This window comes from Lissotriton helveticus, chromosome 1_2 (assembly GCF_964261635.1).
Source record: "Lissotriton helveticus chromosome 1_2, aLisHel1.1, whole genome shotgun sequence".
In the NCBI taxonomy this organism is placed as follows: Eukaryota; Metazoa; Chordata; class Amphibia; order Caudata; family Salamandridae; genus Lissotriton; species Lissotriton helveticus.
In genome coordinates, this window is record NC_136058.1 from 324693418 (window position 1) to 324837244 (window position 143827).

Genomic DNA, 143827 nt, shown 5'->3' on the forward strand with positions numbered 1-143827 from the left:
CCAATGTTAATCGATTATCTTCATGACTTGACTGCTAAACTGAGGTTAATTCACCAACAGGTTCACGAAGCATTGCCGACACAGACGGAGGGTCCAGGCCACCAGCTCCAGCCCGGAGATTGGGTGGTAACGCGCAATTTTTCGCGCAAGAACAATTTGGATCCCAGGTTCACTGGACCCTATCAGGTCCTCCTTGCCACGAGAACTGCAGTTCGTCTTGAGGGGCGGAAAAATTGGGTGCATGCCACCCATACCAAGAAAGTCCCCATTCCGTTGCCAGCAGACTCGTGGGTAAGGAAAGGCATTGCATCAACTGAAACCGAAGGATTGCCGGCGTTGGTACCTTTCAGCGACGCACAACCTGTCGGAGAATCCTCAGTGCAGCAAAAAGGCATTATTGAACACTTGTCATCAGAAGACTCAAGACCAGAACATTCAGCTGATCAACAGGGCGTTGTCCCTTCAATGGATCTTTTGTTTAACGAACAGACACGTCCTGGGAAAACCCGATATTTTTTAAGATCCAGCACTAAAGACTAATAAAAAACCCCGTTCTGTCCCTTGACAAGTGCATTATCCCGTTTTCCATGATCAGTTTGAACACTCATACCATTGTAATTATTTTGTATATATTCATTGAGCTTCGTTCCTTACACTTTTTGTTTCCACAGCTGAGAGACATTTGTTTTTATACATATATATATATATATATTTGTGAAATAAAGGCCGTAGGGCCGCGCGTGTACTTCCTCCTGGTTAGTAGGTCTTGACGCTAGGTTAAAGACCGTCGATTCCTGGGAACTCCTAGGAATTGACTATTGCTACACAGAACGAAGTGCGTCAAGAAACGTTGCGGACGGTCATAGGGAATGGCATTTTTGAAGCTGATGGACTTGGAAAAAGCTCAAGCACAAAGATTCAAGCTGCAGCAACTCAGTCGTACCAAATGTTTTGTGTTCCAAATATTTGTACTGTTTGTGACTGGTTCTGCGTTATTAGCGGGTGGAGTGTATTACACAATGTCTTACTTCTTGCCTTCTACTATACCTACTCCTACCCCTAATCTTAAACTCATCTCCACTGACTCTCCTCATTCTTTTCACATCTTACCTGAACACGAGCAGGCTAGACGTGCAGAATTCCGCAACAATTCCTTTATTCAACTCCTTCATCAGCATCAGTTAGTGGTTAACACTACTAATTGTTGGGTGTGTGGGTTGATGCCACATACTACGGATAAGGGAATTCCATATCTGGTGTTACCGTATAGCTCCCAAGGGTCTGCTCGAGCATTTCAAACAATGTTTCGAAGCGCACTGGGTTTCCACCCCATTCGAGAACCACGTTCCCCTTACTCTGGTCCTACCTCGTACCAAAAATCTTTGTCTATAGCTCTAGAGGATTTAGATAGCGATATCTATGATCCCTCGCTTATCCCTGAAGAAGAGGTACAAGCCTATAGGGTCCTAAGTAGAGGCGAATATAGTGTGTTCACTGGTGAAAAACAGCTTAAAAGCTCGCCTCCGATATGGGTCGTACCCCACATTGGTAATTTTTGTTTAATAGGTCGCGGCCGTAGATCGAAAGCCCGACTTGGAGAGAGTGCTTGCACTGAAAATTATATATTGCCAATGGTCTCGTCCCCTGTGTTTTTGGCTGCCAAGGGTACATACTTTATTTGTCATGATCGTGCATATGCATGGTTGCCCTCTGACTTCATGGGCTCATGTTTTATCGCAAACTTGTTGCCTCCGACGTTTACTGTAGATGCAGATTATCACAAAACTAGAGTTGTGAGGGGCGTAATTAGCGAAGAGGATACTGCCGGTCAAGAGGCAGGAGACTTTTTCAAGGGTTTCCTCCCATTTTGGGGACCTATGGTTAATAGTAGGAACCTAAGACAGTTGACTCAAGTGGTAGAATCGACAGCTAATATTACTGCCAGTGCCCTTGGTAATATCACCACAGAACTTCAGGCGGATAGACTTATGACGTTACAAAACCGTATGGTTTTAGATGTGATCTTAGCAGATCGAGGTGGGGTATGTAAGGTGATCCATTCGAGCTGCTGTATTTTCATTCCTGATAACGCTCCGACTGTCTATCAAGCCATCTCGAAGTTGCATAAGATCTCCGAATCCATACACGTGGATGTAGGGGATTGGACGCTACTTGGATGGTTTTGGGGCCTAATGTCGACTTGGGGTTGGAAAATTCTGACGATCATTGGAGTCGTTGTAGTGTTCCTGTTCACTTGTTGCCTTTGCGTGCAGTGCGGTCCTGCCTTATGTGGCCTCTGTGCTACAACGTGTATGAGACAGCCACCTGTTACCAAAGGGTCTCGGTTGGACAGAGCTATGCTACAGCAACATCTCGAGGGTCTGATGAATATCGAATATGATTCCGACTAGTGCTTGCCTACATGAGGGCAAAAGGAGCGTCTGAGGTTCCGTGACAATTTTAAGTGATGTTTTTTGATTCGCACGAATATGGTCGAGTCTGGTATCTAAGAACCGCAAATGACGAGTTTAGTAAGTGTGCGCAGTTTCGCTGTGCTAACTTAAACCGTTCATTTGATATGTGGGTTTTTCATCTGTACCCACGGGTTCCATCTTAGATACGGCATCCATTTTGTCTCTTGCCCTCAAGTAGCCAGCGAACGGACACTGTCCGCTTCGTCACCCTGGGACTCTCAGGATATTTGTGGAAGACACATGTACTTTGTAAATATCTTTTACGATGAGGGGGATGATACTGTAAGGCAGATGGCCCCGCTCGAGGCTCATCTTGCCGTCCGGTTTATTGTCTCAGCCGTGCATCTCATTAGGCACGTCCCTTTGATGCCTGTATCTCGTGTTTCCCGATACCTCCCCTTTTACACCCTTTTCCATTTCCCCACTGTCTCCATCTCCCTCTGCACCTGTCTTTGTCCCTATTTCGATCTGTTTTTACTGCCGATTGGAATTCACTAATGTTGGGAAGATGGGTTTTTACAGTTGGGAACCGCCAAATGTTTCCGCACTTATGTTCCGGACCTTATGTGTACCAAAGTGACCAAAGCGACCCCTCTGGGGGATAATTATGGGAACCAGGTTGTAAACTTTTGTGTACCATGTTGTCCTATGAGTTAATTTTGTATAAAAGGAGCGATCCACAGAACCAATTTGAAGCAGTCTCCCCAAGTTGCACGTGTTGTACTTGTCGTGACTTCTGTGTTCCCTGCAGCAATAAACCTTGAATCTTTGACGCCGAAGGAAGTGTCCCGTGTCTCTGTAGTTTGTGCGCCGAAACAGGTATCCCATGAAGGTTATAGGTGTTGTTCCCTGGCACCGCTGGTACTGTTAAAAAGTCCAGTCCTTCAACTGAAGAAATGGCGTATAAAACTTGGCAGCGAAGCAGTCAATCTATTTCTCATTTCACCTGTGTCTTCAGTCTTACATATATTCCACCTCTTCTCTGTGCATGCAAAGTATGTGTTTGTTTGAAGCACTTCATTTTTGTGCAACGTAGGAACTATTTAATTTCTCCATAAAAGCTCTGCCTACGTGCAAGATGTACGAACTATCATTGCAGTTGCAAGAAGGCTGGTCTGAAGAATCAGGCCATTTGCAAACGCAAAATGGCTTTTTTTGATGTATTAAATGGAAGGTATTCGAAAGGGGTGTTTGGGTGTGCCTTCCAAATACCGAATTATACTGGTACGTAGAAATGTTTTTCCACCATAATTTGGCCCAAAACAATCATACTTCATCACCATCTCAGTGATTGTGTTAACCAATCCTCAAATGATAAGGTGTCCTGTAAAAACCTCTTCCCCTTTAAGAATGTTTCAAAACATTCATTGTATGTAGAGGCATTGGTCCTATGTACCACTGCCTATTCAAATAAAATAACAATGAAACAAATAAATCTGTTTTTTAAATGATCCAGTTTTCCTTTAATAAATAATATTAAGGACTACTTCTCCTGTTCCACAGTTTCAAGGTTGTACTTTCTGGCACAACTTAGTATGATCCTCACACTCTTTCATGATGTACTGATATTTTGTCATTCTGAATTTACTGAAAAGCTGGGGATATAGCCAGTGGTAGAGCATTTGACTGCAGATCAAGAGGTCCCTGGTTCAAATCCGGGTGTCCCCTCACCCTATTTTGATTCTGTTGTTTGTAATTAGGACTTTTCATCAATTCCATTTGGATCATCTTTGACAGAGTCAGTGTTCCCTTGGATATTGCACTTTAATAGCATTTCGGTGTTTCCTGCTCAAAACCTGTGAGTAAATGCAGTTTTTAACATTCGGCTTGTTATTCCCTTTGGGAAATTTCTGAAACATCATTGATCAATTTTGGAATTCGGCTCTTCCTTTCACAGCACTAAACAAAGGGAATGGACTATGAAACCAATTGACAACTTTGTTATACTGTTTGGTGCTTTCTTGTATTGCACTGAAGAAATGGCGTATAAAACTTGGCAGCGAAGCAGTCAATCTATTTCTCATTTCACCTGTGTCTTCAGTCTTACATATATTCCACCTCTTCTCTGTGCATGCAAAGTATGTGTTTGTTTGAAGCACTTCATTTTTGTGCAACGTAGGAACTATTTAATTTCTCCTTATAAGCTCTGCCTACGTGCAAGATGTACGAACTATCATTGCAGTTGCAAGAAGGCTGGTCTGAAGAATCAGGCCATTTGCAAACGCAAAATGGCTTTATCTGATGTATTAAATGGAAGGTATTCGAAAGGGGTGTTTGGGTGTACCTTCCAAATCCCGAATTGTAGTGGTACGTAGAAATGTTTTTCCACCATAATTTGGCCCAAAACAATCATACTTCATCACCATCTCAGTGATTGTGGTAACCAATCCTCAAATGATAAGGTGTCCCGTAAAAACCTCTTCCCCTTTAAGAATGTTTCAAAACAATCATTGTATGGAGAGGCATTGGTCCTATGTACCACTGCCTATTCAAATAAAATTACAATGAAACAAATATCTGTTTTTTAAATGATCCAGTTTTCCTTTAATAAATAATATTAAGGACTACTTCTCCTGTTCCACAGTTCCAAGGTTGTACTTTCCGGAACAACTTAGTATGATCCTCTCACTCTTTCATGATGTACTGATATTTTGTCATTCTGATTGTACTGTAAAGCTGGGGATATAGCTCAGTGGTAGAGCATTTGACTGCAGATCGAGAGGTCCCTAGTTCAAATCCTGGTGTCCCCTCACCCTATTTTGATTCTGTTGTTTGTAATTGGGACATTCCATCAATTCCATTTGGATCATCTTTGACAGAGTCAGTGTTCCCTTGGATATTGCACTTTCATAGCATTTCCGTGTTTCCTGCTCAAAGCCTGTGAGTAAATCCAGTTTTTAACACTCGGCTTGGTATTCCCTTTGGGAAATTTCTGAAACATCATTGATCAATTTTGGAATTCGGCTCTTCCTTTCACAGCACTAAACAAAGGGAATGGACTATGAAACCAATTGACAACTTCGTCATACTGTTTGGTGCTTTTTGTATTGCGCTGAAGAAATGGCGTATAAAACTTGGCAGCGAAGCAGTCAATCTATTTCTCATTTCACCTGTGTCTTCAGTCTTACATATATTCCACCTCTTCTCTGTGCATGCAAAGTATGTGTTTGTTTGAAGCACTTCATTTTTGTGCAACGTAGGAACTATTTAATTTCTCCTTAAAAGCTCTGCCTACGTGCAAGATGTACGAACTATCATTGCAGTTGCAAGAAGGCTGGTCTAAAGAATCAGGCCATTTGCAAACGCAAAATGGCTTTTTCTGATGTATTAAATGGAAGGTATTCGAAAGGGGTGTTTGGGTGTACCTTCCAAATACCGAATTGTAGTGGTACGTAGAAATTTTTTTCCACCTTAATTTGGCCCAAAACTATCATACTTCATCATCATCTCCGTGATTGTGGTAACCAATCCTCAAATGATAAGGTGTCCCGTAAAAACCTCTTCCCCTTTAAGAATGTTTCAAAACAATCATTGTATGTAGAGGCATTTGTCCTATTAACCACTGCCTATTCAAATAAAATAACAATGAAACAAATACATCTGTTTTTTAAAGGATCCAGTTTTCCTTTAATAAATAATATTAAGGACTACTTCTCCTGTTCCACAGTTTCAAGGTTGTACTTTCTGGCACAACTTAGTATGATCCTAACACTCTTTCATGATGTACTGATATTTTGTCATTCTGATTTTACTGAAAAGCTGGGGATATAGCTCAGTGTTAGAGCATTTGACTGCAGATCAAGAGGTCCCTCGTCCAAATCCGGGTGTCCCCATCACCATATTTTGATTCTGTTGTTTGTAATTGGGACTTTTCATCAATTCCATTTGGATCATCTTTGACAGAGTCAGTGTTCCCTTGGATATTGCACTTTAATGGCATTTCAGTGTTTCCTGCTCAAAACCTGTGAGTAAATACAGTTTTTAACACTCAGCTTGTTATTCCCTTTGGGAAATTTCTGAAACATCATTGATCAATTTTGGAATTCGGCTCTTCCTTTCACAGCACTAAACAAAGGGAATGGACTATGAAACCAATTGCCAACTTTGTTATACTGTTTGGTGCTTTCTTGTATTGCACTGAAGAAATGGCGTATAAAACTTGGCAGCGAAGCAGTCAATCTATTTCTCATTTCACCTGTGTCTTCAGTCTTACATATATTCCTCCTCTTCTCTGTGCATGCAAAGTATGTGTTTGTTTGAAGCACTTCATTTTTGTGCAACGTAGGAACTATTTAATTTCTCCTTAAAAGCTCTGCCTACGTGCAAGATGTACGAACTATCATTGCAGTTGCAAGAAGGCTGGTCTGAAGAATCAGGCCATTTTCAAACGCAAAATGGCTTTTTCTGATGTATTAAATGGAAGGTATTCGAAAGGGTTGTTTGGGTGTACCTTCCAAATACCGAATTGTAGTGGTACGTAGAAATGTTTTTCCACCATAATTTGGCCCAAAACAATCATACTTCATCACCATCTCAGTGATTGTGGTAACAAATCCTCAAATGATAAGGTGTCCCGTAAAAACCTCTTCCCCTTTAATAATGTTTCAAAACAATCATTGTATGTAGAGGCATTGGTCCTATGTACCACTGCCTATTCAAATAAAATAACAATGAAACAAATAAATCTGTTTTTTAAATGATCCAGTTTTCCTGTAATAAATAATATTAAGGACTACTTCTCCTGTTCCACAGTTTCAAGGTTGTACTTTCTGGCACAACTTAGTATGATCCTCACACTCTTTCATGATGTACTGATAATTTGTCATTCTGATTTTACTGAAAAGCTGGGGATATAGTTCAGTGGTAGAGCATTTGACTACAGATCAAGAGGTCCCTGGTTCAAATCCGGGTGTCCCCTCACCCTACTTTGATTCTGTTGTTTGTAATTGGGACTTTTCATCAATTCCATTTGGATCATCTTTAACAGAGTCAGTGTTCCCTTGGATATTGCACTTTAATAGCATGTCAGTGTTTCCTGCTCAAAACCTGTGAGTAAATGTAGTTTTTAACACTCGGCTTGGTATTCCCTTTGGGAAATTTCTGAAACATCATTGATCAATTTTGGAATTCGGCTCTTCCTTTCACAGCACTAAACAAAGGGAATGGACTATGAAACCAATTGACAACTTTGTTATACTGTTTGGTGCTTTCTTGTATTGCACTGAAGAAATGGCGTATAAAACTTGGCAACGAAGCAGTCAATATATTTCTCATTTCACCTGTGTCTTCAGTCTTACATATATTCCACCTCTTCTCTGTGCATGCAAAGTATGTGTTTGTTTGAAGCACTTCATTTTTGTGCAACGTAGGAACTATTTAATTTCTCCTTAAAAGCTCTGCCTACGTGCAAGATGTACGAACTATCATTATAGTTGCAAGAAGGCTGGTCTGAAGAATCAGGCCATTTGCAAACGCAAAATGGCTTTTTCTTATGTATTAAATAGAAGGTATTCGAAAGGGGTGTTTGGGTGTACCTTCCAAATACCGAATTGTAGTGGTACGTAGAAATGTTGTTCCACCATAATTTGGCCCAAAACAATCATACTTCATCACCATCTCAGTGATTGTGGTAACCAATCCTCAAATAATAAGGTGTCCCGTAAAAACCTCTTCCCCTTTAAGAATGTTTCAAAATAATCATTGTATGTAGAGGCATTGGTTCTATGTACCACTGCCTATTCAAATAAAATAACAATGAAACAAATAAGTCTGTTTTTTAAATGATCCAGTTTTCCTTTAATGAATAATATTAAGGACTACTTCTCCTGTTCCACAGTTTCAAGGTTGTACTTTCCGGAACAACTTAGTATGATCCTCTCACTCTTTCATGATGTACTGATATTTTGTCATTCTGATTGTTCTATAAAGCTGGGGATATAGCTCAGTGGTAGAGCATTTGACTGCAGATCAAGAGGTCCCTGGTTCAAATCCTGGTGTCCCCTCACCCTATTTTGATTCTGTTGATTGTAATTGGGACTTTCCATCAATTCCATTTGGATCATCTTTGACAGAGTCAGTGTTCCCTTGGATATTGCACTTTAATGGCATTACAGTGTTTGCTTCTCAAAACCTGTGAGTAAATGCAGTTTTTAACACTCGGCTTGGTATTTCCTTAGGGAAATTTCTGAAACATCATTGATCAATTTTGGAATTCGGCTCTTCCTTTCACTGCACTAAACAAAGGGAATGGACTTTGAAACCAATTGACAACTTTGTTATACTGTTTGGTGCTTTCTTGTATTGCACTGAAGAAATGGCGTATAAAACTTGGCAGCGAAGCAGTCAATCTATTTCTCATTTCACCTGTGTCTTCAGTCTTACATATATTCCACCTCTTCTCTGTGCATGCAAAGTATGTGCTTGTTTGAAGCACTTCATTTTTGTGCAACGTAGGAACTATTTAATTTCTCCTTAAAAGCTCTGCCTACGTGCAAGATGTACGAACTATCATTGCAGTTGCAAGAAGGCTGGTCTGAAGAATCTGGCCATTTGCAAACACAAAATGGCTTTTTCTGATGTATTAAATGGAAGGTATTCGAAAGGGGTGTTTGGGTGTACCTTCCAAATACCGAATTGTAGTGGTACGTAGAAATGTTTTTCCACCATAATTTGGCCCAAAACAATCATACTTCATCACCATCTCAGTGATTGTGGTAACCAATCCTCAAATGATAAGGTGTCCCGTAAAAACTTCTTCCCCTTTAAGAATGTTTCAAAACAATCATTGTATGTAGAGGCATTGGTCCTATGTACCACTGCCTATTCAAATAAACTAACGATGAAACAAATAAATCTGTTTTTTAAATGATCCAGTTTTCATTTAATAAATAATATTAAGGACTACTTCTCCTTTTCCACAGTTTCAAGGTTGTACTTTCTGGCACAACTTAGTATGATCCTCACACTCTTTCATGATGTACTGATAATTTGTCATTCTGATTTTACTGACAAGCTGGGGATATAGCTCAGTGGTAGAGCATTTGACTACAGATCAAGAGGTCCCTGGTTCAAATCCGAGTGTCCCCTCACCCTACTTTGATTCTGTTGTTTGTAATTGGGACTTTTCATCAATTCCATTTGGATCATCTTTAACAGAGTCAGTGTTCCCTTGGATATTGCACTTTAATAGCATGTCAGTGTTTCCTGCTCAAAACCTGTGAGTAAATGCAGTTTTTAACACTCGGCTTGGTATTCCCTTTGGGAAATTTCTGAAACATCATTGATCAATTTTGGAATTCGGCTCTTCCTTTCACAGCACTAAACAAAGGGAATGGACTATGAAACCAATTGACAACTTTGTTATACTGTTTGGTGCTTTCTTGTATTGCACTGAAGAAATGGCGTATAAAACTTGGCAGCGAAGCAGTCAATCTATTTCTCATTTCACCTGTGTCTTCAGTCTTACATATATTCCACCTCTTCTCTGTGCATGCAAAGTATGTGTTTGTTTGAAGCACTTCATTTTTGTGCAACATAGGAACTATTTAATTTCTCCTTAAAAGCTCTGCCTACGTGCAAGATGTACAAACTATCATTGCAGTTGCAAGAAGGCTGGTCTGAAGAATCAGGCCATTTGCAAACGCAAAATGGCTTTTTTTGATGTATTAAATGGAAGGTATTCGAAAGGGGTGTTTGGGTGTGCCTTCCAAATACCGAATTGTACTGGTACGTAGAAATGTTTTTCCACCATAATTTGGCCCAAAACAATCATACTTCATCACCATCTCAGTGATTGTGTTAACCAATCCTCAAATGATAAGGTGTCCTGTAAAAACCTCTTCCCCTTTAAGAATGTTTCAAAACATTCATTGTATGTAGAGGCATTGGTCCTATGTATCACTGCCTATTCAAATAAAATAACAATGAAACAAATAAATCTGTTTTTTAAATGATCCAGTTTTCCTTTAATAAATAATATTAAGGACTACTTCTCCTGTTCCACAGTTTCAAGGTTGTACTTTCTGGCACAACTTAGTATGATCCTCACACTCTTTCATGATGTACTGATATTTTGTCATTCTGAATTTACTGAAAAGCTGGGGATATAGCCAGTGGTAGAGCATTTGACTGCAGATCAAGAGGTCCCTGGTTCAAATCCGGTTGTCCCCTCACCCTATTTTGATTCTGTTGTTTGTAATTAGGACTTTTCATCAATTCCATTTGGATCATCTTTGACAGAGTCAGTGTTCCCTTGGATATTGCACTTTAATAGCATTTCGGTGTTTCCTGCTCAAAACCTGTGAGTAAATGCAGTTTTTAACATTCGGCTTGTTATTCCCTTTGGGAAATTTCTGAAACATCATTGATCAATTTTGGAATTCGGCTCTTCCTTTCACAGCACTAAACAAAGGGAATGGACTATGAAACCAATTGACAACTTTGTTATACTGTTTGGTGCTTTCTTGTATTGCACTGAAGAAATGGCGTATAAAACTTGGCAGCGAAGCAGTCAATCTATTTCTCATTTCACCTGTGTCTTCAGTCTTACATATATTCCACCTCTTCTCTGTGCATGCAAAGTATGTGTTTGTTTGAAGCACTTCATTTTTGTGCAACGTAGGAACTATTTAATTTCTCCTTATAAGCTCTGCCTACGTGCAAGATGTACGAACTATCATTGCAGTTGCAAGAAGGCTGGTCTGAAGAATCAGGCCATTTGCAAACGCAAAATGGCTTTATCTGATGTATTAAATGGAAGGTATTCGAAAGGGGTGTTTGGGTGTACCTTCCAAATCCCGAATTGTAGTGGTACGTAGAAATGTTTTTCCACCATAATTTGGCCCAAAACAATCATACTTCATCACCATCTCAGTGATTGTGGTAACCAATCCTCAAATGATAAGGTGTCCCGTAAAAACCTCTTCCCCTTTAAGAATGTTTCAAAACAATCATTGTATGGAGAGGCATTGGTCCTATGTACCACTGCCTATTCAAATAAAATAACAATGAAACAAATATCTGTTTTTTAAATGATCCAGTTTTCCTTTAATAAATAATATTAAGGACTACTTCTCCTGTTCCACAGTTTCAAGGTTGTACTTTCCGGAACAACTTAGTATGATCCTCTCACTCTTTCATGATGTACTGATATTTTGTCATTCTGATTGTACTGTAAAGCTGGGGATATAGCTCAGTGGTAGAGCATTTGACTGCAAATCGAGAGGTCCCTGGTTCAAATCCTGGTGTCCCCTCACCTTATTTTGATTCTGTTGTTTGTAATTGGGACATTCCATCAATTCCATTTGGATCATCTTTGACAGAGTCAGTGGTCCCTTGGATATTGCACTTTCATAGCATTTCCGTGTTTCCTGCTCAAAGCCTGTGAGTAAATCCAGTTTTTAACACTCGGCTTGGTATTCCCTTTGGGAAATTTCTGAAACATCATTGATCAATTTTGGAATTCGGCTCTTCCTTTCACAGCACTAAACAAAGGGAATGGACTATGAAACCAATTGACAACTTTGTTATACTGTTTGGTGCTTTCTTGTATTGCACTGAAGAAATGGCGTATAAAACTTGGCAGCGAAGCAGTCAATCTATTTCTCATTTCACCTGTGTCTTCAGTCTTACATATATTCCACCTCTTCTCTGTGCATGCAAAGTATGTGTTTGTTTGAAGCACTTCCTTTTTGTGCAACATAGGAACTATTTAATTTCTCCTTAAAAGCTCTGCCTACGTGCAAGATGTACAAACTATCATTGCAGTTGCAAGAAGGCTGGTCTGAAAAATCAGGCCATTTGCAAACGCAAAATGGCTTTTTTTGATGTATTAAATGGAAGGTATTCGAAAGGGGTGTTTGGGTGTGCCTTCCAAATACCGAATTGTACTGGTACGTAGAAATGTTTTTCCACCATAATTTGGCCCAAAACAATCATACTTCATCACCATCTCAGTGATTGTGTTAACCAATCCTCAAATGATAAGGTGTCCTGTAAAAACCTCTTCCCCTTTAAGAATGTTTCAAAACATTCATTGTATGTAGAGGCATTGGTCCTATGTATCACTGCCTATTCAAATAAAATAACAATGAAACAAATAAATCTGTTTTTTAAATGATCCAGTTTTCCTTTAATAAATAATATTAAGGACTACTTCTCCTGTTCCACAGTTTCAAGGTTGTACTTTCTGGCACAACTTAGTATGATCCTCACACTCTTTCATGATGTACTGATATTTTGTCATTCTGAATTTACTGAAAAGCTGGGGATGTAGCCAGTGGTAGAGCATTTGACTGCAGATCAAGAGGTCCCTGGTTCAAATCCGGTTGTCCCCTCACCCTATTTTGATTCTGTTGTTTGTAATTAGGACTTTTCATCAATTCCATTTGGATCATCTTTGACAGAGTCAGTGTTCCCTTGGATATTGCACTTTAATAGCATTTCGGTGTTTCCTGCTCAAAACCTGTGAGTAAATGCAGTTTTTAACATTCGGCTTGTTATTCCCTTTGGGAAATTTCTGAAACATCATTGATCAATTTTGGAATTCGGCTCTTCCTTTCACAGCACTAAACAAAGGGAATGGACTATGAAACCAATTGACAACTTTGTTATACTGTTTGGTGCTTTCTTGTATTGCACTGAAGAAATGGCGTATAAAACTTGGCAGCGAAGCAGTCAATCTATTTCTCATTTCACCTGTGTCTTCAGTCTTACATATATTCCACCTCTTCTCTGTGCATGCAAAGTATGTGTTTGTTTGAAGCACTTCATTTTTGTGCAACGTAGGAACTATTTAATTTCTCCTTATAAGCTCTGCCTACGTGCAAGATGTACGAACTATCATTGCAGTTGCAAGAAGGCTGGTCTGAAGAATCAGGCCATTTGCAAACGCAAAATGGCTTTATCTGATGTATTAAATGGAAGGTATTCGAAAGGGGTGTTTGGGTGTACCTTCCAAATCCCGAATTGTAGTGGTACGTAGAAATGTTTTTCCACCATAATTTGGCCCAAAACAATCATACTTCATCACCATCTCAGTGATTGTGGTAACCAATCCTCAAATGATAAGGTGTCCCGTAAAAACCTCTTCCCCTTTAAGAATGTTTCAAAACAATCATTGTATGGAGAGGCATTGGTCCTATGTACCACTGCCTATTCAAATAAAATAACAATGAAACAAATATCTGTTTTTTAAATGATCCAGTTTTCCTTTAATAAATAATATTAAGGACTACTTCTCCTGTTCCACAGTTTCAAGGTTGTACTTTCCGGAACAACTTAGTATGATCCTCTCACTCTTTCATGATGTACTGATATTTTGTCATTCTGATTGTACTGTAAAGCTGGGGATATAGCTCAGTGGTAGAGCATTTGACTGCAAATCGAGAGGTCCCTGGTTCAAATCCTGGTGTCCCCTCACCTTATTTTGATTCTGTTGTTTGTAATTGGGACATTCCATCAATTCCATTTGGATCATCTTTGACAGAGTCAGTGGTCCCTTGGATATTGCACTTTCATAGCATTTCCGTGTTTCCTGCTCAAAGCCTGTGAGTAAATCCAGTTTTTAACACTCGGCTTGGTATTCCCTTTGGGAAATTTCTGAAACATCATTGATCAATTTTGGAATTCGGCTCTTCCTTTCACAGCACTAAACAAAGGGAATGGACTATGAAACCAATTGACAACTTCGTCATACTGTTTGGTGCTTTTTGTATTGCGCTGAAGAAATGGCGTATAAAACTTGGCAGAGAAGCAGTCAATCTATTTCTCATTTCACCTGTGTCTTCAGTCTTACATATATTCCACCTCTTCTCTGTGCATGCAAAGTATGTGTTTGTTTGAAGCACTTCATTTTTGTGCAACGTAGGAACTATTTAATTTCTCCTTAAAAGCTCTGCCTACGTGCAAGATGTACGAACTATCATTGCAGTTGCAAGAAGGCTGGTCTAAAGAATCAGGCCATTTGCAAACGCAAAATGGCTTTTTCTGATGTATTAAATGGAAGGTATTCGAAAGGGGTGTTTGGGTGTACCTTCCATATACCGAATTGTAGTGGTACGTAGAAATGTTTTTCCACCTTAATTTGGCCCAAAACTATCATACTTCATCATCATCTCCGTGATTGTGGTAACCAATCCTCAAATGATAAGGTGTCCCGTAAAAACCTCTTCCCCTTTAAGAATGTTTCAAAACAATCATTGTATGTAGAGGCATTGGTCCTATTAACCACTGCCTATTCAAATAAAATAACAATGAAACAAATACATCTGTTTTTTAAATGATCCAGTTTTCCTTTAATAAATAATATTAAGGACTACTTCTCCTGTTCCACAGTTTCAAGGTTGTACTTTCTGGCACAACTTAGTATGATCCTCACACTCTTTCATGATGTACTGATATTTTGTCATTCTGATTTTACTGAAAAGCTGGGGATATAGCTCAGTGTTAGAGCATTTGACTGCAGATCAAGAGGTCCCTCGTCCAAATCCGGGTGTCCCCTCCACCATATTTTGATTCTGTTGTTTGTAATTGGGACTTTTCATCAATTCCATTTGGATCATCTTTGACAGAGTCAGTGTTCCCTTGGATATTGCACTTTAATAGCATTTCAGTGTTTCCTGCTCAAAACCTGTGAGTAAATACAGTTTTTAACACTCGGCTTGGTATTCCCTTTGGGAAATTTCTGAAACATCATTGATCAATTTTGGAATTCGGCTCTTCCTTTCACAGCACTAAACAAAGGGAATGGACTATGAAACCAATTGACAACTTTGTTATACTGTTTGGTGCTTTCTTGTATTGCACTGAAGAAATGGCGTATAAAACTTGGCAGCGAAGCAGTCAACTATTTCTCATTTCACCTGTGTCTTCAGTCTTACATATATTCCACCTCTTCTCTGTGCATGCGAAGTATGTGTTTGTTTGAAGCACTTCATTTTTGTGCAACGTAGGAACTATTTAATTTCTCCTTAAAAGCTCTGCCTACGTGCAAGATGTACGAACTATCATTATAGTTGCAAGAAGGCTGGTCTGAAGAATCAGGCCATTTGCAAACGCAAAATGGCTTTTTCTTATGTATTAAATAGAAGGTATTCGAAAGGGGTGTTTGGGTGTACCTTCCAAATACCGAATTGTAGTGGTACGTAGAAATGTTTTTCCACCATAATTTGGCCCAAAACAATCATACTTCATCACCATCTCAGTGATTGTGGTAACCAATCCTCAAATAATAAGGTGTCCCGTAAAAACCTCTTCCCCTTTAAGAATGTTTCAAAATAATCATTGTATGTAGAGGCATTGGTCCTATGTACCACTGCCTATTCAAATAAAATAACAATGAAACAAATAAGTCTGTTTTTTAAATGATCCAGTTTTCCTTTAATGAAAAATATTAAGGACTACTTCTCCTGTTCCACAGTTTCAAGGTTGTACTTTCCGGAACAACTTAGTATGATCCTCTCACTCTTTCATGATGTACTGATATTTTGTCATTCTGATTGTACTGTAAAGCTGGGGATATAGCTCAGTGGTAGAGCATTTGACTGCAGATCAAGAGGTCCCTGGTTCAAATCCTGGTGTCCCCTCATCCTATTTTGATTCTGTTGATTGTAATTGGGACTTTCCATCAATTCCATTTGGATCATCTTTGACAGAGTCAGTGTTCCCTTGGATATTGCACTTTAATGGCATTACAGTGTTTGCTTCTCAAAACCTGTGAGTAAATGCAGTTTTTAACACTCGGCTTGGTATTCCCTTTGGGAAATTTCTGAAACATCATTGATCAATTTTGGAATTCGGCTCTTCCTTTCACAGCACTAAACAAAGGGAATGGACTATGAAACCAATTGACAACTTTGTTATACTGTTTGGTGCTTTCTTGTATTGCACTGAAGAAATGGCGTATAAAACTTGGCAGCGAAGCAGTCAATCTATTTCTCATTTCACCTGTGTCTTCAGTCTTACATATATTCCACCTCTTCTCTGTGCATGCAAAGTATGTGCTTGTTTGAAGCACTTCATTTTTGTGCAACGTAGGAACTATTTAATTTCTCCTTAAAAGCTCTGCCTACGTGCAAGATGTACGAACTATCATTGCAGTTGCAAGAAGGCTGGTCTGAAGAATCTGGCCATTTGCAAACACAAAATGGCTTTTTCTGATGTATTAAATTGAAGGTATTCGAAAGGGGTGTTTGGGTGTACCTTCCAAATACCGAATTGTAGTGGTACGTAGAAATGTTTTTCCACCATAATTTGGCCCAAAACAATCATACTTCATCACCATCTCAGTGATTGTGGTAACCAATCCTCAAATGATAAGGTGTCCCGTAAAAACTTCTTCCCCTTTAAGAATGTTTCAAAACAATCATTGTATGTAGAGGCATTGGTCCTATGTACCACTGCCTATTCAAATAAACTAACGATGAAACAAATAAATCTGTTTTTTAAATGATCCAGTTTTCATTTAATAAATAATATTAAGGACTACTTCTCCTTTTCCACAGTTTCAAGGTTGTACTTTCTGGCACAACTTAGTATGATCCTCACACTCTTTCATGATGTACTGATATTTTGTCATTCTGATTTTACTGAAAAGCTGGGGATATAGCCCAGTGGTAGAGCATTTGACTGCAGATCAAGAGGTCCCTGGTTTAAATCCAGGTGTCCCCTCACCCTATTTTGATTCTGTTGTTTGTAATTGGGAATTTTCATCAATTCCATTTGGATCATCTTTGACAGAGTCAGTGTTCCCTTGGATATTGCACTTTAATGGCATTACAGTGTTTGCTTCTCAAAACCTGTGAGTAAATGCAGTTTTTAACACTCGGCTTGGTATTTCCTTAGGGAAATTTCTGAAACATCATTGATCAATTTTGGAATTCGGCTCTTCCTTTCACTGCACTAAACAAAGGGAATGGACTTTGAAACCAATTGACAACTTTGTTATACTGTTTGGTGCTTTCTTGTATTGCACTGAAGAAATGGCGTATAAAACTTCGCAGCGAAGCAGTCAATCTATTTCTCATTTCACCTGTGTCTTCAGTCTTACATATATTCCACCTCTTCTCTGTGCATGCAAAGTATGTGCTTGTTTGAAGCACTTCATTTTTGTGCAACGTAGGAACTATTTATTTTCTCCTTAAAAGCTCTGCCTACGTGCAAGATGTACGAACTATCATTGCAGTTGCAAGAAGGCTGGTCTGAAGAATCTGGCCATTTGCAAACACAAAATGGCTTTTTCTGATGTATTAAATGGAAGGTATTCGAAAGGGGTGTTTGGGTGTACCTTCCAAATACCGAATTGTAGTGGTACGTAGAAATGTTTTTCCACCATAATTTGGCCCAAAACAATCATACTTCATCACCATCTCAGTGATTGTGGTAACCAATCCTCAAATGATAAGGTGTCCCGTAAAAACTTCTTCCCCTTTAAGAATGTTTCAAAACAATCATAGTATGTAGAGGCATTGGTCCTATGTACCACTGCCTATTCAAATAAACTAACGATGAAACAAATAAATCTGTTTTTTAAATGATCCAGTTTTCATTTAATAAATAATATTAAGGACTACTTCTCCTTTTCCACAGTTTCAAGGTTGTACTTTCTGGCACAACTTAGTATGATCCTCACACTCTTTCATGATGTACTGATATTTTGTCATTCTGATTTTACTGAAAAGCTGGGGATATAGCCCAGTGGTAGAGCATTTGACTGCAGATCAAGAGGTCCCTGGTTTAAATCCAGGTGTCCCCTCACCCTATTTTGATTCTGTTGTTTGTAATTGGGAATTTTCATCAATTCCATTTGGATCATCTTTGACAGAGTCAGTGTTCCCTTGGATATTGCACTTTAATAGCATTTCAGTGATTCCTGCTCAAAACCTGTGAGTAAATGCAGTTTTTAACACTCGGCTTGGTATTCCCTTTGGGAAATTTCTGAAACATCATTGATCAATTTTGGAATTCGGCTCTTCCTTTCACAGCACTAAACAAAGGGAATGGACTATGAACCCAATTGACAACTTTGTTATACTGTTTGGTGCTTTCTTGTATTGCACTGAAGAAATGGCGTATAAAACTTGGCAGCGAAGCAGTCAATCTATTTCTCATTTCACCTGTGTCTTCAGTCTTACATATATTCCACCTCTTCTCTGTGCATGCAAAGTATGTGTTTGTTTGAAGCACTTCATTTTTGTGCAACATAGGAACTATTTAATTTCTCCTTAAAAGCTCTGCCTACGTGCAAGATGTACAAACTATCATTGCAGTTGCAAGAAGGCTGGTCTGAAGAATCAGGCCATTTGCAAACGCAAAATGGCTTTTTTTGATGTATTAAATGGAAGGTATTCGAAAGGGGTGTTTGGGTGTGCCTTCCAAATACCGAATTGAACTGGTACGTAGAAATGTTTTTCCACCATAATTTGGCCCAAAACAATCATACTTCATCACCATCTCAGTGATTGTGTTAACCAATCCTCAAATGATAAGGTGTCCTGTAAAAACCTCTTCCCCTTTAAGAATGTTTCAAAACATTCATTGTATGTAGAGGCATTGGTCCTATGTATCACTGCCTATTCAAATAAAATAACAATGAAACAAATATCTGTTTTTTAAATGATCCAGTTTTCCTTTAATAAATAATATTAAGGACTACTTCTCCTGTTCCACAGTTTCAAGGTTGTACTTTCCGGAACAACTTAGTATGATCCTCTCACTCTTTCATGATGTACTGATATTTTGTCATTCTGATTGTACTGTAAAGCTGGGGATATAGCTCAGTGGTAGAGCATTTGAGTGCAAATCGAGAGGTCCCTGGTTCAAATCCTGGTGTCCCCTCACCTTATTTTGATTCTGTTGTTTGTAATTGGGACATTCCATCAATTCCATTTGGATCATCTTTGACAGAGTCAGTGGTCCCTTGGATATTACACTTTCATAGCATTTCCGTGTTTCCTGCTCAAAGCCTGTGAGTAAATGCAGTTTTTAACACTCGGCTTGGTATTCCCTTTGGGAAATTTCTGAAACATCATTGATCAATTTTGGAATTCGGCTCTTTCTTTCACAGCACTAAACAAAGGGAATGGACTATTAAACCAATTGACAACTTTGTTATACTGTTTGGTGCTAGTGGGTGCTGCCTCCCCGTGGAAGGGGCCAATGGCCGTCTTCCCCCGGGCGCTCCCATCCATTGTGGGTGGCGCCCCACTCTAGGGACCTTTAAATTCCTGCTCACCGATCATGACCTTACCGCCACAGACCGGATAGTTGACCGACTATCCGGTCCCCCCAACTCCTCCTATAGGTCATGCTTCCTCAAACCTCTCAACCATGCAACTACATCTCCTATTAGTAAGTCATTCCCCACCCTGGACAGGTGAACCCCATCGTTCAAATACATATGGTCACCCCGGATACACCCATGAGGAATGACATGCAACTGTGCAGAACGGAACAGTCTATTAATCTTATTATTGACCCGTTTTACTGAATGGTTCAGAGCTGACACCGAAAGGCCCCCCTGCCACCTCCTTCTAGGAATCATGTGGGACCAGGCAATCGTGCACCCCGGGACTCTTTTAGCCAACCAGCTAACAGTTGACAAGATTCGTTCAAGTAACTCTCGTCTACCCAGTGTCACCAAATCGTTGCCACCCAGGTGTACTATGACTATAGACGGCGGTGACCTATGCCGCCCTAAAAGTCCCTCGAAAAATGACTCAAATTTGTCAAAAACGAGCCCACCTTTCCCGTGGAAAGCCACTCTGAACCCGTATTCCCCAGGTGCGTGAATCGCGTCACCTTCCTTGAATACGTCACCGGCGCGTCTCACGTATGAGTGGCCCACGACCCATACCATCCTTTCCCCAGTCGGTGATCTCTGACCGCTGGTCACTTGATGTAGGGTCGACCTCCAATTCCGCCCTGCATGGCAGGCCCGCGAAACTGCAAAGTAAACAAAAGACAGAAAACGTGAGTGCATGTCAATTGATCACTTACAACATGTGCAATCGCACATACCTCTTAAAACAATTCGAGGACCAACGGCCCAACTTCCTCGGCACTCTGACCCCTGGCTGTAGCCTCAGTAGCAGCCCCTATCCTAAAGGAGTGGGTCCCAAAATCGCACGGGTCCATGCCCGGGTCAGCGATTGCCAGTGCCAGCACCCTCTGAAACTGAAATCTCATCAGTGGGGTGCCATCCTTGTGTCGGAGCAAGCCCCCCCCTAAGTGGCCGCTCTTAGCGCCAATTAGTCTTCCACACACTTCAACGGGCAGACGGGGGACCCACGCTTGCGCTGCACGACCACACTATCTCCCATAGCCCCCTGGTTAGTCTTGGACCTGGCTATCATGATCACCATCGAATCACCCCTTATCTGGATGTGATCCCTGCACAAACCTCCCTCCATATCTCTATTGTTCCTTGCGACAAGTTCGCTCACCCTCATGGCCCCATGGAATGCCAATGTGAAAGCTGCCCGGAACAGAACTGCTTCGTAATGGGAGGAACACGTCTCATCCAGCTTTGCTAAAAGCAGAGACAGTCTGTCTAAGCCAATCGGGTGCCTCGTATCTCTCTTGCAACCCTCAAGGCGCTGCCAGCCGCGAAGGGCTTTCTTCACCAAAAAAGAACCTGTAGGATCTTTTATGCCGTGTACCTGGGCCATGAAGGAAATGGCCGCCCATGCCTACCGGCCGTAGCCACTGATCGGCCCTCCCTGTGTAGTGCAACCAGGTACCCCAGGAAGGACTCCTCCTGACCCCAATGCAGACTCCCTACAGGACCCAAATATGTGCAATAAGAACGAAACGCTCCTTCGTATGCTTTCCTTGTCCTGGGGGCTAGACTCGCTGCCACGAGGTCTTGTAATCCGAGGCACCGATAAGCCACATTGCTTCTGGGAATGGTGCCTCCTCTAAGTCTGCTGTGGGCCGGTAACCCCGTAAATGCCTGTATACGTGAACGAGAGAGTGCATCAGCCGCAAGATTGAGTACACCTGGCACATGTTTTGCCCTGAACAGTACATTCAATCTCATGCACAGCAGCACAATCTCTTTCAACAATCTCAAAATCATTTTGCAGCGTGCTGCCTGTTGGTTAATGCAATCTACTACAGTCATATTGTCGGACCAAAACACCACTGAGCAGCCCCTGAAATCATCAGCCCATGTCATCAGAGCCACCCAAATGGGGAATAACTCCAGGAACCCAATGTTACCTGTGAGGCCGTCAGAGTGCCACCATGTTGGCCATGTTTGTGCCGATCATCGATCACCTAAGATGGCGCCAAAACCCACACTCCCAGCCGAGTCGGTCCATGGACCTAATTCCACCAAAGACTCTGGCGGGGAACTCCAGACGACTCGACCGTTGAAGTCCGCCAGAAATGCCAACCAAATCCGCATATCCTGGCGAACCTCTCCAGACAGTCTCGTACGGTGGTGAGCCTCTTTGAGACCACCCATAGCCTGCGCGATAGAGCGCAAAAACAGGCGGGCCATAGGAATCACCCTCAGGGCAAAATTAAGCTGACCCACTGTTCGTTGTAACTGGTGCAGGGTCATTTTCTCCCCACTCAGGCATTGCATCAAGGAAGCCCGGAACTTGGTCACTTTGTCTACTGGTAGTCGGAAACACCCCTCCACAGAATCGAGCTCAATACCCAGAAACTCCAGTGAAGTAGATGGTCCAACCGTCTTACCTGGTGCCAATGGGACACCGAATTCATTCATGAGGATGCAGAAATCATACAGCGCCTGTGCGCAATTCTTATCATCGGCTGCCCCCAAAAACAGAAAATCATCCAGATAATGCATAACATGTCTATGCCCTGTGGCCTCTGTAAATGCCCATTCCAAAAAACAGCTAAACATCTCAAAATATGCACATGAAATGGAACAACCCATGGGCATGCATTTATCCATGTAATAATTTCCCTGAAATGCAAAACCTAGCAGGCGTGATCCTGCGGGTGCACCGGAAGCAACCGGAATTCTGATTCGATATCACATTTCGCCATCAGCGCCCCGGGGCCTAGGTGGTTCAAAATGGCCACGGCATCGTCGAACAATGCGTATCGTACCGAACAAACTTCTGGGTCTATGGCATCATTCACTGAGGAACCCCTAGGAGCAGAAAGGTTATGTATGAGTCTAAACTCCCCCGGATCTTTCTTCGGGACCACCCCTAACGGGGAACATATGAAATCGGCCACCGGCGGGCAGGAAAAGGGGCCAGCCACTCGTCCTAAACTGACTTCTTTAGCTATTTTCCTTTCTGCCACGCCTGGGTTGTGCCGTACCGATAACTGATTTCTACAAAAGGAGTTCCCCCGAACTTACCCCACCGGGATGTGGAAGCCATGTAAAAAACCCTTCCTCAACACCCCAGCGGACACATGATCAGGGTACTTGTTTAACCACGGAATCATAACCATTAGATCAACGGGTGTAGGCAATCGGTCACAAAGTTCCACCTCACTCCTGCTTAGGTCCTCCTTTTCCACCCGCCCCGACATTCTTTGATCTACAAGCACTTTCCGGGTGTGAGGAATTCCCACAGCCGGCACACACATGCTTAAACTTGCATGTCCCCTGTGGTCTGTTACAATTGCCTCGATTGAAGCCCCAACAGACCCCTCCTTGTCCGCCCTTCCCGCCAACTCTAGGCTGATAGCCCCCACCTGTGCCTGCTCGAAAGGGCACCCCGGGCTTTTGGCGGACAACCCCGGACCCGCTCCCGCCTGGCGAGGACGTACCTGTCGCCCATGGCAGGAGTTGCTTGTGCCATGACACCGAGTCCAAACAATCCCAAGACAGAGAAGAATCAAATTCTTTTGCTTTACGGAACTTCATGTCATAGCCTTTCCATTCTTCCCCCTCGTACATTGAATAAAAATCCATAATGCGATTCTGATAGCAAACCAACTCCGTCATAACATCAGGTTTACGTTCCCCCATAACTGCGGTAAATACAGAGAAGGCCTTAACCTAATTCGTCACTGTCTCTTCCACCCTGAACTCGGCCATCTTGGCGCCTCATACACTAAGGTGCCACAAATCTTTCTGCGTTTTAGCATACTCCATCTCACGATGGTCCGTTAACAATGAAAACATGTTGACATACTTGTCTCCCCATATTAACTCTTTCGTGGCCAAGGGAACGTGCTGTGCAACTTTTTCCCGCCTTGAGGGTATCGAGCCCTCCCCCACCATTGGCAATGCGAGCTTACCCGGATCGGCTATTGCTGCCGTCGCTTTCTTTTGACCAGCTGCTGGTACTCCTGGCGCCACCTGTGGGGGAACAAGAGGAACACTCGCCCTTGCGACATCTCTCGATTGCCGCAACTGCTTCATTAACACTCTGGCCTCTTTGGCCGGATCTCCCGGGGTCGCTGTGCCCCCCACCTTTGTTTTCAGCCATGCGGTCAACTGTGCGGCCAATTCTGGGGGCATTTCATCATCCTCGGTCGAGGTGATCACCACTGGGATAGGCTGGCCTAAAACTGGTTCCTGAACCGGGTTACCAGCCGGTACTAGGGGGACGATGGGCGGCACCTCCGGTGCCGGGACACCCCCCGAGACTGCCCTTTCTTTGACCCGCTTCCCTCTTAACCCGGGAACCACTCCCGGCAAGGCCGGGCCTATTACCTTTTTTGGCTGACCTGGGTCGTTCATTGCCGCCAATTGTTTCTTTACCTCCGCCAAACCTCTACCGAGCGATTGGACTTGACCGAGCTTTCGGTCCATACACGCCATCCGGGTCGACAACAGGCGTAACATCTTCTCCATCTCGGAACCCTTTCCTGCTTGCTTGCCAGGCATGGTTTCGAGTCCTCCGCCTTAGGTCGATCCACGAGGTCCTGAAATCAAGTGTCGAAACTGAAAGATAAAAAACAAGATTACCACGTTCAAAATTGCTGCTTGTTCCGTCGAGGGCTCACGAGCAACGAGTGGGTGCAGCCTTCCGATCCGAGGAACAAGAGGACGATCTTCAGGGTTCCCGCTCCTTTATCCTTCTGCGGGAGGGCGTGTACCCGTCCCCGATACGCCTGCTGGGCGTGGTCGTCCTTCAAGGTGTCTAGGACAACCCCTCTCGGGCGGGGGGAAGGCGCGCTCCGGCTACGCCGCTTTGATGATACCAGCCGGGCCACGCCCACCCCGCCCAAAATGGCTTCCCGGGAGGTTCGGGCCCCCATCCATACATTCGGGGGGACCTAGCGGTCGCCCCTTTCCAAATGATCCAGTTTTCCTTTAATAAATAATATTAAGGACTACTTCTCCTGTTCCACAGTTTCAAGGTTGTACTTTCTGGCACAACTTAGTATGATCCTCACACTCTTTCATGATGTACTGATATTTTGTCATTCTGATTTTTCTGAAAAGCTGTGGATATAGCTCAGTGGTAGAGCATTTGACTGCAGATCAAGAGGTCCCTGGTTCAAATCCAGGTGTCCTCTCACCCTATTTTGATTCTGTTGTTTGTAATTTGGACTTTCCATCAATTCCATTTGGATCATCTTTGACAGAGTCAGTGTTCCCTTGGATATTGCACTTTAATAGCATTTCAGTGTTTCCTGCTCAAAGCCTGTGAGTAAATGCAGTTTTTAACACTCGGCTTGGTATTCCCTTTGGGAAATTTTTGAAACATCATTGATCAATTTTGGAATTCGGCTCTTCCTTTCACAGCACTAAACAAAGGGAATGGACTATTAAACCAATTGACAACTTTGTTATACTGTTTGGTGCTTTCTTGTATTGCACTGAAGAAATGGCGTATAAAACTTGGCAGCGAAGCAGTCAATCTTTTTCTCATTTCACCTGTGTCTTCAGTCTTACATATATTCCACCTCTTCTCTGTGCATGCAAAGTATGTGTTTGTTTGCAGCAATTCATTTTTGTGCAACGTAGGAACTATTTAATTTCTCCTTAAAAGCTCTGCCTACGTGCAAGATGTACGAACTATCATTGCAGTTGCAAGAAGGCTGGTCTGAAGAATCAGGCCATTTGCAAACGCAAAATGGCTTTTTCTGATGTATTAAATGGAAGGTATTCGAAAGGGGTGTTTGCGTGTACCTTCCAAATACCGAATTGTAGTGGTACGTAGAAATGTTTTTCGACCATAATTTGGCCCAAAACAATCATACTTCATCATCATCTCTGTGATTGTGGTAACCAATCCTCAAATGATAAGGTGTCCCGTAAAAACCTCTTCCCCTTTGAGAATGTTTCAAAACAATCATTGTATGTAGAGGCATTGGTCCTATGTACCACTGCCTATTCAAATAAAATAACAATGAAACAAATAAATCTGTTTTTTAAATGATCTAGTTTTCCTTTAATAAATAATATTAAGGACTAATTCTCCTGTTCCACAGTTTCAAGGTTGTACTTTCTGGCACAACTTAGTATGATCCTCACACTCTTTCATGATGTACTGATATTTTGTCATTCTGATTTTTCTGAAAAGCTGGGGATATAGCTCTGTGGTAGAGCATTTGACTGCAGATCAAGAGGTCCCTGGTTCAAATCCAGGTGTCCTCTCACCCTATTTTGATTCTGTTGTTTGTAATTGGGACTTTTCATCAATTCTATTTGGATCATCTTTGACAGAGTCAGTGTTCCCTTGGATATTGCACTTTAATAGCATTTCAGTGTTTCCTGCTCAAAACCTGTGAGTGAATGCAGTTTTTAACAGTCGGCTTGTTATTCCCTTTGGGAAATTTCTGAAACATCATTGATCAATTTTGGAATTTGGCTCTTCCTTTCACAGCACTAAACAAAGGGAATGGACTATTAAACCAATTGACAACTTTGTTATACTGTTTGGTGCTTTCTTGTATTGCACTGAAGAAATGGCGTATATAACTTGGCAGCGAAGCAGTCAATCTATTTCTCATTTCACCTGTGTCTTCAGTCTTACATATATTCCACCTCTTCTCTGTGCATGCAAAGTATGTGTTTGTTTGAAGCACTTCATTTTTGTGCAACGTAGGAACTATTTAATTTCTCCTTAAAAGCTCTGCCTATGTGCAAGATGTACGAACTATCATTGCAGTTGCAAGAAGGCTGGTCTGAAGAATCAGGCCATTTGCAAACGCAAAATGGCTTTATCTGATGTATTAAATGGAAGGTATTCGAAAGGGGTGTTTGGGTGTACCTTCCAAATACCGAATTGTAGTGGTACGTAGAAATGTTTTTCCACCATAATTTGGCCCAAAACAATCATACTTCATCACCATCTCAGTGATTGTGGTAACCAATCCTCAAATGATAAGGTTGTCCCGTAAAACCTCTTCCCCTTTAAGAATGTTTCAAAACAATCATTGTATGTAGAGGCATTGGTCCTATGTACCACTGCCTATTCAAATAAAATAACAATGAAACAAATATCTGTTTTTTAAATGATCCAGTTTTCCTTTAATAAATAATATTAAGGACTACTTCTCCTGTCATGTATTCCTATAGGTCCTGAATCGATCCCCCTATTCCTGACCCTATTCTAGTTAAACAAACTAACAAGTTAACTAGCAGTCAGCCCATGAGGCAGAAAATCCCCATGATGCAGATACCGTTATCTGACGCAGTCACACTACGGCACAGGAACGTGTTATCTGATTAGGTCATAACGCTTGCTATCTAATTAGACAAGCGATATTCCTCCAGCCCCTGATAAGGCATACGGAGTTCTCATAACAAATCAAACCTATGACAACCTGGGCAAAACCCTGCGGCCATTGTTTTGATTTCACCGAGAACTTTAGTAAAAGAATGTGCTAACGAGCAAGTCGTATGACATCTTTATTGACGTATCTATGTCCATCCTTACGTCAATCTCGGCACCTTAAAGGTATAAATATTACCGATCTTGCCCTATGCACACACACGCGTGGTGACGAGACGGAGCAGCCATACTTGCCGAAGCCAAGAGCAGAGCAGACCCCGCTGGCAGCAGCCCCGCCTTCCTGACGCGCTGAGAGACGCGCTGCTTTCTCCTGCCGAGAAATCCAGCCCCGGCGTTTCTGGGTAGCCCTCGCAGGCAGCCTGGAATATCGAGACCAGAGAGAGAGATACCATTCCTCATTCATCCTAACTTCCAGGTACAGAACTGAATAACCCCTCGCAGAGAATTCTTTAGTTATTCACTTGGCAAAAACAAACTTAACTTAAACTGTAACTTTCTATTCCCGCCCACGTATTAGACTTAGGTCAGGTACACGGGGTAGGCGTATCTAGAAACACCAGTTGAGTACGTTTAGTCAAATGTATATGTTTATGTAATATATTTTATTCATTTTAAAACATCCTATGGCTTAGAAACCATATCAATGTTTTTACAGTATTATTTTATACTATTGCTTTTAATGTATGCACTTTACTTAACTATAAGTATTGCAATAATATTGATCCATTTCTCTTGTATGAGAAAAGAGACTGATCAATAAATAACACCTTTTTATTGAACACGCCCGTCTCTTCCTTTTCTCTACATTCTGATGAGACTAAGAATGCACGTACTGACTGAGTAAAATAATTTGCCTTTTGTTCACACGACTCTCGAGATTTACTCTTGATTAGGGGAGAGCAAAGTTGTCATGTTCTATGGTTGTCAGAAACTAAATCCCTTCTTGTCTAATCAGGGAAGTTAAGTCCTCCTTGAACATTCGAGAAAGTTTCTAGTGAACTCTGAGCTAAGCTTGCAAACCCAAAACTTTAAGTCTAGTATCGACAGTAGTAGACCTAGTTAACGTCTGGCCTAGGCCTTTACTGCTGTTGGTATTATTCCAATGCGCAGAGCCTATTGGGATGATAGGAGCTACACTACAATCCTGTTCCACAGTTTCAAGGTTGTACTTTCCGGAGCAACTTAGTATGATCCTCTCACTCTTTCATGATGTACTGATATTTTGTCATTCTGGTTGTACTGTAAAGCTGGGGATATAGCTCAATGGTAGAGCATTTGACTGCAGATCAAGAGGTCCCTGGTTCAAATCCTGGTGTCCCCTCAGCCTATTTTGATTCTGTTGTTTGTAATTGGGACTTTCCATCAATTCCATTTGGATCATCTTTGACAGAGTCAGTGTTCCCTTGGATATTGCACTTTAATGGCATTACAGTGTTTGCTTCTCAAAACCTGTGAGTAAATGCAGTTTTTAACACTCGGCTTGGTATTCCCTTTGGGAAATTTCTGAAACATCATTGATCAGTTTTGGAATTCGGCACTTCCTTGCACAGCACTAAACAAAGGGAATGGACTATGAAACCAATTGACAACTTTGTTATACTGTTTGGTGCTTTCTTGTATTGCACTGAAGAAATGGCGTATAAAACTTGGCAGCGAAGAAGTCAATCTATTTCTCATTTCACCTGTGTCTTCAGTCTTACATATATTCCACCTCTTCTCTGTGCATGCAAAGTATGTGTTTGTTTGAAGCACTTCATTTTTGTGCAACGTAGGAACTATTTAATTTCTCCTTAAAAGCTCTGCCTACGTGCAAGATGTACGAACTATCATTGCAGTTGCAAGAAGGCTGGTCTGAAGAATCAGGCCATTTGCAAACGCAAAATGGCTTTTTCTGATGTATTAAATGGAAGGTATTCGAAAGGGGTGTTTGGGTGTACCTTCCAAATACCGAATTGTAGTGGTACGTAGAAATGTTTTTCCACCATAATTTGGCCCAAAACAATCATACTTCATCACCATCTCAGTGATTGTGGTAACCAATCCTCAAATGATAAGGTGTCCCGTAAAAACCTCTTCCCCTTTGAGAATGTTTCAAAACAATCATTGTATGTAGAGGCATTGGTCCTATGTACCACTGCCTATTCAAATAAAATAACAATGAAACAAATAAATCTGTTTTTTAAATGATCTAGTTTTCCTTTAATAAATAATATTAAGGACTAATTCTCCTGTTCCACAGTTTCAAGGTTGTACTTTCTGGCACAACTTAGTATGATCCTCACACTCTTTCATGATGTACTGATATTTTGTCATTCTGATTTTTCTGAAAAGCTGGGGATATAGCTCTGTGGTAGAGCATTTGACTGCAGATCAAGAGGTCCCTGGTTCAAATCCAGGTGTCCTCTCACCCTATTTTGATTCTGTTGTTTGTAATTGGGACTTTTCATCAATTCTATTTGGATCATCTTTGACAGAGTCAGTGTTCCCTTGGATATTGCACTTTAATAGCATTTCAGTGTTTCCTGCTCAAAACCTGTGAGTGAATGCAGTTTTTAACAGTCGGCTTGTTATTCCCTTTGGGAAATTTCTGAAACATCATTGATCAATTTTGGAATTTGGCTCTTCCTTTCACAGCACTAAACAAAGGGAATGGACTATTAAACCAATTGACAACTTTGTTATACTGTTTGGTGCTTTCTTGTATTGCACTGAAGAAATGGCGTATATAACTTGGCAGCGAAGCAGTCAATCTATTTCTCATTTCACCTGTGTCTTCAGTCTTACATATATTCCACCTCTTCTCTGTGCATGCAAAGTATGTGTTTGTTTGAAGCACTTCATTTTTGTGCAACGTAGGAACTATTTAATTTCTCCTTAAAAGCTCTGCCTATGTGCAAGATGTACGAACTATCATTGCAGTTGCAAGAAGGCTGGTCTGAAGAATCAGGCCATTTGCAAACGCAAAATGGCTTTATCTGATGTATTAAATGGAAGGTATTCGAAAGGGGTGTTTGGGTGTACCTTCCAAATACCGAATTGTAGTGGTACGTAGAAATGTTTTTCCACCATAATTTGGCCCAAAACAATCATACTTCATCACCATCTCAGTGATTGTGGTAACCAATCCTCAAATGATAAGGTTGTCCCGTAAAACCTCTTCCCCTTTAAGAATGTTTCAAAACAATCATTGTATGTAGAGGCATTGGTCCTATGTACCACTGCCTATTCAAATAAAATAACAATGAAACAAATATCTGTTTTTTAAATGATCCAGTTTTCCTTTAATAAATAATATTAAGGACTACTTCTCCTGTCATGTATTCCTATAGGTCCTGAATCGATCCCCCTATTCCTGACCCTATTCTAGTTAAACAAACTAACAAGTTAACTAGCAGTCAGCCCATGAGGCAGAAAATCCCCATGATGCAGATACCGTTATCTGACGCAGTCACACTACGGCACAGGAACGTGTTATCTGATTAGGTCATAACGCTTGCTATCTAATTAGACAAGCGATATTCCTCCAGCCCCTGATAAGGCATACGGAGTTCTCATAACAAATCAAACCTATGACAACCTGGGCAAAACCCTGCGGCCATTGTTTTGATTTCACCGAGAACTTTAGTAAAAGAATGTGCTAACGAGCAAGTCGTATGACATCTTTATTGACGTATCTATGTCCATCCTTACGTCAATCTCGGCACCTTAAAGGTATAAATATTACCGATCTTGCCCTATGCACACACACGCGTGGTGACGAGACGGAGCAGCCATACTTGCCGAAGCCAAGAGCAGAGCAGACCCCGCTGGCAGCAGCCCCGCCTTCCTGACGCGCTGAGAGACGCGCTGCTTTCTCCTGCCGAGAAATCCAGCCCCGGCGTTTCTGGGTAGCCCTCGCAGGCAGCCTGGAATATCGAGACCAGAGAGAGAGATACCATTCCTCATTCATCCTAACTTCCAGGTACAGAACTGAATAACCCCTCGCAGAGAATTCTTTAGTTATTCACTTGGCAAAAACAAACTTAACTTAAACTGTAACTTTCTATTCCCGCCCACGTATTAGACTTAGGTCAGGTACACGGGGTAGGCGTATCTAGAAACACCAGTTGAGTACGTTTAGTCAAATGTATATGTTTATGTAATATATTTTATTCATTTTAAAACATCCTATGGCTTAGAAACCATATCAATGTTTTTACAGTATTATTTTATACTATTGCTTTTAATGTATGCACTTTACTTAACTATAAGTATTGCAATAATATTGATCCATTTCTCTTGTATGAGAAAAGAGACTGATCAATAAATAACACCTTTTTATTGAACACGCCCGTCTCTTCCTTTTCTCTACATTCTGATGAGACTAAGAATGCACGTACTGACTGAGTAAAATAATTTGCCTTTTGTTCACACGACTCTCGAGATTTACTCTTGATTAGGGGAGAGCAAAGTTGTCATGTTCTATGGTTGTCAGAAACTAAATCCCTTCTTGTCTAATCAGGGAAGTTAAGTCCTCCTTGAACATTCGAGAAAGTTTCTAGTGAACTCTGAGCTAAGCTTGCAAACCCAAAACTTTAAGTCTAGTATCGACAGTAGTAGACCTAGTTAACGTCTGGCCTAGGCCTTTACTGCTGTTGGTATTATTCCAATGCGCAGAGCCTATTGGGATGATAGGAGCTACACTACAATCCTGTTCCACAGTTTCAAGGTTGTACTTTCCGGAGCAACTTAGTATGATCCTCTCACTCTTTCATGATGTACTGATATTTTGTCATTCTGGTTGTACTGTAAAGCTGGGGATATAGCTCAATGGTAGAGCATTTGACTGCAGATCAAGAGGTCCCTGGTTCAAATCCTGGTGTCCCCTCAGCCTATTTTGATTCTGTTGTTTGTAATTGGGACTTTCCATCAATTCCATTTGGATCATCTTTGACAGAGTCAGTGTTCCCTTGGATATTGCACTTTAATGGCATTACAGTGTTTGCTTCTCAAAACCTGTGAGTAAATGCAGTTTTTAACACTCGGCTTGGTATTCCCTTTGGGAAATTTCTGAAACATCATTGATCAGTTTTGGAATTCGGCACTTCCTTGCACAGCACTAAACAAAGGGAATGGACTATGAAACCAATTGACAACTTTGTTATACTGTTTGGTGCTTTCTTGTATTGCACTGAAGAAATGGCGTATAAAACTTGGCAGCGAAGAAGTCAATCTATTTCTCATTTCACCTGTGTCTTCAGTCTTACATATATTCCACCTCTTCTCTGTGCATGCAAAGTATGTGTTTGTTTGAAGCACTTCATTTTTGTGCAACGTAGGAACTATTTAATTTCTCCTTAAAAGCTCTGCCTACGTGCAAGATGTACGAACTATCATTGCAGTTGCAAGAAGGCTGGTCTGAAGAATCAGGCCATTTGCAAACGCAAAATGGCTTTTTCTGATGTATTAAATGGAAGGTATTCGAAAGGGGTGTTTGGGTGTACCTTCCAAATACCGAATTGTAGTGGTACGTAGAAATGTTTTTCCACCATAATTTGGCCCAAAACAATCATACTTCATCACCATCTCAGTGATTGTGGTAACCAATCCTCAAATAATAAGGTGTCCCGTAAAAACTTCTTCCCCTTTAAGAATGTTTCAAAACAATCATTGTATGTAGAGGCATTGGTCCTATGTACCACTGCCTATTCAAATAAACTAACAATGAAACAAATAAATCTGTTTTTTAAATGATCCAGTTTTCCTTTAATAAATAATATTAAGGACTACTTCTCCTGTTCCACAGTTTCAAGGTTGTACTTTCTGGCACAACTTAGTATGATCCTCACACTCTTTCATGATGTACCGATATTTTGTTATTCTGATTTTACTGAAAGGCTGGGGATATAGCTCAGTGGTAGAGCATTTGACTGCAGATGAATTGGTCCCTAGTTCAAATCCGGGTGTCCCCTCACCTTATTTTGATTCTGTTGTTTGTAATTTGGCCTTTTCATCAATTCCATTTGGATCATCTTTGACAGAGTCAGTGTTCCCTTGGATATTGCACTTTAATAGCATTTCAGTGTTTCCTGCTCAAAGCCTGTGAGTAAATGCAGTTTTTAACACTCGGCTTGGTATTCCCTTTGGGAAATTTCTGAAACATCATTGATCAATTTTGGAATTCGGCTCTTCCTTTCACAGCACTAAACAAAGGGAATGGACTATTAAACCAATTGACAACTTTGTTATACTGTTTTGTGCTTTCTTGTATTGCACTGAAGAAATGGCGTATAAAAGAAGCAGTCAATCTATTTCTCATTTCACCTGTGTCTTCAGTCTTCCATATATTCCACCTCTTCTCTGTGCATGCAAAGTATGTGTTTGTTTGAAGCACTTCATTTTCGTGCAACGTAGGAACTATTTAATTTCTCCTTAAAAGCTCTGCCTACGTGCAAGATGTACGAACTATCATTGCAGTTGCAAGAAGGCTGGTCTGAAGAATCAGGCCATTTGCAAACGCAAAATGGCTTTATCTGATGTATTAAATGGAAGGTATTCGAAAGGGGTGTTTGGGTGTACCTTCCAAATACCGAATTGTAGTGGTACGTAGAAATGTTTTTCCACCATAATTTGGCCCAAAACAATCATACTTCATCACCATCTCAGTGATTGTGGTAACCAATCCTCAAATGATAAGGTGTCCCGTAAAAACCTCTTCCCCTTTAAGAATGTTTCAAAACAATCATTGTATGTAGAGGCATTGGTCCTATGTACCACTGCCTATTCAAAGAAAATAACAATGAAACAAATAAATCTGTTTTTTAAATGATCCAGTTTTCCTTTAATAAATAATATTAAGGACTACTTCTCCTGTTCCACAGTTTCAAGGTTGTACTTTCTGGCACAACTTAGTATGATCCTCACACTCTTTCATGATGTACTGATATTTTGCCATTCTGATTTTACTGTAAAGCTGTGGATATAGCTCAGTGGTAGAGCATTTGACTGCAGATCAAGAGGTCCCTGGTTCAAATCCGGGTGTCCCCTCACCCTATTTTGATTCTGTTGTTTGTAATTGGGACTTTTCATCAATTCCATGTGGATCATCTTGACAGAGTCAGTGTTCCCTTGGATATTGCACTATAATAGCATTTCAGTGATTCCTGCTCAAAACCTGTGAGTAAATGCAGTTTTTAACACTCGGCTTGGTATTCCCTTTGGGAAATTTCTGAAACATCATTGATCAATTTTGGAATTCGGCTCTTCCTTTCACAGCACTAAACAAAGGGAATGGACTATGAAACCAATTGACAACTTTGTTATACTGTTTGGTGCTTTCTTGTATTGCACTGAAGAAATGGCGTATAAAACTTGGCAGCGAAGCAGTCAATCTATTTCTCATTTCACCTGTGTCTTCTGTCTTACATATATTCCACCTCTTCTCTGTGCATGCAAAGTATGTGTTTGTTTGAAGCACTTCATTTTTGTGAAACGTAGGAACTATTTAATTTCTCCTTAAAAGCTCTGCCTATGTGCAAGATGTATGAACTATCATTGCAGTTGCAAGAAGGCTGGTCTGAAGAATCAGGCCATTTGCAAACGCAAAATGGCTTTTTCTGATGTATTAAATGGAAGGTATTCGAAAGGGGTGTTTGGGTGTGCCTTCCAAATACCAAATTGTAGTGGTACGTAGAAATGTTTTTGCACCATAATTTGGCCAAAAACAATCATACTTCATCACCATCTCAGTGATTGTGGTAACCAATCCTCAAATGATAAGGTGTCCCGTAAAAACCTCTTCCCCTTTAAGAATGTTTCAAAACAATCATTGTATGTAGAGGCATTGGTCCTATGTACCACTGCCTATTCAAATAAAATAACAATGAAACAAATAAATCTGTTTTTTAAATGATCCAGGTTTCCTTTAATAAATAATATTAAGAACTACTTCTCCTGTTCCACAGTTTCAAGGTTGTACTTTCTGGCACAACTTAGTATGATCCTCACACTCTTTCATGATGTACTGATATTTTGTCATTCTGATTTTACTGAAAAGCTGGGGATATAGCTCAGTGGGAGAGCATTTGACTGCAGATCAAGAGGTCCCTGGTTCAAATCCAGGTGTCCTCTCACCCTATTTTGATTCTGTTGTTTGTAAATGGGACTTTTCATGAATTCCATTTGGATCATCTTTGACAGAGTCAGTGTTCCCTTGGATATTGCACTTTAATAGCATTTCAGTGTTTCCTGCTCAAAACCTGTGAGTGAATGCAGTTTTTAACAGTCGGCTTGTTATTCCCTTTGGGAAATTTCTGAAACATCATTGATCAATTTTGGAATTCGGCTCTTCCTTTCACAGCACTAAACAAAGGGAATGGACTATGAAACCAATTGACAACTTTGTTATACTGTTTGGTGCTTTCTTGTATTGCACTGAAGAAATAGCGTATAAAACTTGGCAGCGAAGCAGTCAATCTATTTCTCATTTCACCTGTGTCTTCAGTCTTACATATATTCCACCTCTTCTCTGTGCATGCAAAGTATCTGTTTGTTTGAAGCACTTCATTTTTGTGCAACGTAGGAACTATTTAATTTCTCCTTAAAAGCTCTGCCTACGTGCAAGATGTACGAACTATCATTGCAGTTGCAAGAAGGCTGGTCTGAAGAATCAGGCCATTTGCAAACGCAAAATGGCTTTTTCTGATGTATTGAATGGAAGGTATTCGAAAGGGGTGTTTGGGTGTACCTTCCAAATACCGAATTGTAGTGGTACGTAGAAATGTTTTTCCACCATAATTTGGCCCAAAACAATCATACTTCATCACCATCTCAGTGATTGTGGTAACCAATCCTCAAATGATAAGGTGTCCCGTAAAAACCTCTTCCCCTTTAAGAATGTTTCAAAACAATCATTGTATGTAGAGGCATTGGTCCTATGTACCACTGCCTATTCAAATAAAATAACAATGAAACAAATATCTGTTTTTTAAATGATCCAGTTTTCCTTTAATAAATAATATTAAGGACTACTTCTCCTGTTCCACAGTTTCAAGGTTGTACTTTCCGGAACAACTTAGTATGATCCTCTCACTCTTTCATGATGTACTGATATTTTGTCATTCTGATTGTACTGTAAAGCTGGGGATATAGCTCAGTGGTAGAGCATTTGACTGCAGATCAAGAGGTCCCTGGTTCAAATCCTGGTGTCCCCTCACCCTATTTTGATTCTGTTGTTTGTAATTGGGACTTTCCATCAATTCCATTTGGATCATCTTTGACAGAGTCAGTGTTCCCTTGGATATTGCACTTTAATGGCATTACAGTGTTTGCTTCTCAAAACCTGTGAGAAAATGCAGTTTTTAACACTCGGCTTGGTATTCCCTTTTGGAAATTTCTGAAACATCATTGATCAATATTGGAATTCGGCTCTTCCTTTCACAGCACTAAACAAAGGGAATGGACTATTAAACCAATTGACAACTTTGTTATACTGTTTGGTGCTTTCTTGTATTGCACTGAAGAACTGGCATATAAAACTTGGCAGCGAAGCAGTCAATCTATTTCTCATTTCACCTGTGTCTTCAGTCTTACATATATTCCACCTCTTCTCTGTGCATGCAAAGTATGTGTTTGTTTGAAGCACTTCATTTTTGTGCAACGTAGGAACTATTTAATTTCTCCTTAAAAGCTCTGCCTACGTGCAAGATGTACGAACTATCATTGCAGTTGCAAGAAGGCTGGTCTGAAGAATCAGGCCATTTGCAAACGCAAAATGGCTTTTTCTGATGTATTAAATGGAAGGTATTCGAAAGGGGTGTTTGGGTGTACCTTCCAAATACCGAATTGTAGTGGTATGTAGAAATGTTTTTCCACCATAATTTGGCCCAAAACAATCATACTTCATCATCATCTCTGTGATTGTGGTAACCAATTCTCAAATGATAAGGTGTCCCATAAAAACCTCTTCCCCTTTAAGAATGTTTCAAAACAATCATTGTATGTGGAGGCATTGGTCCTATGTACCACTGCCTATTCAAATAAAATAACAATGAAACAAATATCTGTTTTTAAATGATCCATTTTTCCTTTAATAAATAATATTAAGGACTACTTCTCCTGTTCCACAGTTTCAAGGTTGTACTTTCCGGAACAACTTAGTATGATCCTCTCACTCTTTCATGATGTACTGATATTTTGTCATTCTGATTGTACTGTAAAGCTGGGGATATAGCTCAGTGGTAGAGCATTTGACTGCAGATCAAGAGGTCCCTGGTTCAAATCCTGGTGTCCCCTCACCCTATTTTGATTCTGTTGTTTAATTGGGACTTTCCATCAATTCCATTTGGATCATCTTTGACAGAGTCAGTGTTCCCTTGGATATTGCACTTTAATGGCATTACAGTGTTTGCTTCTCAAAACCTGTGAGTAAATGCAGTTTTTAACACTCGGCTTGGTATTCCCTTTGGGAAATTTCTGAAACATCATTGATCAATTTTGGAATTCGGCTCTTCCTTTCACAGCACTAAACAAAGGGAATGGACTATTAAACCAATTGACAACTTTGTTATACTGTTTGGTGCTTTCTTGTATTGCACTGAAGAAATGGCGTATAAAAGAAGCAGTCAATCTATTTCTCATTTCACCTGTGTCTTCAGTCTTACATATATTCCACCTCTTCTCTGTGCATGCAAAGTGCGTGTTTGTTTGAAGCACTTCATTTTTGTGCAACGTAGGAACTATTTAATTTCTCCTTAAAAGGTCTGCCTACGTGCAAGATGTACGAACTATCATTGCAGTTGCAAGAAGGCTGGTCTGAAGAATCAGGCCATTTGCATACGCAAAATGGCTTTTTCTGATGTATTAAATGGAAGGTATTCGAAAGGGGTGTTTGGGTGTACCTTCCAAATACCAAATTGTAGTGGTACGTAGAAATGTTTTTCCACCATAATTTGGCCCAAAACAATCATACTTCATCATCATCTCCGTGATTGTGGTAACCAATTCTCAAATGATAAGGTGTCCCGTAAAAACCTCTTCCCCTTTAAGAATGTTTCAAAACAGTCATTGTATGTGGAGGCATTGGTCCTATGTACCACTGCCTATTCAAATAAAATAACAATGAAACAATTAAATCTGTTTTTTAAATGATCCAGTTTTCCTTTAATAAATAATATTAAGGACTACTTCTCCTGTTCCACAGTTTCAAGGTTGTACTTTCTGGCACAACTTAGTATGATCCTCACACTCTTCCATGATGTACTGATATTTTGTCATTCTGATTTTACTGAAAAGCTGGTGATATAGCTCAGTGGTAGAGCATTTGACTGCAGATCAAGAGTTCCCTGGTTCAAATCCGACTGTCCTCTCACCCTATTTTGATTCTGTTGTTTGTAATTGGGACTTTTCATCAATTCTATTTGGATCATCTTTGACAGAGTCAGTGTTCCCTTGGATATTGCACTTTAATAGCATTTCAGTGTTTCCTGCTCAAAACCTGTGAGTGTATGCAGTTTTTAACAGTCGGCTTGTTATTCCCTTTGGGAAATTTCTGAAACATCATTGATCAATTTTGGAATTCGGCTCTTCCTTTCACAGCACTAAACAAAGGGAATGGACTATTAAACCAATTGACAACTTTGTTATACTGTTTGGTGCTTTCTTGTATTGCACTGAAGAAATGGCGTATAAAACTTGGCAGCGAAGAAGTCAATCTATTTCTCATTTCACCTGTGTCTTCAGTCTTACATATATTCCACCTCTTCTCTGTGCATGCAAAGTATGTGTTTGTTTGAAGCACTTCATTTTTGTGCAACGTAGGAACTATTTAATTTCTCCTTAAAAGCTCTGCCTACGTGCAAGATGTACGAACTATCATTGCAGTTGCAAGAAGGCTGGTCTGAAGAATCAGGCCATTTGCAAACGCAAAATGGCTTTTTCTGATGTATTAAATGGAAGGTATTCGAAAGGGGTGTTTGGGTGTACCTTCCAAATACCGAATTGTAGTGGTACGTAGAAATGTTTTTCCACCATAATTTGGCCCAAAACAATCATACTTCATCACCATCTCAGTGATTGTGGTAACCAATCCTCAAATGATAAGGTGTCCCGTAAAAACCTCTTCCCCTTTGAGAATGTTTCAAAACAATCATTGTATGTAGAGGCATTGGTCCTATGTACCACTGCCTATTCAAATAAAATAACAATGAAACAAATAAATCTGTTTTTTAAATGATCTAGTTTTCCTTTAATAAATAATATTAAGGACTAATTCTCCTGTTCCACAGTTTCAAGGTTGTACTTTCTGGCACAACTTAGTATGATCCTCACACTCTTTCATGATGTACTGATATTTTGTCATTCTGATTTTTCTGAAAAGCTGGGGATATAGCTCTGTGGTAGAGCATTTGACTGCAGATCAAGAGGTCCCTGGTTCAAATCCAGGTGTCCTCTCACCCTATTTTGATTCTGTTGTTTGTAATTGGGACTTTTCATCAATTCTATTTGGATCATCTTTGACAGAGTCAGTGTTCCCTTGGATATTGCACTTTAATAGCATTTCAGTGTTTCCTGCTCAAAACCTGTGAGTGAATGCAGTTTTTAACAGTCGGCTTGTTATTCCCTTTGGGAAATTTCTGAAACATCATTGATCAATTTTGGAATTTGGCTCTTCCTTTCACAGCACTAAACAAAGGGAATGGACTATTAAACCAATTGACAACTTTGTTATACTGTTTGGTGCTTTCTTGTATTGCACTGAAGAAATGGCGTATATAACTTGGCAGCGAAGCAGTCAATCTATTTCTCATTTCACCTGTGTCTTCAGTCTTACATATATTCCACCTCTTCTCTGTGCATGCAAAGTATGTGTTTGTTTGAAGCACTTCATTTTTGTGCAACGTAGGAACTATTTAATTTCTCCTTAAAAGCTCTGCCTATGTGCAAGATGTACGAACTATCATTGCAGTTGCAAGAAGGCTGGTCTGAAGAATCAGGCCATTTGCAAACGCAAAATGGCTTTATCTGATGTATTAAATGGAAGGTATTCGAAAGGGGTGTTTGGGTGTACCTTCCAAATACCGAATTGTAGTGGTACGTAGAAATGTTTTTCCACCATAATTTGGCCCAAAACAATCATACTTCATCACCATCTCAGTGATTGTGGTAACCAATCCTCAAATGATAAGGTTGTCCCGTAAAACCTCTTCCCCTTTAAGAATGTTTCAAAACAATCATTGTATGTAGAGGCATTGGTCCTATGTACCACTGCCTATTCAAATAAAATAACAATGAAACAAATATCTGTTTTTTAAATGATCCAGTTTTCCTTTAATAAATAATATTAAGGACTACTTCTCCTGTCATGTATTCCTATAGGTCCTGAATCGATCCCCCTATTCCTGACCCTATTCTAGTTAAACAAACTAACAAGTTAACTAGCAGTCAGCCCATGAGGCAGAAAATCCCCATGATGCAGATACCGTTATCTGACGCAGTCACACTACGGCACAGGAACGTGTTATCTGATTAGGTCATAACGCTTGCTATCTAATTAGACAAGCGATATTCCTCCAGCCCCTGATAAGGCATACGGAGTTCTCATAACAAATCAAACCTATGACAACCTGGGCAAAACCCTGCGGCCATTGTTTTGATTTCACCGAGAACTTTAGTAAAAGAATGTGCTAACGAGCAAGTCGTATGACATCTTTATTGACGTATCTATGTCCATCCTTACGTCAATCTCGGCACCTTAAAGGTATAAATATTACCGATCTTGCCCTATGCACACACACGCGTGGTGACGAGACGGAGCAGCCATACTTGCCGAAGCCAAGAGCAGAGCAGACCCCGCTGGCAGCAGCCCCGCCTTCCTGACGCGCTGAGAGACGCGCTGCTTTCTCCTGCCGAGAAATCCAGCCCCGGCGTTTCTGGGTAGCCCTCGCAGGCAGCCTGGAATATCGAGACCAGAGAGAGAGATACCATTCCTCATTCATCCTAACTTCCAGGTACAGAACTGAATAACCCCTCGCAGAGAATTCTTTAGTTATTCACTTGGCAAAAACAAACTTAACTTAAACTGTAACTTTCTATTCCCGCCCACGTATTAGACTTAGGTCAGGTACACGGGGTAGGCGTATCTAGAAACACCAGTTGAGTACGTTTAGTCAAATGTATATGTTTATGTAATATATTTTATTCATTTTAAAACATCCTATGGCTTAGAAACCATATCAATGTTTTTACAGTATTATTTTATACTATTGCTTTTAATGTATGCACTTTACTTAACTATAAGTATTGCAATAATATTGATCCATTTCTCTTGTATGAGAAAAGAGACTGATCAATAAATAACACCTTTTTATTGAACACGCCCGTCTCTTCCTTTTCTCTACATTCTGATGAGACTAAGAATGCACGTACTGACTGAGTAAAATAATTTGCCTTTTGTTCACACGACTCTCGAGATTTACTCTTGATTAGGGGAGAGCAAAGTTGTCATGTTCTATGGTTGTCAGAAACTAAATCCCTTCTTGTCTAATCAGGGAAGTTAAGTCCTCCTTGAACATTCGAGAAAGTTTCTAGTGAACTCTGAGCTAAGCTTGCAAACCCAAAACTTTAAGTCTAGTATCGACAGTAGTAGACCTAGTTAACGTCTGGCCTAGGCCTTTACTGCTGTTGGTATTATTCCAATGCGCAGAGCCTATTGGGATGATAGGAGCTACACTACAATCCTGTTCCACAGTTTCAAGGTTGTACTTTCCGGAGCAACTTAGTATGATCCTCTCACTCTTTCATGATGTACTGATATTTTGTCATTCTGGTTGTACTGTAAAGCTGGGGATATAGCTCAATGGTAGAGCATTTGACTGCAGATCAAGAGGTCCCTGGTTCAAATCCTGGTGTCCCCTCAGCCTATTTTGATTCTGTTGTTTGTAATTGGGACTTTCCATCAATTCCATTTGGATCATCTTTGACAGAGTCAGTGTTCCCTTGGATATTGCACTTTAATGGCATTACAGTGTTTGCTTCTCAAAACCTGTGAGTAAATGCAGTTTTTAACACTCGGCTTGGTATTCCCTTTGGGAAATTTCTGAAACATCATTGATCAGTTTTGGAATTCGGCACTTCCTTGCACAGCACTAAACAAAGGGAATGGACTATGAAACCAATTGACAACTTTGTTATACTGTTTGGTGCTTTCTTGTATTGCACTGAAGAAATGGCGTATAAAACTTGGCAGCGAAGAAGTCAATCTATTTCTCATTTCACCTGTGTCTTCAGTCTTACATATATTCCACCTCTTCTCTGTGCATGCAAAGTATGTGTTTGTTTGAAGCACTTCATTTTTGTGCAACGTAGGAACTATTTAATTTCTCCTTAAAAGCTCTGCCTACGTGCAAGATGTACGAACTATCATTGCAGTTGCAAGAAGGCTGGTCTGAAGAATCAGGCCATTTGCAAACGCAAAATGGCTTTTTCTGATGTATTAAATGGAAGGTATTCGAAAGGGGTGTTTGGGTGTACCTTCCAAATACCGAATTGTAGTGGTACGTAGAAATGTTTTTCCACCATAATTTGGCCCAAAACAATCATACTTCATCACCATCTCAGTGATTGTGGTAACCAATCCTCAAATAATAAGGTGTCCCGTAAAAACTTCTTCCCCTTTAAGAATGTTTCAAAACAATCATTGTATGTAGAGGCATTGGTCCTATGTACCACTGCCTATTCAAATAAACTAACAATGAAACAAATAAATCTGTTTTTTAAATGATCCAGTTTTCCTTTAATAAATAATATTAAGGACTACTTCTCCTGTTCCACAGTTTCAAGGTTGTACTTTCTGGCACAACTTAGTATGATCCTCACACTCTTTCATGATGTACCGATATTTTGTTATTCTGATTTTACTGAAAGGCTGGGGATATAGCTCAGTGGTAGAGCATTTGACTGCAGATGAATTGGTCCCTAGTTCAAATCCGGGTGTCCCCTCACCTTATTTTGATTCTGTTGTTTGTAATTTGGCCTTTTCATCAATTCCATTTGGATCATCTTTGACAGAGTCAGTGTTCCCTTGGATATTGCACTTTAATAGCATTTCAGTGTTTCCTGCTCAAAGCCTGTGAGTAAATGCAGTTTTTAACACTCGGCTTGGTATTCCCTTTGGGAAATTTCTGAAACATCATTGATCAATTTTGGAATTCGGCTCTTCCTTTCACAGCACTAAACAAAGGGAATGGACTATTAAACCAATTGACAACTTTGTTATACTGTTTTGTGCTTTCTTGTATTGCACTGAAGAAATGGCGTATAAAAGAAGCAGTCAATCTATTTCTCATTTCACCTGTGTCTTCAGTCTTCCATATATTCCACCTCTTCTCTGTGCATGCAAAGTATGTGTTTGTTTGAAGCACTTCATTTTCGTGCAACGTAGGAACTATTTAATTTCTCCTTAAAAGCTCTGCCTACGTGCAAGATGTACGAACTATCATTGCAGTTGCAAGAAGGCTGGTCTGAAGAATCAGGCCATTTGCAAACGCAAAATGGCTTTATCTGATGTATTAAATGGAAGGTATTCGAAAGGGGTGTTTGGGTGTACCTTCCAAATACCGAATTGTAGTGGTACGTAGAAATGTTTTTCCACCATAATTTGGCCCAAAACAATCATACTTCATCACCATCTCAGTGATTGTGGTAACCAATCCTCAAATGATAAGGTGTCCCGTAAAAACCTCTTCCCCTTTAAGAATGTTTCAAAACAATCATTGTATGTAGAGGCATTGGTCCTATGTACCACTGCCTATTCAAAGAAAATAACAATGAAACAAATAAATCTGTTTTTTAAATGATCCAGTTTTCCTTTAATAAATAATATTAAGGACTACTTCTCCTGTTCCACAGTTTCAAGGTTGTACTTTCTGGCACAACTTAGTATGATCCTCACACTCTTTCATGATGTACTGATATTTTGCCATTCTGATTTTACTGTAAAGCTGTGGATATAGCTCAGTGGTAGAGCATTTGACTGCAGATCAAGAGGTCCCTGGTTCAAATCCGGGTGTCCCCTCACCCTATTTTGATTCTGTTGTTTGTAATTGGGACTTTTCATCAATTCCATGTGGATCATCTTGACAGAGTCAGTGTTCCCTTGGATATTGCACTATAATAGCATTTCAGTGATTCCTGCTCAAAACCTGTGAGTAAATGCAGTTTTTAACACTCGGCTTGGTATTCCCTTTGGGAAATTTCTGAAACATCATTGATCAATTTTGGAATTCGGCTCTTCCTTTCACAGCACTAAACAAAGGGAATGGACTATGAAACCAATTGACAACTTTGTTATACTGTTTGGTGCTTTCTTGTATTGCACTGAAGAAATGGCGTATAAAACTTGGCAGCGAAGCAGTCAATCTATTTCTCATTTCACCTGTGTCTTCTGTCTTACATATATTCCACCTCTTCTCTGTGCATGCAAAGTATGTGTTTGTTTGAAGCACTTCATTTTTGTGAAACGTAGGAACTATTTAATTTCTCCTTAAAAGCTCTGCCTATGTGCAAGATGTATGAACTATCATTGCAGTTGCAAGAAGGCTGGTCTGAAGAATCAGGCCATTTGCAAACGCAAAATGGCTTTTTCTGATGTATTAAATGGAAGGTATTCGAAAGGGGTGTTTGGGTGTGCCTTCCAAATACCAAATTGTAGTGGTACGTAGAAATGTTTTTGCACCATAATTTGGCCAAAAACAATCATACTTCATCACCATCTCAGTGATTGTGGTAACCAATCCTCAAATGATAAGGTGTCCCGTAAAAACCTCTTCCCCTTTAAGAATGTTTCAAAACAATCATTGTATGTAGAGGCATTGGTCCTATGTACCACTGCCTATTCAAATAAAATAACAATGAAACAAATAAATCTGTTTTTTAAATGATCCAGGTTTCCTTTAATAAATAATATTAAGAACTACTTCTCCTGTTCCACAGTTTCAAGGTTGTACTTTCTGGCACAACTTAGTATGATCCTCACACTCTTTCATGATGTACTGATATTTTGTCATTCTGATTTTACTGAAAAGCTGGGGATATAGCTCAGTGGGAGAGCATTTGACTGCAGATCAAGAGGTCCCTGGTTCAAATCCAGGTGTCCTCTCACCCTATTTTGATTCTGTTGTTTGTAAATGGGACTTTTCATGAATTCCATTTGGATCATCTTTGACAGAGTCAGTGTTCCCTTGGATATTGCACTTTAATAGCATTTCAGTGTTTCCTGCTCAAAACCTGTGAGTGAATGCAGTTTTTAACAGTCGGCTTGTTATTCCCTTTGGGAAATTTCTGAAACATCATTGATCAATTTTGGAATTCGGCTCTTCCTTTCACAGCACTAAACAAAGGGAATGGACTATGAAACCAATTGACAACTTTGTTATACTGTTTGGTGCTTTCTTGTATTGCACTGAAGAAATAGCGTATAAAACTTGGCAGCGAAGCAGTCAATCTATTTCTCATTTCACCTGTGTCTTCAGTCTTACATATATTCCACCTCTTCTCTGTGCATGCAAAGTATCTGTTTGTTTGAAGCACTTCATTTTTGTGCAACGTAGGAACTATTTAATTTCTCCTTAAAAGCTCTGCCTACGTGCAAGATGTACGAACTATCATTGCAGTTGCAAGAAGGCTGGTCTGAAGAATCAGGCCATTTGCAAACGCAAAATGGCTTTTTCTGATGTATTGAATGGAAGGTATTCGAAAGGGGTGTTTGGGTGTACCTTCCAAATACCGAATTGTAGTGGTACGTAGAAATGTTTTTCCACCATAATTTGGCCCAAAACAATCATACTTCATCACCATCTCAGTGATTGTGGTAACCAATCCTCAAATGATAAGGTGTCCCGTAAAAACCTCTTCCCCTTTAAGAATGTTTCAAAACAATCATTGTATGTAGAGGCATTGGTCCTATGTACCACTGCCTATTCAAATAAAATAACAATGAAACAAATATCTGTTTTTTAAATGATCCAGTTTTCCTTTAATAAATAATATTAAGGACTACTTCTCCTGTTCCACAGTTTCAAGGTTGTACTTTCCGGAACAACTTAGTATGATCCTCTCACTCTTTCATGATGTACTGATATTTTGTCATTCTGATTGTACTGTAAAGCTGGGGATATAGCTCAGTGGTAGAGCATTTGACTGCAGATCAAGAGGTCCCTGGTTCAAATCCTGGTGTCCCCTCACCCTATTTTGATTCTGTTGTTTGTAATTGGGACTTTCCATCAATTCCATTTGGATCATCTTTGACAGAGTCAGTGTTCCCTTGGATATTGCACTTTAATGGCATTACAGTGTTTGCTTCTCAAAACCTGTGAGAAAATGCAGTTTTTAACACTCGGCTTGGTATTCCCTTTTGGAAATTTCTGAAACATCATTGATCAATATTGGAATTCGGCTCTTCCTTTCACAGCACTAAACAAAGGGAATGGACTATTAAACCAATTGACAACTTTGTTATACTGTTTGGTGCTTTCTTGTATTGCACTGAAGAACTGGCATATAAAACTTGGCAGCGAAGCAGTCAATCTATTTCTCATTTCACCTGTGTCTTCAGTCTTACATATATTCCACCTCTTCTCTGTGCATGCAAAGTATGTGTTTGTTTGAAGCACTTCATTTTTGTGCAACGTAGGAACTATTTAATTTCTCCTTAAAAGCTCTGCCTACGTGCAAGATGTACGAACTATCATTGCAGTTGCAAGAAGGCTGGTCTGAAGAATCAGGCCATTTGCAAACGCAAAATGGCTTTTTCTGATGTATTAAATGGAAGGTATTCGAAAGGGGTGTTTGGGTGTACCTTCCAAATACCGAATTGTAGTGGTATGTAGAAATGTTTTTCCACCATAATTTGGCCCAAAACAATCATACTTCATCATCATCTCTGTGATTGTGGTAACCAATTCTCAAATGATAAGGTGTCCCATAAAAACCTCTTCCCCTTTAAGAATGTTTCAAAACAATCATTGTATGTGGAGGCATTGGTCCTATGTACCACTGCCTATTCAAATAAAATAACAATGAAACAAATATCTGTTTTTAAATGATCCATTTTTCCTTTAATAAATAATATTAAGGACTACTTCTCCTGTTCCACAGTTTCAAGGTTGTACTTTCCGGAACAACTTAGTATGATCCTCTCACTCTTTCATGATGTACTGATATTTTGTCATTCTGATTGTACTGTAAAGCTGGGGATATAGCTCAGTGGTAGAGCATTTGACTGCAGATCAAGAGGTCCCTGGTTCAAATCCTGGTGTCCCCTCACCCTATTTTGATTCTGTTGTTTAATTGGGACTTTCCATCAATTCCATTTGGATCATCTTTGACAGAGTCAGTGTTCCCTTGGATATTGCACTTTAATGGCATTACAGTGTTTGCTTCTCAAAACCTGTGAGTAAATGCAGTTTTTAACACTCGGCTTGGTATTCCCTTTGGGAAATTTCTGAAACATCATTGATCAATTTTGGAATTCGGCTCTTCCTTTCACAGCACTAAACAAAGGGAATGGACTATTAAACCAATTGACAACTTTGTTATACTGTTTGGTGCTTTCTTGTATTGCACTGAAGAAATGGCGTATAAAAGAAGCAGTCAATCTATTTCTCATTTCACCTGTGTCTTCAGTCTTACATATATTCCACCTCTTCTCTGTGCATGCAAAGTGCGTGTTTGTTTGAAGCACTTCATTTTTGTGCAACGTAGGAACTATTTAATTTCTCCTTAAAAGGTCTGCCTACGTGCAAGATGTACGAACTATCATTGCAGTTGCAAGAAGGCTGGTCTGAAGAATCAGGCCATTTGCATACGCAAAATGGCTTTTTCTGATGTATTAAATGGAAGGTATTCGAAAGGGGTGTTTGGGTGTACCTTCCAAATACCAAATTGTAGTGGTACGTAGAAATGTTTTTCCACCATAATTTGGCCCAAAACAATCATACTTCATCATCATCTCCGTGATTGTGGTAACCAATTCTCAAATGATAAGGTGTCCCGTAAAAACCTCTTCCCCTTTAAGAATGTTTCAAAACAGTCATTGTATGTGGAGGCATTGGTCCTATGTACCACTGCCTATTCAAATAAAATAACAATGAAACAATTAAATCTGTTTTTTAAATGATCCAGTTTTCCTTTAATAAATAATATTAAGGACTACTTCTCCTGTTCCACAGTTTCAAGGTTGTACTTTCTGGCACAACTTAGTATGATCCTCACACTCTTCCATGATGTACTGATATTTTGTCATTCTGATTTTACTGAAAAGCTGGTGATATAGCTCAGTGGTAGAGCATTTGACTGCAGATCAAGAGTTCCCTGGTTCAAATCCGACTGTCCTCTCACCCTATTTTGATTCTGTTGTTTGTAATTGGGACTTTTCATCAATTCTATTTGGATCATCTTTGACAGAGTCAGTGTTCCCTTGGATATTGCACTTTAATAGCATTTCAGTGTTTCCTGCTCAAAACCTGTGAGTGTATGCAGTTTTTAACAGTCGGCTTGTTATTCCCTTTGGGAAATTTCTGAAACATCATTGATCAATTTTGGAATTCGGCTCTTCCTTTCACAGCACTAAACAAAGGGAATGGACTATTAAACCAATTGACAACTTTGTTATACTGTTTGGTGCTTTCTTGTATTGCACTGAAGAAATGGCGTATAAAACTTGGCAGCGAAGAAGTCAATCTATTTCTCATTTCACCTGTGTCTTCAGTCTTACATATATTCCACCTCTTCTCTGTGCATGCAAAGTATGTGTTTGTTTGAAGCACTTCATTTTTGTGCAACGTAGGAACTATTTAATTTTTCCTTAAAAGCTCTGCCTACGTGCAAGATGTACGAACTATCATTGCAGTTGCAAGAAGGATGGTCTGAAGAATCAGGCCATTTGCAAACGCAAAATGGCTTTTTCTGATGTATTAAATGGAAGGTATTCGAAAGGGGTGTTTGGGTGTACCTTCCAAATACCGAATTGTAGTGGTACGTAGAAATGTTTTTCCACCATAATTTGGCCCAAAACAATCATACTTCATCACCATCTCAGTGATTGTGGTAACCAATCCTCAAATGATAAGGTGTCCCGTAAAAACCTCTTCCCCTTTAAGAATGTTTCAAAACAATCATTGTATGTAGAGGCATTGGTCCTATGTACCACTGCCTATTCAAATAAAATACCAATGAAACAAATATCTGTTTTTTAAATGATCCAGTTTTCCTTTAATAAATAATATTAAGGACTACTTCTCCTGTTCCACAGTTTCAAGGTTGTACTTTCCGGAACAACTTAGTATGATCCTCTCACTCTTTCATGATGTACTGATATTTTGTCATTCTGGTTGCACTTTAAAGCTGGGGATATAGCTCAGTGGTAGAGCATTTGACTGCAGATCAAGAGGTCCCTGGTTCAAATCCGGTTGTCCCCTCACCCTATTTTGATTCATTTGTTTGTAATTGGGACTTTTCATCAATTCCATTTGGATCATCTTTGACAGAGTCAGTATTCCCTTGGATATTGTACTTTAATAGCATTTCAGTGTTTCCTGCTCAAAACCTGTGAGTAAATGCAGTTTTTAACACTCGGCTTGTTATTCCATTTGGGAAATTTCTGAAACATCATTGATCAATTTTGGAATTCGGCTCTTCCTTTCAGAGCACTAAACAAAGGGAATGGACAATTAAACCAATTGACAACTTTGTTATACTGTTTGGTGCTTTCTTGTATTGCACTGAAAAAATGGCGTATAAAACTTGGCAGCGAAGCAGTCAATCTATTTCTCATTTCACCTGTGTCTTCAGTCTTACATATATTTCACCTCTTCTCTGTGCATGCAAAGTATGTGTTTGTTTGAAGCACTTCATTTTTGTGCAACGTAGGAACTATTTAATTTTTCCTTAAAAGCTATGCCTACGTGCAAGATGTACGAACTATCATTGCAGTTGCAAGAAGGCTGGTCTGAAGAATCAGGCCATTTGCAAACGCAAAATGGCTTTTTCTGATGTATTAAATGGAAGATATTCGAAAGGGGTGTTTGGGTGTACCTTCCAAATACTGAATTGTAGTGGTACGTAGAAATGTTTTTCCACCATAATTTGGCTCAAAACAATCATACTTCATCACCATCTCAGTGATTGTGGTAACCAATCCTCAAATGATAAGGTGTCCCGTAAAAACCTTTATCCCTTTAAGAATGTTTCAAAACAATAATTGTATGTAGAGGCATTGGTCCTATGTACCACTGCCTATTCAAATAAAATAACAATGAAACAAATATCTGTTTTTTAAATGATCCAGTTTTCCTTTAATAAATAATAATAAGGACTACTTCTCCTGTTCCACAGTTTCAAGGTTGTACTTTCCGGAACAACTTAGTATGATCCTCTCACTCTTTCATGATGTACTGATATTTTGTCATTCTGTTTGTACTGTGAAGCTGGGGATATAGCTCAGTGGTAGAGCATTTGACTGCAGATCGAGAGATCCCTGGTTCAAATCCTGGTGTCCCCTCACCTTGTTTTATTCTGTTGTTTGTAATTGGGACTTTCCATCAATTCCATTTGGATCATCTTTGACAGAGTCAGTGTTCCCTTGGATATTGCACTTTACTAGCATTTCCGTGTTTCCTGCTCAAAGCCTGTGAGTAAATGCAGTTTTTAACACTCTGCTTGGTATTCCCTTTGGGAAATTTCTGAAACATCATTGATCAATTTTGGAATTTGGCTCTTCCTTTCACAGCACTAAACAAAGGGAATGGACTATTAAACCAATTGACAACTTTGTTATACTGTTTGGTGCTTTCTTGTATTGCACTGAAGAAATGGCATATAAAACTTGGCAGCGAAGCCATGTGTTTGTTTGAAGCACTTCATTTTGTGCAACGTAGGAACTATTTAATTTCTCCTTAAAAGCTCTGCCTACGTGCAAGATGTACGAACTATCATTGCAGTTGCAAGAAGGCTGGTCTGAAGAATCAGGCCATTTGCAAACGCAAAATGGCTTTTTCTGATGTATTAAATGGAAGGTATTCGAAAGGGGTGTTTGGGTGTACCTTCCAAATACCGAATTGTAGTGGTACGTAGAAATGTTTTTCCACCATAATTTGGCCCAAAACAATCATACTTCATCACCATCTCAGTGGTTATGGTAACCAATCCTCATATGGCCGGGATGCCCGCCACCCCCTCCCAACACACATCCCCAAGGATGGGAAGTCGGACAATCGTTGAACTTTTGGAAGACGGGAGGGAGTCACCCTCCCGGCCGTATTTATTAAAATATGAAACAAAATTTAAAACATTAAATTAAAAGTTTCATCATTATGCATTATGTACAATTTGACATTTATTACATTTCGATGCAGTCATGTACTTTTGGCTAACATCCTGAAAATGCATACACTCTAATTCAAATTGTACATGCTAGCATTAAGGGCCAACTGCAAGGTCTTAACCGGTGTCATATCCCTACTACCAAACTCCCGCCCTCACCGTGTGAGTGGCGCATGCGCAGAGGGCTCTACCCTCATTGCCAACTGTAACTTCCCTTGTCGTGGTGGGGGCCCCCTTTCTACTCGACGCCATCTTAAGGGTCGTCCGAGTTCCCGTATGAGATCTCTGTAGGAAGGACAGCGTGGACTCTCCCCCCCACCTCATACTCTCTATCCGCCATCGCGGATATCCGGCCCCCGGGAAATTAGTCAGGAGGGGCATTTAACCGCCTCCCCCCCTGGGAGGGGCCCATGGCCATCTCCCCCTAGGCGCCCCATCCTTAGTGGGTGCCGCCTCCCCGTGGAAGGGGCCAATGGCTGTCTTCCCCCGGGCGCTCCCAACCATTGTGGGTGGCGCCCCACTCTAGGGACCTTTAAATTCCTTCTCACCGATCATGACCTTACCGCCCGACAAATAAATACGACAGTTGTTTACCTACTAAAAAGAAAAAATTCCACATCATCTTACTGCTATTACTGATCATTCCTGCAAGAAGACATTTCTCCAATGCAAACCATATTTACATTCTCAACATTCCTTTATTCACTCTACCAAGGAAAAGGAAAGGCCTATACTTTCATCACTCAGAAAACTTTATTTTCTCCAAACATTTGCTATCAGGGGCTGGTGGGTGGGTCAAAGTTGCTGCTTGTTCCGTCGAGGGCTCACGAGCAACGAGTGGGTGCAGCCTTCCGATCCGAGGAACAAGAGGATGATCTTCTGGGTTCCCGCTCCTTTATCCTTCTGCGGGAGGGCGTGTACCCATCCCTGATACGCCTACTGGGCGTGGTCTTCCTTCGAGGTGTCTAGGACAACCCCTCTCGGGCGGGGGAAGGCGCGCTCCGGCTACGCCGCTTTGGGCATACCAGCCGGGCCACGCCCACCCCGCCCAAAATGGCTTCCCGGGAGGTTCGGGCCCCCATCCATACGTTCGGGGGGACCGAGCGGTCGCCCCTTTCCATATGGCCGGGATGCCCGCCACCCCCTCCCAACACACATCCCCAAGGATGGGAAGTCGGACAATCGTTGAACTTTTGGAAGACGGGAGGGAGTCACCCTCCCGGCCGTATTAATTAAAATATGAAACAAAATTTAAAACATTAAATTAAAAGTTTCATCATTATGCATTATGTACAATTTGACATTTATTACATTTCGATGCAGTCATGTACTTTTGGCTAACATCCTGAAAATGCATACACTCTAATTCAAATTGTACATCCTAGCATTAAGGGCCAACGGCAAGGTCTTAACCGGTGTCAGATCCCTACTACCAAACTCCCGCCCTCACCGTGTGAGCGGCGCATGCGCAGAGGGCTCTACCCTCATTGCCAACTGTAACTTCCCTTGTCATGGTGGGGGCCCCCTTTCTACTCGACGCCATCTTAAGGGTCGTCCGAGTTCCCGTATGAGGTCTCTGTAGGAAGGACAGCGTGGACTCTCCCCCCCACCTCATACTCTCTATCCGCCGTCGCGGATATCCGGCCCCCGGGAAATTAGTCAGGAGGGGCATTTAACCGCCTCCCCCCCTGGGAGGGGCCCATGGCCATCTCCCCCTAGGCGCCCCATCCTTAGTGGGTGCCGCCTCCCCGTGGAAGGGGCCAATGGCCGTCTTCCCCCGGGCGCTCCCATCCATTGTGGGTGGCGCCCCACTCTAGGGACCTTTAAATTCCTTCTCACCGATCATGACCTTACCGCCCGACAAATAAATACGACAGTTGTTTACCTACTAAAAAGAAAAAATTCCACATCATCTTACTGCTATTACTGATCATTCCTGCAAGAAGAAATTTCTCCCATGCAAACCATATTTACATTCTCAACATTCCTTTATTCACTCTACCAAGGAAAAGGAAAGGCCTATACTTTCATCACTCAGAAAACTTTATTTTCTCCAAACATTTGCTATCAGGGGCTGGTGGGTGGGTCAAAATTGCTGCTTGTTCCGTCGAGGGCTCACGAGCAACGAGTGGGTGCAGCCTTCCGATCCGAGGAACAAGAGGACGATCTTCTGGGTTCCCGCTCCTTTATCCTTCTGCGGGAGGGCGTGTACCCGTCCCTGATACGCCTACTGGGCGTGGTCTTCCTTCGAGGTGTCTAGGACAACCCCTCTCGGGCGGGGGAAGGCGCGCTCCGGCTACGCCGCTTTGGGCATACCAGCCGGGCCACGCCCACCCCACCCAAAATGGCTTCCCGGGAGGTTCGGGCCCCCATCCATACGTTCGGGTGGACCGAGCGGTCGCCCCTTTCCATATGGCCGGGATGCCCGCCACCCCCTCCCAACACACATCCCCAAGGATGGGAAGTCGGACAATCGTTGAACTTTTGGAAGACGGGAGGGAGTCACCCTCCCGGCCGTATTAATTAAAATATGAAACAAAATTTAAAACATTAAATTAAAAGTTTCATCATTATGCATTATGTACAATTTGACATTTATTACATTTCGATGCAGTCATGTACTTTTGGCTAACATCCTGAAAATGCATACACTCTAATTCAAATTGTACATGCTAGCATTAAGGGCCAACTGCAAGGTCTTAACCGGTGTCATATCCCTACTACCAAGCTCCCGCCCTCACCGTGTGAGCGGCGCATGCGCAGAGGGCTCTACCCTCATTGCCAACTGTAACTTCCCTTGTCATGGTGGGGGCCCCCTTTCTACTCGACGCCATCTTAAGGGTCGTCCGAGTTCCCGTATGAGGTCTCTGTAGGAAGGACAGCGTGGACTCTCCCCCCCACCTCATACTCTCTATCCGCCGTCGCGGATATCCGGCCCCCGGGAAATTAGTCAGGAGGGGCATTTAACCGCCTCCCCCCCTGGGAGGGGCCCATGGCCATCTCCCCCTAGGCGCCCCATCCTTAGTGGGTGCCGCCTCCCCGTGGAAGGGGCCAATGGCCGTCTTCCCCCGGGCGCTCCCATCCATTGTGGGTGGCGCCCCACTCTAGGGACCTTTAAATTCCTGCTCACCGATCATGACCTTACCGCCACAGACCGGATAGTTGACCGACTATCCGGTCCCCCCAACTCCTCCTATAGGTCATACTTCCTCAAACCTCCCAGCCATGCAACCAAATCTCCTATTAGTAAATCATTCCCCTCCCTGGACAGGTGAACCCCATCGTACAGATACATATGGTCACCCCGGATACACCCATGAGGAATGACATGCAACTGTGCAGAACTGAACAGTCTATTAATCTTATTATTGACCCGTTTAACTGAATGGTTCAGAGCTGACACCGAAAGGCCCCCTTGCCACCTCCTTCTAGGAATCATGTGGGACCAGGCAATCGTGCACCCCGGGACTCTTTTAGCCAACCAGCTAACAGCCAACAAGATTCGTTCAAGTAACACTCGTCTGCCCAGTGTCACCAAATCGTTGCCACCCAGTTGTACTATGACTACAGATGGCGGTGACCTATGCCGCCCTAAAAGTCCCTCGAAAAATGACTCAAATTGGTCAAAAACGAGCCCACCTTTCCCATGGAAAGCCACTCTGAACCCGTATTCCCCAGGTGCGTGAATCGCGTCACCTTCCTTGAATACGTCACCGGCGCGCCTCACGTATGAGTGGCCCACGACCCATACCATCCTCTCCCCAGTCGGTGATCTCTGACCGCTGGTCTCTCGATGTAGGGTCGACCTCCAATTCCGCCCTCCATGGCAAGCCCGCGAAACTGCAAAGTAAACAAAAGACAGAAAACGCGAGTGCATGTCAATTGATCACTTACAACATGTGCAATCGCACATACCTCTTGAAGCAATTCGAGGACCAACGGCCTAATTGTTTCACTTCCTCGGCACTCTGACCCCTGGCTGTAGCCTCAGTAGCAGCCCCTATCCTAAAGGAGTGGGTCCCAAAATCGCACGGGTCCATGCCCGCGTCAGCGATTGCCAGTGCCAGCACCCTCTGAAACTGAAATCTCGTCAGTGGGGTGCCATCCTTGTGTCGGAGCAAGCTCCCCCCCAGGCGGCCACTCTTAGCGCCAAATAGTCTTCCACACACTTCAACGGGCAGACGGGGGACCCACGCTTGCGCTGCACGACCACACTATCTCCCATAGCCCCCTGGTCGGTCTTGGACCTGGCTATCATGATTACCATCGAATCACACCTTATCTGGACGTGATCCCTGCACAAACCTCCCTCCATATCTCTCTTGTTCCTTGCGACAAGTTCGCTCACCCTCATGGCCCCATGGAATGCCAATGTGAAAGCTGCCCGGAACAGAACTGCTTCGTAATGGGAGGAACACGTCTCGTCCAGCTTTGCTAAAAGCAGAGACAGTCTGTCTAAGCCAATCGGGTGCCTCGTATCTCTCTTGCAACCCTCAAGGCGCTGCCAGCCGCGAAGGGCTTTCCTCACCAAAAAAGAACCTGTAGGGTCTTTTATGCCGTGTACCTGGGCCATGAAAGAAATGGCCGCCCTATGCCTACCGGCCGTTGCCACTGATCGGCCCTCCCTGTGTAGTGCAACCAGGTACCCCAGGAAGGATTCCTCCTGACCCCAATGCAGACTCCCTACAGGACCCAAATACGTGCAATAGGAACGAAACGTTCCTTCGTATGCTTTCCTTGTCCTGGGGGCTAGACTCGCTGCCACGAGGTCTTGTAATCCGAAGCACCGATTAGCCACATTGCTTCTGGGAATGGTGCTGCCTCTAGGTCTGCTGTGGGCAGATAACCCCTGAATGCCTGCATATGTGAACGAGAGAGTGCATCAGCCGCATGATTCAGTACACCTGGCACATGTTTCGCCCTGAACAGTACATTCAATCTCATGCACAGCAGCACAATCTCTTTCAACAATCTCAAAATAATTTTGCAGCGTGCTGCCTGTTGGTTAATGCAATCTACGACAGTCATATTGTCGGACCAAAACACCACTGAGCGGCCCCTGAAGTCGTCAGCCCATGTCATCAGAGCAACCCAGATGGGAAATAACTCCAGGAACCCAATGTTACCTGTGAGGCCGTCAGAGTGCCACCATGTTGGCCATGTTTGTGCCGACCATCGATCACCTAAGATGGCGCCAAAACCCACGCTCCCTGCCGAGTCGGTCCATAGACCTAATTCCTCCGATGACTCTGGCGGGGAGCTCCAAACGACTCGACCGTTGAAGTCCGCCAGAAATGCCAACCAAATACGCTATCCTGGCGAACCTCTCCAGACAGTCTCGTACGGTGGTGAGCCTCTTTGAGACCACCCATAGCCTGCGCGATAGAGCGCGAAAACGGCCGGGCCATAGGAATCACCCTCAAGGCAAAATTAAGCTGACCCACTGTTCGTTGTAACTGGTGCAGGGTCACTTTCCCCCCACCCAGGCATTGCATCAAGGAAGCCCGGAACTTGGTCACTTTGTCTACTGGTAGTCGGAAACACCCCTCCACAGAATCGAGCTCAATACCCAGAAACTCCAGTGAAGTAGATGGTCCGACCGTCTTACCTGGTGCCAATGGGACACCGAATTCATTCATGAGGATGCAGAAATCATACAGCGCCTTTGCGCAATTCATATCCCCGGCTGCCCCCAAAAACAGAAAATCATCCAGAAAATGCATAACATGTCTATGCCCGGTGGCCTCTGTAAATGCCCATTCCAAAAAACAGCTAAACATCTCAAAATATGCACATGAAATGGAACAACCCATGGGCATGCATTTATCCATGTAATAATTTCCCTGAAATGCAAAACCTAGCAGGCGCTGATCCTGCGGGTGCACCGGAAGCAACCGGAATGCTGATTCGATATCACATTTCGCCATCAGCGCCCCAGGGCCTAGGTGGTTCAATATGGCCACGGCATCGTCGAACGATGCGTATCGTACCGAACAAACTTCTGGGTCTATGGCATCATTCACCGAGGAACCCCTAGGAGCAGAAAGGTTATGTATGAGTCTAAACTCCCCCGGATCTTTCTTCGGGACAACCCCTAATGGGGAACATATGAAATCGGCCACCGGTGGGCAGGAAAAGGGGCCAGCCACTCGTCCTAAACTGACTTCCTTTGCTATTTTCTTTTCTGCCACGCTTGGGTTGTGCCGTACCGATAACTGGTTTTTACAAAAAGAATTCCCCCGAACTTCCCCCACCGGAATGTGGAAGCCATGTAGGAATCCCTTCCTCAACATCCCAGCGGACACATGATCAGGGTATTTGTTTAACCACGGAATCATAACCATGAGATCAACGGGTGTAGGCAATCGGTTACAAAGGTCCACCTTACTCCTGCTTAGGTCCTCCTTTTCCACCCGTCCCACCATTCTTTGATCTACATGCACTTTCCAGGGTGTGAGGAATTCCCACAGCCGGCACACACATGCTTAAACTTGCATGTCCCCTGCGGTCTGTTACAATTGCCTCGATTGAAGCCCCAACAGACCCCCCCTTGTCCGCCCTTCCCGCCAACTCTAGGCTGATAGCCCCCACCTGTGCCTGCTCGAAAGGGCACCCCGGGCTTTTGGCGGACAACTCCGGACCCGCTCCCGCCTGGCGAGGACATACCTGTCGCCCCTGGCAGGAGTTGCTTGTGCCATGACACCGAGTCCAAACAATCCCAAGACAGAGAAGCATCATATTCCTTTGCTTTACGGAACTTCATGTCATAACCTTTCCATTCTTCCCCCTCATACATTGAATAAAAATCCATAATGCGATTCTGGTAGCAAACCAACTCAGTCATAATATCAGGTTTACGTTCCCCCATAACTGCGGTAAATATAGAGAAGGCCTTAACCCAGTTCGTCACTGTCTCTTCCACCCTGAACTCGGCCATCTTGGCGCACCATACACTAGGGTGCCACAAATCTTTCTGCGTTTTAGCATACTCCATCTCACGATGGTCCGTTAACAATGAAAACATGTTAACATACTTGTCTCCCCATATTAACTCTTTCGTGGCCAAGGGAACGTGCTGTGCAACTTTTTCCAGCCTTGAGGGTAACGAGCCCTCCCCCGCCATTGGCAATGCGAGCTTACCCGGATCGGCTATTGTTGCCACCACCTTCTCTTGACCAGCTGCTGGTACTCCTGGCGCCACCTGTGGGGGAACAAGAGGAACACTCGCTTTCGCGACATCTCTCGATTGCCGCAACTGCTTCATTAACACTCTGGCCTCTTCGGCCGGATCTCCCGGGGTCGCTGTGCCCCCCACCTTTGTTTTAAGCCATGCGGTCAACTGAGCGGCCAATTCTGGGGGCATTTCATCATCCTCGGTCGAGGTGATCACCACTGGGATAGGCTGGCCTAAAACTGGTTCCTGAACCTGGTTACCAGCCGGTACTAGGGGAGCGATGGGCGGCACCACTGGTGCTGGGACCCCCCCCCCCCGAGACTGCCCTTTCTTTGACCCGCTTCCCTCTTAACCCGGGAACCCCTCCCGGCAAGGCCGGGCCTATTACCTTTTTCGGCTGACCTGGGTCGTTCATTGTAGCCAATTGCTTCTTTACCTCCGCCAAACCTCTACCGAGCGATTGGACTTGACCGAGCTTTCGGTCCATACACGCCATCCGGTTCGACAACAGGCGTAACATCTTCTCCATCTCGGAACCCTTCCTGCTTGCTTGCTAGGCATGGTTGCGAGTCCTCCGCCTTTGGTCGATCCACGAGGTCCTGAAATCCGTGTCGAAACTGAAAGATAAAATCAGGATTACCACGTTCAAAATTGCTGCTTGTTCCGTCGAGGGCTCACGAGCAACGAGTGGGTGCAGCCTTCCGATCCGAGGAACAAGAGGACGATCTTCTGGGTTCCCGCTCCTTTATCCTTCTGCGGGAGGGCGTGTACCCGTCCCTGATACGCCTACTGGGCGTGGTCTTCCTTCGAGGTGTCTAGGACAACCCCTCTCGGGCGGGGGAAGGCGCGCTCCGGCTACGCCGCTTTGGGCATACCAGCCGGGCCACGCCCACCCTGCCCAAAATGGCTTCCCGGGAGGTTCGGGCCCCCATCCATACGTTCGGGGGGACCGAGCGGTCGCCCCTTTCCAAATGATAAGGTGTCCCGTAAAAACCTCTTCCCCTTTAAGAATGTTTCAAAACAATCATTGTATGTAGAGGCATTGGTCCTATGTACCACTGCCTATTCAAATAAAATAACAATGAAACAAATATCTGTTTTTTAAATGATCCAGTTTTCCTTTAATAAATAATATTAAGGACTACTTCTCCTGTTCCACAGTTTCAAGGTTGTACTTTCCGGAACAACTTAGTATGATCCTCTCACTCTTTCATGATGTACTGATATTTTGTCATTCTGATTGTACTGTAAAGCTGGGGATATAGCTCAGTGGTAGAGCATTTGACTGCAGATCAAGCGGTGCCTGGTTCAAATCCTGGTGTCCCCTCACCCTATTTTGATTCTGTTGTTTGTAATTGGGACTTTCCATCAATTCCATTTGGATCATCTTTGACAGAGTCAGTGTTCCCTTGGATATTACACTTTAATGGCATTACAGTGTTTGCTTCTCAAAACCTGTGAGTAAATGCAGTTTTAACACTCGGCTTGTTATTCCCTTTGGGAAATTTCTGAAACATCATTGATCAATTTTGGAATTCGGCTCTTCCTTTCACAGCACTAAACAAAGGGAATGGACTATTAAACCAATTGACAACTTTGTTATACTGTTTGGTGCTTTCTTGTATTGCACTGAAGAAATGGCATATAAAACTTGGCAGCGAAGCAGTCAATCTATTTCTCATTTCACCTGTGTCTTCAGTCTTACATATATTCCACCTCTTCTCTGTGCATGCAAAGTATGTGTTTGTTTGAAGCACTTCATTTTTGTGCAACGTAGGAACTATTTAATTTCTCCTTAAAAGCTCTGCCTACGTGCAAGATGTACGAACTATCATTGCAGTTGCAAGAAGGCTGGTCTGAAGAATCAGGCCATTTGCAAACGCAAAATGGCTTTTTCTGATGTATTAAATGGAAGGTATTCGAAAGGGGTGTTTGGGTGTACCTTCCAAATACCGAATTGTAGTGGTACGTAGAAATGTTTTTGCACCATAATTTGGCCCAAAACAATCATACTTCATCATCATCTCTGTGATTGTGGTAACCAATCCTCAAATGATAAGGTGTCCCGTAAAAACCTCTTCCCCTTTAAGAATGTTTCAAAACAATCATTGTATGTAGAGGCATTGATCCTATGTACCACTGCCTATTCAAATAAAATAACAATGAAACAAATAAATCTGTTTTTTAAATGATCCAGTTTTCCTTTAATAAATAATATTAAGGACTACTTCTCCTGTTCCACAGTTTCAAGGTTGTACTTTCTGGCACAACTTAGTATGAGCCTCACACTCTTTCATGATGTACTGATATTTTGCCATTCTAATTTTACTGAAAAGCTGGGGATATAGCTCAGTGGTAGAGCATTTGACTGCAGATCAAGAGGTCCCTGGTTCAAATCCGGGTGTCCTCTCACCCTATTTTGATTCTGTTGTTTGTAATTGGGACTTTCCATCAATTCCATTTGGATCATCTTTGACAGAGTCAGTGTTCCCTTGGATATTACACTTTAATGGCATTACAGTGTTTGCTTCTCAAAACCTGTGAGTAAATGCAGTTTTAACACTCGGCTTGTTATTCCCTTTGGGAAATTTCTGAAACATCATTGATCAATTTTGGAATTCGGCTCTTCCTTTCACAGCACTAAACAAAGGGAATGGACTATTAAACCAATTGACAACTTTGTTATACTGTTTGGTGCTTTCTTGTATTGCACTGAAGAAATGGCATATAAAACTTGGCAGCGAAGCAGTCAATCTATTTCTCATTTCACCTGTGTCTTCAGTCTTACATATATTCCACCTCTTCTCTGTGCATGCAAAGTATGTGTTTGTTTGAAGCACTTCATTTTTGTGCAACGTAGGAACTATTTAATTTCTCCTTAAAAGCTCTGCCTACGTGCAAGATGTACGAACTATCATTGCAGTTGCAAGAAGGCTGGTCTGAAGAATCAGGCCATTTGCAAACGCAAAATGGCTTTTTCTGATGTATTAAATGGAAGGTATTCGAAAGGGGTGTTTGGGTGTACCTTCCAAATACCGAATTGTAGTGGTACGTAGAAATGTTTTTGCACCATAATTTGGCCCAAAACAATCATACTTCATCATCATCTCTGTGATTGTGGTAACCAATCCTCAAATGATAAGGTGTCCCGTAAAAACCTCTTCCCCTTTAAGAATGTTTCAAAACAATCATTGTATGTAGAGGCATTGATCCTATGTACCACTGCCTATTCAAATAAAATAACAATGAAACAAATAAATCTGTTTTTTAAATGATCCAGTTTTCCTTTAATAAATAATATTAAGGACTACTTCTCCTGTTCCACAGTTTCAAGGTTGTACTTTCTGGCACAACTTAGTATGAGCCTCACACTCTTTCATGATGTACTGATATTTTGTCATTCTACTTTTCTTGAAAAGCTGGGGATATAGCTCAGTGGTAGAGCATTTGACTGCAGATCAAGAGGTCCCTGGTTCAAATCCGGGTGTCCCCTCACCCTATTTTGATTCTGTTGTTTGTAATTGGGACTTTTCATCAATTCCATTTGGATCATCTTTGACAGAGTCAGTGTTCCCTTGGATATTGCACTTTAATAGCATTTCAGTGTTTCCTGCTCAAAACCTGTGAGTAAATGCAGTTTTTAACACTCGGCTTGTTATTCCCTTTGGGAAATTTCTGAAACATCATTGATCAATTTTGGAATTCGGCTCTTCCTTTCAGAGCACTAAACAAAGGGAATGGACTATTAAACCAATTGACAACTTTGTTATACTGTTTGGTGCTTTCTTGTATTGCACTGAAGAAATGGCGTATAAAACTTGGCAGCGAAGCAGTCAATCTATTTCTCATTTCACCTGTGTCTTCAGTCTTACGTATATTCCACCTCTTCTCTGTGTATGCAAAGTATGTGTTTGTTTGAAGCACTTAATTTTTGTGCAACGTAGGAACTATTTAATTTTTCCTTAAAAGCTATGCCTACGTGCAAGATGTACGAACTATCATTGCAGTTGCAAGAAGGCTGGTCTGAAGAATCAAGCCATTTGCAAACGCAAAATGGCTTTTTCTGATGTATTAAATGGAAGGTATTCGAAAGGGTGTTTGGGTGTACCTTCCAAATACTGAATTGTAGTGGTACGTAGAAATGTTTTTCCACCATAATTTGGCCCAAAACAATCATACTTCATCACCATCTCAGTGATTGTGGTAACCAATCCTCAAATGATAAGGTGTCCCGTAAAAACCTCTTCCCCTTTAAGAATGTTTCAAAACAATCATTGTATGTAGAGGCATTGGTCCTATGTACCACTGCCTATTCAAATAAAATAACAATGAAACAAATATCTGTTTTTAAATGATCCAGTTTTCCTTTAATAAATAATATTAAGGACTACTTCTCCTGTTCCACAGTTTCAAGGTTGTACTTTCCGGAACAACTTAGTATGATCCTCTCACTCTTTCATGATGTACTGATATTTTGTCATTCTGATCGTACTGTAAAGCTAGGGATATAGCTCAGTGGTAGAGTATTTGACTGCAGATCGAGAGGTCCCTGGTTTAAATCCTGGTGTCCCCTCACCTTATTTTGATTCTGTTGTTTGTAATTGGGACTTTCCATCAATTCCATTTGGATCATCTTTGACAGAGTCAGTGTTCCCTTGGATATTGCACTTTACTAGCATTTCCGTGTTTATTGCTCAAAGCCTGTGAGTAAATGCAGTTTTTAACACTCGGCTTGGTATTCCCTTTGGGAAATTTCTGAAACATCATTGATCAATTTTGGAATTCGGCTCTTCCTTTCACAGCACTAAACAAAGGGAATGGACTATGAAACCAATTGACAACTTCGTAATACTGTTTGGTGCTTTTTGTATTGTGCTGAAGAAATGGCGTATAAAACTTGGCAGCGAAGCAGTCAATCTATTTCTCATTTCACCTGTGTCTTCAGTCTTACATATATTCCACCTCTTCTCTGTGCATGCAAAGTATGTGTTTGTTTGAAGCACTTCATTTTTGTGCAACGTAGGAACTATTTAATTTCTCCTTCAAAGCTCTGCCTACGTGCAAGATGTACGAACTATCATTGCAGTTGCAAGAAGGCTGGTCTGAAGAATCAGGCCATTTGCAAACGCAAAATGGCTTTTTCTGATGTATTAAATGGAAGGTATTCGAAAGGGGTGTTTGGGTGTTGTGGTAAATAAAAAAATAATACCCTATTTTTGAATGAATAAATGAATAACCAATAGCTCAATAAATAAGAGTCAAGATTCGAGGTAGTAGGAGTTTTGCAGGTTTAATACAGCATAAGGACAGGACCAGGACAACCTGCACAGGAATAGGATGGCAGGGCCCTGGCAGCGCTGCCAGGATCAGGATCGGGACAAAGGAAATTTTTAATAACAGTACATGGGCATATATACATATCGCAAACACATAGCATTACATTGCAATGGGCGTAGCAGTGGGTGGAGCAATAGGCGTGACGCGTAGCAGTCGCGAAAGATAAGGGTGAAAAGAGGTGTAACAGGGCGTATACATAGACATGTGATGCAAACGTAACAGAATATGTCATGAATGGGGCGGAAACCATGGAGGGGGCTACCTGAGGAGCCGGGACCTCTAACCTGATGGTGCGCGCAAACTAGCAATGACGTGTTACTAGGAGAAGCTGGGGGCTTCGAACTCTGTGCTAGGAGCAGAGACTGAAGTCTGGAGAGTCAAGGCGACATGTACCTAAACAGTATCTAGTATCTGATGTTTAGAGAACATGTTGATATAAACTAGAAGTCAGGAGGGGAAAGGCTAACAGACACTAAGACTGGACCATGCATTATTCTACATGTAGTGCGTGATGAAGAATATTAAATGACCATTAATACAGTATTTCTCTAACATGGGGCCGTAAAGGCTAGACAATGACGGAAACTATTGATGCAGTTCAGTAGCTTTAGGAATGCAGAGGAAGAGGACTGAACTGATAATCTGGAATCATAACATACACTTGGCAGACTCAGAGGCAGGGCCAAGCTGAACCGGGCACTGCGAGGCAGGAAGTAAGTGAAGGGTCGAGGATACAGGTGGGGGCTGTATCGCTCCTCAGCGAGGCTTCAGGAGACAGGAGACAGGAGCTGAATCTGGTGTCCGGGCCCTTTTGAGGCCTAGAAACGGGGACTTTACAATGAAATAACGTGCACACTGAGAAACGTGGCAACGTAGCTTTACATGGGCCTGATATTCGTAGTATTCACGAGAACTGGAAACTGCCATACTAGAGGTGGACACAACTGTAATTGCGTCTTTAATCAAACATGGGGAATAACATATGCATATTAATCATGCACATATAACATATGATGGATGACATGTAGGGACACAGAACATGGCAAAATTTACTTTTCCACATTCCCTCCTTGTCACTACGTTTCATCAGGAAACATCAATATTCATGATACCATCTATCATTTCATATAGTATCATTTGCTTGTCTCGAATTGTCTTGGAACGGGATTTAGAACGGGGCTTGGGACTAGGAATACAAGAGGTAGCACAAATGCCGCAAATCGCAGGGCCACATTGTATACAGAGGCAGCAGCTGAATATGATCGCTACTGCAATACCTAGAAAGGACAAGACTTTCCATCCCCAGGCGGAAATTATATTCCAGAACCAACCGGACCATGTCCAGGTGCCTGGATCTTGGTGTAACAGATGGGCAATTTTATGGAGTCTGGTTATAGCTGAATAGACAGACGGCGCGTTATTTGGAATGAAAATGCAGCAACTAGATCCGATGACTCTACAGGCCCCGCCCCTATCGGCCAATATGACGTCAAGGACGAGACGATTCTGGAGCACGACAATTCTCATAAAGGATTGTTCCTCGGTTAAATTACTTAGAGCAGAAGTAGTCTCAATTACTACGGCTTCGAGTGTTCTGGTTAATCTACGTATCAGTTTACTATTCACAACTGTACCTAAATAAGGGAAGACACCTTTATTGATATCTATATATTGTTCTAGAGCAGTTTCTGTATAATCGACAATTGGGGACTCCCTTCTATGTCTAATGTGTACTAGATGTGTGTTTCTATGATAATCAGATGGGGCTAGGAAAACAGGTGGCAGTAGGAAGGCAATGTAACAGGTTCCCTCCCAATCGAGGGGCAGACGAACATATGCGGTCTGACCACAAATAAAATAAGAATGACGTGAAGCTTTGAAAATAGATTTCCTACTGTCACTATACTTGACAATAGTAGTACAATCACTATGTCCTATGTGTGTAGAACCATTATTTCGGACACATAATTCGCCTTTGACTGGTAGTACTGAAATTGCAGGTAAATCTGGAGTGGAATCAGACTGAACATTCAGGACCATGAAATTCGAAGAATAATTACCTAAATTGTACACTTCATTTTCTAGATCTAACCCGGTTCTGTGGGGGAGACCTTGCTTGTCTGGAAAACACGTACTGTTAAGAAAAGACATATCTGTTGAGGATAACGTTAACGTGGACCATGCTCCACACGAACCATTATGTGAAAAAGGATAAGGAAAGAGTGGCAGAACTCCCTTCGGTGTCTGGAAAGGGGGGAGTCGACCACACACCCAACAATTAGTGGCATTGCTGGTTTGGTGTGAATAATGTAGCATGCGGATAAAAGAATTATTTCGCATAGCGAGGCGGTAAGAGAGTTCATGAGGAGGTAGATCACTAAACGTGTGCTCTACTGTAGCATTAGAAGACGTATTTACATGAGAAACTGGGAAACACAGGTAAAATGCATAACTGGTGCAGGAAATCATAATGCTGAGAAATAATATGAAACATAGAAAAACGATACATCGAATTGAGTTTTGACTAACTCTCTCACTATGGGGGTCTATTTTATACATGTCAGAAACAGTCTAACCGTTTCACCTAGGGGAGGACTTAGACAATCAAACTGGCTGACTTATTTTACTAGACCGGAGTTTCAACTTATACTCCTGCTGCGGAGTTTTCTCTAACGGGGAAGGGTTCGTAGCAATGTCTTTTGCGGGACAGTCCTTAAAAATAATACTTTGGCAGTCCTTTGAATCCTGGGAAATGTTCTTTAAGACTGGTTTCAGTCCATAAAACTTCTTTATATGTGAAAGGTGCACCCAGCCTTTGCGACCCTCCAACTTCACGGCTGTACGGGTGGCGAGGAGGACCTGTCGGGGCTCCTTCCAGCGAGGCTCTAGCGTACTTGAGCGGTCAAAATTGCGAACCAAGACCATGGATCCTGGAACGATTTCATGCGGTGCCACCTCGGTATTGTCTGGAAATGCGGCGGCAACCTGTGAACGACAAGAGTTGAGGGCAGACATCAAGGAAGCTAGGTAATCTGTCAGCATATTACTTGAAACATCGGTAATACTTCGGGGTCTAGGAGTACCCCACATGTTAGGGGGGCGGCCGAATACGACCTCATACAGGGACAGACCTGATCTAGAATGTGCGACCATGCGCATATAGAACAAGGCAACTGGCAGAGCTACTAGCCAGTCCACACCTTTCTCTTTGCATACTTTGGCGATGCGAATTTTCAGGGTCTGGTTATGTCTCTCTACGAGACCTGCTGCTTCAGGATAGCGTACACAATGGAACTTCCACTGGTATCCTAACAAAAGGGAAACATGCTTCATCAACTCAGATGAGAATGGCTGGCCGTTGTCAGAATATACGACTCTAGGGAGTCCATAGCGGGGGAAGAACTCACGAACCAGCTGCTTGGCAGTGGTCGCGGCGGTGTAATCTGGGACTGGATATGCTTCTGTCCACCTGGACAAGGCGCATACAACTACAAGGACATACTTGAAACCTCGACATCGCTCCATCTGAATATAATCCATCTGGAGGACTTCAAAAGGGTGGTCAGGAGGCTGGAATCCACCTTGTTCCACCGGGACACTTTTACCTGGATTAAACTGACAACATATCATACAGGTACGGACTTTCTGCTTGGCTGCAGCTCGTAAATGCTTGTTGAACCAAATGTTCTGGATACTGTCTAGCATAGCTTTTTCTCCTAAATGTGCTGGACTATGTGCGGTATTGATAATGACTTGAACCATAGAGTCGGGGAGAAACCATGTGGCTCTACCCTTCGTTAACCATCCTTGATCTGTCTGGACCCCTCCTTGTTCGGACCATTTCTTGATTTCTTCGGGAGTAGCATGTAACTGGATATCTATGACATCTTGTGTAGGGTCCTTAACTGTCATGCATGTAGTCGGATCTGGAGTGTGTGTCATGTTAACTGGAATGTCTGGAGTCTGTGCTGTAAGCTTGGCTGTGCGATCTGCTAGATTGTTACCTTGAGAAATAATGTCAGTAACTTTCGTATGTGCTTTGCATTTCATGATAGCGATAGATGTCGGTAAATGTATGGCATCTAACAGAGCTTGAATAAGGAGACCATGCTGAATCTTGGTTCCATGAGAAGTCATGAAACCTCTCTCCTGCCAGAGCACTCCAAAGTCGTGTACGACTCCAAATGCGTAGCGCGAATCTGTGTAAACATTAACTTTCAAGTTCTTGGCGTGTAGGCAGGCTTGTGTCAGAGCAACTAGCTCTGCTGCTTGAGCGGACAGGGTGTCAATACGGTGTGTTTCAATAACTTCAGTGTCAGTAGTCACTGCATACGCGGCGACTAGTTCTCCTGTACTTGTTCTCATACATGAACCATCCACATAAAGTGTCAGGTCGGGGTCTGGTAACGGAATATCTGTCAGATCTTGTCTTGGCTTGGTCATAATGTTAACTACTTCCACACAGTCATGTGTGGCAGAATTCGAAGTAACTGATGGTAACAGTGTAGCAGGATTGAGAACGTTGCAGCGTCTGATTTCTATGTGTGGCTGGAACAGTGTCAATTCATAACCTGTTAAACGTGCAATTGTCAAGTGCTGAGTCTGTGTTCGGTTTAAAAGAACTTCCACGGAGTGTGGAACTTGTACTGTCAGGGAGTGTCCTAAGACTATGGAATCACTTTGTCTGATAGCTAGTGCTGTGGCTGCAACTGACTTGAGGCACGCAGGCAGAGCCTGGGCTACAGGATCTAATGTGCTCGAAAAATAAGCACATGGCTTGTATTGTCCTGCTTGATCTTGTGTGAGAACAGATAATGCTGTACCTTCGCGTTCAGTGACGAAAAGTGTAAAAGGCTTACTGTAGTTCGGTGTCGCTAGAACTGGAGCTTGGCATAGGGCTTTCTTTAACTCATTGAAACTAAGTGTATGTTCAGATGTCCAAGGGAGTACAGTCGATACGGCTGTCTCCTGTGTCGTTAACTGTATCAGTGGTTTGGCTAGAAATGCATACTGAGGAATCCATTGTCGGCTGTAAGAAGTGAGGCCGATAAAAGCACGTACCTCCTTCTGGGTCTTGGGCTGAGGAAGACTCGCTATTAACTGGATACGGTCTGGTGTCAACTGCCTACCCCTCTTGGACAGTAAGTGTCCTAAGTAGACCACTTGCTGGACACAGAATTGAAGCTTCGAAGGGGACACCTTGTGCCCCATCTCGGCTAGGAAATACAGAACTGTGAGGGATGCTCGCTCGCAAGCACGTTCAGAACGGGCTGTGACCAGTAGATCATCAACATACTGGAGCAGGGCAGTGTCAGTTGGCATGTGAATGTTGTCTAGTTGTCTCTTAAGTGCTTGACTATAAATACTAGGACTTTCTGTGAAACCTTGAGGAGCTCGTGTGAACATATAGCTCCTTCCATTTAAACAAAATCCGAAAAGGAACTGGCTGTCTGGATGAATAGGGACACTGAAAAACGCGTTCTTGAGGTCGATTACAGTAAAGAACGTGGCTTCGGAATCAATGGCTGTCAATAGGGAAGAGATATCTGGAACGACTGGATACTGAGGAATAATACATTTATTAAGTTCTCGTAGGTCAATCACTAATCGATATACTGGAGGTGCATTTGGATCAGTACGTTTCATGACTGGAATGATCGGGGAATTGCATACATTGGAGTCAGTTTCTACAACTACTCCTTGAGCGATGAGCTCGTCAATAATTTTGGATAAGGCTGCTACAGCCTCAGGTGGCAATCTGTACTGTCTGATTCGTGGTAACACTACACCTGGCTTGAGAGTCACACGATGGGGTGTGATTTGCATGTAACCTACATCAGTTGGACCTTGCGCCCATAAATGCTGCGGAACATTAGACAATCTGGGATCAAAATCTCGTAATACATAGTGACCCTTAAAGTCACGTAGGAACAATCGTATTCCCTCTGGGGAACAGCATATAACTGCACCTAACTCTTTCAGTGTTTTAATACCTAATAGATTTTCTGGACATGACTTAGTAAGTAACAGATCAGTAGTGCGGGACAATGGACCTACTTCTAGAGTAACTGGCTTTGAAATTTCATTTACGATAGGTTTTCCTGAAAATCCAAGGGAAACATTTCTTGAGCCTGAGAGCGGAGCCCCTGGAACTTCGGCGTGGCTAATTGTGGTCCTACTTGCCCCTGTATCAATCAAAAACTTTCTATCTTTCCCTAATACTTGACTGTGAACATAGGGACCTTCTTGATCTACAGGTATCTCGATGAGAGGCAAGCCTACCTCCCTCTCTAGGCTGTTTCATGAATACTGCTGGTACTCTGGATACTCAGACTGTGCATACTGGTACATCTGCTGTGTGACGTGCTGTGTTGCAGCGATAGGCTGCGGAGCTGTAGCTGTCTGTGGCGCATTCTGTGGCTGAGGAGTCTGTGAAACTTGTTCTTGTCTAGGCGGACGTGGTCTTTCTTTAGTCTTACCGGTAGCTATGTTATGTTTCAGAACTGCACACTCATTTATAAAATGACCTGGCTGTTTACAATAATTGCAGTTCCCTTTAACGGGAGCTGCAGGATGACTGGCTTGATTCGGACCCCTCTTCTGACTGTCTTGAGGAACAGATTGTGCAACTAGTACTTTCATTTTCGTGTCTTTCATACGTTTTCTTTCGTGTTCTTGCTCTTCCCTGATTCTATTCTGGTGGTATTGGAGCATCTGTAACATCTGGGACGGGGTATTAGCTTGCCAGGTACTTTCGACTTTCAAAACTCGATTTTTAATTGGTGGACTTGAATTCTCGACTAATTAGTAACAAAAAGATGAGGGTATGACTCACTACTTGTCTTGAGACCACTGTTGATGCTAAAACATTTCTCAAATCTAGAATAAAAATCACTAATGTCTTCATCTTGTTTCTGTTTACAGGCTGAGATTGCATCCCAGTCTTCTTTTCTAGTTGTCAATAATCTGGGTAAAACTTGTATTAATAATTCTGGTAATTCTTTACATTTCGCTCCAAGACCGGTACCTGGTACTCGTGCCTTATCTTCAGCTTCTAGAACTGCCCAATCGATCTTTTTCTCTCCCACCTCCCATTCTTTTTCCTTGAGCTTTTCATACACCCCTGCGGGCAGCAGAACCTTTAACATTTTAATTATATCTGGATACGTGTATTCTCCCATACGGAGCATGTCTTTTAATTCTCGGTGGAACCCTGCTGGATCTTTATCATGACAGGGAATTAATTTCTTCATCTCTAGGAGTTCCATCTTTGTAATCGGAGTGTAAACAAACACTTGTTCTAGTTCGCCACCCGTTCCTCTAACTGGGTGGACTTCTCGTAACGGATTCTGTCTCTCCATGTAAAATGGTTTACTTTCTGGGGGTGAGACATGAACAAAATGCGGGTTCAAAAACGTTCTATATTTGTGACGCTGTTCTAGAACGACACTAATTAAATCGGTACCTAAACCTTTCCATCTATACTGGAGTAACTCGTTCAGGATATCATGTAACGGGCCTGGATCAGAGTGCTGACCCTCATACAATGTAATGAGGTGCTGAATCATATACATACCCGCCAGTCGTTGCTCGGCTGGGGGCATTTTCAGAAACATTTGTGCCACTATTTTGTCTGGAAAAGTGGTAGAATCAGTAATCCATCGGACTGCTGATCGGACTAGTTCTTGTTCATGCATGGTACTCAACTCACTGTAACCGATTCGTGATTTCAGAATGTGATCGGTAGCTTGGAATACTTGTTCTAGAGAACCTTGTTCTGGTGCTGGATGATGGAAAGTAGACTTGTGTTCTAGGCGTAAATGGCGATCTGGAAATCTAGATTTTCCTACATACGCTATTCTGTCGGGATTCTCGTCCTCTACCTCTTCAGTATCAGAGTTACTTTCTTTCTCGCTTACTTGTGCTGCTTTACGTTGATCGTGTAACCTTATTATTTCTTTACGAATTTTCTTGTACATACTTTCCATAGCACTGATGGTTCTGTGCTTACCCTCGGCTATATTATCACTCCACTTTGTCAGGGTTCTCATTTCGGCTTGATCTTTGGACGGGTAATCTTGTTCTCTTATTAGACAATTGATCAGAAACTTTAATATCATGAGCTGGGTCTCAGCTTTCCTTTGAGACATGGCCTCGCCAATGCTTTCTGGATCATCCCCTGTACGGATGAAACGATATATTCTGTCTAGGTCTTCTTTCATATTCGGTAGGGTGACTAGATACTCGGCCACCCTTCTTACACGTAATGAATATAAAACCATATTATCCTCTCCTGGGACTGGATCATAGCCGCATTCATTAAGGGCTTTTCTTATTTCTGCTACAGACTGATGTCTGGGCGTACGCTGTGACGCTTGCATATGTAATTCGGCTGTCGTTAAACGCTTGTGTGGCGGCGGGGTTTGAGGAGTACCTCCCCCTGCGGCCCCTAAACTAGAGTCGTCGACTGATCCTCTTCGTACTAGTGTGGCAGGAAATTGAAATGCGGGCTGAACTGGTATGGCGGGCTGGGCCGGGGGTACCGTAACAGGTACTCCGGTGTCTGGAGGAGCGGGTAGTGCCTGATTTACAGGGACTGGCGGAGCGCGAACAGGATTTGCATATTCTGGGACTGTGTCGTCCAAATAGGACGAAATGAAAATATCAGCTGCGGTCTGTTTGTGACGTAGCTTGGTCGGAACTAATGGTGGCGGAAAGTTACTGGATGCCTCCGGGGTCGCTTTTGGCAGGCCCTCGGCAAGAAGAGGGTACATACCCTTAATGAGGGCATGCCTCTGTCTGTCTGACTGTTCGGCTTTAACTCGTTCACCTATCTCGATTAATTCCCTTTCTTGGGCTCGTTCCAAGGATTCTCTACTTAATTCTGACTTTCTGATTTCTTTTTCGGTTCTTTTATGAGCTTCTTTGCGCCATAACTCGATGGCATCTTTCTGTGACTGTCTGGCTTTCCTTTTCCATAATGCTTCTTCTACTCTCATGATGCACTCGGCATCCCATGTACCCGATACGGGCCATCTATACTTTTCTTCTAACTGTTTGGTATAATCTACCCATAAATCTAGATATAATATGGCACTTATGCCATGCTTCTGATACATAAAATGACCTGGACTGTCCCTAGGCGGAACTGGAACTGCTTCTTCTAACAAACCCTTTCTAGTTTTTAACTGACGTAATCTCGAAAAGAGAGACATAGTAAACTTGAATCGGAACACAATACAATAGACGAGGAACAATAACAATTGGGAGAACAATTCAGGCATACCACGACATTGGAAATACATTGAACAACATCATAACATAACAGTTCGGACAGAATATTACCTGGAATACTGTGAACAGAAACACAAGAATTTCTCGAGAACGGAACAGACTAGAGTTACTGGATGCACTGCTGAATCAGTACGGAACATACCGGTCCCATAAAGGGACGCATCAAGACCCGTATCCACCTAGGTGAACACTTCGTTTGTGGGTCTGTGTACCACCAACCCACAGACCAGAGTCAATTTAGATTGACCCTGTCTAGATACTACCCCAGCGACGGTACTCACCGGGCAGCAAGAACGGAAGGCCTCGGATCGGACTGGACTGCTACGACGACGGACGACGAACTTCGGACTTCTGTTACGGGTGGGCCTCCGGATACCTCGAACCTTGGACTCTCGGCTTGGGCTCTGGTCGGGACTCGCCGCGTTCCTCCACCGTCTCGTCTGGATGCTGGACCGCCTCCTCCGTCTCCTCCGTGGGCCTGAGGGATACTTGAAGCAGAAATATCTGCCGGTGCGCAGAAGAGTTCCGTCACGACTGCAGAGGGTCAGGGGGTCGGCGTGGCTTCACCGACGCGTGGGGAAAGGGCAAGTCCCTGTTCGGGCGCCATTATGTGGTAAATAAATAAATAATACCCTATTTTTGAATGAATAAATGAATAACAGATAGCTCAATAAATAAGAGTCAAGATTCGAGGTAGTAGGAGTTTTGCAGGTTTAATACAGCATAAGGACAGGACCAGGACAACCTGCACAGGAATAGGATGGCAGGGCCCTGGCAGCGCTGCCAGGATCAGGATCGGGACAAAGGAAATTTTTAATAACAGTACATGGGCATATATACATATCGCAAACACATAGCATTACATTGCAATGGGCGTAGCAGTGGGTGGAGCAATAGGCGTGACGCGTAGCAGTCGCGAAAGATAAGGGTGAAAAGAGGTGTAACAGGGCGTATACATAGACATGTGATGCAAACGTAACAGAATATGTCATGAATGGGGCGGAAACCATGGAGGGGGCTACCTGAGGAGCCGGGACCTCTAACCTGATGGTGCGCGCAAACTAGCAATGACGTGTTACTAGGAGAAGCTGGGGGCTTCGAACTCTGTGCTAGGAGCAGAGACTGAAGTCTGAAGAGTCAAGGCGACATGTACCTAAACAGTATCTAGTATCTGATGTTTAGAGAACATGTTGATATAAACTAGAAGTCAGGAGGGGAAAGGCTAACAGACACTAAGACTGGACCATGCATTATTCTACATGTAGTGCGTGATGAAGAATATTAAATGACCATTAATACAGTATTTCTCTAACATGGGGCCGTAAAGGCTAGACAATGACGGAAACTATTGATGCAGTTCAGTAGCTTTAGGAATGCAGAGGAAGAGGACTGAACTGATAATCTGGAATCATAACATACTCTTGGCAGACTCAGAGGCAGGGCCAAGCTGAACCGGGCACTGCGAGGCAGGAAGTAAGTGAAGGGTCGAGGATACAGGTGGGGGCTGTATCGCTCCTCAGCGAGGCTTCAGGAGACAGGAGACAGGAGCTGAATCTGGTGTCCGGGCCCTTTTGAGGCCTAGAAACGGGGACTTTACAATGAAATAACGTGCACACTGAGAAACGTGGCAACGTAGCTTTACATGGGCCTGATATTCGTAGTATTCACGAGAACTGGAAACTGCCATACTAGAGGTGGACACAACTGTAATTGCGTCTTTAATCAAACATGGGGAATAACATATGCATATTAATCATGCACATATAACATATGATGGATGACATGTAGGGACACAGAACATGGCAAAATTTACTTTTCCACAGTGTACCTTCCAAATACCGAATTGTAGTGGTACGTAGAAATGTTTTTCCACCATAATTTGGCCCAAAACAATCATACTTCATCATCATCTCTGTGATTGTGGTAACCAATCCTCAAATGATAAGGTGTCCCGTAAAAACCTCTTCCCCTTTAAGAATGTTTCAAAACAATCATTGTATGTAGAGGCATTGGTCCTATGTACCACTGCCTATTCAAATAAAATAACAATGAAACAAATAAATCTGTTTTTTAAATGATCCAGTTTTCCTTTAATAAATAATATTCAGGACTACTTCTCCTGTTCCACAGTTTCAAGGTTGTACTTTCTGGCACAACTTAGTATGAGCCTCACACTCTTTCATGATGTACTGATATTTTGTCATTCTAATTTTACTGAAAAGCTGGGGATATAGCTCAGTGGTAGAGCATTTGACTGCAGATCAAGAGGTCCCTGGTTCAAATCCGGGTGTCCCCTCACCCTATTTTGATTCTGTTGTTTGTAATTGGTACTTTTCATCAATTCCACTTGGATCATCTTTGACAGAGTCAGTGTTCCCTTGGATATTGCACTTTAATAGCATTTCAGTGTTTCCTGCTCAAAACCTGTGAGTAAATGCAGTTTTTAACACTCGGCTTGTTATTCCCTTTGGGAAATTTCTGAAACATCATTGATCAATTTTGGAATTTGGCTCTTCGTTTCACAGCACTAAACAAAGGAAATGGACTATTAAACCAATTGACAACTTTGTTATACTGTTTGGTGCTTTCTTGTATTGCACTGAAGAAATGGCATATAAAACTTGGCAGCGAAGCAGTCAATCTATTTCTCATTTCACCTGTGTCTTCAGTCTTACAAATATTCCACCTCTTCTCTGTGCATGCAAAGTATGTGTTTGTTTGAAGCACTTCATTTTTGTGCAACGTAGGAACTATTTAATTTCTCCTTAAAAGCTCTGCCTACGTGCAAGATGTACGAACTATCATTGCAGTTGCAAGAAGGCTGGTCTGAAGAATCAGGCCATTTGCAAACGCAACATGGCTTTTTCTGATGTATTAAATGGAAGGTATTCGAAAGGGGTGTTTGGGTGTACCTTCCAAATACCGAATTGTAGTGGTACGTAGAAATGTTTTTCCACCATAATTTGGCCCAAAACAATCATACTTCATCATCATCTCTGTGATTGTGGTAACCAATCCTCAAATGATAAGGTGTCCCGTAAAAACCTCTTCCCCTTTAAGAATGTTTCAAAACAATCATTGTATGTAGAGGCATTGGTCCTATGTACCACTGCCTATTCAAATAAAATAACAATGAAACAAATAAATCTGTTTTTTAAATGATCCAGTTTTCCTTTAATAAATAATATTAAGGACTACTTCTCCTGTTCCACAGTTTCAATGTTGTACTTTCTGGCACAACTTAGTATGAGCCTCACACTCTTTCATGATGTACTGATATTTTGTCATTCTAATCTTACTGAAAAGCTGGGGATATAGCTCAGTGGTAGAGCATTTGACTGCAGATCAAGAGGTCCCTGGTTCAAATCCGGGTGTCCTCTCACCCTATTTTGATTCTGTTGTTTGTAATTGGGACTTTCCATCAATTCCATTTGGATCATCTCTGACAGAGTCAGTGTTCCCTTGGATATTACACTTTAATGGCATTACAGTGTTTGCTTCTCAAAACCTGTGAGTAAATGCAGTTTTTAACACTCGGCTTGGTATTCCCTTTGGGAAATTTCTGAAACATCATTGATCAATTTTGGAATTCGGCTCTTCCTTTCACAGCACTAAACAAAGGGAATGGACTATGAAACCAATTGACATCTTTTTTATACTGTTTGGTGCTGTATTGTATTGCACTGAAGAAATGGCGTATAAAACTTGGCAGCAAAGCAGTCAATCTATTTCTCATTTCACCTGTGTCTTCAGTCTTACATATATTCCACCTCTTCTCTGTGCATGCAAAGTATGTGTTTGTTTGAAGCACTTCATTTTTGTGCAACATACGAACTATTTAATTTCTCCTTAAAAGCTCTGCCTACGTGCAAGATGTACGAACTATCATTGCAGTTGCAAGAAGGCTGGTCTGAAGAATCAGGCCATTTGCAAACACAAAATGGCTTTTTCTGATGTATTAAATGGAAGGTATTCGAAAGGGGTGTTTGGGTGTACCTTCCAAATACCAAATTGTAGTGGTACGTAGAAATGTTTTTCCACCATAATTTGGCCCAAAACAATCATACTTCATCATCATCTCCGTGATTGTGGTAACCAATTCTCAAATGATAAGGTGTCCCGTAAAAACCTCTTCTCCTTTAAGAATGTTTCAAAACAATCATTGTATGTAGAGGCATTGGTCCTATGTACCACTGCCTATTCAAATAAAATAACAATGAAACAATTAAATCTGTTTTTTAAATGATCCAGTTTTCCTTTAATAAATAATATTAAGGACTACTTCTCCTGTTCCACAGTTTCAAGGTTGTACTTTCTGGCACAACTTAGTATGATCCTCACACTCTTTCATGATGTACTGATATTTTGTCATTCTGCTTTTACTGAAAAGCTGGAGATATAGCTCACTGGTAGAGCATTTGACTGCAGGTCAAGAGATCCCTGGTTCAAATCCGGGTGTCCTCTCACGCTATTTTGATTCTGTTGTTTGTAATTGGGACTTTTCATCAATTCTATTTGGATCATCTTTGACAGAGTCAGTGTTCCCTTGGATATTGCACTTTAATAGCATTTCAGTGTTTCCTGCTCAAAACCTGTGAGTGTATGCAGTTTTTAACAGTCGGCTTGTTATTCCCTTTGGGAAATTTCTGAAACATCATTGATCAATTTTGGAATTCGGCTCTTCCTTTCACAGCACTAAACAAAGGGAATGGACTATTAAACCAATTGACAACTTTGTTATACTGTTTGGTGCTTTCTTGTATTGCACTGAAGAAATGGCGTATAAAACTTGACAGCGAAGCAGTCAATCTATTTCTCATTTCACCTGTGTCTTCAGTCTTACATATATTCCACCTCTTCTCTGTGCATGCAAAGTATGTGTTTGTTTGAAGCACTTCATTTTTGTGCAACGTAGGAACTATTTAATTTTTCCTTAAAAGCTCTGCCTACGTGCAAGATGTACGAACTATCATTGCAGTTGCAAGAAGGCTGGTCTGAAGAATCAGGCCATTTGCAAACGCAAAATGGCTTTTTCTTATGTATTAAATGGAAGGTATTCGAAAGGGGTGTTTGGGTGTACCTTCCAAATACCGAATTGTAGTGGTACGTAGAAATGTTTTTCCACCATAATTTGGCCCAAAACAATCATACTTCATCACCATCTCAGTGATTGTGGTAACCAATCCTCAAATGATAAGGTGTCCCGTAAAAACCTCTTCCCCTTTAAGAATGTTTCAAAACAATCATTGTATGTAGAGGCATTGGTCCTATGTACCACTGCCTATTCAAATAAAATAACAATGAAACAAATATCTGTTTTTTTAAATGATCCAGTTTTCCTTTAATAAATAATATTAAGGACTACTTCTCTTGTTCCACAGTTTCAAGGTTGTACTTTCCGGAACAACTTAGTATGATCCTCTCACTCTTTCATGATGTACTGATATTTTGTCATTCTGGTTGTACTTTAAAGCTGGGGATATAGCTCAGTGGTAGAGCATTTCACTGCAGATCAAGAGGTCCCTGGGTCAAATCCTGCTGTCCCCTCACCCTATTTTGATTCTGTTGTTTGTAATTGGGACTTTCCATCAATTTCATTTGGATCATCTTTGACAGAGTCAGTGTTCCCTTGGATATTGCACTTTAATAGTATTACAGTGTTTGTTTCTCAAAACCTGTGAGTAAATGCAGTTTTTAACACTCGGCTTGGTATTCCCTTTGGGAAATTTCTGAAACATCATTGATCAATTTTGGAATTTGGCTCTTCGTTTCACAGCACTAAACAAAGGGAATGGACTATTAAACCAATTGACAACTTTGTTATACTGTTTGGTGCTTTCTTGTATTGCACTGAAGAAATGGCATATAAAACTTGGCAGCTAAGCAGTCAATCTATTTCTCATTTCACCTGTGTCTTCAGTCTTACAAATATTCCACCTCTTCTCTGTGCATGCAAAGTATGTGTTTGTTTGAAGCACTTCATTTTTGTGCAACGTAGGAACTATTTAATTTCTCCTTAAAAGCTCTGCCTACGTGCAAGATGTACGAACTATCATTGCAGTTGCAAGAAGGCTGGTCTGAAGAATCAGGCCATTTGCAAACGCAAAATGGCTTTTTCTGATGTATTAAATGGAAGGTATTCGAAAGGGGTGTTTGGGTGTACCTTCCAAATACCGAATTATAGTGGTACATAGAAATGTTTTTCCACCATAATTTGGCCCAAAACAATCATACTTCATCATCATCTCTGTGATTGTGGTAACCAATCCTCAAATGATAAGGTGTCCCGTAAAAACCTCTTCCCCTTTAAGAATGTTTCAAAACAATCATTGTATGTAGAGGCATTGGTCCTATGTACCACTGCCTATTCAAATAAAATAATAATGAAACAAATAAATCTGTTTTTTAAATGATCCAGTTTTCCTTTAATAAATAATATTAAGGACTACTTCTCCTGTTCCACAGTTTCAAGGTTGTACTTTCTGGCACAACTTAGTATGAGCCTCACACTCTTTCATGATGTACTGATATTTTGTCATTCTAATTTTACTGAAAAGCTGGGGATATAGCTCAGTGGTAGAGCATTTGACTGCAGATCAAGAGGTCCCTGGTTCAAATCCGGGTGTCCCCTCACCCTATTTTGATTCTGTTGTTTGTAATTGGGACTTTTCATCAATTCCATTTGGATCATCTTTGACAGAGTCAGTGTTCCCTTGGATATTGCACTTTAATAGCATTTCAGTGTTTCCTGCTCAAAACCTGTGAGTAAATGCAGTTTTTAACACTCGGCTTGTTATTCCCTTTGGGAAATTTCTGAAACATCATTGATCAATTTTGGAATTCGGCTCTTCCTTTCAGAGCACTAAACAAAGGGAATGGACTATTAAACCAATTGACAACTTTGTTATACTGTTTGGTGCTTTCTTGTATTGCACTGAAGAAATGGCGTATAAAACTTGGCAGCGAAGCAGTCAATCTATTTCTCATTTCACCTGTGTCTACAGTCTTACGTATATTCCACCTCTTCTCTGTGCATGCAAAGTATGTGTTTGTTTGAAGCACTTCATTTTTGTGCAACGTAGGAACTATTTAATTTTTCCTTAAAAGCTATGCCTACGTGCAAGATGTACGAACTATCATTGCAGTTGCAAGAAGGCGGGTCTAAAGAATCAGGCCATTTGCAAACGCAAAATGGCTTTTTCTGATGTATTAAATGGAAGGTATTCGAAAGGGGTGTTTGGGTGTACCTTCCAAATACCGAATTGTAGTGGTACGTAGAAATGTTTTTCCACCTTAATTTGGCCCAAAACAATCATACTTCATCATCATCTCCGTGATTGTGGTAACCAATCCTCAAATGGAAAGGGGCGACCGCTCGGTCCCCCCGAATGTATGGATGGGGGCCCGAACCTCCCGGGAAGCCATTTTGGGCGGGGTGGGCGTGGCCCGGCTGGTATGCCCAAAGCGGCGTAGCCGGAGCGCGCCTTCCCCCGCCCGAGAGGGGTTGTCCTAGACACCTCGAAGGAAGACCACGCCCAGTAGGCGTATCAGGGACGGGTACACGCCCTCCCGCAGAAGGATAAAGGAGCGGGAACCCAGAAGATCGTCCTCTTGTTCCTCGGATCGGAAGGCTGCACCCACTCGTTGCTCGTGAGCCCTCGACGGAACAAGCAGCAATTTTGAACGTGGTAATCCTGTTTTTATCTTTCAGTTTCGACACAGATTTCAGGACCTCGTGGATCGACCAAAGGCGGAGGACTCGAAACCATGCCTAGCAAGCAAGCAGGAAAGGGTTCCGAGATGGAGAAGATGTTACGCCTGTTGTCGAACCGGATGGCGTGTATGGACCGAAAGCTCGGTCAAGTCCAATCGCTCGGTAGAGGTTTGGCGGAGGTAAAGAAGCAATTGGCTACAATGAACGACCCAGGTCAGCAGAAAAAGGTAATAGGCCCGGCCTTGCCGGGAGTGGTTCCCGGGTTAAGAGGGAAGCGGGTCAAAGAAAGGGCAGTCTCGGGGGGGGGGTCCCGGCACCAGTGGTGCCGCCCATCGTCCCCCTAGTACCGGCTGGTAACCCGGTTCAGGAACCAGTTTTAGGCCAGCCTATCCCAGTGGTGATCACCTCGACCGAGGATGATGAAATGCCCCCAGAATTGGCCGCTCAGTTGACCGCATGGCTGAAGACAAAGGTGGGGGGCACAGCGACCCCGGGAGATCCGGCCGAAGAGGCCAGAGTGTTAATGAAGCAGTTGCGGCAATCGAGAGATGTCGCGAAAGCGAGTGTTCCTCTTGTTCCCCCACAGGTGGCGCCAGGAGTACCAGCAGCTGGTCAAGAGAAGATGGCGGCAACAATAGCCGATCCGGGTAAGCTCGCATTGCCAATGGTGGGGGAGGGCTCGATACCCTCTAGGCGGGAAAAGGTTGCACAGCACGTTCCCTTGGCCACGAAAGAGTTAATATGGGGAGACAAGTATGTCAACATGTTTTCATTGTTAACGGACCATCGTGAGATGGAGTATGCTAAAACGCAGAAAGATTTGTGGCACCCTAGTGTATGGCGCGCCAAGATTGCCGAGTTCAGGGTGGAAGAGACAGTGACGAACTGGGTTAAGGCCTTCTCTATATTTACCGCAGTTATGGGGGAACGTAAACCTGATGTTATGACTGAGTTGGTTTGCTATCAGAATCGCATTATGGATTTTTATTCAATGTATGAGGGGGAAGAATGGAAAGGCTATGACATGAAGTTCCGTAAAGCAAAGGAATATGATGCTTCTCTGTCTTGGGATTGTTTGGACTCGGTGTCATGGCACAAGCAACTCCTGCCAGGGGCGACAGGTACGTCCTCGCCAGGCAGGAGCGGGTCCGGAGTTGTCCGCCAAAAGCCCGGGGTGCCCTTTCGAGCAGGCACAGGTGGGGGCTATCAGCCTAGAGTTGGCGGGAAGGGCGGACAAGGAGGGGTCTGTTGGGGCTTCAATCGAGGCAATTGTAACAGACCACAGGGGACATGCAAGTTTAAGCATGTGTGTGCCGGCTGTGGGAATTCCTCCCACCCGGAAAGTGCATGTAGATCAAAGAATGGCGGGACGGGTGGAAAAGGAGGACCTAAGCAGGAGTGAGGTGGACCTTTGTAACCGATTGCCTACATCAGTTGATCTAATGGTTATGATTCCGTGGTTAAACAAATACCCTGATCATGTGTCCGCTGGGGTGTTGAGGAAGGGATTCTTACATGGCTTCCACATCCTGGTGGGGGAAGTTCGGGGGAATTCCTTTTGTAGAAACCAGTTATCGGTACAGCACAACCCAAGCGTGGCAGAAAAGAAAATAGCAAAAGAAGTCAGTTTCGGACGAGTGGCTGGCCCCTTTTCCTGCCCGCCGTTGGCCGATTTCATATGTTCCCCGTTAGGGGTTGTCCCGAAGAAAGATCCGGGGGAGTTTAGACTCATACATAACCTTTCTGCTCCCAGGGGTTCCTCGGTGAATGATGCCATAGACCCAGAAGTTTGTTCGGTACGATACGCATCGTTCGACGATGCCGTGGCCATGTTGAACCACCTAGGCCCTGGGGCGCTGATGGCGAAATGTGATATCGAATCAGCATTCCGGTTGCTTCCGGTGCACCCGCAGGATCAGCGCCTGCTAGGTTTTGCATTTCAGGGAAATTATTACATGGACAAATGCATGCCCATGGGTTGTTCCATTTCATGTGCATATTTTGAGATGTTTAGCTGTTTTTTGGAATGGGCATTTACAGAGGCCACAGGGCATAGACATGTTATGCATTATCTGGATGATTTTCTGTTTTTGGGGGCAGCCGATGATATGAATTGCGCACAGGCGCTGTATGATTTCTGCATCCTCATGAATGAATTCGGTGTCCCATTGGCACCAGGTAAGACGGTTGGACCATCTACTTCACTGGAATTTCTGGGTATTGAGCTCGATTCTGTGGAGGCGTGTTTCCGATTACCAGTAGACAAAGTGACCAAGTTCCGGGCTTCCTTGAGGCAATGCCTGGGTGGGGAGAAAGTGACCCTGCACCAGTTACAACGAACAGTGGGTCAGCTTAATTTTGCCTTAAGGGTGATTCCTATGGCCCGCCCGTTTTCACGCTCTATCGCGCAGGCTATGGGTGGTCTCAAAGAGGCTCACCACTGTACGAGACTGTCTGGAGAGGTTCGCCAGGATATGCGTATTTGGTTGGCATTTCTGGCAGACTTCAACGGTAGAGTCGTCTGGAGCTCCCCGCCAGAGTCTTCGGAGGAATTGGGTCTATGGACCGACTCGGCAGGGAGCGTGGGTTTTGGCGCCATCTTGGGTGATCGATGGTTAGCACAAACATGGCCAACTTGGTGGCACTCTGACGGCCTCACAGGTAACATTGGGTTCCTGGAGTTATTCCCCATCTGGGTTGCTCTGACGACATGGGCCGAGGACTTCAGGGGCCGCTCAGTGGTGTTTTGGTCTGACAATATGACTGTCGTAGAGTGCATTAACCGACAGGCAGCACGCTGCAAAATGATGTTGAGATTGTTGAAAGAGATTGTGCTGCTGTGCATGAGATTGAATGTACTGTTCAGGGCGAAACATGTGCCAGGTGTACTAAATCATGCGGCTGATGCACTCTCTCGTTCACGTATGCAGGCATTCAGGGGTTATCTGCCCACAGCAGACTTAGAGGCAGCACCATTCCCAGAAGCAATGTGGCTAATCGGTGCCTCGGATTACAAGACCTCGGGCAGCGAGTCTAGCCCCCAGGACAAGGAAAGCATACGAAGGAGCGTTTCGTTCTTATTGCACATATTTGGGTCCTGTGGGGAGTCTGCATTGGGGGCAGGAGGAATCCTTCCTGGGGTACCTGGTTGCACTACACAGGGAGGGCCGATCAGTGGCAACGGCCGGTAGGCATAGGGCGGCCATTTCATTCATGGCCCAGGTACACGGCATAAAAGACCCTACAGGTTCTTTTTTGGTGAAGAAAGCCCTTCGCGGCTGGCAGCGCCTTGAGGGTTGCAAGAGAGATACGAGGCACCCGATTGGCTTAGACAGACTGTCTCTGCTTTTAGCAAAGCTGGACGAGACGTGTTCCTCCCATTACGAAGCAGTTCTGTTCCGGGCAGCGTTCACATTGGCATTCCATGGGGCCATGAGGGTGAGCGAGCTTGTCGCAAGGAACAAGAGAGATATGGAGGGAGGTTTGTGCAGGGATCACATCCAGATAAGGGGTGATTCGATGGTAATCATGATAGCCAGGTCCAAGACCGACCAGGGGGCTATGGGAGATAGTGTGCTCGTACAGCGCAAGCGAGGGTCCCCCATCTGCCCGTTGAAGTGTGTGGAAGACTGTTTGGCGCTGAGAGCGGCCGCTTGGGGGGGGAGCTTGCTCCGACACAAGGATGGCACCCCACTGACGAGATTTCAGTTTCAGAGGGTGCTGGCACTGGCAATCGCTGACGCGGGCATGGACCCGTGCGATTTTGGGACCCACTCCTTTAGGATAGGGGCTGCTACTGAGGCTACAGCCAGGGGTCAGAGTGCCGAGGAAGTGAAACAATTGGGCCGTTGGTCTTCGAATTGCTTTAAGAGGTATGTGCGATTGCACATGTTGTAAGTGATCAATTGACATGCACTCACGTTTTCTGTCTTTTGTTTACTTTGCAGTTTCGCGGGCCTGCCATGCAGGGCGGAATTGGAGGTCGACCCTACATCAAGAGACCAGCGGTCAGAGATCACCGACTGCGGAGAGGATGGTATGGGTCGTGGGCCACTCATACGTGAGGCGCGCCGGTGACGTATTCAAGGAAGGTGACGCGATTCACGCACCTGGGGAATACGGGTTCAGAGTGGCTTTCCATGGGAAAGGTGGGCTCGTTTTTGACAAATTTGAGTCATTTTTCGAGGGACTCTTAGGGCGGCATAGGTCACCGCCATCTATAGTCATAGTACACCTGGGTGGCAACGATTTGGTGACACTGGGTAGACGAGTGTTACTTGAACGAATCTTGTCGGCTGTTAGCTGGTTGGCTAAAAGAGTCCCGGGGTGCACGATTGCCTGGTCCCACATGATTCCTAGAAGGAGGTGGCAGGGGGGCCTTTCGGGGTCAGCTCTGAACCATTCAGTTAAACCGGTCAATAATAAGATTAATAGACTGTTCCGTTCTGCACAGTTGCATGTCATTCCTCATGGGTGTATCCGGGGTGACCATATGTATCTGTACGATGGGGTTCACCTGTCCAGGGAGGGGAATGATTTACTAATAGGAGATTTGGTTGCATGGCTGAGAGGTTTGAGGAAGTATGACCTATACGAGGAGTTGGGGGGACCGGATAGTCGGTCAACTATCCGGTCTGTGGCGGTAAGGTCATGATCGGTGAGCAGGAATTTAAAGGTCCCTAGAGTGGGGCGCCACCCACAATGGATGGGAGCGCCCGGGGGAAGACGGCCATTGGCCCCTTCCACGGGGAGGCGGCACCCACTAAGGATGGGGCGCCTAGGGCGAGATGGCCATGGGCCCCTCCCAGGGGGGGAGGCGGTTAAATGCCCCTCCTGACTAATTTCCCGGGGGCCGGATATCCGCGACGGCGGATAGAGAGTATGGGGTGGGGGGGGAGAGTCCACGCTGTGCTTCCTACAGAGACCTCATACGGGAACTCGGACGACCCTTAAGATGGCGTCGAGTAGAAAGGGGTCCCCCACCACGACAAGGGAAGTTACAGTTGGCAATGAGGGTAGAGCCCTCTGCGCATGCGCCGCTCACACGGTGAGGGCGGGAGTTTGGTAGTAGGGATCTGACACCGGTTAAGACCTTGCCGTTGGCCCTTAATGCTAGGATGTACAATTTGAATTAGAGTGTATGCATTTTCAGGATGTTAGCCAAAAGTACATGACTGCATCGAAATGTAATAAATGTCAAATTGTACATAATGCATAATGATGAAACTTTTAATTTAATGTTTTAAATTTTGTTTCATATTTTAATAAATACGGCCGGGAGGGTGACTCCCTCCCATCTTCCAAAAGTTCAACGATTGTCCGACTTCCCATCCTTGGGGATGTGTGTTGGGAGGGGGTGGCGGGCATCCCGGCCATATGGAAAGGGGCGACCGCTCGGTCCCCCCGAACGTATGGATGGGGGCCCGAACCTCCCGGGAAGCCATTTTGGGCGGGGTGGGCGTGGCCCGGCTGGTATGCCCAAAGCGGCGTAGCCGGAGCGCGCCTTCCCCCGCCCGAGAGGGGTTGTCCTAGACACCTCGAAGGAAGACCACGCCCAGTAGGCGTATCAGGGACGGGTACACGCCCTCCCGCAGAAGGATAAAGGAGCGGGAACCCAGAAGATCGTCCTCTTGTTCCTCGGATCGGAAGGCTGCACCCACTCGTTGCTCGTGAGCCCTCGACGGAAAAAGCAGCAATTTTGACCCACCCACCAGCCCCTGATAGCAAATGTTTGGAGAAAATAAAGTTTTCTGAGTGATGAAAGTATAGGCCTTTCCTTTTCCTTGGTAGAGTGAATAAAGGAATGTTGAGAATGTAAATATGGTTTGCATTGGAGAAATTTCTTCTTGCAGGAATGATCAGTAATAGCAGTAAGATGATGTGGAATTTTTTTTTCTTCTTTTTAGTAGGTAAACAACTGTCGTATTTATTTGTCGGGCGGTAAGGTTATGATCGGTGAGCAGGAATTTAAAGGTCCCTAGAGTGGGGCGCCACCCACAATGGATGGGAGCGCCCGGGGGAAGATGGCCATTGGCCCCTTCCACGGGGAGGCGGCACCCACTAAGGATGGGGCGCCTAGGGGGAGATGGCCATGGGCCCCTCCCAGGGGGGGAGGCGGTTAAATGCCCCTCCTGACTAATTTCCCGGGGGCCGGATATCCGCGACGGCGGATAGAGAGTATGGGGAGGGGGGGAGAGTCCACGCTGTCCTTCCTACAGAGACCTCATACGGGAACTCGGACGACCCTTAGGATGGCGTCGAGTAGAAAGGGGGCCCCCACCACGACAGGGGAAGTTACAGTTGGCAATGAGGGTAGAGCCCTCTGCGCATGCGCTGCTCACACGGTGAGGGCGGGAGTTTGGTAGTAGGGATCTGACACCGGTTAAGACCTTGCCGTTGGCCCTTAATGCTAGGATGTACAATTTGAATTAGAGTGTATGCATTTTCAGGATGTTAGCCAAAAGTACATGACTGCATCGAAATGTAATAAATGTCAAATTGTACATAATGCATAATGATGAAACTTTGAATTTAATGTTTTAAATTTTGTTTCATATTTTAATAAATACGGCCGGGAGGGTGACTCCCTCCCGTCTTCCAAAAGTTCAACGATTGTCCGACTTCCCATCCTTGGGGATGTGTGTTGGGAGGGGGTGGCGGGCATCCTGGCCATATGATAAGGTGTCCCGTAAAAACCTCTTCCCCTTTAAGAATGTTTCAAAACAATCATTGTATGTAGAGGCATTGGTCCTATGTACCACTGCCTATTCAAATAAAATAACAATGAAACAAATACATCTGTTTTTTAAATGATCGAGTTTTCCTTTAATAAATAATATTAAGGACTACTTCTCCTGTTCCACAGTTTCAAGGTTGTACTTTCTGGCACAACTTAGTATGATCCTAACACTCTTTCATGATGTACTGATATTTTGTCATTCTGATTTTACTGAAAAGCTGGGGATATAGCTCAGTGGTAGAGCTTTTGACTGCAGATCAAGAGGTCCCTGGTTCAAATCCGGGTGTCCTCACACCCTATTTTGATTCTGTTGTTTGTAATTGGGACTTTCCATCAATTCCATTTGGATCATCTTTGACAGAGTCAGTGTTCCCTTGGATATTGCACTTTAATAGCATTTCACTGTTTCCTGCTCAAAACCTGTGAGTGAATGTAGTTTTTAACAGTCGGCTTGTTATTCCCTTTGGGAAATTTCTGAAACATCATTGATCAATTTTGGAATTCGGCTCTTCCTTTCACAGCACTAAACAAAGGGAATGGACTATGAAACCAATTGACAACTTTGTTATACTGTTTTGTGCTTTCTTGTATTGCACTTAAGAAATGGCGTATAAAACTTGGCAGCGAAGCAGTCAATCTATTTCTCATTTCACCTGTGTCTTCAGTCTTACATATATTCCACCTCTTCTCTGTGCATGCAAAGTATGTGTTTGTTTGAAGCACTTCATTTTTGTGCAACGTAGGAACTATTTAATTTCTCCTTAAAAGCTCTGCCTACGTGCAAGATGTACGAACTATCATTGCAGTTGCAAGAAGGCTGGTCTGAAGAATCAGGCCATTTGCAAACGCAAAATGGCTTTTTCTGATGTATTAAATGGAAGGTATTCGAAAGGGGTGTTTGAGTGTACCTTCCAAATACTGAATTGTAGTGGTACGTAGAAATGTTTTTCCACCATAATTTGGCCCAAAACAATCATACTTCATCACCATCTCAGTGATTGTGGTAACCAATCCTCAAATGATAAGGTGTCCCGTAAAAACCTCTTCCCCTTTAAGAATGTTTCAAAACAATCATTGTATGTAGAGGCATTGGTCCTATGTACCACTGCCTATTCGAATAAAATAACAATGAAACAAATATCTGTTCTTTAAATGATCCAGTTTTCCTTTAATAAATAATATTAAGGACTACTTCTCCTGTTCCACAGTTTCAAGGTTGTACTTTCCGGAACAACTTAGTATGATCCTCTCACTCTTTCATGATGTACTGATCTTTTGTCATTCTGGTTGTACTTTAAAGCTGGGGATATAGCTCAGTGGTAGAGCATTTAACTGCAAATCAAGAGGTCCCTGGTTCAAATCCTGGTATCCCCTCACCCTATTTTGATTCTGTTGTTTGTAATTGGGACTTTCCATCAATTCCATTTGGATCATCTTTGACAGAGTCAGTGTTCCCTTGGATATTGCACTTTAATGGCATTACAGTGTTTGCTTCTCAAAACCTGTGAGTAAATGCAGTTTTTAACACTAGGCTTGGTATTCCCTTTGGGAAATTTCTGAAACATCATTGATCAATTTTGGAATTCAGCTCTTCCTTTCACAGCACTAAACAAAGGGAATGGACTATTAAACCAATTGACAACTTTGTTATACTGTTTGGTGCTTTCTTGTATTGCACTGAAGAAATGGCATATAAAACTTGGCAGCGAAGCTGTCAATCTATTTCTCATTTCACCTGTGTCTTCAGTCTTACATATAATCCACCTCTTCTCTGTGCATGCAAAGTATGTGTTTGTTTGAAGCACTTCATTTTTGTGCAACGTAGGAACTATTTAATTTCTCCTTAAAAGCTCTGCCTACGTGCAAGATGTACGAACTATCATTGTAGTTGCAAGAAGGCTGGTCTGAAGAATCAGGCCATTTGCAAACACAAAATGGCTTTTTCTGATGTATTAAATAGAAGGTATTCTAAAGAGGTGTTTGGGTGTACCTTCCAAATACCGAATTGTAGTGGTACGTAGAAATGTTTTTCCACCATAATTTGGCCCAAAACAATCATACTTCATCACCATCTCAGTGATTGTGGTAACCAATCCTCAAATGATAAGGTGTCCCGTAAAAACCTCTTCCCCTTTAAGAATGTTTCAAAACAATCATTGTATGTAGAGGCATTGGTCCTATGTACCACTGCCTATTCAAATAAAATAACAATGATACAAATATCTGTTTTTTAAATGATCCAGTTTTCCTTTAATAAATAATATTAAGGACTACTTCTCCTGTTCCACAGTTTCAAGGTTGTACTTTCCGGAACAACTTAGTATGATCCTCTCACTCTTTCATGATGTACTGATATTTTGTCATTCTGATTGTACTGTAAAGCTGGGGATATAGCTCAGTGGTAGAGCATTTGACTGCAGATCAAGAGGACCCTGGTTCAAATTCTCGTGCCCCCTCACCCTATTTTGATTCTGTTGTTTGTAATTGGACTTTCCATCAATTCCAATTGGATCATCTTTGACAGAGTCAGTGTTCCCTTGGATATTGCACTTTAATGGCATTACAGTGTTTGCTTCTCAAAACCTGTGAGTAAATGCAGTTTTTTACACTCGGCTTGGTATTCCCTTTGGGAAATTTCTGAAACATCATTGATCAATTTTGGAATTCGGCTCTTCCTTTCCCAGCACTAAACAAAGGGAATGGACTATGAAACCAATTGACAACTTTGTTATACTGTTTGGTGCTTTCTTGTATTGCACTGAAGAAATGGCGTATAAAACTTGGCAGCGAAGCAGTCAATCTATTTCTCATTTCACCTGTGTCTTCAGTCTTACATATATTCCACCTCTTCTCTGTGCATGCAAAGTATGTGCTTGTTTGAAGCACTTCATTTTTGTGCAGCGTAGGAACTATTTAATTTCTCCTTAAAAGCTCTGCCTACGAGCAAGATATACGAACTATCATTGCAGTTGCAAGAAGGCTGGTCTGAAGAATCAGGCCATTTGCAAACGCAAAATGGCTTTTTCTGATGTATTAAATGGAAGGTATTCGAAAGGGGTGTTTGGGTGTACCTTCCAAATACCGAATTGTAGTGGTACGTAGAAATGTTTTTCCACCATAATTTGGCCCAAAACAATCATACTTCATCCCCATCTCAGTGATTGTGGTAACCAATCCTCAAATGATAAGGTGTCTCGTAAAAACTTCTTCCCCTTTAAGAATGTTTCAAAACAATCATTGTATGTAGAGGCATTGGTCCTATGTACCACTGCCTATTCAAATAAACTAACAATGAAACAAATAAATCAGTTTTTTAAATGATCCAGTTTTCCTTTAATAAATAATATTAAGGACTGCTTCTCCTGTTCCACAGTTTCAAGGTTGTACTTTCTGGAACAACTTAGTATGATCCTCACACTCTTTCATGATGTACCGATATTTTGTCATTCTGATTTTACTGAAAGGCTGGGGATATAGCTCAGTGGTAAAGCATTAGACTGCAGATGAAGTGGTCCCTGGTTCAAATCCGGATGTCCCCTCACGCTATTTTGATTCTGTTGTTTGTAATTTGGACTTTTCATCAATTCCATTTGGATCATCTTTGACAGAGTCAGTGTTCCCTTGGATATTGCACTTTAATAGCATTTCAGTGTTTCCTGCTCAAAGCCCGTGAGTAAATGCAGTTTTTAACACTCGGCTTGGTATTCCCTTTGGGAAATTTCTGAAACATCATTGATCAATTTTGGAATTCGGCTCTTCCTTTCACAGCACTAAACAAAGGGAATGGACTATTAAACCAATTGACAACTTTGTTATACTGTTTGGTGCTTTATTGTATTGCACTGAAGAAATGGCGTATAAAACTTGGCAGCAAAGCAGTCAATCTATTTCTCATTTCACCTGTGTCTTCAGTCTTACATATATTCCACCTCTTCTCTGTGCATGCAAAGTATGTGTTTGTTTGAAGCACTTCATTTTTGTGCAACGTAGGAACTATTTAATTTCTCCTTAAAAGCTCTGCCTAAGTGCAAGATGTACGAACTATCATTGCAGTTGCAAGAAGGCTGGTCTGAAGAATCAGGCCATTTGCAAACGCAAAATGGCTTTTTCTGATGTATTAAATGGAAGGTATTCGAAAGGGGTGTTTGGGTGTACCTTCCAAATACCAAATTGTAGTGGTACGTAGAAATGTTTTTCTACCATAATTTGGCCCAAAACAATCATACTTCATCATCATCTCCGTGATTGTGGTAACCAATTCTCAAATGATAAGGTGTCCCGTAAAAACCTCTTCCCCTTTAAGAATGTTTCAAAACAATCATTGTATGTAGAGGCATTGGTCCTATGTACCACTGCCTATTCAAATAAAATAACAATGAAACAAATATCTGTTTTTTAAATGATCCAGTTTTCCTTTAATAAATAATATTAAGGACTACTTCTCCTGTTCCACAGTTTCAAGGTTGTACTTTCTGGCACAACTTAGTATGATCCTCACACTCTTTCATGATGTACTGATATTTTGTCATTCTGATTTTACTGAAAAGCTGGGGATATAGCTCAGTGGTGGAGCATTTGACTGCAGATTGAGAGGTCCCTGGTTCAAATCCTGGTGTCCCCTCACCTTGTTTTGATTCTGTTGTTTGTAATTTGGACTTTTCATCAATTCCCTTTGGATCATCTTTAACAGAGTCAGTGTTCCCTTACATATTGCACTTTAATAGCATTTCAGTGTTTCCTGCTCAAAACCTGTGAATAAATGCAGTTTTTAACACTCGGCTTGTTATTCCCTTTGGGAAATTTCTGAAACATCATTGATCAATTTTGGAATTCGGCTCTTCCTTTCAGAGCACTAAACAAAGGGAATGGACTATTAAACCAATTGACAACTTTGTTATGCTGTTTGGTGCTTTCTTGTATTGCACTGAAGAAATGGCGTATAAAACTTGGAAGCGAAGCAGTCAATCTATTTCTCATTTCACCTGTGTCTTCAGTCTTACATATATTCCACCTCTTCTCTGTGCATGCAAAGTATGTGTTTGTTTGAAGCACTTCATTTTTGTGCAACGTAGGAACAATTTAATTTTTCCTTAAAAGCTATGCCTACGTGCAAGATGTACGAACTATCATTGCAGTTGCAAGAAGGCTGGTCTGAAGAATCAGGCCATTTGCAAACGCAAAATGGCTTTTTCTGATGTATTAAATGGAAGGTATTCGAAAGGGGTGTTTGGGTGTACCTTCCAAATACTGAATTGTAGTGGTACGTAGAAATGTTTTTCCACCATAATTTGGACCAAAACAATCATACTTCATCACCATCTCAGTGATTGTGGTAACCAATCCTCAAATGATAAGGTGTCCCGTAAAAACCTCTTCCTCTTTAAGAATGTTTCAAAACAATCATTGTATGTAGAGGCATTGGTCCTATGTACCACTGCCTATTCAAATAAAATAACAATGAAACAAATATCTGTTTTTTAAATGATCCAGTTTTCCTTTAATAAATAATATTAAGGACTACTTCTCCTGTTCCACAGTTTCAAGGTTGTACTTTCCGGAACAACTTAGTATGATCCTCTCACTCTTTCATGATGTACTGATATTTTGTCATTCTGATTGCATTGTAAAGCTGGGGATATAGGTCAGTGGTAGAGCATTTGACTGCAGATCGAGAGGTCCCTGGTTCAAATACTGGTGTCCCCTCACCTTATTTTGATTCTGTTGTTTGTAATTGGGACTTTCCATCAATTCCATTTGGATCATCTTTGACAGAGTCAGTGTTCCCTTGGATATTGCACTTTACTAGCATTTCTGTGTTTCCTGCTCAAAGCCTGTGAGTAAATGCAGTTTTTAACACTCGGCTTGGTATTCCCTTTGGGAAATTTCTGAAACATCATTGATCAATTTTGGAATTCGGCTCTTCCTTTCACAGCACTAAACAAAGGGAATGGACTATGAAACCAATTGACAACTTCGTCATACTGTTTGGTGCTTTTTGTATTGCGCTGAAGAAATGGCGTATAAAACTTGGCAGCGAAGCAGTCAATCTATTTCTCATTTCACCTGTGTCTTCAGTCTTACATATATTCCACCTCTTCTCTGTGCATGCAAAGTATGTGTTTGTTTGAAGCACTTCATTTTTGTGCAACGTAGGAACTATTTAATTTCTCCTTAAAAGCTCTGCCTACGTGCAAGATGTACGAACTATCATTGCAGTTGCAAGAAGGCTGGTCTAAAGAATCAGGCCATTTGCAAACGCAAAATGGCTTTTTCTGATGTATTAAATGGAAGGTATTCGAAAGGGGTGTTTGGGTGTACCTTCCAAATACCGAATTGTAGTGGTACGTAGAAATGTTTTTCCACCTTAATTTGGCCCAAAACAATCATACTTCATCATCATCTCCGTGATTGTGGTAACCAATCCTCAAATGATAAGGTGTCCCGTAAAAACCTCTTCCCCTTTAAGAATGTTTCAAAACAATCATTGTATGTAGAGGCATTGGTCCTATGTACCACTGCCTATTCAAATAAAATAACAATGAAACAAATACATTTGTTTTTTAAATGATCCAGTTTTCCTTTAATAAATAATATTAAGGACTACTTCTCCTGTTCCACAGTTTCAAGGTTGTACTTTCTTGCACAACTTAGTATGATCCTCACACTCTTTCATGATGTACTGATATTTTGTCATTCTGATTTTACTGAAAAGCTGGGGATATAGCTCAGTGGTACAGCATTTGACTGCAGATCAAGAGGTCCCTGGTTCAAATCCGGGTGTCCCCTCACCCTATTTTGATTCTGTTGTTTCTAATTGGGACTTTTCATGAATTCCATTTGGATCATCTTTAACAGAGTCAGTGTTCCCTTGGATATTGCACTTTAATAGCATTTCAGTGTTTCCTGCTCAAAACCTGTGAGTAAATGCAGTTTTTAACACTCGGCTTGTTATTCCCTTTGGGAAATTTCTGAAACATCATTGATCAATTTTGGAATTCGGCTCTACCTTTCACAGCACTAAACAAAGGGAATGGACTATGAAACCAATTGACAACTTTGTTATACTGTTTGGTGCTTTCTTGTATTGCACTGAAGAAATGGCGTATAAAACTTGGCAGCGAAGCAGTCAACTATTTCTCATTTCACCTGTGTCTTCAGTCTTACATATATTCCACCTCTTCTCTGTGCATGCAAAGTATGTGTTTGTTTGAAGCACTTCATTTTTGTGCAACGTAGGAACTATTTAATTTCTCCTTAAAAGCTCTGCCTACGTGCAAGATGTACGAACTATCATTGTAGTTGCAAGAAGGCTGGTCTGAAGAATCAGGCCTTTTGCAAACACAAAATGGCTTTTTCTGATGTATTAAATAGAAGGTATTCTTTAGGGGTGTTTGGGTGTACCTTCCAAATACCGAATTGTAGTGGTACGTAGAAATGTTTTTCCACCATAATTTGGCCCAAAACAATCATACTTCATCACCATCTCAGTGATTGTGGTAACCAATCCTCAAATGATAAGGTGTCCCGTAAAAACCTCTTCCCCTTTAAGAATGTTTCAAAACAATCATTGTATGTAGAGGCATTGGTCCTATGTACCACTGCCTATTCAAATAAAATACCAATGAAACAAATAAATCTGTTTTTTAAATGATCCAGTTTTCCTTTAATAAATAATATTAAGGACTACTTCTCCTGTTCCACAGTTTCAAGGTTGTACTTTCTGGCACAACTTAGTATGATCCTAACACTCTTTCATGATGTACTGATATTTTGTCATTCTGATTTTACTGAAAAGCTGGGGATATAGCTCAGTGGTAGAGCATTTGACTGCAGATCAAGAGGTCCCTGGTTCAAATCTGGGTGTCCTCTCACCCTATTTTGATTCTGTTGTTTGTAATTGGGACTTTTCATCAATTCTATTTGGATCATCTTTGACAGAGTCAGTGTTCCCTTGGATATTGCACTTTAATAGCATTTCAGTGTTTCCTGCTCAAAACCTGAGAGTGAATGTAGTTTTTAACAGTCGGCTTGTTATTCCCTTTGGGAAATTTCTGAAACATTATTGATCAATTTTGGAATTCGGCTCTTCCTTTCACAGCACTAAACAAAGGGAATGGACTATGAAACCAATTGACAACTTTGTTATACTGTTTGGTGCTTTCTTGTATTGCACTGAAGAAATGGCGTATAAAACTTGGCAGCGAAGCAATCTATTTCTCATTTCACCTGTGTCTTCAGTCTTACATATATTCCACCTCTTCTCTGTGCATGCAAAGTATGTGTTTGTTTGAAGCACTTCATTTTTGTGCAACGTAGGAACAATTTAATTTTTCCTTAAAAGCTATGCCTACGTGCAAGATGTACGAACTATCATTGCAGTTGCAAGAAGGCTGGTCTGAAGAATCAGGCCATTTGCAAACGCAAAATGGCTTTTTCTGATGTATTAAATGGAAGGTATTTGAAAGGGGTGTTTGGGTGTACCTTCCAAATACTGAATTGTAGTGGTACGTAGAAATGTTTTTCCACCATAATTTGGACCAAAACAATCATACTTCATCACCATCTCAGTGATTGTGGTAACCAATCCTCAAATGATAAGGTGTCCCGTAAAAACCTCTTCCCCTTTAAGAATGTTTCAAAACAATCATTGTATGTAGAGGCATTGGTCCTATGTACCACTGCCTATTCAAATAAAATAACAATGAAACAAATATCTGTTTTTTAAATGATCCAGTTTTCCTTTAATAAATAATATTAAGGACTACTTCTCCTGTTCCACAGTTTCAAGGTTGTACTTTCCGGAACAACTTAGTATGATCCTCTCACTCTTTCATGATGTACTGATATTTTGTCATTCTGATTGTATTGTAAAGCTGGGGATATAGCTCAGTGGTAGCGCATTTGACTGCATATCGAGAGGTCCCTGGTTCAAATCCTGGTGTCCCCTCACCTTATTTTGATTCTGTTGTTTGTAATTGGGACTTTCCGTCAATTTCATTTGGATCATCTTTGACAGAGTCAGTGTTCCCTTGGATATTGCACTTTACTAGCATTTCTGTGTTTCCTGCTCAAAGCCTGTGAGTAAATGCAGTTTTTAACACTCGGCTTGGTATTCCCTTTGGGAAATTTCTGAAACATCATTGATCAATTTTGGAATTCGGCTCTTCCTTTCACAGCACTAAACAAAGGGAATGGACTATGAAACCAATTGACAACTTCGTCATACTGTTTGGTGCTTTTTGTATTGCGCTGAAGAAATGGCGTATAAAACTTGGCAGCGAAGCAGTCAATCTATTTCTCATTTCACCTGTGTCTTCAGTCTTACATATATTCCACCTCTTCTCTGTGCATGCAAAGTATGTGTTTGTTTGAAGCACTTCATTTTTGTGCAACGTAGGAACTATTTAATTTCTCCTTAACAGCTCTGCCTACGTGCAAGATGTACGAACTATCATTGCAGTTGCAAGAAGGCTGGTCTAAAGAATCAGGCCATTTGCAAACGCAAAATGGCTTTTTCTGATGTATCAAATGGAAGGTATTCGAAAGGGGTGTTTGGGTGTACCTTCCAAATACCGAATTGTAGTGGTACGTAGAAATGTTTTTCCACCTTAATTTGGCCCAAAACAATCATACTTCATCATCATCTCCATGATTGTGGTAACCAATCCTCAAATGATAAGGTGTCCCGTAAAAACCTCTTCCCCTTTAAGAATGTTTCAAAACAATCATTGTATGTAGAGGCATTGGTCCTATGTACCACTGCCTATTCAAATAAAATAACAATGAAACAAATACATCTGTTTTTTAAATGATCCAGTTTTCCTTTAATAAATAATATTAAGGACTACTTCTCCTGTTCCACAGTTTCAAGGTTGTACTTTCTTGCACAACTTAGTATGATCCTCACACTCTTTCATGATGTACTGATATTTTGTCATTCTGATTTTACTGAAAAGCTGGGGATATAGCTCAGTGGTAGAGCATTTGACTGCAGATCAAGAGGTCCCTGGTTCAAATCCGGGTGACCCCTCACCCTATTTTGATTCTGTTGTTTCTAATTGGGACTTTTCATGAATTCCATTTGGATCATCTTTAACAGAGTCAGTGTTCCCTTGGATATTGCACTTTAATAGCATTTCAGTGTTTCCTGCTCAAAACCTGTGAGTAAATGCAGTTTTTAACACTCGGCTTGTTATTCCCTTTGGGAAATTTCTGAAACATCATTGATCAATTTTGGAATTCGGCTCTACCTTTCACAGCACTAAACAAAGGGAATGGACTATGAAACCAATTGACAACTTTGTTATACTGTTTGGTGCTTTCTTGTATTGCACTGAAGAAATGGCGTATAAAACTTGGCAGCGAAGCAGTCAACTATTTCTCATTTCACCTGTGTCTTCAGTCTTACATATATTCCACCTCTTCTCTTTGCATGCAAAGTATGTGTTTGTTTGAAGCACTTCATTTTTGTGCAACGTAGGAACTATTTAATTTCTCCTTAAAAGCTCTGCCTACGTGCAAGATGTACAAACTATCATTGTAGTTGCAAGAAGGCTGGTCTGAAGAATCAGGCCATTTGCAAACACAAAATGGCTTTTTCTGATGTATTAAATAGAAGGTATTCTAAAGGGGTGTTTGGGTGTACCTTCCAAATACCGAATTGTAGTGGTACGTAGAAATGTTTTTCCACCATAATTTGGCCCAAAACAATCATACTTCATCACCATCTCAGTGATTGTGGTAACCAATCCTCAAATGATAAGGTGTCCCGTAAAAACCTCTTCCCCTTTAAGAATGTTTCAAAACAATCATTGTATGTAGAGGCATTGGTCCTATGTACCACTGCCTATTCAAATAAAATACCAATGAAACAAATAAATCTGTTTTTTAAATGATCCAGTTTTCCTTTAATAAATAATATTAAGGACTACTTCTCCTGTTCCACAGTTTCAAGGTTGTACTTTCTGGCACAACTTAGTATGATCCTAAAACTCTTTCATGATGTACTGATATTTTGTCATTCTGATTTTACTGAAAAGCTGGGGATATAGCTCAGTGGTAGAGCATTTGACTGCAGATCAAGAGGTCCTTGGTTCAAATCCGGATGTCCTTTCACCCTATTTTGATTCTGTTGTTTGTAATTGGGACTTTTCATCAATTCTATTTGGATCATCTTTGACAGAGTCAGTGTTCCCTTGGATATTGCACTTTAATAGCATTTCAGTGTTTCCTGCTCAAAACCTGAGAGTGAATGTAGTTTTTAACAGTCGGCTTGTTATTCCCTTTGGGAAATTTCTGAAACATCATTGATCAATTTTGGAATTCGGCTCTTCCTTTCACAGCACTAAACAAAGGGAATGGACTATGAAACCAATTGACAACTTTGTTATACTGTTTGGTGCTTTCTTGTATTGCACTGAAGAAATGGCGTATAAAACTTGGAAGCGAAGCAGTCAATCTATTTCTCATTTCACCTGTGTCTTCAGTCTTACATATATTCCACCTCTTCTCTGTGCATGCAAAGTATGTGTTTGTTTGAAGCACTTCATTTTTGTGCAACGTAGGAACTATTTAATTTTTCCTTAAAAGCTATGCCTACGTGCAAGATGTACGAACTATCATTGCAGTTGCAAGAAGGCTGGTCTGAAGACTCAGGCCATTTGCAAACGCAAAATGGCTTTATCTGATGTATTAAATGGAAGGTATTCGAAAGGGGTGTTTGGGTGTACCTTCCAAATACTGAATTGTAGTGGTACGTAGAAATGTTTTTCCACCATAATTTGGACCAAAACAATCATACTTCATCACCATCTCAGTGATTGTGGTAACCAATCCTCAAATGATAAGGTGTCCCGTAAAAACCTCTTCCCCTTTAAGAATGTTTCAAAACAATCATTGTATGTAGAGGCATTGGTCCTATGTACCACTGCCTATTCAAATAAAATAACAATGAAACAAATATCTGTTTTTTAAATGATCCAGTTTTCCTTTAATAAATAATATTAAGGACTACTTCTCCTGTTCCACAGTTTCAAGGTTGTACTTTCTGGCACAACTTAGTATGAGCCTCACACTCTTTCATGATGTACTGATATTTTGTCATTCTAATTTTACTGAAAAGCTCGGGATATAGCTCAGTGGTAGAGCATTTGACTGCAGATCAAGAAGTCCCTGGTTCAAATCCGGGTGTCCCCTCACCCTATTTTGATTCTGTTGTTTGTAATTGGGACTTTTCATCAATTCCATTTGGATCATCTTTGGCAGAGTCAGTGTTCCCTTGGATATTGCACTTTAATAGCATTTCAGTGTTTCCTGCTCAAAACCTGTGAATAAATGCAGTTTTTAACACTCGGCTTGTTATTCCCTTTGGGAAATTTCTGAAACATCATTGATCAATTTTGGAATTCGGCTCTTCCTTTCAGAGCACTAAACAAAGGGAATGGACTATTAAACCAATTGACAACTTTGTTATACTGTTTGGTGCTTTCTTGTATTGCACTGAAGAAATGGCGTATAAAACTTGGAAGCGAAGCAGTCAATCTATTTCTCATTTCACCTCTGTCTTCAGTCTTACATATATTCCACCTCTTCTCTGTGCATGCAAAGTATGTGTTTGTTTGAAGCACTTCATTTTTGTGCAACGTAGGAACAATTTAATTTTTCCTTAAAAGCTATGCCTACGTGCAAGATGTACGAACTATCATTGCAGTTGCAAGAAGGCTGGTCTGAAGAATCAGGCCATTTGCAAACGCAAAATGGCTTTTTCTGATGTATTAAATGGAAGGTATTCGAAAGGGGTGTTTGGGTGTACCTTCCAAATACTGAATTGTAGTGGTACGTAGAAATGTTTTTCCACCATAATTTGGACCAAAACAATCATACTTCATCACCATCTCAGTGATTGTGGTAACCAATCCTCAAATGATAAGGTGTCCCGTAAAAACCTCTTCCTCTTTAAGAATGTTTCAAAACAATCATTGTATGTAGAGGCATTGGTCCTATGTACCACTGCCTATTCAAATAAAATAACAATGAAACAAATATCTGTTTTTTAAATGATCCAGTTTTCCTTTAATAAATAATATTAAGGACTACTTCTCCTGTTCCACAGTTTCAAGGTTGTACTTTCCGGAACAACTTAGTATGATCCTCTCACTCTTTCATGATGTACTGATATTTTGTCATTCTGATTGCATTGTAAAGCTGGGGATATAGGTCAGTGGTAGAGCATTTGACTGCAGATCGAGAGGTCCCTGGTTCAAATCCTGGTGTCCCCTCACCTTATTTTGATTCTGTTGTTTGTAATTGGGACTTTCCATCAATTCCATTTGGATCATCTTTGACAGAGTCAGTGTTCCCTTGGATATTGCACTTTACTAGCATTTCTGTGTTTCCTGCTCAAAGCCTGTGAGTAAATGCAGTTTTTAACACTCGGCTTGGTATTCCCTTTGGGAAATTTCTGAAACATCATTGATCAATTTTGGAATTCGGCTCTTCCTTTCACAGCACTAAACAAAGGGAATGGACTATGAAACCGATTGACAACTTCGTCATACTGTTTGGTGCTTTTTGTATTGCGCTGAAGAAATGGCGTATAAAACTTGGCAGCGAAGCAGTCAATCTATTTCTCATTTCACCTGTGTCTTCAGTCTTACATATATTCCACCTCTTCTCTGTGCATGCAAAGTATGTGTTTGTTTGAAGCACTTCATTTTTGTGCAACGTAGGAACTATTTAATTTCTCCTTAAAAGCTCTGCCTACGTGCAAGATGTACGAACTATCATTGCAGTTGCAAGAAGGCTGGTCTAAAGAATCAGGCCATTTGCAAACGCAAAATGGCTTTTTCTGATGTATTAAATGGAAGGTATTCGAAAGGGGTGTTTGGGTGTACCTTCCAAATACCGAATTGTAGTGGTACGTAGAAATGTTTTTCCACCTTAATTTGGCCCAAAACAATCATACTTCATCATCATCTCCGTGATTGTGGTAACCAATCCTCAAATGATAAGGTGTCCCGTAAAAACCTCTTCCCCTTTAAGAATGTTTCAAAACAATCATTGTATGTAGAGGCATTGGTCCTATGTACCACTGCCTATTCAAATAAAATAACAATGAAACAAATACATCTGTTTTTTAAATGATCCAGTTTTCCTTTAATAAATAATATTAAGGACTACTTCTCCTGTTCCACAGTTTCAAGGTTGTACTTTCTTGCACAACTTAGTATGATCCTCACACTCTTTCATGATGTACTGATATTTTGTCATTCTGATTTTACTGAAAAGCTGGGGATATAGCTCAGTGGTAGAGCATTTGACTGCAGATCAAGAGGTCCCTGGTTCAAATCCGGGTGTCCCCTCACCCTATTTTGATTCTGTTGTTTCTAATTGGGACTTTTCATGAATTCCATTTGGATCATCTTTAACAGAGTCAGTGTTCCCTTGGATATTGCACTTTAATAGCATTTCAGTGTTTCCTGCTCAAAACCTGTGAGTAAATGCAGTTTTGAACACTCGGCTTGTTATTCCCTTTGGGAAATTTCTGAAACATCATTGATCAATTTTGGAATTCGGCTCTACCTTTCACAGCACTAAACAAAGGGAATGGACTATGAAACCAATTGACAACTTTGTTATACTGTTTGGTGCTTTCTTGTATTGCACTGAAGAAATGGCGTATAAAACTTGGCAGCGAAGCAGTCAACTATTTCTCATTTCACCTGTGTCTTCAGTCTTACATATATTCCACCTCTTCTCTGTGCATGCAAAGTATGTGTTTGTTTGAAGCACTTCATTTTTGTGCAACGTAGGAACTATTTAATTTCTCCTTAAAAGCTCTGCCTACGTGCAAGATGTACGAACTATCATTGTAGTTGCAAGAAGGCTGGTCTGAAGAATCAGGCCTTTTGCAAACACAAAATGGCTTTTTCTGATGTATTAAATAGAAGGTATTCTTTAGGGGTGTTTGGGTGTACCTTCCAAATACCGAATTGTAGTGGTACGTAGAAATGTTTTTCCACCATAATTTGGCCCAAAACAATCATACTTCATCACCATCTCAGTGATTGTGGTAACCAATCCTCAAATGATAAGGTGTCCCGTAAAAACCTCTTCCCCTTTAAGAATGTTTCAAAACAATCATTGTATGTAGAGGCATTGGTCCTATGTACCACTGCCTATTCAAATAAAATACCAATGAAACAAATAAATCTGTTTTTTAAATGAACCAGTTTTCCTTTAATAAATAATATTAAGGACTACTTCTCCTGTTCCACAGTTTCAAGGTTGTACTTTCTGGCACAACTTAGTATGATCCTAACACTCTTTCATGATGTACTGATATTTTGTCATTCTGATTTTACTGAAAAGCTGGGGATATAGCTCAGTGGTAGAGCATTTGACTGCAGATCAAGAGGTCCCTGGTTCAAATCCGGGTGTCCTCTCACCCTATTTTGATTCTGTTGTTTGCAATTGGGACTTTTCATCAATTCTATTTGGATCATCTTTGACAGAGTCAGTGTTCCCTTGGATATTGCACTTTAATAGCATTTCAGTGTTTCCTGCTCAAAACCTGAGAGTGAATGTAGTTTTTAACAGTCGGCTTGTTATTCCCTTTGGGAAATTTCTGAAACATTATTGATCAATTTTGGAATTCGGCTCTTCCTTTCACAGCACTAAACAAAGGGAATGGACTATGAAACCAATTGACAACTTTGTTATACTGTTTGGTGCTTTCTAGTATTGCACTGAAGAAATGGCGTATAAAACTTGGAAGCGAAGCAGTCAATCTATTTCTCATTTCACCTGTGTCTTCAGTCTTACATATATTGCACCTCTTCTCTGTGCATGCAAAGTATGTGTTTGTTTGAAGCACTTCATTTTTGTGCAACGTAGGAACTATTTAATTTTTCCTTAAAAGCTATGCCTACGTGCAAGATGTACGAACTATCATTGCAGTTGCAAGAAGGCTGGTCTGAAGAATCAGGCCATTTGCAAACGCAAAATGGCTTTTTCTGATGTATTAAATGGAAGGTATTCGAAAGGGGTGTTTGGGTGTACCTTCCAAATACTGAATTGTAGTGGTACGTAGAAATGTTTTTCCACCATAATTTGGACCAAAACAATCATACTTCATCACCATCTCAGTGATTGTGGTAACCAATCCTCAAATGATAAGGTGTCCCGTAAAAACCTCTTCCCCTTTAAGAATGTTTCAAAACAATCATTGTATGTAGAGGCATTGGTCCTATGTACCACTGCCTATTCAAATAAAATAACAATGAAACAAATATCTGTTTTTTAAATGATCCAGTTTTCCTTTAATAAATAATATTAAGGACTACTTCTCCTGTTCCACAGTTTCAAGGTTGTACTTTCCGGAACAACTTAGTATGATCCTCTCACTCTTTCATGATGTACTGATATTTTGTCATTCTGATTGTATTGTAAATCTGGGGATATAGCTCAGTGGTAGAGCATTTGACTGCAGATCGAGAGGTCCCTGGTTCAAATCCTGGTGTCCCCTCACCTTATTTTGATTCTGTTGTTTGTAATTGGGACTTTCCATCAATTCCATTTGGATCATCTTTGACAGAGTCAGTGTTCCCTTGGATATTGCACTTTACTAGCATTTCTGTGTTTCCTTCTCAAAGCCTGTGAGTAAATGCAGTTTTTAACACTCGGCTTGGTATTCCCTTTGGGAAATTTCTGAAACATCATTGATCAATTTTGGAATTCGGCTCTTCCTTTCACAGCACTAAACAAAGGGAATGGACTATGAAACCAATTGACAACTTCGTCATACTGTTTGGTGCTTTTTGTATTGCGCTGAAGAAATGGCGTATAAAACTTGGCAGCGAAGCAGTCAATCTATTTCTCATTTCACCTGTGTCTTCAGTCTTACATATATTCCACCTCTTCTCTGTGCATGCAAAGTATGTGTTTGTTTGAAGCACTTCATTTTTGTGCAACATAGGAACTATTTAATTTCTCCTTAACAGCTCTGCCTACGTGCAAGATGTACGAACTATCATTGCAGTTGCAAGAAGGCTGGTCTAAAGAATCAGGCCATTTGCAAACGCAAAATGGCTTTTTCTGATGTATCAAATGGAAGGTATTCGAAAGGGGTGTTTGGGTGTACCTTCCAAATACCGAATTGTAGTGGTACGTAGAAATGTTTTTCCACCTTAATTTGGCCCAAAACAATCATACTTCATCATCATCTCCATGATTGTGGTAACCAATCCTCAAATGATAAGGTGTCCCGTAAAAACCTCTTCCCCTTTAAGAATGTTTCAAAACAATCATTGTATGTAGATGCATTGGTCCTATGTACCACTGCCTATTCAAATAAAATAACAATGAAACAAATACATCTGTTTTTTAAATGATCCAGTTTTCCTTTAATAAATAATATTAAGGACTACTTCTCCTGTTCCACAATTTCAAGGTTGTACTTTCTTGCACAACTTAGTATGATCCTCACACTCTTTCATGATGTACTGATATTTTGTCATTCTGATTTTACTGAAAAGCTGGGGATATAGCTCAGTGGTAGAGCATTTGACTGCAGATCAAGAGGTCCCTGGTTCAAATCCGGGTGTCCCCTCACCCTATTTTGATTCTGTTGTTTCTAATTGGGACTTTTCATGAATTCCATTTGGATCATCTTTAACAGAGTCAGTGTTCCCTTGGATATTGCACTTTAATAGCATTTCAGTGTTTCCTGCTCAAAACCTGTGAGTAAATGCAGTTTTTAACACTCGGCTTGTTATTCCCTTTGGGAAATTTCTGAAACATCATTGATCAATTTTGGAATTCGGCTCTACCTTTCACAGCACTAAACAAAGGGAATGGACTATGAAACCAATTGACAACTTTGTTATACTGTTTGGTGCTTTCTTGTATTGCACTGAAGAAATGGCGTATAAAACTTGGCAGCGAAGCAGTCAACTATTTCTCATTTCACCTGTGTCTTCAGTCTTACATATATTCCACCTCTTCTCTGTGCATGCAAAGTATGTGTTTGTTTGAAGCACTTCATTTTTGTGCAACGTAGGAACTATTTAATTTCTCCTTAAAAGCTCTGCCTACGTGCAAGATGTACGAACTATCATTGTAGTTGCAAGAAGGCTGGTCTGAAGAATCAGGCCATTTGCAAACACAAAATGGCTTTTTCTGATGTATTAAATAGAAGGTATTCTAAAGGGGTGTTTGGGTGTACCTTCCAAATACCGAATTGTAGTGGTACGTAGAAATGTTTTTCCACCATAATTTGGCCCAAAACAATCATACTTCATCACCATCTCAGTGATTGTGGTAACCAATCCTCAAATGATAAGGTGTCCCGTAAAAACCTCTTCCCCTTTAAGAATGTTTCAAAACAATCATTGTATGTAGAGGCATTGGTCCTATGTACCACTGCCTATTCAAATAAAATAACAATGAAACAAATAAATCTGTTTTTTAAATGATCCAGTTTTCCTTTAATAAATAATATTAAGGACTACTTCTCCTGTTCCACAGTTTCAAGGTTGTACTTTCTGGCACAACTTAGTATGATCCTAACACTCTTTCATGATGTACTGATATTTTGTCATTCTGATTTTACTGAAAAGCTGGGGATATAGCTCAGTGGTAGAGCATTTGACTGCAGATCAAGAGGTCCTTGGTTCAAATCCGGGTGTCCTCTCACCCTATTTTGATTCTGTTGTTTGTAATTGGGACTTTTCATCAATTCTATTTGGATCATCTTTGACAGAGTCAGTGTTCCCTTGGATATTGCACTTTAATAGCATTTCAGTGTTTCCTGCTCAAAACCTGAGAGTGAATGTAGTTTTTAACAGTCGGCTTGTTATTCCCTTTGGGAAATTTCTGAAACATCATTGATCAATTTTGGAATTCGGCTCTTCCTTTCACAGCACTAAACAAAGGGAATGGACTATGAAACCAATTGACAACTTTGTTATACTGTTTGGTGCTTTCTTGTATTGCACTGAAGAAATGGCGTATAAAACTTGGAAGCGAAGCAGTCAATCTATTTCTCATTTCACCTGTGTCTTTAGTCTTACATATATTCCACCTCTTCTCTGTGCATGCAAAGTATGTGTTTGTTTGAAGCACTTCATTTTTGTGCAACGTAGGAACTATTTAATTTTTCCTTAAAAGCTATGCCTACGTGCAAGATGTACGAACTATCATTGCAGTTGCAAGAAGGCTGGTCTGAAGAATCAGGCCATTTGCAAACGCAAAATGGCTTTATCTGATGTATTAAATGGAAGGTATTCGAAAGGGGTGTTTGGGTGTACCTTCCAAATACTGAATTGTAGTGGTACGTAGAAATGTTTTTCCACCATAATTTGGACCAAAACAATCATACTTCATCACCATCTCAGTGATTGTGGTAACCAATCCTCAAATGATAAGGTGTCCCGTAAAAACCTCTTCCCCTTTAAGAATGTTTCAAAACAATCATTGTATGTAGAGGCATTGGTCCTATGTACCACTGCCTATTCAAATAAAATAACAATGAAACAAATATCTGTTTTTTAAATGATCCAGTTTTCCTTTAATAAATAATATTAAGGACTACTTCTCCTGTTCCACAGTTTCAAGGTTGTACTTTCCGGAACAACTTAGTATGATCCTCTCACTCTTTCATGATGTACTGATATTTTGTCATTCTGATTGTATTGTAAAGCTGGGGATATAGCTCAGTGGTAGAGCATTTGACTGCAGATCGAGAGGTCCCTGGTTCAAATCCTGGTGTCCCCTCACCTTATTTTGATTCTGTTGTTTGTAATTGGGACTTTCCATCAATTCCATTTGGATCATCTTTGACAGAGTCAGTGTTCCCTTGGATATTGCACTTTACTAGCATTTCTGTGTTTCCTGCTCAAAGCCTGTGAGTAAATGCAGTTTTTAACACTCGGCTTGGTATTCCCTTTGGGAAATTTCTGAAACATCATTGATCAATTTTGGAATTCGGCTCTTCCTTTCACAGCACTAAACAAAGGGAATGGACTATGAAACCAATTGACAACTTCGTCATACTGTTTGGTGCTTTTTGTATTGCGCTGAAGAAATGGCGTATAAAACTTGGCAGCGAAGCAGTCAATCTATTTCTCATTTCACCTGTGTCTTCAGTCTTACATATATTCCACCTCTTCTCTGTGCATGCAAAGTATGTGTTTGTTTGAAGCACTTCATTTTTGTGCAACGTAGGAACTATTTAATTTCTCCTTAAAAGCTCTGCCTACGTGCAAGATGTACGAACTATCATTGCAGTTGCAAGAAGGCTGGTCTAAAGAATCAGGCCATTTGCAAATGCAAAATGGCTTTTTCTGATGTATTAAATGGAAGGTATTCGAAAGGGGTGTTTGGGTGTACCTTCCAAATACCGAATTGTAGTGGTACGTAGAAATGTTTTTCCACCTTAATTTGGCCCAAAACAATCATACTTCATCATCATCTCCGTGATTGTGGTAACCAATCCTCAAATGATAAGGTTTCCCCTAAAAACCTCTTCCCCTTTAAGAATGTTTCAAAACAATCATTGTATGTAGAGGCATTGGTCCTATGTACCACTGCCTATTCAAATAAAATAACAATGAAACAAATACATCTGTTTTTTAAATGATCCAGTTTTCCTTTAATAAATAATATTAAGGACTACTTCTCCTGTTCCACAGTTTCAAGGTTGTACTTTCTTGCACAACTTAGTATGATCCTCACACTCTTTCATGATGTACTGATATTTTGTCATTCTGATTTTACTGAAAAGCTGGGGATATAGCTCAGTGGTAGAGCATTTGACTGCAGATCAAGAGGTCCCTGGTTCAAATCCGGGTGTCCCCTCACCCTATTTTGATTCTGTTGTTTCTAATTGGGACTTTTCATCAATTCCATTTGGATCATCTTTAAGAGAGTCAGTGTTCCCTTGGATATTGCACTTTAATAGCATTTCAGTGTTTCCTGCTCAAAACCTGTGAGTAAAAGCAGTTTTTAACACTCGGCTTGTTATTCCCTTTGGGAAATTTCTGAAACATCATTGATCAATTTTGGAATTCGGCTCTACCTTTCACAGCACTAAACAAAGGGAATGGACTATGAAACCAATTGACAACTTTGTTATACTGTTTGGTGCTTTCTTGTATTGCACTGAAGAAATGGCGTATAAAACTTGGCAGCGAAGCAGTCAACTATTTCTCATTTCACCTGTGTCTTCAGTCTTACATATATTCCACCTCTTCTCTGTGCATGCAAAGTATGTGTTTGTTTGAAGCACTTCATTTTTGTGCAATGTAGGAACTATTTAATTTCTCCTTAAAAGCTCTGCCTACGTGCAAGATGTACGAACTATCATTGTAGTTGCAAGAAGGCTGGTCTGAAGAATCAGGCCATTTGCAAACACAAAATGGCTTTTTCTGATGTATTAAATAGAAGGTATTCTAAAGGGGTGTTTGGGTGTACCTTCCAAATACCGAATTGTAGTGGTACGTAGAAATGTTTTTCCACCATAATTTGGCCCAAAACAATCATACTTCATCACCATCTCAGTGATTGTGGTAACCAATCCTCAAATGATAAGGTGTCCCGTAAAAACCTCTTCCCCTTTAAGAATGTTTCAAAACAATCATTGTATGTAGAGGCATTGGTCCTATGTACCACTGCCTATTCCAATAAAATAACAATGAAACAAATAAATCTGTTTTTTAAAATGATCCAGTTTTCCTTTAATAAATAATATTAAGGACTACTTCTCCTGTGCCACAGTTTCAAGGTTGTACTTTCTGGCACAACTTAGTATGATCCTAACACTCTTTCATGATGTACTGATATTTTGTCATTCTGATTTTGCTCAAAAGCTGGGGATATAGCTCAGTGGTAGAGCATTTGACTGCAGATCAAGAGGTCCCTGGTTCAAATCCGGGTGTCCTCTCACCCTATTTTGATTCTGTTGTTTGTAATTGGGACTTTTCATCAATTCTATTTGGATCATCTTTGACAGAGTCAGTGTTCCCTTGGATATTGCACTTTAATAGCATTTCAGTGTTTCCTGCTCAAAACCTGAGAGTGAATGTAGTTTTTAACAGTCGGCTTGTTATTCCCTTTGGGAAATTTCTGAAACATCATTGATCAATTTTGGAATTCGGCTCTTCCTTTCACAGCACTAAACAAAGGGAATGGACTATGAAACCAATTGACAACTTTGTTATACTGTTTGGTGCTTTCTTGTATTGCACTGAAGAAATGGCGTATAAAACTTGGAAGCGAAGCAGTCAATCTATTTCTCATTTCACCTGTGTCTTCAGTCTTACATATATTCCACCTCTTCTCTGTGCATGCAAAGTATGTGTTTGTTTGAAGCACTTCATTTTTGTGCAACGTAGGAACTATTTAATTTTTCCTTAAAAGCTATGCCTACGTGCAAGATGTACGAACTATCATTGCAGTTGCAAGAAGGCTGGTCTGAAGAATCAGGCCATTTGCAAACGCAAAATGGCTTTTTCTGATGTATTAAATGGAAGGTATTCGAAAGGGGTGTTTGGGTGTACCTTCCAAATACTAAATTGTAGTGGTACGTAGAAATGTTTTTCCACCATAATTTGGACCAAAACAATCATACTTCATCACCATCTCAGTGATTGTGGTAACCAATCCTCAAATGATAAGGTGTCCCGTAAAAACCTCTTCCCCTTTAAGAATGTTTCAAAACAATCATTGTATGTAGAGGCATTGGTCCTATGTACCACTGCCTATTCAAATAAAATAACAATGAAACAAATATCTGTTTTTTAAATGATCCAGTTTTCCTTTAGTAAATAATATTAAGGACTACTTCTCCTGTTCCACAGTTTCAAGGTTGTACTTTCCGGAACAACTTAGTATGATCCTCTCACTCTTTCATGATGTACTGATATTTTGTCATTCTGATTGTATTGAAAAGCTGGGGATATAGCTCAGTGGTAGAGCATTTGAATGCAGATCGAGAGGTCCCTGGTTCAAATCCTGGTGTCCCCTCACCTTAATTTGATTCTGTTGTTTGTAATTGGGACTTTCCATCAATTCCATTTGGATCATCTTTGACAGAGTCAGTGTTCCCTTGGATATTGCACTTTACTAGCATTTCTGTGTTTCCTGCTCAAAACCTGTGAGTAAATGCAGTTTTTAACACTCGGCTTGGTATTCCCTTTGGGAAATTTCTGAAACATCATTGATCAATTTTGGAATTCGGCTCTTCCTTTCACAGCACTAAACAAAGGGAATGGACTATGAAACCAATTGACAACTTCGTCATACTGTTTGGTGCTTTTTGTATTGCGCTGAAGAAATGGCGTATAAAACTTGGCAGCGAAGCAGTCAATCTATTTCTCATTTCACCTGTGTCTTCAGTCTTACATATATTCCACCTCTTCTCTGTGCATGCAAAGTATGTGTTTGTTTGAAGCACTTCATTTTTGTGCAACGTAGGAACTATTTAATTTCTCCTTAAAAGCTCTGCCTACGTGCAAGATGTACGAACTATCATTGCAGTTGCAAGAAGGCTGGTCTAAAGAATCAGGCTATTTGCAAACGCAAAATGGCTTTTTCTGATGTATTAAATGGAAGGTATTCGAAAGGGGTGTTTGGGTGTACCTTCCAAATACCGAATTGTAGTGGTACGTAGAAATGTTTTTCCACCTTAATTTGGCCCAAAACAATCATACTTCATCATCATCTCCGTGATTGTGGTAACCAATCCTCAAATGATAAGGTTTCCCCTAAAAACCTCTTCCCCTTTAAGAATGTTTCAAAACAATCATTGTATGTAGAGGCATTGGTCCTATGTACCACTGCCTATTCAAATAAAATAACAATGAAACAAATACATCTGTTTTTTAAATGATCCAGTTTTTCTTTAATAAATAATATTAAGGACTACTTCTCCTGTTCCACAGTTTCAAGGTTGTACTTTCTTGCACAACTTAGTATGATCCTCACACTCTTTCATGATGTACTGATATTTTGTCATTCTGATTTTACTGAAAAGCTGGGGATATAGCTCAGTGGTAGAGCATTTGACTGCAGATCAAGAGGTCCCTGGTTCAAATCCGGGTGTCCCCTCACCCTATTTTGATTCTGTTGTTTCTAATTGGGACTTTTCATCAATTCCATTTGGATCATCTTTAACAGAGTCAGTGTTCCCTTGGATATTGCACTTTAATAGCATTTCAGTGTTTCCTGCTCAAAACCTGTGAGTAAATGCAGTTTTTAACACTCGGCTTGTTATTCCCTTTGGGAAATTTCTGAAACATCATTGATCAATTTTGGAATTCGGCTCTACCTTTCACAGCACTAAACAAAGGGAATGGACTATGAAACCAATTGACAACTTTGTTATACTGTTTGGTGCTTTCTTGTATTGCACTGAAGAAATGGCGTATAAAACTTGGCAGCGAAGCAGTCAACTATTTCTCATTTCACCTGTGTCTTCAGTCTTACATATATTCCACCTCTTCTCTGTGCATGCAAAGTATGTGTTTGTTTGAAGCACTTCATTTTTGTGCAACGTAGGAACTATTTAATTTCTCCTTAAAAGCTCTGCCTACGTGCAAGATGTACGAACTATCATTGTAGTTGCAAGAAGGCTGGTCTGAAGAATCAGGCCATTTGCAAACACAAAATGGCTTTTTCTGATGTATTAAATAGAAGGTATTCTAAAGGGGTGTTTGGGTGTACCTTCCAAATACCGAATTGTAGTGGTACGTAGAAATGTTTTTCCACCATAATTTGGCCCAAAACAATCATACTTCATCACCATCTCAGTGATTGTGGTAACCAATCCTCAAATGATAAGGTGTCCCGTAAAAACCTCTTCCCCTTTAAGAATGTTTCAAAACAATCATTGTATGTAGAGGCATTGGTCCTATGTACCACTGCCTATTCAAATAAAATAACAATGAAACAAATAAATCTGTTTTTTAAATGATCCAGTTTTCCTTTAATAAATAATATTAAGGACTACTTCTCCTGTTCCACAGTTTCAAGGTTGTACTTTCTGGCACAACTTAGTATGATCCTAACACTCTTACATGATGTACTGATATTTTGTCATTCTGATTTTGCTCAAAAGCTGGGGATATAGCTCAGTGGTAGAGCATTTGACTGCAGATCAAGAGGTCCCTGGTTCAAATCCGGGTGTCCTCTCACCCTATTTTGATTCTGTTGTTTGTAATTGGGACTTTTCATCAATTCTATTTGGATCATCTTTGACAGAGTCAGTGTTCCCTTGGATATTGCACTTTAATAGCATTTCAGTGTTTCCTGCTCAAAACCTGAGAGTGAATGTAGTTTTTAACAGTCGGCTTGTTATTCCCTTTGGGAAATTTCTGAAACATCATTGATCAATTTTGGAATTCGGCTCTTCCTTTCACAGCACTAAACAAAGGGAATGGACTATGAAACCAATTGACAACTTTGTTATACTGTTTGGTGCTTTCTTGTATTGCACTGAAGAAATGGCGTATAAAACTTGGAAGCGAAGCAGTCAATCTATTTCTCATTTCACCTGTGTCTTCAGTCTTACATATATTCCACCTCTTCTCTGTGCATGCAAAGTATGTGTTTGTTTGAAGCACTTCATTTTTGTGCAACGTAGGAACTATTTAATTTTTCCTTAAAAGCTATGCCTACGTGCAAGATGTACGAACTATCATTGCAGTTGCAAGAAGGCTGGTCTGAAGAATCAGGCCATTTGCAAACGCAAAATGGCTTTTTCTGATGTATTAAATGGAAGGTATTCGAAAGGGGTGTTTGGGTGTACCTTCCAAATACTGAATTGTAGTGGTACGTAGAAATGTTTTTCCACCATAATTTGGACCAAAACAATCATACTTCATCACCATCTCAGTGATTGTGGTAACCAATCCTCAAATGATAAGGTGTCCCGTAAAAACCTCTTCCCCTTTAAGAATGTTTCAAAACAATCATTGTATGTAGAGGCATTGTTCCTATGTACCACTGCCTATTCAAATAAAATAACAATGAAACAAATATCTGTTTTTTAAATGATCCAGTTTTCCTTTAGTAAATAATATTAAGGACTACTTCTCCTGTTCCCCAGTTTCAAGGTTGTACTTTCCGGAACAACTTAGTATGATCCTCTCACTCTTTCATGATGTACTGATATTTTGTCATTCTGATTGTATTGAAAAGCTGGGGATATAGCTCAGTGGTAGAGCATTTGACTGCAGATCGAGAGGTCCCTGGTTCAAATCCTGGTGTCCCCTCACCTTATTTTGATTCTGTTGTTTGTAATTGGGACTTTCCATCAATTCCATTTGGATCATCTTTGACAGAGTCAGTGTTCCCTTGGATATTGCACTTTACTAGCATTTCTGTGTTTCCTGCTCAAAGCCTGTGAGTAAATGCAGTTTTTAACACTCGGCTTGGTATTCCCTTTGGAAAATTTCTGAAACATCATTGATCAATTTTGGAATTCGGCTCTTCCTTTCACAGCACTAAACAAAGGGAATGGACTATGAAACCAATTGACAACTTCGTCATACTGTTTGGTGCTTTTTGTATTGCGCTGAAGAAATGGCGTATAAAACTTGGCAGCGAAGCAGTCAATCTATTTCTCATTTCACCTGTGTCTTCAGTCTTACATATATTCCACCTCTTCTCTGTGCATGCAAAGTATGTGTTTGTTTGAAGCACTTCATTTTTGTGCAACGTAGGAACTATTTAATTTCTCCTTAAAAGCTCTGCCTACGTGCAAGATGTACGAACTATCATTGCAGTTGCAAGAAGGCTGGTCTAAAGAATCAGGCTATTTGCAAACGCAAAATGGCTTTTTCTGATGTATTAAATGGAAGGTATTCGAAAGGGGTGTTTGGGTGTACCTTCCAAATACCGAATTGTAGTGGTATGTAGAAATGTTTTTCCACCTTAATTTGGCCCAAAACAATCATACTTCATCATCATCTCCGTGATTGTGGTAACCAATCCTCAAATGATAAGGTGTCCCGTAAAAACCTCTTCCCCTTTAAGAATGTTTCAAAACAATCATTGTATGTAGAGGCATTGGTCCTATGTACCACTGCCTATTCAAATAAAATAACAATGAAACAAATACATCTGTTTTTTAAATGATCCACTTTTCCTTTAATAAATAATATTAAGGACTACTTCTCCTGTTCCACAGTTTCAAGGTTGTACTTTACGGAACAACTTAGTATGATCCTCTCACTCTTTCATGATGTACTGATATTTTGTATTCTGATTGTATTGGAAAGCTGGGGATATTGCTCAGTGGTAGAGCATTTGACTGCAGATCAAGAGGTCCCTGGTTCAAATCCTGGTGTCCCCTCACCTTATTTTGATTCTGTTGTTTGTAATTTGGACTTTCCATCAATTCCATTTGGATCATCTTTGACAGAGTCAGTGTTCCCTTGGATATTGCACTTTACTAGCATTTCTTTGTTTCCTGCTCAAAGCCTGTGAGTAAATGCAGTTTTTAACACTCGGCTTGGTATTCCCTTTGGGAAATTTCTGAAACATCATTGATCAATTTTGGAATTCGGCTCTTCCTTTCACAGCACTAAACAAAGGGAATGGACTATGAAACCAATTGACAACTTCGTCATACTGTTTGGTGCTTTTTGTATTGCGCTGAAGAAATGGCGTATAAAACTTGGCAGCGAAGCAGTCAATCTATTTCTCATTTCACCTGTGTCTTCAGTCTTACATATATTCCACCTCTTCTCTGTGCATGCAAAGTATGTGTTTGTTTGAAGCACTTCATTTTTGTGCAACATAGGAATTATTTAATTTCTCCTTAAAAGCTCTGCCTACGTGCAAGATGTACGAACTATCATTGCAGTTGCAAGAAGGCTGGTCTAAAGAATCAGGCCATTTGCAAACGCAAAATGGCTTTTTCTGATGTATTAAATGGAAGGTATTCGAAAGGGGTGTTTGGGTGTACCTTCCAAATACCGAATTGTAGTGGTACGTAGAAATGTTTTACCACCTTAATTTGGCCCAAAACAATCATACTTCATCATCATCTCCGTGATTGTGGTAACCAATCCTCAAATGATAAGGTGTCCCGTAAAAACCTCTTCCCCTTTAAGAATGTTTCAAAACAATCATTGTATGTAGAGGCATTGGTCCTATGTACCACTGCCTATTCAAATAAAATAACAATGAAACAAATAAATCTGTTTTTTAAATGATCCAGTTTTCCTTTAATAAATATTATTAAGGACTACTTCTCCTGTTCCACAGTTTCAAGGTTGTACTTTCTGGCACAACTTAGTATGATCCTAACATTCTTTCATGATGTACTGATATTTTGTCATTCTGATTTTACTGAAAAGCTGGGGATGTAGCTCAGTGGTAGAGCATTTGACTGCAGATCAAGAGGTCCCTGGTTCAAATCCGGTTGTCCTCTCACCCTATTTTGATTCTGTTGTTTGTAATTGGGACTTTTCATCAATTCTATTTGGATCATCTTTGACAGAGTCAGTGTTCCCTTGGATATTGCACTTTAATAGCATTTCAGTGTTTCCTGCTCAAAACCTGAGAGTGAATGTAGTTTTTAACAGTCGGCTTGTTATTCCCTTTGGGAAATTTCTGAAACATCATTGATCAATTTTGGAATTCGGCTCTTCCTTTCACAGCACTAAACAAAGGGAATGGACTATGAAACCAATTGACAATTTTGTTATACTGTTTGGTGCTTTCTTGTATTGCACTGAAGAAATGGCGTATAAAACTTGACAGCAAAGCAGTCAATCTATTTCTCATTTCACATGTGTCTTCAGTCTTACATATATTCCACCTCTTCTCTGTGCATGCAAAGTATGTGTTTGTTTGAAGCACTTCATTTTTGTGCAACGTAGGAACTATTTAATTTCTCCTTAAAAGCTCTGCCTACGTGCAAGATGTACGAACTATCCTTGCAGTTGCAAGAAGGCTGGTCTGAAGAATCAGGCCATTTGCAAATGCAAAATGGCTTTTTCTGATGTATTAAATGGAAGGTATTCGAAAGGGGTGTTTGGGTGTACCTTCCAAATACCGAATTGTAGTGGTACGTAGAAATGTTTTTCCACCATAATTTGGCCCAAAACAATCATACTTCATCACCATCTCAGTTATTGTGGTAACCAATCCTCAAATGATAAGGTGTCCCGTAAAAACCTCTTCCCCTTTAAGAATGTTTCAAAACAATCATTGTATGTAGAGGCATTGGTCCTATGTACCACTGCCTATTCAAATAAAATAACAACGATACAAATATCTGTTTTTTAAATAATCCAGTTTTCCTTTAATAAATAATATTAAGGACTACTTCTCCTGTTCCACAGTTTCAAGGTTGTACTTTCCGGAATAACTTAGTATGATCCTCTCACTCTTTCATGATGTACTGATATTTTGTCATTCTGATTGTACTGTAAAGCTGGGGATATAGCTCAGTGGTAGAGCATTTGACTGCAGATCAAGAGGTCCCTGGTTCAAATCCGGGTGTCCCCTCACCCTATTTTGATTCTGTTGTTTGTAATTGGTACTTTTCATCAATTCCACTTGGATCATCTTTGACAGAGTCAGTGTTCCCTTGGATATTGCACTTTAATAGCATTTCAGTGTTTCCTGCTCAAAACCTGTGAGTAAATGCAGTTTTTAACACTCGGCTTGTTATTCCCTTTGGGAAATTTCTGAAACATCATTGATCAATTTTGGAATTTGGCTCTTCGTTTCACAGCACTAAACAAAGGAAATGGACTATTAAACCAATTGACAACTTTGTTATACTGTTTGGTGCTTTCTTGTATTGCACTGAAGAAATGGCATATAAAACTTGGCAGCGAAGCAGTCAATCTATTTCTCATTTCACCTGTGTCTTCAGTCTTACAAATATTCCACCTCTTCTCTGTGCATGCAAAGTATGTGTTTGTTTGAAGCACTTCATTTTTGTGCAACGTAGGAACTATTTAATTTCTCCTTAAAAGCTCTGCCTACGTGCAAGATGTACGAACTATCATTGCAGTTGCAAGAAGGCTGGTCTGAAGAATCAGGCCATTTGCAAACGCAACATGGCTTTTTCTGATGTATTAAATGGAAGGTATTCGAAAGGGGTGTTTGGGTGTACCTTCCAAATACCGAATTGTAGTGGTACGTAGAAATGTTTTTCCACCATAATTTGGCCCAAAACAATCATACTTCATCACCATCTCAGTGATTGTGGTAACCAATCCTCAAATGATAAGGTGTCCCATAAAAACCTCTTCCCCTTTAAGAATGTTTCAAAACAATCATGTTATGTAGAGGCATTGGTCCTATGTACCACTGCCTATTCAAATAAACTAACAATGAAACAAATAAATCTGTTTTTGAAATGATCCAGTTTTCCTTTAATAAATAATATTAAGGACTACTTCTCCTGTTCCACAGTTTCAAGGTTGTACTTTCTGGCACAACTTAGTAAGATCCTCACACTCTTTCATGATGTACAGATATTTTGTCATTCTGATTTTATTGAAAGGCTGGGGATATAGCTCAGTGGTAGAGCATTTGACTGCAGATGAAGTGGTCCCTGGTTCAAATCCGTGTGTCCCCTCACCCTATTTTGATTCTGTTGTTTGTAATTTGGACTTTTCATCAATTCCATTTGGATCATCTTTGACAGAGTCAGTGTTCCCTTGGATATTACACTTTAATAGCATTTCAGTGTTTCCTGCTCAAAGCCTGTGAGTAAATGCAGTTTTTAACACTCGGCTTGGTATTCCCTTTGGGAAATTTCTGAAACATCATTGATCAATTTTGGAATTCGGCTCTTCCTTTCACAGCACTAAACAAAGGGAATGGACTATTAAAAAAATTGACAACTTTGTTATACTGTTTGGTGATTTCTTGTATTGCACTGAAGAAATGGCGTATAAAACTTGGCAGCGAAGCAGTCAATCTATTTCTCATTTCACCTGTGTCTTCAGTCTTACATATATTCCACCTCTTCTCTGTGCATGCAAAGTATGTGTTTGTTTGAAGCACTTCATTTTTGTGCAACGTAGGAACTATTGAATTTCTCCTTAAAAGCTCTGCCTACGTGCAAGATGTACGAACTATCATTGCAGTTGCAAGAAGGCTGGTCTGTAGAATCAGGCCATTTGCAAACGCAAAATGGCTTTTTCTGATGTATTAAATGGAACATATTCGAAAGGGGTGTTTGCGTGTACCTTCCAAATACCGAATTGTAGTGGTACGTAGAAATGTTTTTCCACCATAATTTGGCCCAAAACAATCATACTTCATCATCATCTCTGTGATTGTGGTAACCAATCCTCAAATGATAAGGTGTCCCGTAAAAACCTCTTCCCCTTTAAGAATGTTTCAAAACAATCATTGTATGTAGAGGCATTGGTCCTATGTACCACTGCCTATTCAAATAAAATAACAATGAAACAAATAAATCTGTTTTTTAAATGATCCAGTTTTCCTTTAATAAATAATATTCAGGACTACTTCTCCTGTTCCACAGTTTCAAGGTTGTACTTTCTGGCACAACTTAGTATGATCCTCACACTCTTTCATGATGTACTGATATTTTGTCATTCTGATTTTACTGAAAAGCTGGGGATATAGCTCAGTGGTAGAGCATTTGACTGCAGATCAAGAGGTCCCTAGTTCAAATCCTGGTGTCCCCTCACCCTATTTTGATTCTGTTGTTTGTAATTGGGACTTTCCATCAATTCCATTTGGATAATCTTTGACAGAGTCAGTGTTCCCTTGGATATTGCACTTTAATGGCATTACAGTGTTTGCTTCTCAAAACCTGTGAGTAAATGCAGTTTTTAACACTCGGCTTGGTATTCCCTTTGGGAAATTTCTGAAACATCATTGATCAATTTTGGAATTCGGCTCTTCCTTTCACAGCACTAAACAAAGGGAATGGACTATGAAACCAATTGACAACTTTGTTATACTGTTTGGTGCTTTCTTGTATTGCACTGAAGAAATGGCGTATAAAACTTGGCAGCGAAGCAGTCAATCTATTTCTCATTTCACCTGTGTCTTCAGTCTTACATATATTCCACCTCTTCTCTGTGCATGCAAAGTATGTGTTTGTTTGAAGCACTTCATTTTTGTGAAACGTAGGAACTATTTAATTTCTCCTTAAAAGCTCTGCCTACGTGCAAGCTGTACGAACTATCATTGCAGTTGCAAGAAGGCTGGTCTGAAGAATCAGGCCATTTGCAAACACAAAATGGCTTTTTCTGATGTATTAAATGGAAGGTATTCTAAGGGGTGTTTGGGTGTGCCTTCCAAATACCGAATTGTAGTGGTACGTAGAAATGTTTTTCCACCATAATTTGGCCGAAAACAATCATACTTCATCACCATCTCAGTGATTGTGGTAACTAATCCTCAAATGATAAGGTGTCCCGTAAAAACCTCTTCCCCTTTAAGAATGTTTCAAAACAATCATTGTATGTAGAGGCATTAGTCCTATGTACCACTGCCTATTCAAATAAAATAACAATGAAACAAATAAATCTGTTTTTTAAATGATCCAGGTTTCCTTTAATAAATAATATTAAGGACTACTTCTCCTGTTCCACAGTTTCAAGGTTGTACTTTCTGGCACAACTTAGTATGATCCTCACACTCTTTCATGATGTACTGATATTTTGTCATTCTGATTTTACTGAAAAGCTGGGGATATAGCTCAGGGGTAGAGCATTTGACTGCAGATCAAGAGGTCCCTGGTTCAAATCCGGGTGTCCCCTCACCCTATTTTGATTCTGTTGTTTGTAATTGGGACTTTTCATCAATTCCATGTGGATCATCTTTGACAGAGTCAGTGTTCCCTTGGATATTGCACTTTAATCGCATTTCAGTGATTCCTGCTCAAAACCTGTGAGTAAATGCAGTTTTTAACACTCGGCTTGGTATTCCCTTTGGGAAATTTCTGAAACATCATTGATCAATTTTGGAATTCGGCTCTTCCTTTCACAGCACTAAACAAAGGGAATGGACTATGAAACCAATTGACAACTTTGTTATACTGTTTGGTGCTTTCTTGTATTGCACTGAAGAAATGGCGTATAAAACTTGGCAGCGAAGCAGTCAATCTATTTCTCATTTCACCTGTGTCTTCAGTCTTACATATATTCCACCTCTTCTCTGTGCATGCAAAGTATGTGTTTGTTTGAAGCACTTCATTTTTGTGCAACGTAGGAACTATTTAATTTTTCCTTAAAAGCTATGCCTACGTGCAAGATGTACGAACTATCATTGCAGTTGCAAGAAGGCTGGTCTGAAGAATCAGGCCATTTGCAAACGCAAAATGGCTTTTTCTGATGTATTAAATGGAAGGTATTCGAAAGGGGTGTTTGGGTGTACCTTCCAAATATTGAATTGTAGTGGTACGTAGAAATGTTTTTCCACCATAATTTGGCCCAAAACAATCATACTTCATCACCATCTCAGTGATTGTGGTAACCAATCCTCAAATGATAAGGTGTCCCGTAAAAACCTCTTCACCTTTAAGAATGTTTCAAAACAATCATTGGATGTAGAGGCATTGGTCCTATGTACCACTGCCTATTCAAATAAAATAACAATGAAACAAATATCTGTTTTTTAAATGATCCAGTGTTCCTTTAATAAATAATATTAAGGACTACTTCTCCTGTTCCACAGTTTCAAGGTTGTACTTTCCGGAACAACTTAGTATGATCCTCTCACTCTTTCATGATGTACTGATATTTTGTCATTCTGATTGTACTGTGAAGCTGGGGATATAGCTCAGTGGTAGAGCATTTGACTGCAGATCGAGAGGTCCCTGGTTCAAATCCTGGTGTCCCCTCACCTTGTTTTGATTCTGTTGTTTGTAATTGGGACTTTTCATCAATTCCATTTGGATCATCTTTAACAGAGTCAGTGTTCCCTTGGATATTGCACTTTAATAGCATTTCAGTGTTTCCTGCTCAAAACCTGTGAGTAAATGCAGTTTTTAACACTCGGCTTGTTATTCCCTTTGGGAAATTTCTGAAACATCATTGATCAATTTTGGAATTCGGCTCTTCCTTTCACAGCACTAAACAAAGGGAATGGACTATGAAACCAATTGACAACTTTGTTATACTGTTTGGTGCTTTCTTGTATTGCACTGAAGAAATGGCGTATAAAACTTGGCAGCGAAGCAGTCAACTATTTCTCATTTCACCTGTGTCTTCAGTCTTACATATATTCCACCTCTTCTCTGTGCATGCAAAGTATGTGTTTGTTTGAAGCACTTCATTTTTGTGCAACGTAGGAACTATTTAATTTCTCCTTAAAAGCTCTGCCTACGTGCAAGATGTACGAACTATCATTGCAGTTGCAAGAAGGCTGGTCTGAAGAATCAGGCCATTTGCAAACGCAAAATGGCCTTTTCTGATGTATTAAATGGAAGGTATTCGAAAGGGGTGTTTGGGTGTACCTTCCAAATACCGAATTGTAGTGGTACGTAGAAATGTTTTTCCACCATAATTTGGCTCAAAACAATCATACTTCATCATCATCTCTGTGATTGTGGTAACCAATCCTCAAATGATAAGGTGTCCCGTAAAAACCTCTTCCCCTTTAAGAATGTTTCAAAACAATCATTGTATGTAGAGGCATTGGTCCTATGTACCACTGCCTATTCAAATAAAATAACAATGAAACAAATAAATCTGTTTTTTAAATGATCCAGTTTTCCTTTAATAAATAATATTAAGGACTACTTCTCCTGTTCCACAGTTTCAAGGTTGTACTTTCTGGCACAACTTAGTATGAGCCTCACACTCTTTCATGATGTACTGATATTTTGTCATTCTAATTTTACTGAAAAGCTGGGGATATAACTCAGTCGTAGAGCATTTGACTTCAGATCAAGAGGTCCCTGGTTCAAATCCGGGTGCCCTTCACCCTATTTTGATTCTGTTGTTTGTAATTGGGACTTTTCATCAATTCCATTTGGATCATCTTTGACAGAGTCAGTGTTCCCTTGGATATTGCACTTTAATAGCATTTCAGTGTTTCCTGCTCAAAACCTGTGAGTAAATGCAGTTTTTAACACTCGGCTTGTTATTCCCTTTGGGAAATTTCTGAAACATCATTGATCAATTTTGGAATTCGGCTCTTCCTTTCACAGCACTAAACAAAGGGAATGGACTATGAAACCAATTGACAACTTTGTTATACTGTTTGGTGCTTTCTTGTATTGCACTGAAGAAATGGCGTATAAAACTTGGCAGCGAAGCAGTCAACTATTTCTCATTTCACCTGTGTCTTCAGTCTTACATATATTCCTCCTCTTCTCTGTGCATGCAAAGTATGTGTTTGTTTGAAGCACTTCATTTTTGTGCAACGTAGGAACTATTTAATTTCTCCTTAAAAGCTCTGCCTACGTGCAAGATGTACGAACTATAATTGTAGTTGCAAGAAGGCTGGTCTGAAGAATCAGGCCATTTGCAAACACAAAATGGCTTTTTCTGATGTATTAAATAGAAGGTATTCTAAAGGGGTGTTTGGGTGTACCTTCCAAATACCGAATTGTAGTGGTACGTAGAAATGTTTTTCCACCATAATTTGGCCCAAAACAATCATACTTCATCACCATCTCAGTGATTGTGGTAACCAATCCTCAAATGATAAGGTGTCCCGTAAAAACCTCTTCCCCTTTAAGAATGTTTCAAAACAATCATTGTATGTAGAGGCATTGGTCCTATGTACTACTGCCTATTCAAATAAAATAACAATGAAACAAATAAATCTGTTTTTTAAATGATCCAGTTTTCGTTTAATAAATAATATTAAGGACTACTTCTCCTGTTCCACAGTTTCAAGGTTGTACTTTCTGGCACAACTTAGTATGATCCTAACACTCTTTCATGATGTACTGATATTTTGTCATTCCGATTTTACTGAAAAGCTGGGGATATAGCTCAGTGGTAGAGCATTTGACTGCAGATCAAGAGGTCCCTGGTTCAAATCCGGGTGTTCTCTCACCTTATTTTGATTCTGTTGTTTGTAATTGGGACTTTTCATCAATTCTATTTGGATCATCTTTGACAGAGTCAGTGTTCCCTTGGATATTGCACTTTAATAGCATTTCAGTGTTTCCTGCTCAAAACCTGAGAGTGAATGTAGTTTTAACAGTCGGCTTGTTATTCCCTTTGGGAAATTTCTGAAACATCATTGATCAATTTTGGAATTCGGCTTTTCCTTTCACAGCACTAAACAAAGGGAATGGACTATGAAACCAATTGACAACTTTGTTATACTGTTTGGTGCTTTCTTGTATTGCACTGAAGAAATGGCGTATAAAACTTGACAGCGAAGCAGTCAATCTATTTCTCATTTCACCTGTGTCTTCAGTCTTACATATATTCCACCTCTTCTCTGTGCATGCAAAGTATGTGTTTGTTTGAAGCACTTCATTTTTGTGCAACGTAGGAACTATTTAATTTCTCCTGAAAAGCTCTGCCTACGTGCAAGATGTACGAACTATCAGTGCAGTTGCAAGAAGGCTGATCTGAAGAATCAGGCCATTTGCAAACGCAAAATGGCTTTTTCTGATGTATTAAATGGAAGGTATTCGAAAGGGGTGTTTGGGTGTACCTTCCAAATACCGAATTGTAGTGGTACGTAGAAATGTTTTTCCACCATAATTTGGCCCAAAACAATCATACTTCATCATCATCTCCGTGATTGTGGTAACCAATTCTCAAATGATAAGGTGTCCCGTAAAAACCTCTTCCCCTTTAAGAATGTTTCAAAACAATCATTGTATGTAGAGGCATTGGTCCTATGTACCACTGCCTATTCAAATAAAATAACAATGAAACAAATAAATCTGTTTTTTAAATGATCCAGTTTTCCTTTAATAAATAATATTAAGGACTACTTCTCCTGTTCCACAGTTTCAAGGTTGTACTTTCTGGCACAACTTAGTATGAGCCTCACACTCTTTCATGATGTACTGATATTTTGTCATTCTAATTTTACTGAAAAGCTGGGGATATAGCTCAGTGGTAGAGCATTTGACTTCAGATCAAGAGGTCCCTGGTTCAAATCCGGGTGCCCTTCACCCTATTTTGATTCTGTTGTTTGTAATTGGGACTTTTCATCAATTCCATTTGGATCATCTTTGACAGAGTCAGTGTTCCCTTGGATATTGCACTTTAATAGCATTTCAGTGTTTCCTGCTCAAAACCTGTGAGTAAATGCAGTTTTTAACACTCGGCTTGTTATTCCCTTTGGGAAATTTCTGAAACATCATTGATCAATTTTGGAATTCGGCTCTTCCTTTCACAGCACTAAACAAAGGGAATGGACTATGAAACCAATTGACAACTTTGTTATACTGTTTGGTGCTTTCTTGTATTGCACTGAAGAAATGGCGTATAAAACTTGGCAGCGAAGCAGTCAACTATTTCTCATTTCACCTGTGTCTTCAGTCTTACATATATTCCTCCTCTTCTCTGTGCACGCAAAGTATGTGTTTGTTTGAAGCACTTCATTTTTGTGCAACGTAGGAACTATTTAATTTCTCCTTAAAAGCTCTGCCTACGTGCAAGATGTACGAACTATAATTGTAGTTGCAAGAAGGCTGGTCTGAAGAATCAGGCCATTTGCAAACACAAAATGGCCTTTTCTGATGTATTAAATGGAAGGTATTCGAAAGGGGTGTTTGGGTGTACCTTCCAAATACCGAATTGTAGTGGTACGTAGAAATGTTTTTCCACCATAATTTGGCTCAAAACAATCATACTTCATCATCATCTCTGTGATTGTGGTAACCAATCCTCAAATGATAAGGTGTCCCGTAAAAACCTCTTCCCCTTTAAGAATGTTTCAAAACAATCATTGTATGTAGAGGCATTGGTCCTATGTACCACTGCCTATTCAAATAAAATAACAATGAAACAAATAAATCTGTTTTTTAAATGATCCAGTTTTCCTTTAATAAATAATATTAAGGACTACTTCTCCTGTTCCACAGTTTCAAGGTTGTACTTTCTGGCACAACTTAGTATGAGCCTCACACTCTTTCATGATGTACTGATATTTTGTCATTCTAATTTTACTGAAAAGCTGGGGATATAACTCAGTGGTAGAGCATTTGACTTCAGATCAAGAGGTCCCTGGTTCAAATCCGGGTGCCCTTCACCCTATTTTGATTCTGTTGTTTGTAATTGGGACTTTTCATCAATTCCATTTGGATCATCTTTGACAGAGTCAGTGTTCCCTTGGATATTGCACTTTAATAGCATTTCAGTGTTTCCTGCTCAAAACCTGTGAGTAAATGCAGTTTTTAACACTCGGCTTGTTATTCCCTTTGGGAAATTTCTGAAACATCATTGATCAATTTTGGAATTCGGCTCTTCCTTTCACAGCACTAAACAAAGGGAATGGACTATGAAACCAATTGACAACTTTGTTATACTGTTTGGTGCTTTCTTGTATTGCACTGAAGAAATGGCGTATAAAACTTGGCAGCGAAGCAGTCAACTATTTCTCATTTCACCTGTGTCTTCAGTCTTACATATATTCCTCCTCTTCTCTGTGCATGCAAAGTATGTGTTTGTTTGAAGCACTTCATTTTTGTGCAACGTAGGAACTATTTAATTTCTCCTTAAAAGCTCTGCCTACGTGCAAGATGTACGAACTATAATTGTAGTTGCAAGAAGGCTGGTCTGAAGAATCAGGCCATTTGCAAACACAAAATGGCTTTTTCTGATGTATTAAATAGAAGGTATTCTAAAGGGGTGTTTGGGTGTACCTTCCAAATACCGAATTGTAGTGGTACGTAGAAATGTTTTTCCACCATAATTTGGCCCAAAACAATCATACTTCATCACCATCTCAGTGATTGTGGTAACCAATCCTCAAATGATAAGGTGTCCCGTAAAAACCTCTTCCCCTTTAAGAATGTTTCAAAACAATCATTGTATGTAGAGGCATTGGTCCTATGTACTACTGCCTATTCAAATAAAATAACAATGAAACAAATAAATCTGTTTTTTAAATGATCCAGTTTTCGTTTAATAAATAATATTAAGGACTACTTCTCCTGTTCCACAGTTTCAAGGTTGTACTTTCTGGCACAACTTAGTATGATCCTAACACTCTTTCATGATGTACTGATATTTTGTCATTCCGATTTTACTGAAAAGCTGGGGATATAGCTCAGTGGTAGAGCATTTGACTGCAGATCAAGAGGTCCCTGGTTCAAATCCGGGTGTTCTCTCACCTTATTTTGATTCTGTTGTTTGTAATTGGGACTTTTCATCAATTCTATTTGGATCATCTTTGACAGAGTCAGTGTTCCCTTGGATATTGCACTTTAATAGCATTTCAGTGTTTCCTGCTCAAAACCTGAGAGTGAATGTAGTTTTAACAGTCGGCTTGTTATTCCCTTTGGGAAATTTCTGAAACATCATTGATCAATTTTGGAATTCGGCTTTTCCTTTCACAGCACTAAACAAAGGGAATGGACTATGAAACCAATTGACAACTTTGTTATACTGTTTGGTGCTTTCTTGTATTGCACTGAAGAAATGGCGTATAAAACTTGACAGCGAAGCAGTCAATCTATTTCTCATTTCACCTGTGTCTTCAGTCTTACATATATTCCACCTCTTCTCTGTGCATGCAAAGTATGTGTTTGTTTGAAGCACTTCATTTTTGTGCAACGTAGGAACTATTTAATTTCTCCTGAAAAGCTCTGCCTACGTGCAAGATGTACGAACTATCAGTGCAGTTGCAAGAAGGCTGATCTGAAGAATCAGGCCATTTGCAAACGCAAAATGGCTTTTTCTGATGTATTAAATGGAAGGTATTCGAAAGGGGTGTTTGGGTGTACCTTCCAAATACCGAATTGTAGTGGTACGTAGAAATGTTTTTCCACCATAATTTGGCCCAAAACAATCATACTTCATCATCATCTCCGTGATTGTGGTAACCAATTCTCAAATGATAAGGTGTCCCGTAAAAACCTCTTCCCCTTTAAGAATGTTTCAAAACAATCATTGTATGTAGAGGCATTGGTCCTATGTACCACTGCCTATTCAAATAAAATAACAATGAAACAAATAAATCTGTTTTTTAAATGATCCAGTTTTCCTTTAATAAATAATATTAAGGACTACTTCTCCTGTTCCACAGTTTCAAGGTTGTACTTTCTGGCACAACTTAGTATGAGCCTCACACTCTTTCATGATGTACTGATATTTTGTCATTCTAATTTTACTGAAAAGCTGGGGATATAGCTCAGTGGTAGAGCATTTGACTTCAGATCAAGAGGTCCCTGGTTCAAATCCGGGTGCCCTTCACCCTATTTTGATTCTGTTGTTTGTAATTGGGACTTTTCATCAATTCCATTTGGATCATCTTTGACAGAGTCAGTGTTCCCTTGGATATTGCACTTTAATAGCATTTCAGTGTTTCCTGCTCAAAACCTGTGAGTAAATGCAGTTTTTAACACTCGGCTTGTTATTCCCTTTGGGAAATTTCTGAAACATCATTGATCAATTTTGGAATTCGGCTCTTCCTTTCACAGCACTAAACAAAGGGAATGGACTATGAAACCAATTGACAACTTTGTTATACTGTTTGGTGCTTTCTTGTATTGCACTGAAGAAATGGCGTATAAAACTTGGCAGCGAAGCAGTCAACTATTTCTCATTTCACCTGTGTCTTCAGTCTTACATATATTCCTCCTCTTCTCTGTGCACGCAAAGTATGTGTTTGTTTGAAGCACTTCATTTTTGTGCAACGTAGGAACTATTTAATTTCTCCTTAAAAGCTCTGCCTACGTGCAAGATGTACGAACTATAATTGTAGTTGCAAGAAGGCTGGTCTGAAGAATCAGGCCATTTGCAAACACAAAATGGCTTTTTCTGATGTATTAAATAGAAGGTATTCTAAAGGGGTGTTTGGGTGTACCTTCCAAATACCGAATTGTAGTGGTACGTAGAAATGTTTTTCCACCATAATTTGGCACAAAACAATCATACTTCATCACCATCTCAGTGATTGTGGTAACCAATCCTCAAATGATAAGGTGTCCCGTAAAAACCTCTTCCCCTTTAAGAATGTTTCAAAACAATCATTGTATGTAGAGGCATTGGTCCTATGTACTACTGCCTATTCAAATAAAATAACAATGAAACAAATAAATCTGTTTTTTAAATGATCCAGTTTTTGTTTAATAAATAATATTAAGGACTACTTCTCCTGTTCCACAGTTTCAAGGTTGTACTTTCTGGCACAACTTAGTATGATCCTAACACTCTTTCATGATGTACTGATATTTTGTCATTCCGATTTTACTGAAAAGCTGGGGATATAGCTCAGTGGTAGAGCATTTGACTGCAGATCAATAGGTCCCTGGTTCAAATCCGGGTGTTCTCTCACCTTATTTTGATTCTGTTGTTTGTAATTGGGACTTTTCATCAATTCTATTTGGATCATCTTTGACAGAGTCAGTGTTCCCTTGGATATTGCACTTTAATAGCATTTCAGTGTTTCCTGCTCAAAACCTGAGAGTGAATGTAGTTTTAACAGTCGGCTTGTTATTCCCTTTGGGAAATTTCTGAAACATCATTGATCAATTTTGGAATTCGGCTTTTCCTTTCACAGCACTAAACAAAGGGAATGGACTATGAAACCAATTGACAACTTTGTTATACTGTTTGGTGCTTTCTTGTATTGCACTGAAGAAATGGCGTATAAAACTTGACAGCGAAGCAGTCAATCTATTTCTCATTTCACCTGTGTCTTCAGTCTTACATATATTCCACCTCTTCTCTGTGCATGCAAAGTATGTGTTTGTTTGAAGCACTTCATTTTTGTGCAACGTAGGAACTATTTAATTTCTCCTGAAAAGCTCTGCCTACGTGCAAGATGTACGAACTATCAGTGCAGTTGCAAGAAGGCTGATCTGAAGAATCAGGCCATTTGCAAACGCAAAATGGCTTTTTCTGATGTATTAAATGGAAGGTATTCGAAAGGGGTGTTTGGGTGTACCTTCCAAATACCGAATTGTAGTGGTACGTAGAAATGTTTTTCCACCATAATTTGGCCCAAAACAATCATACTTCATCATCATCTCCGTGATTGTGGTAACCAATTCTCAAATGATAAGGTGTCCCGTAAAAACCTCTTCCCCTTTAAGAATGTTTCAAAACAATCATTGTATGTAGAGGCATTGGTCCTATGTACCACTGCCTATTCAAATAAAATAACAATGAAACAAATAAATCTGTTTTTTAAATGATCCAGTTTTCCTTTAATAAATAATATTAAGGACTACTTCTCCTGTTCCACAGTTTCAAGGTTGTACTTTCTGGCACAACTTAGTATGAGCCTCACACTCTTTCATGATGTACTGATATTTTGTCATTCTAATTTTACTGAAAAGCTGGGGATATAGCTCAGTGGTAGAGCATTTGACTTCAGATCAAGAGGTCCCTGGTTCAAATCCGGGTGCCCTTCACCCTATTTTGATTCTGTTGTTTGTAATTGGGACTTTTCATCAATTCCATTTGGATCATCTTTGACAGAGTCAGTGTTCCCTTGGATATTGCACTTTAATAGCATTTCAGTGTTTCCTGCTCAAAACCTGTGAGTAAATGCAGTTTTTAACACTCGGCTTGTTATTCCCTTTGGGAAATTTCTGAAACATCATTGATCAATTTTGGAATTCGGCTCTTCCTTTCACAGCACTAAACAAAGGGAATGGACTATGAAACCAATTGACAACTTTGTTATACTGTTTGGTGCTTTCTTGTATTGCACTGAAGAAATGGCGTATAAAACTTGGCAGCGAAGCAGTCAACTATTTCTCATTTCACCTGTGTCTTCAGTCTTACATATATTCCTCCTCTTCTCTGTGCACGCAAAGTATGTGTTTGTTTGAAGCACTTCATTTTTGTGCAACGTAGGAACTATTTAATTTCTCCTTAAAAGCTCTGCCTACGTGCAAGATGTACGAACTATAATTGTAGTTGCAAGAAGGCTGGTCTGAAGAATCAGGCCATTTGCAAACACAAAATGGCTTTTTCTGATGTATTAAATAGAAGGTATTCTAAAGGGGTGTTTGGGTGTACCTTCCAAATACCGAATTGTAGTGGTACGTAGAAATGTTTTTCCACCATAATTTGGCACAAAACAATCATACTTCATCACCATCTCAGTGATTGTGGTAACCAATCCTCAAATGATAAGGTGTCCCGTAAAAACCTCTTCCCCTTTAAGAATGTTTCAAAACAATCATTGTATGTAGAGGCATTGGTCCTATGTACTACTGCCTATTCAAATAAAATAACAATGAAACAAATAAATCTGTTTTTTAAATGATCCAGTTTTCGTTTAATAAATAATATTAAGGACTACTTCTCCTGTTCCACAGTTTCAAGGTTGTACTTTCTGGCACAACTTAGTATGATCCTAACACTCTTTCATGATGTACTGATATTTTGTCATTCCGATTTTACTGAAAAGCTGGGGATATAGCTCAGTGGTAGAGCATTTGACTGCAGATCAATAGGTCCCTGGTTCAAATCCGGGTGTTCTCTCACCTTATTTTGATTCTGTTGTTTGTAATTGGGACTTTTCATCAATTCTATTTGGATCATCTTTGACAGAGTCAGTGTTCCCTTGGATATTGCACTTTAATAGCATTTCAGTGTTTCCTGCTCAAAACCTGAGAGTGAATGTAGTTTTAACAGTCGGCTTGTTATTCCCTTTGGGAAATTTCTGAAACATCATTGATCAATTTTGGAATTCGGCTTTTCCTTTCACAGCACTAAACAAAGGGAATGGACTATGAAACCAATTGACAACTTTGTTATACTGTTTGGTGCTTTCTTGTATTGCACTGAAGAAATGGCGTATAAAACTTGACAGCGAAGCAGTCAATCTATTTCTCATTTCACCTGTGTCTTCAGTCTTACATATATTCCACCTCTTCTCTGTGCATGCAAAGTATGTGTTTGTTTGAAGCACTTCATTTTTGTGCAACGTAGGAACTATTTAATTTCTCCTGAAAAGCTCTGCCTACGTGCAAGATGTACGAACTATCAGTGCAGTTGCAAGAAGGCTGATCTGAAGAATCAGGCCATTTGCAAACGCAAAATGGCTTTTTCTGATGTATTAAATGGAAGGTATTCGAAAGGGGTGTTTGGGTGTACCTTCCAAATACCGAATTGTAGTGGTACGTAGAAATGTTTTTCCACCATAATTTGGCCCAAAACAATCATACTTCATCATCATCTCCGTGATTGTGGTAACCAATTCTCAAATGATAAGGTGTCCCGTAAAAACCTCTTCCCCTTTAAGAATGTTTCAAAACAATCATTGTATGTAGAGGCATCGGTCCTATGTACCACTGCCTATTCAAATAAAATAACAATGAAACAAATAAATCTGTTTTTTAAATGATCCAGTTTTCCTTTAATAAATAATATTAAGGACTAATTCTCCTGTTCCACAGTTTCAAGGTTGTACTTTCTGGCACAACTTAGTATGAGCCTCACACTCTTTCATGATGTACTGATATTTTGTCGTTCTGATTTTACTGAAAAGCTGGGGATATAGCTCAGTGGTAGAGCATTTGACTGCAGATCAAGAGGTCCCTGGTTCAAATCCGGGTGTCCTCTCACCCCATTTTGATTCTGTTGTTTGTGATTGGGACTTTTCATCAATTCTATTTGGATCATCTTTGACACAGTCAGTGTTCCCTTGGATATTGCACTTTAATAGCATTTCAGTGTTTCCTGCTCAAAGCCTGTGAGTAAATGCAGTTTTTAACACTCGGCATGGTATTCCCTTTGGGAAATTTCTGAAACATCATTGATCAATTTTGGAATTCGGCTCTTCCTTTCACAGCACTAAACAAAGGGAATGGACTATGAAACCAATTGATAACTTCGTTATACTGTTTTGTGCTTTCTTGTATTGCGCTGAAGAAATGGAGTATAAAACTTGGCAGCGAAGCAGTCAATCTATTTCTCATTTCACCTGTGTCTTCAGTCTTACATATATTCCACCTCTTCTCTGTGCATGCAAAGTATGTGTTTGTTTGAAGCACTTCATTTTTGTGCAACGTAGGAACTATTTAATTTCTCCTTAAAAGCTCTGCCTACGTGCAAGATGTACGAACTATCATTGCAGTTGCAAGAAGGCTGGTCTGAAGAATCAGGCCATTTGCAAACGCAAAATGGCCTTTTCTGATGTATTAAATGGAAGGTATTCGAAAGGGGTGTTTGGGTGTACCTTCCAAATACCGAATTGTAGTGGTACGTAGAAATGTTTTTCCACCATAATTTGGCTCAAAACAATCATACTTCATCATCATCTCTGTGATTGTGGTAACCAATCCTCAAATGATAAGGTGTCCCGTAAAAACCTCTTCCCCTTTAAGAATGTTTCAAAACAATCATTGTATGTAGAGGCATTGGTCCTATGTACCACTGCCTATTCAAATAAAATAACAATGAAACAAATAAATCTGTTTTTTAAATGATCCAGTTTTCCTTTAATAAATAATATTAAGGACTACTTCTCCTGTTCCACAGTTTCAAGGTTGTACTTTCTGGCACAACTTAGTATGAGCCTCACACTCTTTCATGATGTACTGATATTTTGTCATTCTAATTTTACTGAAAAGCTGGGGATATAGCTCAGTGGTAGAGCATTTGACTTCAGATCAAGAGGTCCCTGGTTCAAATCCGGGTGCCCCTCACCCTATTTTGATTCTGTTGTTTGTAATTGGGACTTTTCATCAATTCCATTTGGATCATCTTTGACAGAGTCAGTGTTCCCTTGGATATTGCACTTTAATAGCATTTCAGTGTTTCCTGCTCAAAACCTGTGAGTAAATGCAGTTTTTAACACTCGGCTTGTTATTCCCTTTGGGAAATTTCTGAAACATCATTGATCAATTTTGGAATTCGGCTCTACCTTTCACAGCACTAAACAAAGGGAATGGACTATGAAACCAATTGACAACTTTGTTATACTGTTTGGTGCTTTCTTGTATTGCACTGAAGAAATGGCGTATAAAACTTGGCAGCGAAGCAGTCAATCTATTTCTCATTTCACCTGTGTCTTCAGTCTTACATATATTCCACCTCTTCTCTGTGCATGCAAAGTATGTGTTTGTTTAAAGCACTTCATTTTTGTGCAACGTAGGAACTATTTAATTTCTCCTTAAAAGCTCTGCCTACGTGCAAGATGTACGAACTATCATTGTAGTTGCAAGAAGGCTGGTCTGAAGAATCAGGCCATTTGCAAACACAAAATGGCTTTTTCTGATGTATTAAATAGAAGGTATTCTAAAGGGGTGTTTGGGTGTACCTTCCAAATACCGAATTGTAGTGGTATGTAGAAATGTTTTTCCACCATAATTTGGCCCAAAACAATCATACTTCATCACCATCTCAGTGATTGTGGTAACCAATCCTCAAATGATAAGGTGTCCCGTAAAAACCTCTTCCCCTTTAAGAATGTTTCAAAACAATCATTGTATGTAGAGGCATTGGTCCTATGTACTACTGCCTATTCAAATAAAATAACAATGAAACAAATAAATCTGTTTTTTAAATGATCCAGTTTTCGTTTAATAAATAATATTAAGGACTACTTCTCCTGTTCCACAGTTTCAAGGTTGTACTTTCTGGCACAACTTAGTATGATCCTAACACTCTTTCATGATGTACTGATATTTTGTCATTCCGATTTTACTGAAAAGCTGGGGATATAGCTCAGTGGTAGAGCATTTGACTGCAGATCAAGAGGTCCCTGGTTCAAATCCGGGTGTTCTCTCACCCTATTTTGATTCTGTTGTTTGTAATTGGGACTTTTCATCAATTCTATTTGGATCATCTTTGACAGAGTCAGTGTTCCCTTGGATATTGCACTTTAATAGCATTTCAGTGTTTCCTGCTCAAAACCTGAGAGTGAATGTAGTTTTTAACAGTCGGCTTGTTATTCCCTTTGGGAAATTTCTGAAACATCATTGATCAATTTTGGAATTCGGCTCTTCCTTTCACAGCACTAAACAAAGGGAATGGACTATGAAACCAATTGACAACTTTGTTATACTGTTTGGTGCTTTCTTGTATTGCACTGAAGAAATGGCGTATAAAACTTGACAGCGAAGCAGTCAATCTATTTCTCATTTCACCTGTGTCTTCAGTCTTACATATATTCCACCTCTTCTCTGTGCATGCAAAGTATGTGTTTGTTTGAAGCACTTCATTTTTGTGCAACGTAGGAACTATTTAATTTCTCCTTAAAAGCTCTGCCTACGTGCAAGATGTACGAACTATCAGTGCAGTTGCAAGAAGGCTGATCTGAAGAATCAGGCCATTTGCAAACGCAAAATGGCTTTTTCTGATGTATTAAATGGAAGGTATTCGAAAGGGGTGTTTGGGTGTACCTTCCAAATACCGAATTGTAGTGGTACGTAGAAATGTTTTTCCACCATAATTTGGCCCAAAACAATCATACTTCATCACCATCTCAGTGATTGTGGTAACCAATCCTCAAATGATAAGGTGTCCCGTAAAAACCTCTTCCCTTTTAAGAATGTTTCAAAACAATCATTGTATGTAGAGGCATTGGTCCTATGTACCACTGCCTATTCAAATAAAATAACAACGATACAAATATCTGTTTTTTAAATAATCCAGTTTTCCTTTAATAAATAATATTAAGGACTACTTCTCCTGTTCCACAGTTTCAAGGTTGTACTTTCCGGAATAACTTAGTATGATCCTCTCACTCTTTCATGATGTACTGATATTTTGTCATTCTGATTGTACTGTAAAGCTGGGGATATAGCTCAGTGGTAGAGCATTTGACTGCAGATCAAGAGGTCCCTGGTTCAAATTCTCGTGTCCCCTCACCTTATTTTGATTCTGTTGTTTGTAATTGGACTTTCCATCAATTCCAATTGGATCATCTTTGACAGAGTCAGTGTTCCCTTGGATATTGCACTTTAATGGCATTACAGTGTTTGCTTCTCAAAACCTGTGAGTAAATGCAGTTTTTAACACTCGGCTTGGTATTCCCTTTGGGAAATTTCTGAAACATCATTGATCAATTTTGGAATTCGGCTCTTCCTTTCACAGCACTAAACAAAGGGAATGGACTATGAAACGAATTGACAACTTTGTTATACTGTTTGGTGCTTTCTTGTATTGCACTGAAGAAATGGCGTATAAAACTTGGCAGGCGAAGCAGTCAACTATTTCTCATTTCACCTGTGTCTTCAGTCTTACATATATTCCACCTCTTCTCTGTGCATGCAAAGTATGTGTTTGTTTGAAGCACTTCATTTTTGTGCAACGTAGGAACTATTTAATTTCTCCTTAAAAGCTCTGCCTACGTGCAAGATGTACGAACTATCATTGTAGTTGCAAGAAGCCTGGTCTGAAGAATCAGGCCATTTGCAAACACAAAATGGTTTTTCTGATGTATTAAATGGAAGGTATTCGAAAGGGGTGTTTGGGTGTACCTTCCAAATACCGAATTGTAGTGGTACGTAGAAATGTTTTTCCACCATAATTTGGCCCAAAACAATCATACTTCATCACCATCTCAGTGATTGTGGTAACCAATCCTCAAATGATAAGGTGTCCCGTAAAAACCTCTTCCCCTTTAAGAATGTTTCAAAACAATCATTGTATGTAGAGGCATTGGTCCCATGTACCACTGCCTATTCAAATAAAATAACAATGAAACAAATAAATCTGTTTTTTAAATGATCCAGTTTTCCTTTAATAAATAATATTGAGGACTACTTCTCCTGTTCCACAGTTTCAAGGTTGTACTTTCTGGCACAACTTAGTATGATCCTAACACTCTTTCATTATGTACTGATATTTTGTCATTCCGATTTTACTGAAAAGCTGGGGATATAGCTCAGTGGTAGAGCATTTGACTGCAGATCAAGAGGTCACTGGTTCAAATCCGGGTGTTCTCTCACCCTATTTTGATTCTGTTGTTTGTAATTGGGACTTTTCATCAATTCTATTTGGATCATCTTTGACAGAGTCAGTGTTCCCTTGGATATTGCACTTTAATGGCATTACAGTGTTTGCTTCTCAAAACCTGTGAGTAAATGCAGTTTTTAACACTCGGCTTGGTATTCCCTTTGGGAAATTTCCGAAACATCATTGATCAATTTTGGAATTCGGCTCTTCCTTTCACAGCACTAAACAAAGGGAATGGACTATGAAACCAATTGACAACTTTGTTATACTGTTTGGTGCTTTCTTGTATTGCACTGAAGAAATGGCGTATAAAACTTGGCAGCGAAGCAGTCAATCTATTTCTCATTTCACCTGTGTCTTTAGTCTTACATATATTCCACCTCTTCTCTGTGCATGCAAAGTATGTGTTTGTTTGAAGCACTTCATTTTTGTGCAACGTAGGAACTATTTAATTTCTCCTTAAAAGCTCTGCCTACGTGCAAGATGTACGAACTATCATTGCAGTTGCAAGAAGGCTGGTCTGAAGAATCAGGCCATTTGCAAACGCAAAATGGCTTTTTCTGATGTATTAAATGGAAGGTATTCGAAAGGGGTGTTTGGGTGTACCTTCCAAATACCGAATTGTAGTGGTACGTAGAAATGTTTTTCCACCATAATTTGGCCCAAAACAATCATAATTCATCACCATCTCAGTGATTGTGGTAACCAATCCTCAAATGATAAGGTGTCCCGTAAAAACCTCTTCCCCTTTAAGAATGTTTCAAAACAATCATTTTATGTAGAGGCATTGGTCCTATGTACCACTGCCTATTCAAATAAACTAACAATGAAACAAATAAATCTGTTTTTTAAATGATCCAGTTTTCCCTTAATAAATAATATTAAGGACTACTTCTCCTGTTCCACAGTTTCAAGGTTGTACTTTCTGGCACAACTTAGTAAGATCCTCACACTCTTTCATGATGTACAGATATTTTGTCATTCTGATTTTACTGAAAGGCTGGGGATTTAGCTCAGTGGTAGAGCATTTGACTGCAGATGAAGTGGTCCCTGGTTCAAATCCGGGTGTCCCCTCACCCTATTTTGATTCTGTTGTTTGAAATTGTGACTTTTCATCAATTCTGTTTGGATCATCTTTGACAGAGTCAGTGTTCCCTTGGATATTGCACTTTAATAGCATTTCAGTGTTTTCTGCTCAAAACCTGTGAGTGAATGCAGTTTTTAACAGTCGGCTTTTTATTGCCTTTGGGAAATTTCTGAAACATCATTGATCAATTTTGGAATTCGGCTCTTCCTTTCACAGCACTAAACAAAGGGAATGGATTATTAAACCAATTGACAACTTTGTTATACTGTTTGGTGCTTTCTTGTATTGCACTGAAGAAATGGCGTATAAAACTTGGCAGCGAAGCAGTCAATCTATTTCTCATTTCACCTGTGTCTTCAGTCTTACATATATTCCACCTCTTCTCTGTGCATGCAAAGTATGTGTTTGTTTGAAGCACTTCATTTTTGTGCAACGTAGGAACTATTTAATTTCTCCTTAAAAGCTCTGCCTACGTGCAAGATGTACGAACTATCATTGCAGTTGCAAGAAGGCTGGTCTGAAGAATCAGGCCATTTGCAAACGCAAAATGGCTTTTTCTGATGTATTAAATGGAAGGTATTCGAAAGGGGTGTTTGGGTGTACCTTCCAAATACCGAATTGTAGTGGTACGTAGAAATGTTTTTCCACCATAATTTGGCCCAAAACAATCATACTTCATCACCATCTCAGTGATTGTGGTAACCAATCCTCAAATGATAAGGTGTCCCGTAAAAACCTCTTCCTCTTTAAGAATGTTTCAAAACAATCATTTTATGTAGAGGCATTGGTCCTATGTACCACTGCCTATTCAAATAAACTAACAATGAAACAAATAAATCTGTTTTTTAAATGATCCAGTTTTCCTTTAATAAATAATATTAAGGACTACTTCTCCTGTTCCACAGTTTCAAGGTTGTACTTTCTGGCACAACTTAGTATGATCCTAACACTCTTTCATGATGTACTGATATTTTGTCATTCCGATTTTACTGAAAAGCTGGGGATATAGCTCAGTGGTAGAGCATTTGACTGCAAATCAAGAGGTCCCTGGTTCAAATCCGAGTGTTCTCTCACCCTATTTTGATTCTGTTGTTTGTAATTGGGACTTTTCATCAATTCTATTTGGATCATCTTTGACAGAGTCAGTGTTCCCTTGGATATTGCACTTTAATGACATTACAGTGTTTGCTTCTCAAAACCTGTGAGTAAATGCAGTTTTTAACACTCGGCTTGGTATTCCCTTTGGGAAATTTCTGAAACATCATTGATCAATTTTGGAATTCGGCTCTTCCTTTCACAGCACTAAACAAAGGGAATGGACTATGAAACCAATTGACAACTTTGTTATACTGTTTGGTGCTTTCTTGTATTGCACTGAAGAAATGGCGTATAAAACTTGGCAGCGAAGCAGTCAATCTATTTCTCATTTCACCTGTGTCTTCAGTCTTACATATATTCCACCTCTTCTCTGTGCATGCAAAGTATGTGTTTGTTTGAAGCACTTCATTTTTGTGCAACGTAGGAACTATTTAATTTCTCCTTAAAAGCTCTGCCTACGTGCAAGATGTACGAACTATCATTGCAGTTGCAAGAAGGCTGGTCTGAAGAATCAGGCCATTTGCAAACGCAAAATGGCTTTTTCTGATGTATTAAATGGAAGGTATTCGAAAGGGGTGTTTGGGTGTACCTTCCAAATACCGAATTGTAGTGGTACGTAGAAATGTTTTTCCACCATAATTTGGCCCAAAACAATCATACTTCATCACCATCTCAGTGATTGTGGTAACCAATCCTCAAATGATAAGGTGTCCCGTAAAAACCTCTTCCCCTTTAAGAATGTTTCAAAACAATCATTTTATGTAGAGGCATTGGTCCTATGTACCACTGCCTATTCAAATAAACTAACAATGAAACAAATAAATCTGTTTTTTAAATGATCCAGTTTTCCTTTAATAAATAATATTAAGGACTACTTCTCCTGTTCCACAGTTTCAAGGTTGTACTTTCTGGCACAACTTAGTAAGATCCTCACACTCTTTCATGATGTACAGATATTTTGTCATTCTGACTTTACAGAAAGGCTGGGGATATAGCTCAGAGGTAGAGCATTTGAATGCAGATCAAGAGGTCCCTGGTTCAAATCCGGGTGTCCTCTCACCCTATTTTGATTCTGTTGTTTGTAATTGGGACTTTTCATCAATTCTATTTGGATCATCTTTGACAGAGTCAGTGTTCCCTTGGATATTGCACTTTAATGGCATTTCAGTGTTTCCTGCTCAAAACCTGTGAGTGAATGCAGTTTTTAACAGTCGGCTTGTTATTCCCTTTGGGAAATTTCTGAAACATCATTGATCAATTTTGGAATTCGGCTCTTCCTTTCACAGCACTAAACAAAGGGAATAGATTATTAAACCAATTGACAACTTTGTTATACTGTTTGGTGCTTTCTTGTATTGCACTGAAGAAATGGCGTATAAAACTTGGCAGCGAAGCAGTCAATCTATTTCTCATTTCACCTGTGTCTTCAGTCTTACATATATTCCACCTCTTCTCTGTGCATGCAAAGTATGTGTTTGTTTGAAGCACTTCATTTTTGTGCAACGTAGGAACTATTTAATTTTTCCTTCAAAGCTCTGCCTACGTGCAAGATGTACGAACTATCATTGCAGTTGCAAGAAGGCTGGTCTGAAGAATCAGGCCATTTGCAAACGCAAAATGGCTTTTTCTGATGTATTAAATGGAAGGTATTCGAAAGGGGTGTTTGGGTGTGCCTTCCAAATACCGAATTGTAGTGGTACGTAGAAATGTTTTTCCACCATAATTTGGCCGAAAACAATCATACTTCATCACCATCTCAGTGATTGTGGTAACTAATCCTCAAATGATAAGGTGTCCCGTAAAAACCTCTTCCCCTTTAAGAATGTTTCAAAACAATCATTGTATGTAGAGGCATTAGTCCTATGTACCACTGCCTATTCAAATAAAATAACAATGAAACAAATAAATCTGTTTTTTAAATGATCCAGGTTTCCTTTAATAAATAATATTAAGGACTTGTGGTAAATAAATAAATAATTACCGGTACTATTTTTCTATGCATTAACTGAAAAGGATAGCTCAATAAATAAGAGGCAGAATCCGTGGTATCTGAGTCATACGGGCTTTAATTAAGTGGCTCGAGCCAATGGACATCGGGTTCCATCACCTGCTAAGGTTCAGGAAGGGACAGACACAGGAAAAAGAGGGACAGGCGGGACAGCTAATATCTCATTAACATCATACAGTATATATAGTAAAACAGTACAATTGCATTGAATACAGTAGGCGTAACAAGTGACAAACGGAAGATAAGAACATATGGGCGTAAAAAGAAGGCGTGCACAGGGCGTGCACGGAGGTGTGTGATGTAAACGTCACAGAAGTGTCATAAGTGGGTGGATACATGGAGGGGGCTTCATGGGCAGCCGGAACCTTTAACCTACTGGTGCGCGCAAACGAGTCATGACGTGTAACTGGGGAGATCTTGGGGCTCTGACTCCTAGCACTAGAAGAGGAGACTAAAGTCTGGGATGTCAGACCGACCTGTACCTATAGCATATCTGATATCTTGTGTTTGGAGTACATGTTGCTTGAATCTAAAAGTCATCAGGGCAAAGGCTACTTGTCACTAAGGCTAGTGCATGCATATATTTCCTCATGTATTGCGTGTGCTATGGATCTTCTATGGATACTAATTCAGTAATTCACTTGCATGGAGACAGGAAGACTAGACTATAGATGAAGATGTTTATGCGGCTCGTTAGCTAGGAATGTGAAGCCGGGGAACTGAACAGATAACTGTAGGCATAACATATTCTTGGCAGACAGGCAGACTAGGCCAGGCCGGGCACCGCGCTGCTTGGCAGGAAGTAAGTGAAGGGTCAGGGATGCGGGCGGGGCTGCATCTCTCCCCGGAGTGGTTCAGGAGACTTGAGGCTTGAATCTGGTGTCCGGGCCCTGTGAGGCCTAGAAACTGGTGCAACTCGATGATTTATCGTACACAATGTAAAGACGTTGGCAACATAGGCCTAGAAGCCTAATTCACGTTGCTTTAAGAAGGACTGGATAACTGGCATACTAACGTTGAACACAACTGTAAATGCGTCTTTATTCGGTCAAGGGGTAAATATGCATATTAATCATGCACATATAACATATGATAGGGAACACGTAGGGACACACAACAGGGCAAAATTCAATTTTCCTCATTCCCTCCTTGTTCCCTACGTTCCCTTCAGGAAACATCAATATTCATAATACCATCTATCTGTTCATACAGCATCATTTGCTCGTCTTTTATCCGCTGAGAATGGGACTTTGGACGTGGAATACAAGAGGTAGCGCACAAGCCGCAAATCGCAGGGCCACATTGTAAACAGAGACAACAACTGAATATGATCATTACTACTACTCCTAGGAATGACAGTACTTTCCATCCCCAGGCAGATATTATACTCCAGAGCCAACCGGACCATGTCCAGGTGCCTGGATTCTGGTGTAGCTGATGGGCTATTTTATGAAGTCTAGTTATTGCTGAATACACAGACGGTGCGTTATTAGGAATGAAAACGCAACAACTAGATCCGATGACTCTACAAGCTCCGCCTCTATCGGCCAGTATGACGTCAAGAACAAGGCGGTTCTGAAGAACAACAAATCTCATAGCAGACTGCTCTTCTGTTAAGTTACCTAGGGCGGAAGTAGTCTCATTCACTACTGCTTCAAGGGTGCTGGTTAACCTGCGTATTAATTTACTATTCTTGATAGGACCTATGAAGAAAAAGAAACCTTTATTGGAATCCGTATACTGTTCTAATGCAGTTTCAGTCTGATCGACAATTGGGGACTCGATCTCCCTTCTATGTCTGACGTGTACTAGATGTGTATTTCGGTGATAGTCGGATGGGGCCAGGAAAACTGGTGGCAGTAGGAAGGAAATGTAACATGTTCCATCCCAATCTAGGGGCAAACGTACATATGCGGTCTGACCACATATGAAATATGAATAACGTGAGGCTTTGAAAGTAGATTTCCCACTGTCACTATACTCGACCACAGTATTACAATCACTGCGTCCTAGATGTACTGAACCATTCTTTCTAACACATAATTCGCCTTTCACTGGTAGAACTGTTATAGAAGGTAAGTCTGGAGTAGTCTCGGACTGAACATTCAAAACCATGAAGTTGGAGGAGAAATTACCTAGATCATATACTTCATTTTCTAGATCCAACCCTGTCCTATGGGAAAGACCTTCCTTGTCTGGGAAACATGTTCTATTCAGAAGGGACTTATCGTCTAAGGATGATGTTAATGTAAACCATGCTCCACACGAACCATTGTGTGAAAACGGATAGGGAAAGAGTGGCAGAACTCCCTTCGGTGTCTGGTAAGGGGGGAGTCGACCACACACCCAGCAATTAGTGGCATTGCTGGTCTGGTGTGAATAGTGTAACATACAAATAAAAGTTATTGTTGCGCATTGCAAGTCGGTAGGATAACTCGTGAGGGGGTAGTTCACTAAATGTGTGCTCTACTGTATCATTAGAGGAAAAGTGTGAATGTGAATCAAGAGGAGGAAAAAATACATGTAGCATATAACTTATACATGTGACCGTAAGACTCAGAAATAACATAAACAATAATGTAACAACACATCTGCTTCGCAGACTTTTACAGTATCTTATTTTCTTGGAGTTACGTCTATCTCTCTCACTATGTGGGTCTATCTCATACATGTCAGGAACCTGTCTAACCGCTTCACCCGAGAGGGACTTAAACAATTAAACGCTGTCTGACTTGCTAGACCTTAACTTGAGTTTATACTCCTGCTGCGGAGTTTTCTCTAACAGGGGAAGTTTAGAGTCAGTATCGGGGCAGTCCTTGAAAAAAAGTCTTTGGACGCAGTCCATGGAA

At 40.8% G+C, this 143827-nt stretch overlaps 35 non-coding genes across 35 annotated transcripts; all 35 read left to right on the plus strand.

Annotated features, from left to right (window-relative positions):
• Positions 1 to 7320: 7320 nt before the first annotated feature.
• On the plus strand, positions 7321 to 7392 carry TRNAC-ACA (transfer RNA cysteine (anticodon ACA)). Its single transcript has one exon. It is a non-coding gene; the product is annotated as a tRNA-Cys (tRNA).
• Positions 7393 to 8404: 1012 nt separating this feature from the next.
• On the plus strand, positions 8405 to 8476 carry TRNAC-GCA (transfer RNA cysteine (anticodon GCA)). Its single transcript has one exon. It is a non-coding gene; the product is annotated as a tRNA-Cys (tRNA).
• Positions 8477 to 9488: 1012 nt separating this feature from the next.
• Positions 9489 to 9560, plus strand: TRNAC-ACA (transfer RNA cysteine (anticodon ACA)). Its single transcript has one exon. It is a non-coding gene; the product is annotated as a tRNA-Cys (tRNA).
• A 6425-nt stretch (positions 9561 to 15985) lies between these two features.
• TRNAC-GCA (transfer RNA cysteine (anticodon GCA)) lies at positions 15986 to 16057 on the plus strand. Its single transcript has one exon. It is a non-coding gene; the product is annotated as a tRNA-Cys (tRNA).
• A 12349-nt stretch (positions 16058 to 28406) lies between these two features.
• Positions 28407 to 28478, plus strand: TRNAC-GCA (transfer RNA cysteine (anticodon GCA)). Its single transcript has one exon. It is a non-coding gene; the product is annotated as a tRNA-Cys (tRNA).
• Positions 28479 to 31952: 3474 nt separating this feature from the next.
• TRNAC-GCA (transfer RNA cysteine (anticodon GCA)) lies at positions 31953 to 32024 on the plus strand. The gene has a single exon. It is a non-coding gene; the product is annotated as a tRNA-Cys (tRNA).
• A 3170-nt stretch (positions 32025 to 35194) lies between these two features.
• On the plus strand, positions 35195 to 35266 carry TRNAC-GCA (transfer RNA cysteine (anticodon GCA)). The gene has a single exon. It is a non-coding gene; the product is annotated as a tRNA-Cys (tRNA).
• Positions 35267 to 36276: 1010 nt separating this feature from the next.
• Positions 36277 to 36348, plus strand: TRNAC-GCA (transfer RNA cysteine (anticodon GCA)). Its single transcript has one exon. It is a non-coding gene; the product is annotated as a tRNA-Cys (tRNA).
• A 1009-nt stretch (positions 36349 to 37357) lies between these two features.
• On the plus strand, positions 37358 to 37429 carry TRNAC-GCA (transfer RNA cysteine (anticodon GCA)). The gene has a single exon. It is a non-coding gene; the product is annotated as a tRNA-Cys (tRNA).
• Positions 37430 to 41976: 4547 nt separating this feature from the next.
• On the plus strand, positions 41977 to 42048 carry TRNAC-GCA (transfer RNA cysteine (anticodon GCA)). Its single transcript has one exon. It is a non-coding gene; the product is annotated as a tRNA-Cys (tRNA).
• Positions 42049 to 45218: 3170 nt separating this feature from the next.
• On the plus strand, positions 45219 to 45290 carry TRNAC-GCA (transfer RNA cysteine (anticodon GCA)). The gene has a single exon. It is a non-coding gene; the product is annotated as a tRNA-Cys (tRNA).
• A 1010-nt stretch (positions 45291 to 46300) lies between these two features.
• Positions 46301 to 46372, plus strand: TRNAC-GCA (transfer RNA cysteine (anticodon GCA)). Its single transcript has one exon. It is a non-coding gene; the product is annotated as a tRNA-Cys (tRNA).
• Positions 46373 to 47381: 1009 nt separating this feature from the next.
• Positions 47382 to 47453, plus strand: TRNAC-GCA (transfer RNA cysteine (anticodon GCA)). Its single transcript has one exon. It is a non-coding gene; the product is annotated as a tRNA-Cys (tRNA).
• Positions 47454 to 49536: 2083 nt separating this feature from the next.
• On the plus strand, positions 49537 to 49608 carry TRNAC-GCA (transfer RNA cysteine (anticodon GCA)). The gene has a single exon. It is a non-coding gene; the product is annotated as a tRNA-Cys (tRNA).
• Positions 49609 to 61023: 11415 nt separating this feature from the next.
• Positions 61024 to 61095, plus strand: TRNAC-GCA (transfer RNA cysteine (anticodon GCA)). The gene has a single exon. It is a non-coding gene; the product is annotated as a tRNA-Cys (tRNA).
• Positions 61096 to 62106: 1011 nt separating this feature from the next.
• TRNAC-GCA (transfer RNA cysteine (anticodon GCA)) lies at positions 62107 to 62178 on the plus strand. The gene has a single exon. It is a non-coding gene; the product is annotated as a tRNA-Cys (tRNA).
• A 13362-nt stretch (positions 62179 to 75540) lies between these two features.
• On the plus strand, positions 75541 to 75612 carry TRNAC-GCA (transfer RNA cysteine (anticodon GCA)). Its single transcript has one exon. It is a non-coding gene; the product is annotated as a tRNA-Cys (tRNA).
• A 1012-nt stretch (positions 75613 to 76624) lies between these two features.
• On the plus strand, positions 76625 to 76696 carry TRNAC-GCA (transfer RNA cysteine (anticodon GCA)). Its single transcript has one exon. It is a non-coding gene; the product is annotated as a tRNA-Cys (tRNA).
• A 3179-nt stretch (positions 76697 to 79875) lies between these two features.
• On the plus strand, positions 79876 to 79947 carry TRNAC-GCA (transfer RNA cysteine (anticodon GCA)). Its single transcript has one exon. It is a non-coding gene; the product is annotated as a tRNA-Cys (tRNA).
• Positions 79948 to 87989: 8042 nt separating this feature from the next.
• Positions 87990 to 88061, plus strand: TRNAC-GCA (transfer RNA cysteine (anticodon GCA)). The gene has a single exon. It is a non-coding gene; the product is annotated as a tRNA-Cys (tRNA).
• Positions 88062 to 94483: 6422 nt separating this feature from the next.
• On the plus strand, positions 94484 to 94555 carry TRNAC-GCA (transfer RNA cysteine (anticodon GCA)). Its single transcript has one exon. It is a non-coding gene; the product is annotated as a tRNA-Cys (tRNA).
• A 7502-nt stretch (positions 94556 to 102057) lies between these two features.
• On the plus strand, positions 102058 to 102129 carry TRNAC-GCA (transfer RNA cysteine (anticodon GCA)). The gene has a single exon. It is a non-coding gene; the product is annotated as a tRNA-Cys (tRNA).
• A 1011-nt stretch (positions 102130 to 103140) lies between these two features.
• On the plus strand, positions 103141 to 103212 carry TRNAC-GCA (transfer RNA cysteine (anticodon GCA)). Its single transcript has one exon. It is a non-coding gene; the product is annotated as a tRNA-Cys (tRNA).
• A 2093-nt stretch (positions 103213 to 105305) lies between these two features.
• Positions 105306 to 105377, plus strand: TRNAC-GCA (transfer RNA cysteine (anticodon GCA)). The gene has a single exon. It is a non-coding gene; the product is annotated as a tRNA-Cys (tRNA).
• Positions 105378 to 106388: 1011 nt separating this feature from the next.
• TRNAC-GCA (transfer RNA cysteine (anticodon GCA)) lies at positions 106389 to 106460 on the plus strand. The gene has a single exon. It is a non-coding gene; the product is annotated as a tRNA-Cys (tRNA).
• A 2093-nt stretch (positions 106461 to 108553) lies between these two features.
• Positions 108554 to 108625, plus strand: TRNAC-GCA (transfer RNA cysteine (anticodon GCA)). The gene has a single exon. It is a non-coding gene; the product is annotated as a tRNA-Cys (tRNA).
• Positions 108626 to 109637: 1012 nt separating this feature from the next.
• Positions 109638 to 109709, plus strand: TRNAC-GCA (transfer RNA cysteine (anticodon GCA)). Its single transcript has one exon. It is a non-coding gene; the product is annotated as a tRNA-Cys (tRNA).
• A 2093-nt stretch (positions 109710 to 111802) lies between these two features.
• TRNAC-GCA (transfer RNA cysteine (anticodon GCA)) lies at positions 111803 to 111874 on the plus strand. Its single transcript has one exon. It is a non-coding gene; the product is annotated as a tRNA-Cys (tRNA).
• A 1011-nt stretch (positions 111875 to 112885) lies between these two features.
• TRNAC-GCA (transfer RNA cysteine (anticodon GCA)) lies at positions 112886 to 112957 on the plus strand. Its single transcript has one exon. It is a non-coding gene; the product is annotated as a tRNA-Cys (tRNA).
• Positions 112958 to 117214: 4257 nt separating this feature from the next.
• On the plus strand, positions 117215 to 117286 carry TRNAC-GCA (transfer RNA cysteine (anticodon GCA)). The gene has a single exon. It is a non-coding gene; the product is annotated as a tRNA-Cys (tRNA).
• A 3179-nt stretch (positions 117287 to 120465) lies between these two features.
• Positions 120466 to 120537, plus strand: TRNAC-GCA (transfer RNA cysteine (anticodon GCA)). Its single transcript has one exon. It is a non-coding gene; the product is annotated as a tRNA-Cys (tRNA).
• Positions 120538 to 123712: 3175 nt separating this feature from the next.
• On the plus strand, positions 123713 to 123784 carry TRNAC-GCA (transfer RNA cysteine (anticodon GCA)). Its single transcript has one exon. It is a non-coding gene; the product is annotated as a tRNA-Cys (tRNA).
• Positions 123785 to 126959: 3175 nt separating this feature from the next.
• Positions 126960 to 127031, plus strand: TRNAC-GCA (transfer RNA cysteine (anticodon GCA)). Its single transcript has one exon. It is a non-coding gene; the product is annotated as a tRNA-Cys (tRNA).
• A 5341-nt stretch (positions 127032 to 132372) lies between these two features.
• TRNAC-GCA (transfer RNA cysteine (anticodon GCA)) lies at positions 132373 to 132444 on the plus strand. The gene has a single exon. It is a non-coding gene; the product is annotated as a tRNA-Cys (tRNA).
• Positions 132445 to 134539: 2095 nt separating this feature from the next.
• On the plus strand, positions 134540 to 134611 carry TRNAC-GCA (transfer RNA cysteine (anticodon GCA)). Its single transcript has one exon. It is a non-coding gene; the product is annotated as a tRNA-Cys (tRNA).
• The last annotated feature ends 9216 nt before the right edge of the window (positions 134612 to 143827 follow it).